The sequence below is a fragment of the Cimex lectularius genome, unplaced genomic scaffold (genome assembly GCF_000648675.2).
Source record: "Cimex lectularius strain Harlan isolate CLEC.00 unplaced genomic scaffold, Clec_2.1 scaffold3, whole genome shotgun sequence".
Taxonomy (NCBI): domain Eukaryota; kingdom Metazoa; phylum Arthropoda; class Insecta; order Hemiptera; family Cimicidae; genus Cimex; species Cimex lectularius.
In genome coordinates, this window is record NW_019392688.1 from 3,562,706 (window position 1) to 3,706,884 (window position 144,179).

General features: G+C 35.6%; 8 protein-coding genes and 1 pseudogene across 15 annotated transcripts in view; 3 read left to right on the plus strand and 6 right to left on the minus strand.

Annotated features, from left to right (window-relative positions):
* Window positions 1–2,312: 2,312 nt before the first annotated feature.
* Window positions 2,313–4,277, minus strand: LOC106662236 (40S ribosomal protein S16). Its single transcript, XM_014386153.1, has 4 exons — window positions 4,141–4,277; window positions 4,031–4,075; window positions 3,509–3,755; window positions 2,313–2,571 (listed from the first exon to the last, which is right to left on the minus strand). Exons 1-4 carry the CDS (start codon window positions 4,162–4,164, stop codon window positions 2,426–2,428), a joined length of 462 nt encoding a protein of 153 aa, XP_014241639.1. The 5' UTR covers window positions 4,165–4,277; the 3' UTR covers window positions 2,313–2,425.
* Window positions 4,278–7,682: 3,405 nt separating this feature from the next.
* On the plus strand, window positions 7,683–18,051 carry LOC106662235 (long-chain fatty acid transport protein 1-like). The gene is made up of 10 exons (XM_014386152.2): window positions 7,683–7,938; window positions 14,959–15,138; window positions 15,398–15,606; window positions 15,732–15,989; window positions 16,283–16,446; window positions 16,508–16,618; window positions 16,678–16,759; window positions 16,823–17,171; window positions 17,230–17,474; window positions 17,550–18,051. Exons 1-10 carry the CDS (start codon window positions 7,841–7,843, stop codon window positions 17,705–17,707), a joined length of 1,854 nt encoding a protein of 617 aa, XP_014241638.1. The 5' UTR covers window positions 7,683–7,840; the 3' UTR covers window positions 17,708–18,051.
* On the plus strand, window positions 12,364–12,487 carry LOC112126550 (annotated as a pseudogene).
* A 2,346-nt stretch (window positions 18,052–20,397) lies between the features above and the next one.
* On the plus strand, window positions 20,398–27,201 carry LOC106662271 (far upstream element-binding protein 2). 4 transcript variants are annotated; one of them, XM_014386243.2, is made up of 12 exons: window positions 20,398–20,742; window positions 21,066–21,187; window positions 23,780–23,849; window positions 23,920–24,090; window positions 24,152–24,281; window positions 24,588–24,954; window positions 25,012–25,323; window positions 25,386–25,560; window positions 25,625–25,758; window positions 25,920–26,132; window positions 26,194–26,393; window positions 26,653–27,201. In XM_014386243.2, the coding sequence occupies exons 2-11, from the start codon at window positions 21,104–21,106 to the stop codon at window positions 26,371–26,373; spliced, it is 1,836 nt and encodes a 611-aa protein (XP_014241729.1). In that variant the 5' UTR covers window positions 20,398–20,742; window positions 21,066–21,103; the 3' UTR covers window positions 26,374–26,393; window positions 26,653–27,201. The 4 variants fall into 4 exon arrangements, with proteins under 4 accessions (XP_014241729.1, XP_014241730.1, XP_014241731.1 ...); XM_014386244.2 differs by having other exon boundaries at window positions 26,197–26,393; XM_014386245.2 differs by having other exon boundaries at window positions 25,628–25,758.
* A 7,832-nt stretch (window positions 27,202–35,033) lies between these two features.
* LOC106662333 (ras-responsive element-binding protein 1-like) lies at window positions 35,034–60,622 on the minus strand. The gene is made up of 6 exons (XM_014386358.2): window positions 60,451–60,622; window positions 40,017–40,137; window positions 37,628–38,417; window positions 37,292–37,470; window positions 36,595–37,217; window positions 35,034–36,518 (listed from the first exon to the last, which is right to left on the minus strand). The coding sequence occupies exons 2-6, from the start codon at window positions 40,063–40,065 to the stop codon at window positions 36,183–36,185; spliced, it is 1,977 nt and encodes a 658-aa protein (XP_014241844.1). The 5' UTR covers window positions 40,066–40,137; window positions 60,451–60,622; the 3' UTR covers window positions 35,034–36,182.
* Window positions 60,623–105,922: 45,300 nt separating this feature from the next.
* On the minus strand, window positions 105,923–120,692 carry LOC106662282 (sister chromatid cohesion protein PDS5 homolog B-B). Of its 3 annotated transcripts, XM_014386267.2 has the most exons (19): window positions 120,278–120,691; window positions 115,528–115,631; window positions 115,268–115,468; window positions 115,021–115,205; window positions 114,749–114,956; window positions 114,284–114,688; window positions 114,120–114,221; window positions 113,745–114,043; window positions 113,327–113,678; window positions 113,012–113,258; window positions 112,792–112,940; window positions 112,599–112,724; window positions 111,743–112,105; window positions 111,463–111,682; window positions 107,248–107,372; window positions 106,861–107,178; window positions 106,663–106,788; window positions 106,298–106,348; window positions 105,923–106,226 (listed from the first exon to the last, which is right to left on the minus strand). In XM_014386267.2, exons 2-19 carry the CDS (start codon window positions 115,609–115,611, stop codon window positions 106,170–106,172), a joined length of 3,618 nt encoding a protein of 1,205 aa, XP_014241753.1. In that variant the 5' UTR covers window positions 115,612–115,631; window positions 120,278–120,691; the 3' UTR covers window positions 105,923–106,169. The 3 variants fall into 3 exon arrangements, with proteins under 3 accessions (XP_014241753.1, XP_024081590.1, XP_024081589.1); XM_024225822.1 differs by lacking the exons at window positions 105,923–106,226; window positions 106,298–106,348 and adding an exon at window positions 106,446–106,577 and having other exon boundaries at window positions 120,509–120,692; XM_024225821.1 differs by lacking the exons at window positions 105,923–106,226; window positions 106,298–106,348 and adding an exon at window positions 106,446–106,577 and having other exon boundaries at window positions 120,278–120,692.
* Window positions 120,693–123,541: 2,849 nt separating this feature from the next.
* On the minus strand, window positions 123,542–131,166 carry LOC106662117 (enolase). 3 transcript variants are annotated; one of them, XM_014385922.2, is made up of 8 exons: window positions 130,808–131,166; window positions 129,066–129,165; window positions 126,425–126,601; window positions 124,788–124,942; window positions 124,600–124,724; window positions 124,301–124,538; window positions 123,822–124,242; window positions 123,542–123,752 (listed from the first exon to the last, which is right to left on the minus strand). In XM_014385922.2, exons 1-8 carry the CDS (start codon window positions 130,849–130,851, stop codon window positions 123,627–123,629), a joined length of 1,386 nt encoding a protein of 461 aa, XP_014241408.1. In that variant the 5' UTR covers window positions 130,852–131,166; the 3' UTR covers window positions 123,542–123,626. The 3 variants fall into 3 exon arrangements, with proteins under 3 accessions (XP_014241408.1, XP_014241409.1, XP_014241411.1); XM_014385923.2 differs by lacking the exon at window positions 130,808–131,166 and adding an exon at window positions 129,369–129,547; XM_014385925.2 differs by lacking the exon at window positions 130,808–131,166 and adding an exon at window positions 129,293–129,529.
* Window positions 131,167–135,269: 4,103 nt separating this feature from the next.
* Window positions 135,270–136,440, minus strand: LOC106662122. The gene is made up of 5 exons (XM_014385930.2): window positions 136,332–136,440; window positions 136,036–136,275; window positions 135,699–135,860; window positions 135,504–135,640; window positions 135,270–135,379 (listed from the first exon to the last, which is right to left on the minus strand). Exons 1-5 carry the CDS (start codon window positions 136,368–136,370, stop codon window positions 135,361–135,363), a joined length of 597 nt encoding a protein of 198 aa, XP_014241416.1. The 5' UTR covers window positions 136,371–136,440; the 3' UTR covers window positions 135,270–135,360.
* Window positions 136,441–143,335: 6,895 nt separating this feature from the next.
* Window positions 143,336–144,179, minus strand: part of LOC106662120 — a 1,037-nt gene continuing 193 nt past the window's right edge. The window contains exons 2-4 of the mRNA XM_014385928.2: window positions 143,886–144,179; window positions 143,526–143,827; window positions 143,336–143,463 (exon numbers count right to left, since the gene is read on the minus strand). The exon at window positions 143,886–144,179 is cut by the window's right edge and continues 3 nt beyond it. Coding sequence (XP_014241414.1) covers window positions 143,451–143,463; window positions 143,526–143,827; window positions 143,886–144,179 — 609 coding nt within the window. The 3' untranslated portion in view covers window positions 143,336–143,450. The remainder of the gene's footprint in view (window positions 143,464–143,525; window positions 143,828–143,885) is intronic.

Sequence of the window (144,179 nt, forward strand, 5' to 3'; positions counted from 1 at the left end):
ACATTTAAACCTAACAAACAAGCATTAATATCCATGTAGTAAATTTTACTAAGATTACTTTTTACCCAAATGGGGTTTCCTCCTGGTGTCAGAGCTAATTAGTTATTTAAAATACAAAATTAATTATAGAAATAAAGGTTTTATTGATTATTAAAAATATTGTAATTAAAACATTTAAAAAAATTGTTGAAATTGTAAGATGATCTAAAACTTAAAAGAGAAAGTTAAAAAATTATGAAAAAACAATGTTATAAATAAGAATGTCATGGGTTCGAATCCTGCTTGTGTCACTAACTTTTTCATCTCAACCAAAACCTTCATAAAAAGAATAATTAATTGAAAGAAGTAATTTGGTAAATTAGACCACAAATATAATGGATTTAATAATTAAGAATGTTATTAAAATAAAAAGAAATGAAACTAAAATAATTTATGAACACACTAGATCAATGTATGGACTTCAATAAAAAAGCAAATTCATCTTACTGCCCAGCTTTCGACCTATTTTAAGGACATCATCAGGGCCTATATTAATTTAACATTTTTGTACAATTGATTTAACAATATTTTTCATAATGTGAAAATGTGACTCCAGTACAGCATAAAATCCTTCGTTAAACAAGAAAAAACTGGTGTGAACCATATTGAACTAATATATGCTACTTTTTATGTATGGTGACAATACTTTCCCGCCTATTCAAAAGTGACACATAGTGTTGCTTAGCAGCTAAGAGTCTACCTACAGTAATGTCATTTTGCTGTAGCATCACACAATGGAATACTTAAGAAAAAACCAAATAAACCATTTTTTATCATTTTTTGATTTCACTTTTCTTGTGGGTGTACGATATCATCAATAATCTTCATAGCGATAAAAGTTCATACATAAATTCCATGTAACGCTGGTCGAACTTAGTAATTTTTTAAAATATTTTATGCGGGAAGGCAGTGGGAGTACTTACCCATAACGAATAATGTGGTTTTTAGTGACTGGTTGTTTACTAATTTGTTGAAGTCGTGAGGAGCGGTCAAGAATGAGGAAGTTTAGAAAAACACATTTTTCATTTTATTGTTATATGCGTTTTGTAATTAGCCCAGGCACTGAAGATGACCCGAATAAAGGTCGAAACATCGGCCAAAAAACTATCTCATTCTTGATGGCTCCTCACGACTTCAACAAAATAATTAATAATAATCTCATCGTAGTGTCGGTATTTTCTACATACACATCATCAATCATCTTCGCAGTGATAAAGACAAAAATATATTACCCAATACATCCCACTTTGGTCGAACCAGATAGTTTTAAAAATATTTTGCTCGAGTTTTATTTGGCAAGGTAGTGTGATTGCTTACCTACAACGAATCATAATCAGACCTAAAAAGTAAAAAAAAATTACAAAATCATAGCAAAGAATCATTTAATATGTTTCAGCTAACACAAAATAATAATTATTAAACTGACGCTAGAAGGCATGAGTGTCACAGCTCCGATAACGTTGTTTAACGGTTCCGTAACGACTGAAGTAAAAAAAAAAATGGCCTTTATAATTCCCAGTACTTGAAAACGTATATTAACCACTTTCGGCACAATCAGAAAAAGAATTTGAATTAAAAATACAAAAAAAAAGAAAGAAAAACAGCTACGCGCCCAATTAGGGATGTTCCGATACTATCATTCAATACTAGTATCGATATTTTTCGTTTAGATACCAGCTATTTTGGTATCGATACTTTACCTATATCAATACTTTTATTTGGTATCCTCGTTCGACATTAATTTTTTTATCCGTTGAAAAATTGGATTTTGTTAATTTTTAAGACGAGCAATAGGGTTTTAACTTAAAAACTAGTTGAAACCCGAATCAAGTACTTATTTAAAAAAAATTTATTACATACTTAATTACATGCAAACCATCACATTTTCAATTACCCTACTTTACCAGTTTAAAAACCGATTCTTTTTAGCCATTTTATTTATTTTTTTAATAGGTATTTAGAGATGAACACCAAAATTTAAAAGGTAAACATACCAAAACGGGTGGGTAAAAATATTGAATTTGAAGTACTGGTATAACAAATCCGTGTACCTATTTGATTTTGTCAATTAGGTTTTTTATATACAAATAACCAATAACAAGCTCCTACCGCACAGTTTTTTCCTGTAGCTCAGAAAAAAAATTGGTGATACAGAAGACAGATATACATCTGACATACAGAATAGACAATAATACACAGACAAGAATAACCGAGAAGGATCAAGTCTCACATTTTTACTGGTAAAATCCAATGCAATAAAAAAACAATATTAAAATAAACAATTTTTGTCAGAAGTTTATATATTTTAGTGTTTTTTAAAAATACAAAATGATGTATTTTCATACATAAATAAAAAAAAAAAACAAGTACAAGTCCTTTTTTCTCTTTAACGGTAAGACTTTTGGTACCTGGCCCTGGCACCAGGACCTCCGAATTTCTTGGCTTCGCACCTACGTGGATCGGCAACAAGTAGCGTCCTGTCATATTGGATCACAATATTTTTGATTTCCTTTTTCGATGCTTCGTCGACATCTGCAAAGGCAAAAACAATGTCAATAAATTAAATATACTCATATTTGACCACAGACTAAGTACAATACTAGCTTCTTTTACCCGTGACCTGGTCCACACGTGACTGTTTTAATATGGCTTTCTAACATAATGTCTCGTTTCTCAAATCCTTCTCTTCTTCAGTTCACTTTACATGGTAAAAAATTGTCTGTATGAACCCGTTAAGGATGGAATTTCAAAAAAACCTTTCTTAGCAGTTATCTATGTTATTACAGGAATGCACTGTCAAAATTTCAGCCCTTTAAATTCAGTGGTTCGATCTGTGCGTTGTAAGTCAGTCTCAGAACTGTTTTATATATACAGACCTATATTTGTGTGTTAATCGACTTATTCAACACAATAAAATATCGTAGGTTTGGCCATTTCCCACGTATCAAAATACACATAATTTTTTCAATTTACCAAAGTAACTTGCTGAGGATTTCATATTATATCAAGAAATTCAAATGATCAAGTTTCAAATTAAACAGAGCCGAATATGTAAGCGATTCAATAGGCACTGTCAAGTCCTGAACTTACAATTACCAGGGTGGCCCCTTTGTTTTGTTTGTTTACTACCAGTTAAGGTAGCCGCTTCTATTACAGGTACCCTTCATCGCCAACATCTTCCAAGGGACAAAGAGTCAAGCATTTCTAAAGCATTCAAAGCCTTAATCATATTTCAAAACCCTTCCATTATCATTTGATACTTTTCTTTAAGAACTTTAAATTTCTCATACTACGAGTGTAAGTGCAGTTAATGCCCGGTGGGGATATGGATTGGAAAAGTCTAGGTGTTGGGAATCAATCCTGCGACCACAGGGACTGACCCACCTTTACATTTTAGTAAAACAAGTACAAGTGAGACATACTGAAAATAAAATAATAAAATACTCAATGAACATAATTTAAATCTTACATTTCTGATAGTACGAGACGAGCGCCTTGCTAATCGCCTGCCTGATGGCATAGATCTGAGAGACATGACCTCCACCGTTCACCCTGACACGGATATCGACTCCGGAGAATCGGTCCTTGCCAAGAAGTAGGATCGGCTCCTGGAGTTTGTACTGGAGGACCCTCGGCTCGACCATCTCAAGTGGGCGACCATTGACACGAAGAGTGCCATTGCCCCGTTTGCAGTAGGCGACTGCTGTGGCAGTTTTCTGTGTATACAAGTTGAAATTAGATAAAGCGTATAACTCTGATAAATGATACAAGAGTAATAAACATATAAATTAATATATATTATAGAATTGAAAATCCCTTGGACAAGACACTATCACGTGACTTACAATTCATAGGTTTGAATAATATCAAAACAAACGTCCATATTATTATAAAATCTGTTTAAAATATCGATAAGACATATAAAACTACTTAAAACTGGACTAATTTATCAATAATAATATATTTAAAGGATCAAAACTAAGTGACTAACCTTTCTTCCAAACACCTGGACGCATTGGATCGGCTCGCGAACCCGCTGTAAAATTCCATTTTATTAAAGTATTAAAACGTTTAAATATTTAATTATATCCAAATACACACCTTTGGAGTCTTAGCGGACATCATTTTGGTAAGATTTTTGTCCAAATAACAAAATTGATACCCAAAGAGGAACACGGAAAGACGGGACCACGTTGAGAACGGGCCAAACGGGAGAACGAATCGTACAAGTCTGCCAACTTAAACCTCAATGAAGCCAGATTGTTTAATATCTCTTATTTCCCCAAAAATAATTTATTTAAATTAACATTTAATTAAAATATCTATGTTTGTTACTTTTAACAATAGTTTGACAAAAGTTTAATAAAAAAAAATATATATATATATATATCTGTAAATAGCAAAAGTTATGGAGGGGGCGTAGGTTGTATGTATAATGTATGAGTATTTACATTTAAGTTTTCGTAAAGAAGTTATTTTTTGATAGATCGCTTATGTAATAACTTAGTTTCGTGTATTAAACAAGGGGACGACCGGGTTGGTGGGTCACGGATTTATTTGGACCGATGTTTTTTTGGTCACACTCCAAAATAGCGGACACGTATACGCCACTTCTTGTGAATAAGCCTCGATTTCGCCAATTTTTAGTTTTTTGAAAGTTGAAATTTTATTTCTCCGGAAAATAATGCAGGATTTGGAAATAATTGCAAATAATGTTTTCTTTCAATTACCCTTCTATATAATAAACTGTTTATTGGATGATTATGTCTGATGGATTATTCTTTTGTAAATTTTTTAATCCTCTTCCAAACAAAAATGTTTTTCAACCTCAGTACCATTTAGTTACTTCGGAATAAATCAGACTTTACTTGATTTTCGCGTAATTTCGTTTTACGAGTTTAAACTAGGTCGTAACTGCCGAAACGGCCAGAAACAATGAAAAGTCTGTGGCGATGACAGTGTGAATGATAAGACTGTTCAGAGATAGTTTAAAAAGGGAGAATTTAGCCTTGAAGACAAAGAAGATTGTGGAAAGATTACTTCCCTAAATGATGTTCTGCGAGCTTTGGTCGAAGAAAATCCCAGAACGTTTCGAGAGCTTGCAGAAATCTGTCAGTTAGCAAATCGATCGTCACTGACCACCACCTTTTCTGGATAGAATTGTTACTTATGGTGAAAAGAGGATTCGCTACAATAACAGCAGACGTTCTGGATAGTGGATCGATAAAGGAGAAGCAACACCACATTTTCCAAAGCCCCTAACTCATCAAAAAAGGAGATGGTGACACTTTGGTGGGCTTCATCTCGGCTGATTTACTACAGTTTCTTGATTCCTGGCGCAACAATCAATGCCGAATTGTATTGCTCTCAAATTGAAGCAATGCACCAGAAATTGGCATTATTGAAGCCATCTTTGGTCAATCTGAAAAGGCCAATTCTGTTACACGACAACGCTCGGCCCCATGTGACTACACGAAATCTGCTGGATGTTGGTTATAAACTACAATTAATTAAGGTTTATAGTTGAGATAAAAAAGTCAATGGCACGAGCGGGATTCGAACCCACGATCTTCGGCTTGATACGCCGCTGCTCTACCACCTGAGCTATCGTGACCTCTATCCACCCGGACACACATTGGGAGAAGTGTATTGATTGTGATGGAGGGTATTACATGTTTTAAATCGTTTAATTGTTTTTATTTTACAACCATAAATCTATATTATTTTACAAAATTTTTATACAGATTGAAAAAAAAAAATATAGTAAAAGCTATCAACGTTTATCAATAAGCAAAAAATTTCTGAAAACCAAATACTTTTCAAGTAAATAGGTCATCATTTGTGTCGTAAAATTAGTATGAAATTTCGTTTTAGCACCTCTATAGAACCCAAAATATTTCGTCGTCAAAAAATTGTGAAAAAACAAAACAACACTCTGAATGTAAGACAGGTAAATATTTGATCCAATTGTGCGACTCTAAATGAAACCGGTTTGCGATGTACATCGAGTTCAGAGCTGAAAATAAGTGGTACACTTTACTTTCCAATGCGAAATAAAATGCTGTGCTTCTAAAACTGTCCTCCAACCGTAATTGCTACACACTCTCTATAAGAGACGAAGGTTTGATCCGAAGCACTTCAAGTTCAAAACCTAAAGTAAGTGGTAGACTTCTATTTTCACTGTGAAATTTGCTGCCCGGTTTCTTAACCAGTTCTCCTATCGCCATACCTACATGCTTTCTATAAAGAGCCAAGGAGGCACATCGAGTTCAGGAATGATAGTGTTAAATGATATGCAAGGTGTCCCACAAGATACGAGACACCCCCTTAACTACTTTGTTTTTTTTCGTAGAAAAAATTCCATTCAACTTGGTATTTTTCTATATTATTATTTTTTTTTAATTATCCAGATAACGAAGATATCGAACTCAACTTCTTTATTTTAAATTGGAGTACCTATTTTTCCTTATGTAATTTAAAAACTACGATTTTTTAAATGAATTTTCGTTTTGCTTTCAGATCTCTATAAATTTTTCACGGATGGGCAAGACCGTTAGGAGGTGTCTCGTATCTGGTGGGCCACCCTGTTTAAAAATAATATTTAATGCATATTGTACCAAATACAAAGAAGTATTTCTATATAATAGAAGAATTGAAGTTCGATTCGCTGCTGTGCTTCAAAAACTCCCATCTGGATGCCTACACGCTCCCTCTAAGAAACCAAAGCAACTCGGGTTCAAGACTGAAAGTAAGTTGTGGTTAGTAAACTTGAAATCCCACTGTAAATTTCACTGTCCCACAAACATCCTCCCACACGCTCCATATAAAGAGCCAAGACGTTCAGTGAGGCACACTGAGTTCAGGAATGAAAATAAGTGTTAAATAATATATAAAAATAATAGTTAATACGGATTGTATTAAGCACTACCATAATTTCGAACAAATTTGAATAAATTTTTGTGTTTATAGACTCATACATATTTTATATATTTTATACGCGTACAAAAAAAAATGTTTTGTTTTAAATTATGAGAAAATTTAATTTGTACATTTTACATTGATTACATACAACGTATATACTATAATGTGTTTAAGTTTGTATAGTGTGGGCCATATATGGTCCATACTGGAGTGTTGTCAAATTAGGATTTTTTTTTAATTCTTCAGCTTTCATGAATTAAAAGGAAAACTTTAATGTATGCATAAACGTGCATTTCAGTTCATGGAGCAAATTCATGAGAGCAACGACAGGAACGAGTCTGCGTGTCTACAATGAAATACAGGCAGATAAGTTTTGTTTTTTGTCAAGTCAACTTATCTTCACAATGATTAGCATATTCAATTGACACGTGTATAAACTGTTAACTGACAGTTGTATAACTTCAAATGGGCATTTTCCCATTTGGATTTATGTTCCTGATTCAATATAAAATCGGATAAACTTTGTACCTTTTTTTCATGTTTTTAAAATAATTGACCTATGTTCCTTCGATAAGGGTCTCGACCCTGAGAGTTACGAGGAGAGGATCGTAATGACTTAACACGAATATCAACCAGATCTCATCAATTGTCTCGTCAATCGTCGAGATAAGGCAAGTAGATTTATTTATCGTCTTATAGTTTTTTGTTTCTTTTTCAACAGATATTTGCGTTCTTCGGTAGATCCCTTTTCCCGTTGCCCCCACCAGGAAAGAGGGAACCCCCTACTCGGAGGAAAATTATTTCTCACCGACTATCGTTCCAGTAACAGTCAAAGAACGGGTTTTGGGTACGTCTTAACGTTTCTAACGTTCGCTTCAGAATGGAATGCAGCACGATTTTCCTCTGCGTCTTCCTCCTCCTCTCAGCCATCGGACTCCTCCAGAAAAAGAAACTGGCCACGTTCTTCAGAGACATGCAGTGAGTCAATAACAATTTTGAAAATAAAATTTAGCAGAGAGAACCGACATCTCTGAAAAACGCCGGGAAACTTTCTCTAATAATTCACTAACTTTTTCTTTTGCACATTATAACTTCTTAACTATATAAAATAACACAGTTTTTAATTACCCATTCATGGTTAAATATTACTACGCATGATAACCAATAAAACAAATCTTAAATGGCTAGATTTGCCTAGATTAGTTTTTTTTTTGTTTTTTTTTTTCTAGAACGTTTCTAGTCCCTTGAAAAATATAGACTCATGGGCTAGAAACGAAAGTCCGCTTTTGCTATCTTGTCTCACGACAAAATAAATATTTAAAAAAAGTCTGTCTTATCTGTCCCGCCACGAGTTTTGACACCTGCAATAAAATGTCATGTCATTAGACGCCGAGTCTTGACCGTACCCAATGACACGACTGTCGTCGAAAAAGAATGAATGACAGCGCTTGATATTCTGAAAACAAGTACAAATACGGAAAAATACATTTGCATACTTTTTTTCATTCGTCCTTTTGTTTAATTATAATTAACGTCGATTTGACAAAAAAACAAAACAAGATATCTTTACTCCTGTACCTAGTACAAAAGACGTACTTCACATTGCCTGTCAAATTTGAGCTGAGTACACAATACCAAGACAATTCAACTTTAGTTTTTATCATAAAAAATTTCATATCAAATTTTGTTCAATACATTATTCAAACCTCAAACTAAATAGACACAATTCAACCTGAAGCATTGGACGTTTCTTGAGTACGTGCGTGCATTAAAGTGAATTTTGTTTTTTTAGATGCATATTTCATAAATACCTAAGATAATGTAACGTACGCAAAAATATAACAAGGCGCACACCAAAAAAGCCAATAAAACACACTCACCCACTCATATGAGGTCCGAAGTCGTCGAAATGTACAATTTGCTGCAAGTGCCTTTAATCAGTTATAGAAATAACGATAGTTTGTATAAACCAAATCGCAGACTGACTTATGGTTTAATGCAAATAATGGCACATTGTTAAAAATATACGTTTGTAGATAAATACATAAAATATTTACAATATATGTAAATAAAAAAATATACATATAACACGTAAACATTTTTTCTCCCTCCCTCTCTCTCCCCCTCCCACTCCCCCCTCTCGCTCTCGCTCTCTCTCTCTCTCTCTCTCTCTCTCTCTCTCTCTCTCTCTCTCTCTCTCTCTCTCTCTCTCTCTCTCACCACCTCTCCATCAATTCCTCTCTCCCTCTCTTCTCCCCTATCTAACTCTCTGTTTATCTATTTCTCTCTATTTGTCTCCCTCAGTCTTTCTCATTGTCTCTTTCTTTTTGCTCTCTCTCTCCACCTCTCTCTCCCTTTCCTCCTCTCTCTCTCCCTCTCCTCCTCACACTCTCTCTCTCACCACCTCTCTCTCCCCCTCTCCCTCACCTCTCTGTCAATTCCTCTCTCCCTCTCTTCTCCCCTATCTAACTCTCTGTTTATCTATTTCTCTCTATTTGTCTCCCTCACTCTTTCTCATTATCTCTTTCTTTTTGCTCTCTCTCTCTCTCTCTCTCACTCTCTCTCTCCCTCTCCCTCCCTCCCTCCCTCTCTCTCTCCCCATGGGAGCAGGTAGTATTAGTAAAAGGGTGAGGGGTAATAGGGTATAAAAGAGAATTTACATATAGCTAAAACAAAGGCAATTTTTTTTAGTTACATATTAAAGGTATTAATAAATAAATAATACATCACTAATTGGTCCAAACAGATATTATATGTTTTCTTGGAAAAAATGTTTATTTTTCAACTCCATTTAGTTTTATTCAAGCAATGATAATACCTGTTCAAACGAGACTTGGAGACTTGGACCATCTTGAATTTATTTTAGATAAGTTTATTCAAATATGAATATATTATTGTGTGATTTTGATCATCATTTGATATGATTTTGTTTCATGATTGTTGACAAATCAAACTGCTTTGTTTCACTTCAAAAACACAATATTTATGCTGAATAATGCAGAAAACGCAATTTCATTCTGGCAATTTACTAAGCGTTAATTATTGTAATCAGTAATATTTTTTTAGAAACTTATCTCTTAAAGATAAATACAACTAAACCTAAATTAATAGAAAAACACTTTTTTTCTGTCTTTTTTATGACTGATATACTATATCAAAAATATATTGTTCAAGTGTGTAGTCTATGTTTAATGTTCATGTTGTTTTATTGCATTTATTTTTAATACAGAAATCGTATGTTGTCTGTATTTTCTTTTCCTGTGATCAATCTATCTGATTTGGTATTTCTTTAATAAAAAAAAAACTGAATACGTTATTTAATTATTTGCTTAATTAATTGGTAACAACGGTAAAAAATCCACTATTTCAACAAAAACAATTGTTAGAAAATAACATTAATTACAGGACTGACTTATCTTTTTTTTCATTTTTTCTTTATATATTTGGGGAAAAAAATATATTTTACAGTACAGTGTATTTCAAGATTGTGTAAAATTGGAAGGGAAAAATGCAAAGTAAGTTATTATTAAGCTATCTCTTCTCAGATCTATCTCATATATGAGAAAAAGTTAAAAAAATCACTATTGAAGAAAATATTTTTGAGAGAACAATTACCTTACTTATTACTTAATCAAGTAGCCCAAGGGGTCAATCATTGATGTTGTGTCATGTTTTCAATGGCCTCTAATTCTCACGGTAAATATAATTTATTTCTGTTATAATCAAAGGTATTTCAGTTTTGTTTTTTCATACATATCAAAACTGGAATTTTCTAATTTGCTGGCCAATTTGAAAGTGGCAAATAAATTGTACCATAAATGTACCTTTGTAAATTTTCAAAGAATACTTCTTTTGACCTACCCCTCATGTTGATATTTATGCTGAACCGGACAGAAATTAAACCTAAAATCATTCAGGTTGTAAAACAAATTTAAAAAATATAGATAAACATGAAAAGCAGCATTAGATAAAGAAACGTAATTCTGACGTGATCCTATTCTGTGCATAGGTAGTGTAGTGCATAGATAACGTGAGGAAAATTTAAACAATGAAAAAATGAGTTAATTATATTAAAATTAATCACCATTGTGAAATGATGAACACATATTTTTTATTATGCTAGACTTTCCTGCATTATTTGAAAGTACAAAATTGCTAGTGTTTTACGACAGAGGAAACACTTCTACTTTACATAAATACATGTTAATAAAATTTCTTCATAGAAATGAACAGAACAATTGTACTAATTAAAATAATTATTCAATTGAAAACAAAATTAGTTTAATAAATTAATTACACAAAGTATAATAGTTTTGTACAATACCTTATGCCTTCCATGCCTTTGCGAAAATTAAAAACACCATAAACTGCTCAAAAATAAATAGGGATATTGCCAATTTTATAGTATTTACTTTTCCTAGCATTTTTATTTTATTTTCATTACAAATTGCATTAAAATTCATTAGAAATTATTGTTTTTTTACTGAAGGAAAATTTAGTTAAGGTATTTTGCAAAATAATTTTTTTTAAACAATTAATACCGTATATAACGTCCTCTGTTACTAGTAGTCATAAAGACCCAACAGCCTCATTCAATTGTTGGATTTACATGTCCACCATCCCAATTCACTTGGTGGGAGAAGTGTTTTTATATACCCACAGCCTCATACAATTGTCCTGACAAGCCTAACATCTCTATGCAATTGATATGAAGTGCGATTTCCATACGATTCCACGCCATTACAAATACAAAATACATACATTTGTTGGCAGAGGGGCAATTTCAAACCCAATATCCCAATATATTTGATGAAAGAGGTTTGATTATATACTAAACACCCTTACAATTTATGGTTCGATAGTACGTATCATCTTGGTCTGCCTATCCTCACTGATTTGAAAATCCCGACTTAATCCATCAAATGCATTGACAAAAAAAAAGGTAATAATGATGAAGACCCCCACCATCCAAGACATCGTAACTAAAATTTGACTCCAAAGAACTCATCTAAACTCAATTCTGAAGATGGAAAAATGCGGAAATGCATCTGACAGACAAAATCAGCGAAGATGAGCAGATCAAGATAATAGGTAAATGTCAAACTAAAGCTCATCACCCGCAAGCCTCGGAAGGAAATCATTCGACCGTTACATGTTGCTACATATTACAAACACAATACATACAATTGTTTGGATTGCAAACCCTACAGTTCAATATACATGTATACAGCCAACAACCTTACACCATTGTTTGTATTGCAAAACCAACAACCCCATACAATTGGAGGCTGCGATAGTATTATAAAACATAATTTCATATACAGTTTATTGGTATCAGTGGGAGGTTCTAAACCCAACATTCTTATAAAATTAGTTGACAAGTTGCTGCTATACATTCAACTTAACCTTGCGCAGTGGCAATATCGTAATCAATGAAGTTCTACTGAGATGCGATTATTGCTAGTTGAAAACTATACATTCAACTTTCTTGTACAATTATTGAAATTATAAACCCAAAATTCCTATACAATTGGTTTGGAGAGTTGCTAGTATATACCCAACATTCTCGTAGAGTTGTTGGCATTACTAACTAAACAACTCAATATATTTGGTGGGAGTACGCAGTACACATGCCTAACATACCCATACTATTGGCCACTGGGAATAGAAATCTGTGAAAGCACAAATTCAAGTTTGAAAATATAAATCCATTTATACTATAGTGGTCAATTGACCTAGTTACTTATTTCAATTAATTTGAAAATATAGTTTTTTTTGCAATATTAATAGCCACTTATTTTGGCTTTACAAATTTGCACTGCCAATTTTATCCAAAAAATTGTGAAGGTTGCCAGGTGATGAATAATTTGGTCCTCTCTGAACATTTAGGTTGGTCAGACACGTTCCGAATTGTCTTCAGTGGAGGGTTGTAACTAAAATTATTATAAAAAAACTGAAGATGTCGAGAAGCCAAAACGTACCCAAAAACAACTTAACTCCACTATCATCCTTGTTCTGTTTTTTCAATACTTTCAGCCTATTTTTCAACGTGAATATGTGTATAGCTTTTCTCAGTCAAATTAACTCTTTTTAAATTGAAATTAACCATTTTTAAATTCAAATTAAATATCTCTAACTCTAACTCCAAATTAAACTTTTTTAAATTTCAAATTAACCCTGTCTTTACAATATCAAAAACCTAGAAGGTAGTATGAAATTTAAACATGTAAAATAAAATTCCTGTTTTTTTGTGTGTTTTTTTTTTTATATAGATAAAATAATTGGGCTCTTAGAGGAATAATTGTGAAATAAACTGTGTGAATAGGAATAAACCTTGGAAAATAAAGTGGACTGTGTAAAAAGTTAATTTTCTTAAATTATGTGAAGTAAAGTCACAGTATTTATGTGTTTATAGCTTATTCTTGAGGTTTAATTTTTTATCTTCATACCATAACATCATTTTGCAGGTAATAAAATCTTATCAACTCATAATTTATATAGCATAACAAAATATGTTTTTACAAATTCTATCGTCTTGACACATTCCACATTTTCTGTATGAAAATATATGCTATAATAAGTTATATTCGTTGAAAAATTATTTAAAGTATTGAAATATAAGTTGCCAGGTGGGATGAAATGGTATTGTATGTTTATGTATCTGGTCTAAAAGATACTCATTATCTGAAGTTGAAAATGGGAAAACAATGAACAGCAAAGTATAACTGTTTTAACTCAACCTCATTTCTAGTACATTTTATTACAGTATGCTTTTCATTTTTTCTCCTTAGTTGTTTATACCACACTTTGAATCATAATTATTATGGTTTAATAGGCTATGTAAAATTATTCAGTTTGCTTAATTTAGATCTTTGAATTTGATTATAATATCAACAGAATATTTGTTTTCCTATTATTATAATTACTACTTTTTGTCTTAATTAGTACTATTGTAATAGGGATTATTTTCCGTTTGGATGGGAAAAATGTGATGTCTCTCACACTTTTTATTAATTAATTAAGTAAACAATACATTCCAATTATTTTAAGCCTTCATTTTTTTGTTTGATGTTTTAATTTGTGCTTTTGTTATTCTCATGTCTTTATTATAAAAACTGTAAGAAAAAAAATTATTGTTTTGAGCAATAGCTGATGTTTTCATCTATGATAAAGTTGAAAAGGTTCTTAATTCAAAACTTCTTTATATACAAAATACCCCAAATATTCATACAACTGAAAAGGAATGTTTTAACAAGCAATTTAATTGTACGAGTGTAATTTTGTAGTAAAGTGTAAAATAATTTTTTGCAAATTTACTCCTTGTATATTAGGCCGAATTGTTTTCTTCCATGTACTTTATATACATTTTATTTGTTGTTTAAGGATATTAACTTGGTATTAATTTTTTTTAAGCCAGCATTGCATTTGTTTATGGTATATATGATTTACATTCACCCCTGAATTTTTTTGTCTTAAGCGTTATATTGAAAATGTGTCATTCTTTTTATGAGATACACATTCAGAAGTGAAGAAAAATATTTTGGATTTGGACAATTTAGTTTTGTTCGATTATTTGCTGATGGCAGGGTATTTGATTGGTCATGAGCACAAGATGTGAACAAATATANTTTTTTGGGGGGGGGGTCTGATACTTTACAGAACACATCTAACAGAATAAAACTCAGGTTAAATCACTAAAGAAGGTGAACCCATGAAGCATGAAAGTGTAAACCAGGATGCTTGGAAATGTTAAAACAAACCACCAATGAGGGTTTGTTTGATGTTTTGGGTTAATAATGATAAAATAACAAAGCCAAATCACTGAAGAAGGCTAACTGTCAAATACCAGAATAGCTAGGATAAGTAGACTAAAAGAGCCATAAATGACTTAATTCTTAACCATCGCTAATTCTTGGTTCACCTTCCTTGAGACCACAATAAGACACGTTTATACACAACTTTACGTTTTCTTATACTCTTACTTTGAATTTGTTACAGTCTAGTTTTGAACGTAGGCTATGTGATTATCTCCCAGAAATGGTACGAGTACAAGAACGAGACGATAATCGACGTTTTTCAGAGAGTTGTGGCCAAGGATCCGGAAAAGGTCGCATTGCGGCATCTTGATGAAAGCTGGACCTTTTGGAAACTTGAAGAACTGAGCAACAGGATTTCAAGGTAAAATGGAATTTTGTTTTCCTATTGTGTGTTTATCAACAGGTGCCAGTTGTATTGTGTGATGCCTTATGTATTAAGTAAATTTGTGCATATTTGATAAGAACGTGCACTTTGATGAAAGCGCTTTTTATTTTCAATTTTTCTTTATATTCTCAATTATGTTAAATTGTGAATTTTACATAAAGCCTTCATAAAAATTCCTCTAATACAATAATAATAATAATATGGTAGTGTATTTACAATGTTAGACATTTTACAGGGTTTTTGACTCGATGAACTACAGCAAAGGCGACTGTATTGCCCTTATGATGGATGGATGCCCAGACTATGTTGCCTGCATACTGGGTGTTGTAAAAAATGGTGGGATCACTGCTCTTGTAAACATAAATCAGAACAGAGAAGTTTTGAGGAGGAGCATTGAGACGACCAACGCTAAGGCACTTATCTATGGTACCAACTATACCGAAGGTGATTCAAAAATAATAATAAAAATTTGCACATTTTAATGGTTTTTAATTTATATCTGGTTGAGTAGTATTCAATTGTTTTAAGTCAAATTTATCAATAAGATCAATCTTTTAAATTTATCACAGTGATTTCTGAGATTGCTTCGAGTTTGAAAGTGGATTTCTACCATGTTGGAGAAGGCATGGCTGTTCCTGGCTCCAATGATCTGAAGAGTATTTCTGAAAATTTCCCATCAACACCTATGGTGCAGAAGATAAAGGCAAGGAAGCACACAGAGCCGTTACTGTACATCTTCACATCTGGGACAACTGGATTACCAAAAGCGGCTATCATCACTCACGCTAGATACTTTATGATGACCCTCGGTGTCAAACACTCTTTTGGTAAGATGAGCATTTGTAGTAGATATTTAAATTTAATTAAACATTTGAAATAATTTTGAGATGACATGAATGAGAGATAACAAAATATGTCAAGAGAATCCACCCCATGACCATCTATGACAAACCGAAAGGTGATGCCCTGTTTGGCAGTCTGCTTAAATGTTTAATGATAATTTTCAAACTTCACATCAGTAAACGTTTCAAGATTTTAATTATTTTTATAACAACAAACCAAAATATGGTTCATAATTTTGACATTCTACCTGTTCTATTTCATTGATTTTACTTTTAAGGGATTAAGAAGGAGGATGTAGTTTACACTTCCTTGCCACTCTACCACACTGCAGGAGTTATTCTTGGAGTTGGTCAGGCACTTCTTGGTGGCTCGACTGTTGTCATCAGGTCCAAGTTTTCAGCAACAAATTTTTTTTCTGATTGCATCAAATACAAATGCACTGTGAGTGTAATTTTTCAACTATAAATGTTAGATATTTATTTTATTTTTTTTTAATATTTAGGTAGCTCAGTACATTGGTGAAATCTGCAGGTACATTCTTTGTACGCCAGAATCTGAAGTAGACTGTGCCCATTCAGTGAGGTTGATGTTTGGCAATGGTCTTAGGGCTGAGGTGAGAATGTTTTTTGTTTACGCATCATTGCTTTTTATTTTTTATACTGGATATGGCAGGTTTGGGAGCAATTTGTGAAAAGGTTCGGTGTGAAACAAATAGGCGAATTCTACGGATCAACTGAGGGGAATGCAAACATCAGTAAGTTTTTCTTTTCTTTTATATTAATTGTACTTATGAAATTCACATTTATCTTCTTTGTAGTAAATGCATGGAATAAGATTGGTGCGGTGGGCTACGTTCCTTGGTTTGCCCGCCGATTCCATTCAGCGGAACTTGTCTTGGTTAATGAGGAAACAAAAGAGCCTTTGCGGAACTCTCAAGGCTTCTGCCAGAAGTGCAAGCCGGGCCAACCGGGAATCTTCATCGCAAAAATTTCCAAATCCAAGGTGACAAGCCATTTTAACGGCTATGTCGATAAGGAAGCCACAAAAAAGAAGATTCTTGAGAATGTCTTTGAAAAGGGTGATAAATGGTTTAACTCAGGCGATGTACTCAGTAAGGACGAATACGGCTACATGTACTTCAAAGACAGAACTGGGGACACTTTCAGGTATGTAAGATCAATTTTGTTTTTTACACAAATGCAATTTTAATCTTTTTATTTTAAGGTGGAAAGGAGAGAACATCGCTACTACTGAGGTTGAGGGTGTCGTTACAAATATTATAGGCCAGAAGGATATCACAGTATATGGTGTCAATGTACCCAGTACTGAAGGAAAAGCTGGAATGTTAGCGATTGTTGATACAGAAAAACAACTTGACCTAGATAACCTCTACAAAGGACTGGAGAAAAATCTCCCCTCGTATGCAAGGCCAATTTTTGTACGAGTAATGGAAAAATTACCCTTTACAGGTATTATTAATTTTAATTGTAATTATCAGACACTTGGAAATTAAACAGTTTTATAATAATTTAAAAAAATTTCAGGTACTTTTAAAATCCAGAAGAATCAAATACAGAAAGAAGGATATGACCCTTCAAAAGTAAAAGATCCGATATTCTTCCTTGACGTACGATCAAAGAAATTTATACCTCTTGATGAAAAAGTTTATGAGGATATCCTGAATAATGTTGTGAAACTATGAAACTAGACGAGTTGATATTGAAAAATTTGAAACAAATTCTAGTCTAGTAGTAGTTGATGTATTTTGTATTTTTCAGTCAACTGAAACTTACTAAATGTCACATGATATATCTTTATTTTATTACTACTATAAAGGGATAGTTGTGATGCTTTATTCAAAGGTTTTTCAGTGTATTTCAAATAATTATTTGCTCAAAACTAATGTAAAAAAAATTTACTGTGCAATGAACTGTGACCAAGTCTAATGTAAACATATCACACTGCAAACTGTCTAGAAAATGTTATATTTAAAAACAAATTAATATAATTTTGTATATAAACTATAAAAGCATATTCGACATTGGGTTTGTATAGTAACTTCTTTCAAGACCATCCTTGTATGATAAGTTAGTATGTAAGACCTTGCATTTAAGCCAGTTAGATCTAAAATATTAAAAAATATTTTGATGGATATTTTCTTAATCCTGATTAAACAATAGCTATTCATACCATTTATAAAAATAAAAATAATTATTACATATATTTTCCTTACTTTGCAGTGGTTGAAATAAAACTTATTGGGTGAGGATTCAGTTTATCAATATGTCACATGCATTCCACAGATTCCAGCATTGCCATAAGACTTTACAACCCCTTGCCTAACAGTCAAACCCAGACTCACATATTGTTCATATACAGGGTGTCCCAGTTCCTTCTGACAAAACTCAGGGAATCGATTCTACTCTTCGTTTGGAGCAAAAAATGCTCAGGAGAAAATTTTCGGAAAGTTCTCTATTTTGAAGATATTCGTCAATTTAGGTTTTTTCAACTTTTCACTATCTTACCACATAAAAACGCTTACAACTTCCAAAATGTTGAGACTACAACAAATTTCAATTACACCATTTGAAAGAACGCTAAATTTGCTGTATGATACTTCTTTGCAATAATCTGGATGACATAAAATGTTAGCCAATATCAGTTGGAACATGTCAAAATTTAAAATTTTGGTCATGATTGCACGCTCTACTAAGGTTACAAAAACATACCTACAACTTGTCAAATTTTACAAAAACTTCTTCATCTAATATGCTTTACGTTGATATATCCAGGTTTTTAGATAACGTTCTAGTAGTTGAAAAATAACAATTGAATGTTCGAAAACGTGAGCTAAGGTAAATTTGAAGGGATTCTGATGAAGGGCGAGAAATAGCCTGTATTGTTACACAAAAAGGATATATGTTTTTGAAATGAATTAACCTTTTGTAAAAGAGTCAAAAGCCACGTACTACTTCAAATAAACCCCATGAAAAAAAAAATCCATTTCGGAAGAAAGAAAAAAAAAGGAAAAATGTATATAATAATCAACTAGCTTGAAATTTACATTATTAAAAAAAAAAATCCAAAATAGGCAGATTAACCCTTTCTTATTTATTTTTATTATTATTCTATTATCAGAATAATAAAGGAAAAATGTATATAATAATCAACTGGCTTGGAATTTACAATAATTAAACAAAAATATATCAAAAAATCCAAAATAGGCAGATTAACCCTTTTTTGTTTAATTTTTACTGTTATTATTATTCTATTATAAGAAGAAAAACGGAAAAATGTATATAATAATCAACTAGCGTGGACTTTAAAATAATTAAAAAATCCAAAATAAGCAGATTAACCCTTTTTTGTTTAATTTTTATTGTTATTATTATGCTATTATAAGAAGAAAACAGGGAAAAATGTATATAATAATCAACTGGCTTGGAATTTACAATAATTAAAAAAACATATTTATCAAAAAATCCAAAATAGGCAGATTAACCCTTTTTTGTTTAATTTTTATTATTATTCTATTATAAGAATAAAAAAAGAAAAATGTATATAATAATCAACTGGCTTGAAATTTACAATAATTAAACAAAAATATATCAAAAATCTAAAATAGGCAGATTAACCCTTTTTTTTGTTAATTTTTACTGTTATTCCATTATAAGAATAATAAAGGAAAAAATGTATATAATAATCAACTGGCTTGGAATATTTACAATAATTAAAAAAAATATATATTAGCAAATCCAAAATAGGCAGATTAACCCTTTTTTTTTTGTTTAATCTATATTATTACTATTGTGGCATTTAGTGAACGTTAATTTATGATTATTACTTTTTTTTTTTTTTGTAATTTCTGATATTTTTGCAGCATAACATTTACATAAGTATGTAGGATTTTTTTTTTATGACGTGTATATAAAAAATATGATTGTCCACATTACCTTTTGGATTGATAGACCGCCCGTTCTTATCTGTACGATTATTCGTCGAGTTTTTTTATATATTTGTTTAATGTTTTTTTTCTGTCTATATTATTAGATAATTGTTAGTTTTTACCGTTCGGTGTTAGTAGTGAGCTAGTTGTGTTTTTATTTAAAAACGGAGAAATTAAGACAACGCGAGAATAGGCAGACCCATTATAATTATATAAATGATGACGGTGGGGGTGAGTATGTAGATTCACGTGATGGTCCAACTCACAGAAATTATGACTCGATTGTTATGTAACCAGTTTCTTGTTTAATTTAATTTATAATACATTTTGAAATTGTTTTATTATATCCTAATATATTTTTATATCGAGTTTTTTAGTGTAAATTGATACTTTTTTTTTCTACGTTAAATGGCATTAGTGAGATTGAAAAGGCGGTGGTTTTGTTTGCGAGCTTTCGAGCCCAGTCGCCATCTTGTTCGGCCGAAACGAAGTGCGAAGCGTCTCCGGTACTTTCTCAACCCGAAGCCCGCCGCGTTTTCCGCCGGGAGTCCCCGTTCTGCCGATACTCGTACGCAATACCCTTTATACAGGGTGTCGCGAGTTTTTAGTAACAACGACTCGTGTGTTCTTTTAAAACTCCGATAAAAGCCAAGATCTGGAAAAAAAAACAGTAACGTAAGATGCGATGAACTTTTTTTAACCTGTTATTCAAGGGAAAAGTGCCGTTCAGTGAAATAAAGTCGAAATAGTTATTCGCACCTTCCAGTGTATCCCTCAGCCTGAAAAAGGAGGTAAGAAAAAGCTTGTAACTTTAAGGGTTATTTTCTTTTAAGAGGGCGGCCTACGCCATTTAAATACTCCACGTTTTACTCCACTCCCGTGGCGTGCCTTGCTCATCTCTCGAAAGGGCGAGAATTTCAAATTTCAAATAGTCTTTGGAAATAAAAAGATCCATTTCCACATTCCCGTACATTTTAATGGAAGCGGTAAAATTCTTGAGTTTTCTAATTTTAGAAGTAATCCTACCCTAACCGATACTTTAGATCAAAAATGTTCATACAGCCTGTGTTTAAATATTTAAGAATATACCAAACCAATTTTTTGTTTTCCCCAGGGTGAAGACAGATCCCGCCTTCAATTTGTGTTCGGATAATGAGCGACTATTCCTCCGTAGCACCTCCGCAGAATTTCAACAAGAGTCAGGCATTTGCTGCCGCTTTACAACGTGCAAAACAGGTAAAAATTGAGGTTTCTAAACTTGCGATTTACATTAGCTTAGTTTTTTTTATACAAAATATTTTGTTATACCTGGTTTAATATAACTGTTTCACATATCTGATCATCCTGTTCCGCGTACATTGATACACTTAAGCCCTCCATGTCTGACAGGCAAATCCGGTGTTTCTTCTAGGAGGATCAGGATGACCAGAAATGATCAAACTAGGAAAAAATATTTGTAGAATTTTATGATACATCATGATAAATCTGAGACATACCAGCATTGAAGATGGCCAAAACGACGTAGGTGCTAAATGGTTGGTGCAAAATTAATGCAGGTTTTGAAAATTGTTTTATTTTCACAAGTGCTTGTCATTTAAACAAAGCCAAATCATATTTATGGATTGTAATAAATACTTTTAACTGTTAGTTTTTTTACAAAACATTTTAGTATATTGAATTTTATAAGAGTGAGGACCTCCAAAATTAAATATGTCCAAACTTGGTATTAATCAAATTTAGTAGGCCAAAACCTTGCTTAACATGAATACAGTTTGGGGGTTGCACTAAAATGCACGGTGCAGCGATGGTTTCAAAGAAGGCCATTTCAATTTCAAAGAAAGAGAAGATCGCTGTGGTAGGTGTTTCATTGTGGATGGCGGCCAACTCAAAATGTTGATAGAAGAAAATTCACATAAGACAACAGGGGGAGTTTCGGAAGAGCTTAGTGTTGACCACTCAACTGTTGTTAGCCATCCGGAGCAAATTGGTAAAGTAAAGAAGCTCGACAAGCCGGTGCTGCACAGACTAATCGAAGCCCAAAGAAACCAATTCTGTAAAATTTGCATGTCTTCTGCTGTGCCACCTGAAATCAAATCTGCACCCGAAAAAGGTATAATTGTTATGTTAAAAAATACAATTGTTTGGTGGTGTACTCCTGGGTTGTTAACTATAATTTCCTGAATTATGGTGGCACTATCACAGCACAGAAATATTGCCAAGAAATTGACAAAATGCACGGGAAACTGCAATAGACTGCCTAGCATTGGTAAACTGTAAGGGGCCGATTCTTTTCACAATGACACCAGGCCACATGTCACAATGCCAACCCTGAGAAGAATATGAAACCTTGCCAAACCTGACCTCTCGCCGTCAGACTTCCACGTTTTAGGCATTTTGATCACTTCGCGAGGGAAAATTTTTTTACAGAACGCAGTGAAGTTGATCCAAGACTTGTGAGCTGAAATAAAGATTTTTATGCCTGCAGAATAAAACTGCTTATTACACATTGATAAAGATGTATAGATAGTGATGGAAAATATTTCAAATAAATTTTCTTTATTTTATAAAAATTAAAAATAGTTTTGATTGCCATTTCAAAACCTGCATTATTTTTGCACCAGCCCAATATATACAACCAACAAAAATAAGCAATAAAAACTTAAACAGTATACTGCTTCTATGAACTTAAATCTAAAAGAAAAGAGAGTAGACCCATGATACCACACTGCATAGAGGTAGGGGTAAGCTGGATATCACTCTTGATACCTCCATAGAGGTATGATTGACCATGATGTCACACTCTAGTACCTGCATAAAGGTAGGTACCAAGGTCCTACCTGCTCCCAATGTCTTGGGGAATAAAGCGTGATGTGCTGACAGTCTTGAATGAGTGGCCAAGTTGACATTGTCGACGCCCATGCTAGTAAAGAAGGGAGGGATGTTGGCATATAATTGACAATTACAGTCAACATTAACACAGTGATTCATCATTAGGAGGCCCAACATTCAAATCTCAGAGGCTTTTGTACATCCAGATGGGCTGTTTTGGTGGAAAGATTAAATATGGGTCGAGGGTACGAGTGAAGGACTATTGGTGTCTCTTTCCGGCAGTAACTTTGTTAGTTGCATCCTTTTATAAAATATCCACACCTCAGAATCTTAATGCATTCACTGCAAATGACACCACAGTTTCATAAGGTAGTTGATGCCACAATGGCGTCAAAGCTCTCAGTCCCGCGGTGCATTTATTAAATTGGCCCCACTGCCTGAAGATGACGAACGGCCAAAGAGTGTCTGGCAGACACAACCAGTTATAATTCAAATTACAGTAACATTGTAAGATATTTTGAGGTCTGGGATGATTTTGTAGCTTGGTCACTTTCGACCATTTTAGTTGTCCTGGTCTCGCTGTTTTGGCCTGTCAGGTTTTAATGCAATATAGTCGTAATTTGTCCTTCAACACAATTGACGAGCGCAATATTTTCAGCACCCTGGTTTGTCATCCTTAGGGTATGCATTTAGTTGTGCGATTGAAAATTAGAAATAGAAACCAAACAGTACATAGTTATGGCTTTGTTTAGTTAAAACTTATTAATTGGGTTTTTGAGGAAAAACTACCAGTAAAAAAATATTAATTTTCTCATACAATTAATTGAAAGGAACTTTTTTTTAAATAATTATAAATTGGCTTGTAATTTGTCTACCCTTCCTTGTTGGGTCAGTTTGTCAGACGTGTTTAGGCATTTTAACATCTTCAGTATTGGGTCTTGAAATTATATAATTTTGATTCGAAGCTACTAGAGAGTAATAGTGTACTTCTGTTTACAGATAGCTGCTAAAATTAACCCGGGTGGTGGTGACGGCGGCACCAAGAGACCGTTGGAAGATTGTGGCCCAGGTCAGTTCTAAGGACCGCAAATCCGTTGAGAGAACATCTTTCAGAAACTTTGCAAATTGTAATTTTCCAGAGCCAGAATCAAAGAAGTTGGCGTCAAGACTTGACTCAAGCCCTCCTCAGGGTAACCGTTCCTCTGGGCCTCTCCTCCCTCAGATGGCACCCCCTGCATTGGCACCACCTGGCTTAGGAGGTCCTGTTACCTCCGAAGACATCAAAGTCCCAGATAAAATGGTCGGACTTAGTAAGTAGCAGCCATTGCTATATAAAGTATGGCTTTTGTGTTAATTGTTGGTTTGTTTCAGTTATTGGCCGTGGAGGTGAACAGATCACAAGGCTTCAAAGTGAATCTGGATGCAAGATTCAGATGGCACCAGATTCTGGTGGAATGCCAGATAGACTTTGCACACTTACAGGAAATGCTGCTGCCATTGGGTATGAAATACCATTTAAAATACATTGCCATGATATTTTTAAGATAAAACCCCTTATGATGATTTCCGAATATCATCCTTGCTCGTAGATCTGCCACGGCGGAAGTGACATGACAACAGGCCTCTCTATTTTCCCGAGGAAAATAGGGATCTGAAGGGGTTGAAATTATATTTGTTATATCAATCTGATACTTCACAAGATTTTAAAATATTATTTTATAATTGATAAATGTTAACCATAAAATCAAAATATTTTGTGAATATTGAACATTGGTTTGATGTTTATAAGTATGTTTCATTTTTAAAGGAGAGCAAAGGAACTTGTAAATGCGATTGTGAATCAGAGGTACAAGACGGAAGGACCTGGTGGTGGCTCAGGTGCACAACGTGGACCGCCTATGGATGAAATGGCACCACAGCGACATCCTGGAGGAGGTGCCGGTGGTCCTTCTTTTGTTGAAGTGATGATACCAGGACCTAAAGTTGGACTTGTCATCGGAAAAGGTGGTGAAACTATTAAGATGCTACAAGAGAAGTCGGGTGCCAAAATGGTAGTCATACAAGAAGGGCCAAACCAGGAGGTTGAGAAACCCCTCCGCATAACTGGTGACCCTCTGAAGGTAGAACACGCTCGCACTCTTGTCTATGATCTGTTAGCGGAAAAAGAAAACCAGGTAATATATTTAAATATTTATTAAGGGGTGGATTTATCATTTATGTCTATTATTCAGCAACAACAGAGAGGAGGCGGGGGGCCAGGGAGAGGTGGTGCCAACAGAGGTGGCTACAACGAGCGAGGTGGTCAACAGCGTTTCCAAAATCGTGGTTCAGATGAGTCACAATTTGTGGTACCTGCCTCAAAATGCGGTGTAATAATAGGACGAGGAGGTGAAACGATTAAGCAAATCAACCAAGCAACAGGTGCTCATTGCGAGCTCGATCGCCGTCCTAACAATAATCCAAATGAGAAGGTTTTTGTCATACGTGGTACTCCTGAGCAGATTGAGGCTGCCAAACAAATGATTGGGGAGAAACTTGGTCAGGTGAGATAGAACACAGCTTATAAACAGAAAATTATCAAATATTATGATAATTATTTTTTTAGTCTCTTGAGGATACACGAGTGAGTGATTGTTTTCAGGGTGGTCCTGGGGCTAATGGAGGTCCTGCATATGGTGGCCCAGGAGGCCCTGGAAATCCTCAAGGAGGATACCCACAATCGTGGGCTCCTCCAGGCCCTGCTTATGCACAACCTTACCATCAACAGCATATGGACCCTTGTGTGTACAAATAATTTTTTTGTTTTTTGTTTAATAAAAGACTAATAATGTCATTTTTATTCAGCAGCAGGAATGGGGGCAATGGGAGGGCAAGGGCAAGCACAGCAGCCTGACTACTCACAACAATGGATTGAGTATTACCGCAGCATGGGAATGCATCAAGAAGCTGATGAGATCGAACTTCAAACAAAAGTGAAGGTATCAAAAATTCATCATACAAAAACTAAACCACCAAGGTTCCCATCATTATCATCTAGGGTTACTAATTTGTTTTCCTTTTTTTCTTTCTTTCTTTTTTTTCCTCTGTTTGTCCATAATTCATTTTTTGGAACAAAAAACTGTTGTGAAAAAAAATTTAGCAATCCGCTCAAGGGCCGCAGAACAATTCAATGCAGGGAACCGGAGGGTCTGCACCCGTTGCACCGAATAACCCGATTCCCGCACAGCAGAACAACGCAGCTCAGCCACTACAGAATGGGCAACCCGATTATTCTGCACAGTGGGCGCAATACTATCGCAGTTTAGGGAAGATAAAGGAGGCAGAACTGATAGAACAACAGATGAAAAACAAGGTGATTTATATTAAAATGAAACTGTTTCAATCAGGTATAACATGGATTATTATTTTAACAGCAGCAGGCAACAGGAGTTACGCAGATGCCAGTTGGTGCTCAGTCAAACCCAAATCCGCCTTCTTTCTCATACCAGCAGCCTGGAGGGTATCCATACCAACCGGTCGCATACCCTTACCAACCGACTGGTGGCTACCAGTACACGGGAGTTGCACAGCCTCAACAAAACCAGGATCAATGAAAAAAAGCACACAAATAAAGGTAAATATCTCTAATTGTATTTTTCTCCCTTTTAGGGCCAACTTTTTCAATTTTGGAAGTTCAAATTTTTATATTTAAATGCAATTTTAATATATACAATCTTTCCTGACTCTCATTGCTGAAAATGCATTGTGATTTCCAAAATTGAATATGGCAATACTAAGGTTTGTATTGTAATTTTAAAATTTTTTAAAATGATTTTTCAAAGGTTTTCTTTTTTTTCATATGCAATTTTTGTCTTTCTTGTGTCTGATTTCAGGTGTCTTTGTTTCAAAACAAACAAACTATAATAACCTAAAAAACCCATAAAATCTAAAAACACAGACATAAAGCTCATTAATGTCCTTATTCGTCTGATATATAATAATATAAAAAAAGAGAGATTACTGGATGTGTCGGACGTTTTTATTTTATTTGTCGAGCTCTTGCTATTTTTAATTTTTTTATATTATTATAAGCGGATCGGGAAACCCGAAAAATAAGGAGAAGATGGGCGAGCATCCAGGTTGTTATTCGCAAAATAAACCGAAGGATTGCGGATAACGAATAAAAACATACATAGTACAAAAAAAAAAAGGGTTTTTCCCGAGCTGGAGAAAAAGCCAAGTTTTCTTTTTTTTATACTTTCTCTTTTTTTATATACGTCATACTAATAGTAATAAATAGCCTGTTTTTATAGGATGTTTAAAAATCTATAATAAGTAAATTTTTGGAATCTTTAATATTTGAAAGAAACCAAATAACTTAAATATTTGCTTAGAGTAATAACAATACGTATAATTATTATGAATATAATTGTGAAACTGTGTGTATGTGTATTATTTGGTACTTCTTATTTTTAACCCATTTTTATTTTTATTTACTTTATTTTCTTTTTCATATATTTCATGGCGTCTCCCTCTTGCATTTTACATTCAATTTCTCCTTATTTTAAGTACGTAATAAAGTTAAATTAAACCGAGGTAAGTTGTACAGGCAATATTCGGAGAATTATGCGTCACAAAGTCTTCAGTGTGTACTTTTGCATCCAGGAAGTCTTTTATGGTAAAATTCTTTATCTTCCTTCCTCTCTTTCATTTATACTTTTAAGAGAGAAAAAGATTGATTTCTAGTCATATTTCTCACATGTCCCTCACATTTCTTATACTTAACTATGCATAACATGTTAAATAATGGATCAAATTTCATGGGTAATGTTTAAAAAAGGGGGGGACGCCTTCCTATGAACCCCATAGTTTTTATTCATTGATCAAATGACTCAAGGTAAGTTATTTTTTATCATACTATATTTTTTTAAACAAAAAATCAAAATTACTGATAATGCCAAATGTCTATATAATTTATGAATGATTATATATATGCCATAATGTGCCAGTTTCATGACATTTTCCATTTTATGTCTTTTGTATTCATGTTTTGATTTATATATATATATGATTTATACATATATGATTGTCTTATCTTATTGATGATATCTTGAATTTTTTTCTTTGAATGTTATATTGATGAAATTGTGTTCTTCTTATATTATATATATATTTTTATGTTTTGAATATATGTCCGTGCATTTCTTTACTAATTGATATATTTATAGAATACATTACGTGTTTGTCTTGTTTTTATTTTTTTACTGCTTTTGTGTATAAAACGGTTTCGGAGGCCCTGAAGTCTTTTATTTTTTGAAAACTGCTAATTCTCTCTCTCTCAAAATATCTTGTGTATGATTTAATTGTTTGAATATGTATTTTAAAATATGTGTTTATTTATATTTGGGTGCCAATTTTAGGACTTTTTTGTTTGTTTTGTTTTCTTGTTTGTATTAACTTTTTTCCAGTTCCATCCAAAGGGGAAGGAAGGAAATCCAGAGGCGTTCTCAACAGTAAGTCCGCCTGGGCCGGCCCAATTGTGATATTCCTTGTACTTTATTCATGACTTTGATATTGGATAATTTTCTATTTGGTTTTGGTTTTTTTTTTTTAAATAGGTCCCTTGATAAATTGTTTATTGAAAAATGCTTAAGATTTTTTTTTTTAGCATTTTTGTTTAGTCCACAAACTCGATCATCATCATCCTTGCAAATTTGGGTCTTGTTCTTCTATGCCCTGAACTCTTCAGCGAGTTTTGAAAAATCACATTTGTTCAGATACATATTTCTAAGTGATAATAAGGCTTTTTTTTTTTAAATATTCTTCAATGTGATTGGGTGAAAATCATTCTTTTGCAATTTGGGTGCTGAATATTTATTGAATGTACACTTTTATTGCTAGCATCCATAAAGTTGGGTATTGACCCACAGTAAATTTTAAATGAGATCCACAAGATAGAGTACTTTTTTATTGCTTTATAAAAATGCTAATTCTTTTTCAATTTGACGGCAACAGAAATTAGAATTACATAAAAACAAGATTTTTTCAGGTCGATTGTCATTATCTTTAAAAGATATAAATAGAAAAACTTCAGACAGAAATAAGAAAGTTAACTGTTTGTTGTTTCTTATTGTCGTTTATTGATTTTAAGTGCAATTTTTGTTTTTGTGGGTCCTATTTTGTTTTATTTGATGCAGAATTTTACTTATAAGATAATTGTTTTAACAATGTATTCACTTGTAAATGTGTTTTTTTAAATATGCATTTTCCGCTTTTATTGAATGCGTTTTCAGGATTAACCGCGGGAGAGAGAGAGAGAGAGAGAGTGAGACTGATTCAGGGGTTCCAGAAAAAAAGCTGGGCCTCCTTGATTTTTGCTTGTTTTTATATAAGTTTCAGGATGTCTTGGGAACTTAAATTGTTCAAAAATAAACAATTAAATGAACGGAACGGAACACGTGTTCGCCGTTTTCTTTCTATATATTCTACATAGATATAATCTTTATTCTTGATTTTACATGTTTGTATATATTTTATACTAAATTATACGAGTTTTTTTGTTAATGTGGGCGTTTTATTTTTCTGAAATAAATATACATATTAAAAATATATCAACCATTAAGAAATAATGTTTAGGGAAAAAAACCGTTGTACATTGAATAAATATCGTAAATTTTAAAATAAAACTACACACCAAATAGGAATCATTAATAAATTTTTTTTAACAAACAAAAAACGCAGTGGATATAAATTTAAATTTCTAAGTCGAACACAATTTTCTATGCCTCTCAATTAATTTATATATATAAAGTTCTTTTTTATTTTTATTTTTTCAAATAAAATATATATTTGGCACAGACAAACAAAAAAAAAGGCATTTTGCAATAGTTTAAAGTGGTTTCTTGTAGTATAGATAAATTGCTGGAGGATCATAAACATCTAAGACAAAGGTAAGTCTTATTATTATTTTAACTAAGCCATATATGGTAGTCAATAATAACTATTGACTAAATCTAGGAACCAACTTGATGATTGTTGAAATTCCATTTCTCGTATTTGGAACGTTGCGGTTCTTGGTTTGAAAAACCCTATATTTCCAATGGAAGACTAAGAGACAGAAGTTTTAATTTTGGAATTTTGAGATAGTTTGTTGAACAAGTGTGATATCCCAATGGGTAGTATGATAGGAATTACTTATTATTTAAGGGATCTGAGTCCTATTGGCATACTGGACACCTGTTCAAAATCCACGTAATAGATACCCGCTATAATTCAAGTTATAATGATTTGAAAATGTGCATGGCCTGAACTGATTCCATTAATTTATAGGGGAAGAACACATAAACTAAAGACATACTAAAATGAGACAAAACTAATTTAACTTGCTAGTACATTTCTAAGGTAAGTCATTTGTTTTTATTTTTAAATAAAATTTTACGTTGGTTAGACTTCTTACAGCAAGTTTAAAAGGTAAGCCTGAACTTTATTAAGGAATATTAAAGATATGGTCAACAAGATGATACTGCAAAGTGCAGCTTATAGACAGTATAAATCTACACTACATTGTAGGGACCATAAGAAGTTTTCACATCTAAGAAGTGTAATGCTTATTAAAAAAACAAATGCATTCTGTCCATACCAATAATAAAGAAAAATCGATTATAAATACACCTAGACTAAAATTAAAATTAAAAAACAGGAAATATTTCAACTTCTTAAAAAAGTCCAATTTTTGTTATGGTAAAATGTTTTTAAATAATTTACAAATGTATGAAATGCTTTCACTCATTAATCTAGTGTTTATTATTTAAAGTAATCAACACCTTATTACTTATATTACATGAATATAAACCCTCTTACACTTGTAATCTAAACTTTTTCTTACTCTTCAAGTACTAAGGATGCTTTTGCCTCTAACGTTAAATAAAGGTGCAGGACCAGACAGAATACATAATAAAACATTTTAAAAAAATTTGCTGTTGCTGCCATTTTAGTTTCTCTTTTCAATAAATGCCTATCTACAAGAATTTTTCCTAATAATAAATACTTGAAAGCAGTTATATATTTCCGATTTTTAAAAATGGCAATTTGCACTGATTTTCATAAGCTTTTGATAGTGTCGATCAAACGATTCTACTATGTTAATTACAAAAAGCATACATGGGAATTATAAAAAGCATACATGGGAATTATAAAAAGCATACATGGTAACATTATGTTGGTTTGCGTCCTGTTTAGAAGGTCGAATGTTAAAGTAAAATTAAAATCGATATTGTCCAATAGTTTTCTAGCAACTTTTGGAGTTCCTCAAGGGTTGCACTTAGGGCCTATTCTTTTTAAAATCTATATAAACGATATCTCTGATTCTCTTCCGTCCGTTATGGTACTACTTTTCACAGATGTTTTAAAAATATTCTTAAAAATGTACTCTTTCTGACTTCTTACATCTTCAACATGTGTTAAACTTAATAAATAGAAAGGATGAAGTGGAGAATGTTGTTTGGCTTATGGTAGTTGACGAATTAATTTATTTAATGTAATTATTTATTTTATTATTATTTTTAATTTCATCAATTAATTAAAATATCCAAATTAATTACTAATTTAAAATTATTTATTAAGATAATATTTAGTTGTTTTTATAATTCCCGCTTTTCGCACGTTCAAAATTGAGCGGCAGTAAAAACTGGCTTCTCATTGGAGCGTCACATTGGCGGTTGATCCGGCCGGTTCAGTCTTACAATTCTTGTCGAGAGACGTGGTTGTAATCTTTCAATCTGATGAGCTTTAAGCTTTAATTCCGGTAGTTGAAAACAACAAACTGTAAGTAGGAACTATCTTTAAAAAAAATCAAACTTAATAAATGGTTCATATGCGTGTATGAGTCATAATTGACCGTATTAATTATTTCAATTAATTATACTTTTATCTAAGGTCTTGGTCGAGATGAAAAAGCTAGTGTCACGAGCGGGACACTAGTTTTTTCATCTCGACCAAGACCTTAGATAAAATATATAATTAATAAAAGGTGGTTCAACTAATAATATTCTTTTAAATACTGACAAATGTTCAGTTATGACCTTCCATCAAATAAAACATCCTATCAAATTTAACTACGTCATCAGACTTATTGGCAGTTAGATTAACATTCACACACATTAATAAAACTATTGCTAAAGCAAATAAAACTTTAGGATTTATTACACATCATACTAAACTGTAATTACCATGATCTAGATACTCGTAAAATTTTATAACACTGTAAGACCAATATTATTATTGTTCGCCTCTTTGAACTCCCTTTCAATCCACCCGTATCACTCGCATCCAAAAAAAGATTTTTACGCCTGAACAACCGGAGAATACAGAGATATTCATCATCGATTATGTCAGATCTGAAAATGACGACTGTTCTGTACAGAAGGAAATTCTTTGATTGCATATTATTATATAAACTATTACATTCCGTAACTGATTTCCCATTACTGCTTAATCGAATTAATTTTCATGTTCCATCTTATCATTCTTGAAGTGAAATAACATTCTACATTCCTCAATTCAGTTGTAAACCAAGAAAAACAAATTCATTGAAATCATTAGAAAATATAGAAATATTTAACATCAGTTTAAGTAAATTTAAGCAAATTTTATCATTAGAAAATTAAATATTGTTTCATTACTATAATTAATTCTTATTGACCACCATTTTGAACATTTGAAATAAAGTATCCTTCTCTATTGAAGTTAGGCACTTCATAGACCAACGGTGCTGATCTTAGCGTTCTCAAATTTTAATCAAAGTTTGAGCACATTTATTTACAATTCTTGCATATTAGAAAGCAAGAGTAGTTGGAAAAAGATAATGATAAATTAAAGAAAGATTGGTGTAAATTTTGTCATTACTGATCATTTCAGTCTAACAATCAATCCTCAATGATTTTGACGAGATGTAGAAAGGAATCATAATGAGTTAGAGAAAGAGCTGTAAGCAAATGAAATATATATTTGGGCATTACTGATTTAATGAGAGACAAAAAAGTGGCCACCCTCAGTATTTTTAATTATCTCCAATATTTAGTGCATTTTAAACGATTAGAGCTAAATAAAACACGGATAAAATACCCACTTGTGTACAATTGGATTATGTATAATCATAAATATATATATGTATACACAATAAATTGCCACAGTAAGGTAAAGGTCCTGGGTTGGAATCCAGCAGCCCTGCAGAAACATTGACTCTATGAGGGTTGATATGACCTCTGCTGTTGCGAACCCTCTTTAAAAGAACAAAACAGTCAATCTTTTCTTTGTTGGTTTTTCTGTAAAGCTTACTTCTAACCTATATATGTTTAGTGGTCATAATTGACCATATTAATTATTTCAAGTAATTATTCTTTTTATCTAAGGTCTTGGTTGAGATGAAAAAGTTAGTGTCATGAGCGAGATATGCTCTTACCACTTGACTTATGACTTCAATGGACAGCGTGTTGAGCTGAAAGTTATGGGTGTGAATCCCGCTCGTGACACTAACTTTTTCATCTCAACCAAGACCTTAAATAAAAAGAATAATTAATGGAACTTATTTCTAACAGTATCTTCTATGCAATCAACCAGCCTTTACTCTATAATAGTCTCATCGCAACCCTAATCCACAAGACTTCTTTCTAACATTCTGGTGGTTTGATTTTTTTTAAGCTGTACCATTTTTAGGTTTCAAATTTGTATACTCAAGAAAGCATGGATCAGGTGTGTGTTACATCGTGTGAGAAGGTGCGAAGTATTCATGTTGCATCTATTGGTACTTTTCATTTGTTTTCTAAAGTCCAGTACATTAGGAAAAACGACTTATAACGTGTCACATTTCAAGAGAGATGATCGTTTAATTGTGAATACTCCATAATCGACATTCCACCACTGTTGAGATCAAGCAATGACTTTCAGAAGCTGGATTATGTGTGAGAAGGCCTGCCACTGGTCCAAAACTGGCAAGACACAGAACAGCTTGGTTAAGTTTCACAAGAAATCACATCATTTGGTCTGAGCAAGATTGGGCTAAAATCTTGTTTTTGGATGAGTTAAGGTTTTGTTTGATGTCTTGTGACAGCCGGGTCAGGGTATGTCAAAGAACAGGAGAGTGATATATCCCTGAAACATTTTCACTCCAAAGAATATATAAATTATAGCTATACTTTGTAGTGCTCTTTTTCGTACAAGACTAAGCCTTTTCCTGCACGTCTTTTTTGGTGTGAGAATTTCCAAACCGAAGTGGCAACATTCACAAAGGATATGTGTCGATGTCTTTGGTTTCTCCTGACAGTCAACATGTTTCTGTTTCTACTTTGCCTATCTTCTTTAGGTGAAAGTTCTGAGGGCAGTGCCAGGAATAGAATATTAAGAATTTTTCTTAAATCCTGCCTGCTGAGAGTTCCTTCACATTCCTTTTTGAGAGATTTATAATTCCCTTTGCTTTCCTCATACCTGGTGTTTTTGTCCAGTGTTTTTTACTCTCTCAAGCCATTTTTCCAAATCTAACTTACACATTCTGGTGCACCTAGTATTGGTTCTGGTCCCATGGGTGAGAATGCTGCCACTTGTTTTGCTTGTTGTTCATTTCTTTTATCCTTATTGTAAATTGATGACTTGAAATTGATTAGTTTAAAAAATACTTTATGCCAGAAAATTTAAAGCTATCATTGAAAAAAAGTAAACCATCAAAATTGCTGAATAATACAAATCCATGTCAAGCAACATAAAACCTTTGTTATTCTGAACAATGAATCATGCATGATGAAAAAGAAAAAGAAAAGTGATTCAGACGTTTATTTAGAATAATAAAATAAGTTTAGAATAGAATATAAAAATTTCCAATATATTTTCAAATGACATTTGTTTTGAATGAAGGTGGAAAGTTTTTGTTAAAAAGTTTTGTCCAATAGGAGAAAAAGAAATGGGCAAAACTGAGAACAAACAAACAAATTTTTTTTACAATAATTTGTATTATTTTTGTAAAATTGTAATTGTTTTAAATATATTTATTTAAACACCGGTGAGATGCGGTCTGGTGTAGGTTTATGTAGGTTTCAGAAAAACATTTTCTTTATCGTGCCAACATTTCGATCTTTATTGAGATCATCTTCAGGGCTCAAAGTGTTTGTCTTCTGTGTAATTGCGCCATTCTTGCGTGTCGTGTCGAGAGTGCCCAGTGTCGTTTTAAATATAATTTATTGATAGGTATTTTTCTCGGATCAGATGGTGGAAAGAAATTGTATAATTTTTTTAAAATCTCTTTATTCATCCACAAAAAACAAGGGGAAACTGACAAAATTGCAGAACAATACAAATCCCAAACTAAAAATATGTGAAATACAAATTTACATTATAATTTTTTAAAACTTTTTTGTAAACCCATTTTTTTTAAATATTTTAATATGTTTTTGTATTCAAAGTTTTCCCACATGCACCCAATTGTTTCAGTCAATTTTCTCATTCTTCTGTCTTGACTAGTTCAACAGACTCTTTTATTGACCTCAGAAGAAATTGAATTACCACTCACCCTGGATCTCGAAGGATCCCCAATTTTACACAACACACATGCTTAGTCACTAAAAACCTACTTCACAATTAATGTAATTTACATAATTAAACAATATTCGAGCATAATTCTTTTTGTACAATAATTACAATTTAAATAATTTTATTTATAAAATAAGATAAAATCAGTGCAGTTTTTTTTTAATTTTTTTTTTTTTACAAAGATAACTTTTGGTCTTTAGATTTGAGTCATAATAATTTTTTTGCCTCTACAAAAAGGTAACATATTTCACGTGGGGCATGTATCCATCCCTTAGATTTAAAATACACGTAGTACATAGAGATTTCACTTGACCCCATTACAAATTACAAAAATCATCTCATCCTCCATTATATTTTAAATATTTCAACATCAAATATACATCTATATCTTCCATCGACTGATTATATAACATGCGTTATGTATATTTCATATAACATTACAAATTTAATTTACAATCTATTTGGTAAAAATATTAAGGTCAAAGGCACATTAGAATTTTTATGTTCAAAAACCACTTTTCCTCTAAATCCCGGGGTACCATATTTAACCCCGTAGCATATGGCATTATGATTTGATTTAAAGGACGGACAATTTTAAAAATCTCCCCGAAGGCACTTTAACAGAAAAATACAGTTTTTTAAAGTCTTGCAATTGCAAGTCCTTAAAATAGTGCATTTTTAAGCCATTAAAGCTTTAACAGCTGGTAGTGTTAAAACAGCAATTAAAAAAAAAAATCCCGACTCACTTCAAAATACTTTTTTCAAAATTAAACTCAGTATTTAAACTTTTTTAATGGTTGCTGATATACAATCAGTTCCATAAAGAAAAAATTCAGATTATTGAAGTTTAGTTTTTAAGATTGTTTTTGTCGATGCCTAGTATTTTGGCTGCATCTGTGGCTGTAGAGGCGAGCATTGTTTCTACCAAAGATGCATCCTTGATGCCAAGCAAGTTAGATATAAGATCAGACTTTGGAGAGCCTTGGAACTCTTCGGTTTCAGCAGGAGGAACGATAATCCCTGGTGAACCGTGTTTCTTCTTGTGTCTTAGCATTGAGTGCTTGAGGGTGAACCGCCGGGAACAGAGATCGCAAGAAAAAGGGCGCTCACCTGTATGTGTTCGCATGTGACGACGGAGATCTTCTGCTGACCAAAAGCGTCGAAGGCAGAAAGCGCAAATCACCTAACATAATAGAAAATTAAAGTTCTGATCTTGCAGTTTTAGTTATTCTATGAGATCTTTTTATAAATTTATTTACCTTTCTATTGCTGTGGTCTTTTGAAATAGACTCATTCTCTTCAGTCTCAGAACAACTATCTAGAGCACCTTTAGCCACAAGAGCATCATACTCTTTCCGATGTATAGCTTTAAGATGCTCGAGAGCGTCTTGCCTCTCTCGGAATGCCGATTCACAGAGATGGCACTTGAATGGCATCTCAGTGACTGATGTGTCTTGAGCGACAGGTTCTTCTTTCTCTTCTCTTTTCCTCGATCTTTCTTCCTGCTTTGCCCCATGCTTTCTTCCTAGATGTCGGTCACAGTTTGACTTGGTAGTAAAAAGCAGGGGGCAAGCCGGGCACTTGTATGGTTTCTGCCCTGTGTGGGTCAGGACATGACGGCGCAAAGAAGAAGTCCAGGGGAATTCCCTCGAGCAATATGGGCAGGATACTCGATTCGGTGCAAGGGAATAAGCACTTCGCTTCTTTTCTTTCCCATCCCTCGCCTCAGGAGAACCGCGCTCCTCAGAACTAGCATCCTCTGATGTAGCAGCTACAAGGCCTTCCTCGCTATCTTCACCTGGGTCGTCTTCTGTTCTATCAAAGTACTCCCTGAAATCTTGAGATGAGGCGTTATCAAGCATCTTTGACACTGAAGCAAGATCTTAAAAAAAGAAATCATTATTAATCCAGCACAATTGATCTATTAGTTGATCTAAGGAATATTAATCTAATTACCTCCGGCTTCCTTCTTTTCTTCATTCTTTAGTTTTATCTGCTCAACAATTGCCTCTTTCACACCTTTAGGAATTTCTCTGCTCTCTGTTTTTGGTTCTCGAGATTTTCTGCCACCACTGCGTTGTCTCTGAGACCAGAATTCAGGATGCTGTTGCTTTACATGTCGTTCCATATTTGATCTGCAAATGATTTAAACAATATATGTTAGTTAACACGATTTGATGAAAAATAAAATCTTCTAGAGAAAAAAAAAAATTGTAACATGCTTGTTACTAAAGGTAACTTAAATTATAATCCATGATTTATTAAATTTATAAAAAAATTCTGCAACACTACCTTAAAGTAAATCTGGCTGCACAATGATCACACCCAAATGGCCTTTCGGTTCTGTACCGCCTTTGCTTTTGTTTAGGAACAAGCAGGCCATTTTTTACGACCATCTTCACTTCTTCTTTTTTCTCTAGGATCCTACCACCTGTGAGTTGAAGACCTCTAAACAGATCCTTTTGAAGATTTTGGTAAAGGATTGGAGGATGAATGAAATACGGTATAGTGAGAAATGGGTAGACCGGTTTTTTGACGCTAAGGTCTATCGGGAGATCCATCTGAGTAGAAGCTTCTTTGGTATGCCGATTCCTCATATGTCGTTCACAGTTGGCTTTAGTCGTAAAAGCATATTTGCATACAGGACATTCATACGGCCTTTCGCCATTGTGCGTCCGCATGTGTCTGAGCACGAGTGATCTTTCGAAAGATCTGTAAGGGCAAAGGTTGCACTCGAAGTTGGGACCTTCCAAGTGAACCCTGTTGTGGCTCTTCAGGGCTCGCAGGTTCGGAAATAACATTGTGCAGAGTCTGCATGTGAACTCGCCTTTTGATTTCATCTTCTTGAAGTCTTCGAGAAACGGGTCTTGCTCCTCTTCGGTTTCAGGGGATGTAGCCAGCTCGAGCGATGCAAGGAATTCTCTCTTCGAAGAGAGATCATAGCCCTCGATGTTGTTGTTGTCCTCATAAAATCTCGGCCTTTTCATAGGAACCGATGATCCCATGGAGTCCGAATCGGATGTGGTGGGATCTACATCGGATATTGAGCTGGACCTCGAACGCATCCTTGATGCAGAGAGGTCTGAAAAAAAATTATTATATTAAAAAAGGTACAAATTAAAATTCAATTTAAATAAATAGCTCATATTTCTGCTATTTTTTTTGTCTTTTGACAAGTTTGAAAAAAAATCGAAAATCAAGATTTAAAATTTAAGATAAATTTAAATGGATAATCAAGTAAATTTTTAAAATGTTATAATAAAAAAAGGAAAAAATTGATTGATGCTTTCTATCATAGTATTCGGGAAAGACACACTCAACAACTAACTGAAGAGTACAAAACAGCGAGACCAGGTGGCCAAACAACTCTTAGATAATACAAAGCTTTTAATAGATTATAGATCTCAATGTTAAGCGCATCTTTTCTGCCTGTTTCAACCCCCTTAATTAAACTTGTATTTATTTATTTTTAACAGTAAGCTATGACAAATTGTCTATTCGAATTATTAGTGGATTAGTAATTAATGTAAAGTTAATAAAAAAAGATAAAATATCGATGTTTCATACAGTCCCTCTGGGATAAAAGGTTGGTAGGTGTGGTCAAAACAGAGGGTGTCTCCTTAGCAACCTGCCACGGCATCCTGCACTCAATTTAACGCCCCCGGATGGAAGAAAAAAAAGGGGGTGGAAAGATCGAAATACATAATCCTCCCCCTGACTCACCCCCGGGTTACATCCGTTGCTAGCAACAGCCTTGGATCAATCCGAACCCTTTTTCCCAAATAGATTTCGTGGGGGAGACAAAAATACGATCTTTTCCGCAGATTAACAAATGCAAAAAAATAAAAAAAATAAGAGAATATTTCATATGTTATTTTAATTATGTAGTTTGATCCGATCATTTTGGTCTCGCTTGATATTTCTTCTTCATTCATTACTTTTCTTCGAGCATTACTTGGTATGTGCTTTATTAAGTGTCATCCATCTACAGCGTGTGATATTTCATTGAGTCAAGCCGGGTTTTCCTCACTTTAGAAAAAAAAATTAGAAGGAAAAAATTCCAGTAGACAGTTCATACTTGGACTTCAAAGTTCGATAAATAGGATTTACCAACATCAAAAGTGGATGGTCTTCGATAAACTATGATCTACCAACATCAGAAGTTGGTGGTCTTCAATTAACCATTTTCTACCAACATCGAGAGTTGATAGTCTACAAAAAACTGACGTATCATCAAAATTAGGTGGTCTTCAAAAAACTATGATTTTACAGCATCAAAATTAGGTTGTTTTAAATGAACTATAATCTTCCAACATCAAAATTAGATCGTCTTGATAAACTATGGTCTTTCAACGTCAAAATTAGGTAGACCAAGAAAATATGATGTACCAACATCAAAAGTTGGTGACTATGATCTGCCAACTACAAAATTAGGTGGTCTACAATAAACTATGATCTACCAATATCTAAAGTTGGTAGTATTAAAAAAACTGACCTATCATCAAAATTAGGTGGTCTTCAAAAAACTATGATTTCTCAATATTAAAATTAGCTAGTTTTAAATAAATTACGATCTTCCAACATAACCATTAAACTATTTTCACGATTTAAAAATATCACCAATCCATACAAGCTTATTAGCTTACACATATATATTACTGAATTTGTGGAGAAAACTTACCTTGTGGCTCCTCTTGGGGTGAAGGTATATTGTCGTAGCTATGCTCCATTCTTAAGATGTTAACTCAACTCTGTCCTGACGGATCAAAAGTATGATAAAACAGTAGAATGGTATTTCACATCTAAAACAGACAAAAAAAAAATACGCCGAAATTAGAAAAATAAGTATGAACAAAAGTTTATGCTGTTATTAAAAAAATAATCGTAAATAATGTTGTACAATAATAGTAACGATCTTGTAGGAGGCAGTTAGTTCTCAGAAATTTTAGGAAAGGGATTCCTTTTCCATTTTTTCTTTTTTTTATTGTGTTCAATACGGAAGGAGTATGAGTAGTAATATTGTTCCATTGGGTAATCTGTCAATTCTTATCAAACACCAGATAGGCAATGAGCCCAAAATGCAAAATATAAAATAGTACTTATATTCCCTTCTACCAAAGGCAGTTAATAATAATGTAACTTTATTTAATTTATTTATTAACAAAAAAGGTTCAAGCATTCTACTTTGTTTGCCAGTTAAGCTCAGAAGAAAGTCAAATCAAGGAAAAAGTTGATTTTTATAGATGAATTTATTTATATAGTTAATTCTCGTGGGAAATTTATCCCCCGATGATTCAGTTCAAGGGTGACGGCTCATTTCCCTGAAAAGCGGGTGGGTAACGGGGATACGGAATAACCGCTGCCTTCTTCGATCTGCGGCCTCGTCTCCACGGCGACCACGTCCACTGTTGGTGATAACAAAGACCACAATCACCACGGCGACCCTCACGGAAAACCTGTGACGATATCGCGAGAAACTGTCGCTTGGGAAAATGATGAGTGGAATACCACAAAATCCTGTCGTGCCGATTTGGCTAGGTCGCCTTTGTTGGGCTAATCCCAATATTCAAGAGATTTGTTGTTCGTAGCGAATATGGTTAAAGCAGCGCATAAGAACATACATACACAGAGGATACATTTTAAGTAGACATCATGAAATTCTGATGAAAAAAGAGAAAAACAAATCCCAACTTCTACAAAATACATTCTCCACCACGCTCCTTCAGCCTTACAACTTAATACGACACATCGGCTCAGTTTTCGATCTCTTTTTTCAGTCACATTTCGCCCACTTAAAGGGCGATTGCTAGACATTCTACATTTGCGGGCGTGTAAGAGCTATGTGTAGTATTCCTCCGTAAATCAGATTAACACACCCGTTGTTTAGCCGCCATTTTATGTGTGTGAGGGAGGAGAAAGTAATTCAGACAGAGAAATTGAAAATAGTATGAGGAGGATGTAACGAATGATATCGAAAAAAGTCAAAGAGTGGTAAAGAAAGTGTGAGAGCGAGAGAGAAAGAAAGAACCAGATAGAGATAGACAGTTACAGAAAGAGAGGAAAGATTGAGTGAGTGAGTGAGAGAGAGAGAGAGTGAGAGAGAGTGAGAGAGAGAGAGAGAGAGAGAGAGAGAGTGTGTGTGTGTGTGAGAGAGAGAGAGAGTGTGAAAAATAGAGAGGGATAGCCGAACTAGGGATGAAAGTAATAAAGAGAGAGGAAAAAGAGAGAGTAAAATAGAGAGAACGCGAGAATAAAATAGCGAGGAACAGATGGAGAGAGAGTAAAGTGAGTGAGAGAGAATGAAAGAGAGGAAAATATTAACTAAATTTTCGTTCAATCATTTTGCTCAATGTTACCTCATTTTCCATTTCAATATACATAATTATGGCGAAATGACAAAACTAATCTTTCAGAACAGAAATCAGCGCGACTAGGAGGACCGGAATGATCCTAAACGACCAACCTACGCCTTTATCTATACATAAAATCTTCTACAACAAGTGGAGGGGCGCGTAATGTAATCAAAGAATAGTCATTCCTATTGATGATATTATTTTGATAATTCTTGACACAACTTAGTTTTATTACTACTATTATTAAGATGGCACACGGAAGCGTCTGTATCTCGTTTTTACAATTACTGACACGTTCCCTAAATCGGTATGGGGGTCCCTGTATGCTTTCCGTTTTGGCTTCGAAAACTTGAAAAATATATTGCAGCTTAATTATCTAATGATAATTTATTGTTGGACGTCTAACTTGTCATATTCTCCAAGGGGGGAAAAGTCAGTTTTTAAAATTCCAAGACGATCCTGATGACTCAAGGACGTGAGGCGGTTATCCGAGGATATGATAAGTGTCCTCGAGAATAGACTTTTAAAAAAATAAATAACATATCAGACACGACAAACGTTTTTATTAGAGATAAAATCAAATCGGTATCTAAATCTCTTCTCTACCCAATTTATTGGTAAATAAAACCATTACGATTTTTTGACCATAAAAATGCTCGCTCTCAACATCAAAAAATAAACCCCTTGAGTCGATACGTTCGGTTTTACCAGAATTTCTGACTGGATTTAATCAACCTGATTATCGAAAAAAAGCAATACGGAAAATAGATAGTTTGATTCAACAATCCGTAATTTTCCTTCTGAAAAGTTGATAAGTCCGATAAGCCGTAATAAGTCTCCCTTCCTCGAAATCCACGCCCGTATTTATATTTCAAGAGAGGTCCCGTGTACAGATGTAAATAGGTGCACGTTTTCAAGACGTAACAGACATAAAACTAAAAATCGCCGGACATGAGAAACATCCAAGATTAAAAAAATTTAAGGAAGGATTGACAAGTCGGGTGCTGTGACGTCCTCTTCGTTTGTCTTTGGCTCCGACACAACTGGCACTTTAGTTGGTAACTGACGCACTATTCCTAGCAACAAGTATCGTTTCGATCAAATGTCCGCTAATCCTAAGGTCTGTCAGTCGCGTTTCGGCTTTTTCCATTTATCAGTGGTTCGCCAGTGGGTTATAATGTCAAGTGTGTCTATTTACAAGGTTATCGGTATAAAAAAACTTACTAATTTGGTCTGTCAGGCGCGATTGGGCATCACAGCGGTTAGTCTGAATTTATCAAGCCACCTATTTGTAAAATATCAACTCCCAAAAGATAGCCAGTTTGATCTGTCAGGAGCCTTTCGACGTCACAAATAGGTCTGTATTCTGTCCGTTTGTAACTAAAACTCGCTAATTTGGACTATCAGGCAGGTATCGCCATTTCGTCGTACTCAGTGATTGGCATGAGCGTTACTCAGTCAGTTGTGTCCGTTTGCTTGGAATCAACGCCCGACAAAACGCTAATTTGATCTACGGACTTGTATCGTTAGCATCAGATGTTGCCTGTGCCTTATTATACCAGTTGTATCCGTTCATCTGCTATTAGCACCCAAAAACACGTCATTTTATTTTGCGCCTTATTCAGTCAGCTATGTCCATTTTTAATGTATCAATACCTGCTAGTTTGGTCCTTTAGACTCGTCCAGAATGTTCGCCAACTTCAATATTGTGTTAGTCGTTCTACTTTTCTCTGATCCTCGATAACCTCGGAACATTAAATACAACATATTCTCCCAGCAGACCCCAAAAATATATAGCACAATAAAAATACTGATCATTTACTGTAATAAAAAAATACTGATGAACCAACTGGGCACAGTGCAGAGCCAAAATAGTTAATAGGTCCTTAGTTAATGTATGTAAGTACACTAACATGGCCCAAATCCAAGACTATCAGTAATGTTCAACGTTGTTTACGATTCTCAATATTGACAGCATTGTAAATAATTAAAAAAATAAATTTTAATTGACCGAACTGTAACCTCCTCCTGAGGTCGGCGGGATGATGTACTTTATTTTGGTCCGTTTAGCCTCCCCGTTGTTTCGTCTACGCGTTTCGGAGAAAAGTATTGGTTATTTATGTTGGGTGTATTTTTTAAACTTGCCAAAATATAGTGGTTCCAGTATAATGAAGCACTATCAAAAATCAATAAATAACGAGTCTGATATCAATTGTACGCCTATAATAACATTCTCACTTTTCGTCCAAATCGATTAAGGACCACATCATCATCATATCCAGGTGGTATGAGTCAAAGGGGCAATAAGTTAATTGCATTGCACTTCCTGAGGGAGGGTTCCGAGGGTGGGAAATGGAGTCTGTGTGACGCACGCCAGTTTTTTCTCCTCCCGCCCCACGGCTCACCTTTGGGAGCGCCCCAGATCAATAAAGTCCACCTGAGTTATCGTCCCCGGGTGTTGTTTTTTTACTCTCCCCCGGACCGTTCTCGCTCTTATCTCGCTCCTCCTCCCTCTCTCTCGGTCGCGCCACTCGAGGCACCGGGTGGAAAAGAGAGGGACCGACTGGGAAAAAAACCGATGAGATAGAAGATTAAACATAGGAGCGGCTCCGGAGGACGGAATTTCTCAGATAAGGATCCGGAAAACGGACAATATCCGCACTATCGACAGGTTTTTTGGGTCTTAGCTAGAAATTTAAAAGCGAAGCACTATCAACAGTAGCACGGGAGAGTATCCTTTGTAAGGACCAAAACGTGTAGGTCAAAAACCAAATTAAATCGTATTTATCCGCAAAAGTTAACCAAAATGCAGATAAATATTCACAAATTCTCTAACACTAGCTCTATTTGATTGACTTAAATGATGACATGCCGAGTCAGAACTGTTTATCTTCGATTTTTGTAACAATATTTGTCCTGGAATTTGAATTCAATTAATTTTACAAAGACTTGTCGATCTTTATTGATTCGATGAGTCATCAAGAGAAAATATACATCGCTTTGTCTTATCTGTCGTCACTGATCCTGGCCATTTTTCCTCTATGATCTTTGTCCCGTTTTCGAGATGATCATTATTGATCGAAAACCTTTGACGAGGGATCATTCCAACTTGCCCATTTATTTAACGGTTTAATAATCGTAGACGTTTATATTCTGTCTTAGTCCGACGGTTTACAATCCAGGGGTTTTCCTTGGACCCGAAAGAAAGGAAAACAAATCAAGCTTTGTGAAAATGGACCAGAAGCTACCGCTCTGGAATAAAATCGTCAAACGAAAAATGAAAGAAAAAAAACACAAGAAGAAGAAGACCATCAAATTCCCACGCGGTGATCACCGGACTGTGAAACACGCAAGCATTGTCTTTTCTCCGAGGCGGGAAAAGAGCGGAAGACGGGCGCACACACACGTTGAAAAAGACAGGCGGACACACGCCGGGCCACGCACACGCCCGCGAACCTGGGGCCATGTGGGAACTAATAAAACAGGAGATGAATTGGAGGAGGAGATTTTTATAATCGAGGACAGCTTGACCGACCGCACAGCTACGAAAGAAAACACGCCAGTGACAAAAGAAACCAGTTATTATTTTGATATTTTTTTGTTCTTCTAGTGGTTAAAAGTTGCCTGTTCAAGTCTTCTGCTAATGTTTGTAATTGATTGTAAGACAATAGCCTTCCCATCCGTGCTAATTTCCCAAAATCCAATAAATACATCTGAAATCTCTGCATAACCGTGATGACATTTGTGGTACTTTAAAAAATGTATTGGCACATAGGTGAAATTAGTATATTGTCTAGGGAGGCTGATAAAAACGTAAACCCTGACAAACACGAGTGTAACCTCGAAAGAGATGTCATCACGTTACGGTACTAGCTCGGTTCAAATGGGTGGGTCTGAACGTTTTCTCGCGGGTTTGTCCTATTTTCTGAGAAATTAAGAGAATAGGAAAGAGAAGGAAAATGACAAACCAATTATTGAAGATGGCGAAAGGACTCAACGAGTATGAAGAAGCAAACAGGAAAGTTTTGGGGTGTCGATACCTTAAAAATAGAAACACCTGACACACAAAAAAACCGCACAGACCAACCACTGAATTTGGCGAAACATCTGGATTGAAGGAGCAAACTGAAAGGTTTTGTGTGTCGATACCTTAAAAATAAACACACCTGACAAAAAAAACGCACTGGCCAACTATTGAAGTAGGCGAATCATCTGAGCAAGTCTAAAGAAGCAAACTCGCAGATTTTAGAGTTCAAAGCTTGAAAATGGACAAAGTTGACCGAATTTCGCAAAAGCCAACCTCTGAAAGAGGATACAAATCTGACATACAAAATTGGCGTTTTGGGGTGTCGATTGGGCAAAACTGGCAGAATAACGAGCAGATCACGTGAAATGCATAAGTGTCTGCCAAACAAATCTAACGAGACTGGGAGAAACACCAGTATGATCGGAAACGGCCTAACAGCAGTTCATAACCTAGCAGACCTCAACAAGAAACGAACATAATTTTAAAACGACCAAGATCAAATTAAAAATCAATTCTAACTTTAAATCCCGGTTGCTTCCATCTTGTGATTTTCAAACCACTTCGCCCTTCATGTCCAATTGTATTCGGATAGAAATATAGTACAAATGGAGTTGATGTTTCTCCCCTTCCTTTTTGCGCATGGTCCTTTTGATGCTGGGGGCGGAGATTTCAATTTGCGGAGGGTGTATTTCGCCACCCCTCGAAGCTGTGGGGAGGGCTTACATTCGATTGAATACAATCTTACCCCTTTCAAGTCCAAACTGATACTCTAGCCTAAATAGATAACCTCCTGGTGACAAAATCGTTCTTATAATGAAATTGTTTTGTATTGTAACGCAAGAGCCAAAAGTCAGTGTGTCAAGGGGTAGTTAAACCCCCTGGTAGAATATTTCGTCTGGTTAAAGGTCATTGATGCTCTGGGGAAGCGTTTCCCGCGTTATCGATCTGTTTTTGATCCCGATGGTCCTCTGATTGTTCTAATCAGGTTCTACTCGTGGAAATTCAACTGCGTATTTTTACTACGCCTCTGATGAAGCATATGACTATTACAATATTTAAATTAAAAGAAAGAGGTAATCATCTAGACATGGCATAATTAAAATATATTTCCTTTCATAAAATCAACTTCCGTTTGTAACATATCAAATTTGCAATCACGCTCGATTTATTTTGAAATAATGTACATAAAAAGCTTAAATTCGTTTATGACTTACGTGTAGTAGTAACCTGTGCTGGAACCTAGTTCCACTTACAGATGTATTCCTCGTTTCAAATATAATGTGTAAAAAGGTCTAGAAACGTTCTTAACGTCTGAAAATACGACCTCCTCAGTGGATGTCAGGAATAGTTATATCATGCTCAATGCAAAAATTGTACAAGAACCATGTTCCACTTACAGACGTACTGGTTTAAATATCTTTTATCTTCTTTGTTCCAAAAATAATGTTTATTAAAGATCTGAAAATGCCCCTTAACGCCCCTAAGTACGTCTACTCATGAGATGTCACATTTAGGCAATGTCTCATAGCATTCTCTAGTTCTTATTCAATTCCAAGGTTCTTGTTGGAACTCAGTTCCATTTACAGACGTATTCGTTGTTTCCAAAATAATATGTATAAGGGTTTAGAAATGTCCTTAACGTCTTTAAAATTCGACTACCCTAGAATGTCACGGATACTCTTCTGCAGTATTTGCTCAATTCCAAAATCCGTTCTGGCGCCTAGTTTCACTTATAGACGTATTATTTTAAACTTCTGTTTTATTTCTTGTTCCAAAAATAATATGTTTAAAAGAAATGACTCTTAACGTCTTAAAAGTTTGTCTAATCGCTGAGATGGCACAAATAAGTCATAGCATTCTGCAATACTTGTCCAATTCTAAGGTCCTTGCTGGAACCCAGTTGCGTTTACAGACTTATTGTTATAAATTTATTTTTGATTCCTTGCTCCCTAAATAATATGTGTATTAAAGGACTGGAGATGACTTAACATCTTTAAGTTCCCTGGGATGTCACGAAAAGTCAAAGCATTGTACTGTACTTGATTAATTAGCACTATCGAAGAACTCAGCACTACTTACTCAGGCTCTCGATAGTATTTTTAATTAGTATTTGTTCAGTTTTTAAAATATAACATATATTTTACGGTTTTACACCCATCTAACCTGCTATCTCGATTATCGAACCGCTTAAGGAGTTCCAAAATTTCATGGACTTTTCGAGGAATAACACACTAAGTAGCACCTTTAGACACTACATCTTATTTTTATCCCCTGTTTTTTTCGAAATCCTTTGGAACATCTTGTGGAACTGGAACTGGCAGAATTTGCTCAATCCCAAGGGCTATGCAGGGAACCAAATGACCATAACCAATTCTACCACCTTAGCTCAATATTTGTTTTTATTATTATTTTATCAGTTTAAACAACTATCATAAGTAAAAGTACAGCCCGGGTCTTAAGAGAATTTTATACGTTTGGTATTTCGTAAAGATGTCAATGGGGACATGGTACGCAATCAATGTTCAAAACTGCCGTGGCGATTGTGAAATAGGGGGAAATTATAAATAGCATGCAACGGATTGTTAAAAATGAAATATAAAACAAAAAGAAAAGCGAGAGAGAAAAAAAGGATGATGAATCTGTTTCGAGATCAGAATTGGGTTAGCAAGATCAGCGGAATCGGTGGATGATCATTGTCCACTGTTCTTTTTCGGCCGGATTCGCCGACGGGCGGCGTTTTTGAGCTGAATTCAGCGGAATCCGCCGAATCCCCGCATCTGCTGACTTGACGGATGGAAACGCGATGTAAACGACAAATGAAAATGTGACACCGGGATTCGGCCACGGGATGGGATTTGACGAAACTCGATTATTCAATAATCTTGGAAAATTCAGATAGTGCGAATTGACTTTGAACGCTGCTTTTAGAATCCATGGATATTTCTTTCGTTTATGTCGCACAATACTATTTACTGATTATCAGCAATCGGTTTAAAAGGCGCAATTGGGTAGTTTCTAATCAATTTGGTCCGCCTAGCCTCGCGTGGTTCCATCTCAGACACGTTTAGCTTTTTACCTTCTTAAGTGGCTGGTCAGTGCACTTTTCAGTCAATGGAGACCATTTACAAGTTGTTGACAACTTCAGAAGCAAGTTGAACTGAATCGACCACGGGAAAAGGACCAACCAGGTTAGGTTGATAATAGGCTTTTCCGAATGCGATTTACCTGTGGCTCGTCTCTCCAACATTCTCGCTTTTTGTCTGCCGTTCTCTTAAGAGCATTTCGCTTTCTTAAGTGGCTGGTCTTTGAGGTTTTCTGTCAGTTGTGGCAGAATATTAGGTGTTGACGAGTCGACGAGTGGGTTTTAAGTAACTTTTGGCGTTATATAGGGGTATTTATGAGTGAAAAGCTGGCTGAATCAACCAAACCAGCGAAAATAGGCAGACAGGGATGGTTTCTCGAGCTCCTGATGTTTCGAAAACTTGAAAAAGGCATAGCTGAGAAAATCACTTACAGACCAATCACTGAAGATGGCGAGAAGTCAAAATGCAATTTTGAACTATGATAGATCATACACGTGTAACACCGGCTCTGTTTTGGCTTTATATCTCATTCTTCCAGACGTTCCAAAAGACTACGGACTTTTTATTGTTCGGTTCAATTTTTAGTGACTGGTTATGATCAAACGTCCAAATCGGGCGTGTTTCCCCGTGCGAATTGAGATAAAAACCCATCCTCGAAACGCGTGTAGTTGGATCGATTCAGTGGGCAGGACGAGAGATAAGAAAATCCCATTTGTGTTTACCGAGTGAGTCAGACGTCGGATTTTTGAGGAAAAAATTGCATCACGCCGCAGTTCTTCTGAGGACAGTGCCAAACCGCCAACACACCTTCAAATCAAACAGAATTGAAGAGTTATTTTTATCATGGTATCGGGAGAAACTGAGCTATCTCAGAGATATCTCTCGAGTGGGATTGAGATGGAAAGCTGTAACGAGTGATAAACACTCTCGATCAAGGTGCAGGTGTTGCGTGAATTTGAGACATTTTCTAATAAACTTTTTATGAAAAAAAACCCAACTCTATTTTAATACATAACAATCTAATATAATGTCCCCTTTGATTTAAACCACTTTGGATGAATCAAGTAAACACGAGAAGAGCTTATAGCTAATCAAAAACGATAGGATCGCGGACGAGGCGAAGTAAACAAACATGGAACGATTCAATATAAAAGCGACTCGTCCCGGAAAATCAAAACTAACAAGATTAAAATTCGAGAACGGTTGACAAATAATTACAAAACTGTACAATGTAAAGGTTTGTGTGTGTGTGAGATCGATCACTTAAAAAAATTGCTTTGCATTGATTCAATGCCGAATCGCAAAGATAGGCACGTGGGGTAAATGTGCTATTATTTTCCGTGGAAATCGATCCCGATTGCAGATTCTGTGATGAAATAACATTAAAAAAACTGATTTAGTCAATTTTTGTTTAAAACTGGAAAATTCCAATAGGGCTTGCAATTTTCATTCAGGTTGGTTGAACACGTCAGGTCGCTATTATATATCAAACTAAATGGTTTTCTCTTAATGAAAATGGACGCAGAGCATAAATTCTGTTATGAGGTAACCCAATTACCGATTTAACCAATGTCGGTGTGAAATTTAAAAATTCAACTATAGACTAGTCCAAAGGGTTCCGATTCCCCATCCAAATTTTCTTAGGGTTTTCCAAAGGATTTCAAGTTTTCTTAGGGGTTTCCAAAGGGTTCTAAGTTTTCTTAGGATTTCAATTCTCCTTCAAAGTTTTTTTTAAAGTGATTTTTCAAAGGATTTCACGTCGCCTTCCAAGTTTTCTTACACTTTTCCAAAGGCAATTAATTAAGGTTTTTAGTTGAGATGATAAAAAGTTAATGGCACGAGAGGGATTCGAACCCACGACCTTCGGCTAGATACGCCGCTGCTCTACCACCTGAGCTATCGTGACCTCGATCCGCTCGGACATCAACTCCCCATCTCAACCCCACCTTATGAGTTTTCCCTCCTTTTGCCATTTTTCAAATGTCGTGTAATCGGTTTGGATTCTCGACGACAATTGAAATGGCGACGGAGAGCTTTAGTGAAGTGTACTTCATTTTTAAATCATTAATTCACTACTTTCGTGGTCCGCTTGACCAATTAATACATGACAATTAATTAAGGTTTTTAGTTGAGATGAAAAAAAGTTAATGGCACGAGAGGGATTCGAACCCACGACCTTCGGCTAGATACGCCGCTGCTCTACCACCTGAGCTATCGTGACCTCGATCCACTCGGACATCAACTCCCCATCTCAACCCTACCTTATGAGTTTTCCCCCCTTTTCCAAAGGGTTCCATCCACGTTTTCTTAGGCTTTTCCAAAGGATTCCAAAGTCGCCTTCCAAGTTTTCTTGGGCTTTTCCAAAGGGTTACAATTTTCTAATTTTCCTTCAAAGTTTTTTAGCTGGTTGTTCAATGGTTCTAGTTTTTCTATGAGTTCCCACCAAGTCTCTTCCAAGTTTTCTCAGGGCTTTTCCGAAGGGCCACCCAAATTTCCTTCGTGTTCTTTAAATATCAAATTAAATTCACAATTTTTCGTGATCCGCTTGACCAATTTATAAAATTCAATTAATTAAGGTTTTAAGTTGAGATAAAAAAAGTCAGTGTCACGAGCGGGATTCGAACCCACGACCTTCGGCTTGATACGCCGCTACTCTACCACTTGAGCTAAAGTGACTTCAATAAATAAATATCAAATTACAATATTAATATTTCAAAACAAATGCGATTGTTTTTCTCCTGAAAAATTGATCATAATCACAAATCCTTTGGTGGTGCAGCTCTTAAGAATACAAATAAAGCCAATTCTTTTTTATAAAAGAGAAAAATTAAGAGTCGAGGAAATTTTCCAAGAGATTTTTCGAGCTTTCCTGGTATTGGTCCAGTGGAATGTCATCATATTGTATTTGTTGCTGAATGATGAGGTTCTTAATAGGTTAAGACTAATTCTTTCTTAGAAAAAAGAAAAACAAGTATCGAACGAGTTCTCTAAGGGATTTTCTCAGGTCCTTTCCGGTTGATTCTTTGCCAGGTCACAATATCGTAATTATGTTTCACTTCTTTACAGAAATATACAGGGTATGTGACAGGACAAGCCGCAGAAAAAATACATATTTAACAGATTCGTCTTAGAAAATTGAAACATTATGTATCTAGAGATTTTTCCGAGGGATTTTCGCAGTTTCCTTCCGGTTGATTCATTGCTAGGTCACAATATTGTATGTCTAGCTGAATGATACCTTGAAAATCGATCCTGATCACAGATCCTTATGTAATATGATATCAAAGAATACTGAATCCAATTCTTTCTTAAATAATAGAAAAATTAAGAATCTTGAGTGTTTTTCAAGGTTTTTCCCAGTTTCTTTCCGGTTGATTCAATCTCACCACGAAATAATTTTATGTCTTAGTGACCATAGCTTCCGAGGTAAGATATACTAACGGGAAGTCAGACCAATAAAATATTTTTCGAATCAACCGTCGGTCAAGGTATTTATGCCGATTTCAAAACGATCCGTCGATTTTTTTTATCCCTTAATGCTTTAGAGATAAGAAGGATAACCACGTTTGATTCTATTACGTCTGAATCAATACGAAAGATTGGAATGTCAAGAGATCTTTTTCCCCCTATAAATTAATTTTTGTAAACAATTATCTTTACTCGCTTTCCAAAAAAGATATTCACTATTTTTTATTTTTTGTTAATTAGTATTGACGTATAACTTGGTGTAATTTTTTTGATTTGGGAGCCAGATATCGCGACGAGGGACGTTAAAAAAAAGAATTATCTGTTCGTAATATATTTTCAGAATGGCCAGATTCCTGTTGTAAACGGTAAACAAGGATCTTTTTCATTATGTTAATTTCATCCAGTGAAAAACACTTGTATCAATATCGTTATAAAATATGTCTTTTTTTCTCGTATGGAAGGGTGTTTTTGTCCGGCTAACGGAACTTCCGGGGCTTTAAATCCGTCAGGTGTAAATTGTCCGGTGGCCAAGGGGTCGGGGATGATTTACAACCCGGGCTTCCATTGTCCGAAGGCCCTGTTCGGCAAATATTTTGAGGAGGGGTCAAAATATTTGAAAAGGAACCTGTTTGGCCCCCTCTTTTTTGTGTGTATATGTATGTGTGTGCCGACGCCGCCTATGTGGACGAGTCAACTATGACCCTGTTTTACATAAGAAAGGGGGCTGGGCTGTCTTTTTAAATTTAGATTACTCCAAATGGCCTAAGTTTCTTCTTAATTAGAGCTTGCTATAATAAAAACTAAAATTTATGATGAACTGTTTTCGATTCGGACGAAACTTGTCCTCATTAATTTGTTTTATCTCCGTTGGCAATAAAGTGCAAGAAATAAAGTAAACTGGCGTCAAGAACAAGCGATACTTCGCGGGCAGTATTTTTTTTTCCTTCAAAATCTACAATACAATTATCAATGTACAATAAAAGCCAACGATTTTCAAAAATCGGATCAAGTTAAATTTTATTAGAATACATCAGCCAAGGATTTTTTCCAAAATTTTCCCATTCTTGAAATGTGATTTTCATAGTACAGTACCGTTTTCCTACCGGGTTTTTCTTCACACCGGCCTGTTATTGTTTATATTGCAAGAGGTTTTTTTTTTGTTCAATTGAACATTATGTAAAGGAATAACGCAACCCGTTTTTACACCGTCAGGAATTTTCTGTCGCGATAAATTTGTCGGATGTGAATTTGAGACGAATTTTTAATATAGCTCAACCGCCGAATATTGTCCGAAACAAGCCTGTGAAAAGAGCGAGACCAGGCGGACCATAATATGCTATCTGTCTTGTATGTTCTCGCAGTTTTTCAAACACGTTTTATCATCTCCCTTGGGTCCGTGTGCTATTCTGACAAGTGTCGATACGACTGAAGTAGACTTCAAAGTCACGATTCATGATCGACGCGAAGAAACAGGGACAAAAGGCCTGTTTTCTTTTCGTCGAAACCTTATAAAAGACCACGTATATGTTTTCGGTTTTGTCTGTTCTCTCAGTTTGCCAGGAACGGTTTTTCGTCTTCAGTGGTTGGTCTATGCATTATCCTGTCGTCTGTGTCCTTTCGTAAGGTGTCAACACCTCAGATGCACGCTTTTACTGTCTAACGGGCAGAATTAGCGACAACGACAATGTTTGAATATGCTTGCGAGCTGTCGACACATTTCAGAAGAATACACATAACAAAATAACTCACAACTAACCACTGAAAGATGATAAACCACACCTGGCACAAGGCTACAATTGACAGGAAAACACACAGACAGTTGTAAAGGCGAAAAGCCGAAACGCGTCTGAAAGACCAAACCAGCGAGGATAGGCGGACCAAAATGAACGGGAATGACCAAAAAAAATTTTTTTTTTGTTACAATTTAATGCCTCTTTTTATGGCCCAAATTGTACCTTGTTAATTATACTTCATTATTTGAAATGCCTGTGTGGTGATTAGTGACCGTTAATCGATATTTATTTAGAAATCGTGAGATGCGGTCTGGTGTGATGTAGGTTTCAGAAAAACATTTTCTTTATCGTGCCAANCTCAATAAAGATCGAAACGTTGGCACGATAAAGAAAATGTTTTTCTGAAACCTACATCACACCAGACCGCATCTCACGATTTCTAAATAAATTTGAAATGAAGTTAGGCCAATCTTTATTTCCAAATATTCTAGGAAATTTTGAAGATTCTTAATTTGGTTATACAATTGTTGCCGAATTGGCTATGACAGTTTAAAACAGTACACGTTGTTAATTTAAATAATTAAGGTGTCGACACGTGAGAAGTAACTTTACTGTCATGATTCATGACTGACGTGCCGAATCAACGAGAACAGGCGGACCATCTTGCTTTGTTTTGGTCGATCTTCGGTCCAACATGTTTCCGATTGTTGACACCTTAAATGTCACTAATGAAGGAAAAAAACTATTAAACGTTATTTTCCTACAAAGTGTTAAATGCGCATTTCCGATCGGAAAACCGTCTTTTTCTCTGGGGTGGAAACTCACTACCTGTCTACCCCGTCGGTTTATTGCCTCGGAGGGGAAAAGCCGAGGTCGTAAATCTCTCAAAATAATTCCTCATCTTTCCACGAGGATGGGGGCTCGGGAAGTCATCTTGAAGCCAGCAAAGCGACGAAAAGGGAAAAGAATTTTTACAACCATCCAACCGGATTCTGGGAAAGCCAGGCAAACGAGCGGGCTGTTCCCAATTTCCAGCCTGGAAAATCTTTGCCTGACTCACCAAAAATAGACTGGCCCGGTAGGATTTGGAGCCAGACCGCGCACCCAGAACGGGTAATGATGCAGTTGCTGCTTTTTCATCATGATAAAAAGGGGAGGAAAAGCCACAAAAATGTAAAAAAATGATACAAGCATACAGAATCCACAAAAAGCTGAAAAAATGCAAAAAACTTGATCAATATTTGCCTCAAAAGATAAAAACATGTCTTTTATTAGTAGACTGATGGTATTAAACAAATTTTAATTTAATTTGTGAAGGAAAATGTGTTAGTGTTTTTTGGAAATATTCTCGGCATTTACCTTCCCACTGTATTTTTCGCAATTTTCATTCTTGGGCGAGATCTGTCAAAGTGAAACGTCCCATCATTCCGAGAACCACCCCTAGATGAAATCCAGAAAACCGTTATTTTTGGAAAGTTTCTCAATTTGGAGATGGATAGGCGCCACTGAAAAGCGGATTACCATTCCCTTAATTAAAGCTGCCTTTCTAATCCCAGTCAACCCTCTATTTTCGTCCGTGTCGTTTAGCAATTTTTACCCCGCAACCCTGGCCGGAAGGGGGATGTTTGCCAAATATTTTGAAAGGGTGGATAAACAAGCCAATGTGGTGGGTGTCGGGGGAGGGGGATATAACGAAATCCGAATTTTCTTGTTCTGTCCGGTTAATTCTGACACTTTTTTAAATTTATGGGAGCATTAATTAATTCCGTCACGATAATTCCCTTTAATAAATAAAAAGACAAAATGCAACGTGAATGCTGCAGCTGCGCAATACAGCAAAAAACAAAACATAAAGTCAACAACAAATGTCTCCTCTGGTCGAAAATAAACACTAAAAATTTCAACAATGCTAATTTCCAGGCTGTTTTCCTCAAACACATTCAAAATATTTCGCTTTCTTAATCAATTAGAGGGATAAGAGGTAGTCAATATTGATAAAAACCCTCGCAAAGGGACCTTCAGCACGCGGATCGTTACGAGTACCAATTGAATATTAATGTTAGTATAATTACAATTTTGGATACAGATAGGACATTCGTTAGTACTTTATTGACTTATTTGACAGAATAACGCGCAGGCGAACCACTGAAGATGGGTAAATGGTAAAACCAACAGAAATAAATTTGTGTGATAGTTTCATAAACTGCGAAGTGAGTTTGATCTAAGATCCTCTTGGTCCACCTATTCTCGCGGTTCTGCCCAAAGATAGGATAGTAACGCCTGCCTCTGAAGCGACAGCACACTACAAAAGGACCAAAAAATGTAAACTCCCTGACCAACAAGTGATGACCGTTAGATAAAACGACAGTAATTTAAAATAAGTGCGTTTATGTAATCGAGTCGTAATCTGCGAGGTGATTTTGATCGTTTCAGATACTCTGCGTCCGCCTATTCTCAGTGGATTTTCGTAGTTAATATTAGTGTCCTATTTTAAAAAAGAATCCATGTGACGTAATAATGCACATACCAACCACCGACTATAGATAAATGTCCAAAAGTCTGTCAGATAAGCTTGGCCTGGTCCTGCTGGTCGGTTTTCAAAATAATTATGCGATTTTTTATCGAGACCTGTAGAGTGATGACGTGTATTTTGACAGTCTACAAAGATCCTGATCCGCCCCTGATCCTGTGCACCACAGTAATGACAGTGTAGTCATTTTAGAAATGTTATGACTGAATAACACACAGGCTAACTACTAAGATAGCAATAGGCGTCTCACGGTTGGCTTTTGCTCTGTTTTGTTCCTAATACCTGGCCAATCCCGGTCCGGGCTTTCTGACATGAAATCAAGTAGTCGCCTTGCTAATCCAGGTAACTCCATGCAGAAAGGAAAAAAAAGCCTGCCAGATAATAAAAGGGTGGCTGTTTCCTCTACGTGACATTCTGTTTTTAAAAGACCGGGGAAAATTGCAGGAAAATTTCCCAGGATTGTAAGGATCTGTTTTCACAGGAGACAAGGAGATGCAAATTGGGGAGGGGGGATATGGCCAGATTACAAAACAAGGCGTATAAAATTGCCCTTAAACAAGTTGTAAAATTCTTTTCCGGCCATTTTTGTTAAACAATCTGATCTGCCGATAGATAATTGACCCAAGAAACAACAATGTCAACAAAGTTCATTACCACATTTTTATCTTAAATCTAATTTGATGTAAAATAATCAAACTTTCTTGCAAATCAAGAATGATTTTTGCGCTAATTATTATTTATTTTGATGTATATTTATTTTATAGGGTTGAAAAATGTCTTTCTTATATTAATATTTTCGGTTTCTTATTAGAATAGTAAAACTGATTAGGACATACCGCAGGTGAAAGGGATTTTCGAGACGGGGGAGGGCCATTCATCCTGAGGTAATTGGGCCCCCATTTTATAAAGAGGATTAAGGGTAAAAATTAGAAAGGACTTTTCCCCTCTTAGAATGTGAAACGCTCTTAGCTGCTCCCAGCCCTCGAGGTAGAAAAAGGCGGGTATATTTTTGCACTTGTGCCTGTTTGGAAATTGACAAATTAGAACATCTTCAGAATGGATAAATGGTAAAATTAGAAAAAGCCTAAGTAGATAGAAACAATCCAGGAAATTATCCTGGTAAGCCTTTTCGCGCGTCGGACACAAACAGGACCGGATGAACAATTAACTTGCATATCATCAGGTTGCAAACCGACCAGAAAAATGCTTAGATAACAATACAAAATTACACTACAAACTCAACAATACACATCTAAATAATATGTTGCATAAATAGTTTAACATAAAAACGGACAAAACGTTGGACCAAAAATTAATTTAGATAAACACGAAGTAAATCATTTTTAATGGTTAGGAATAAATATTTTCCAGCTATTAAGAAAGCAATAAATTAAATCGCCTTAAACATAGGTAAATATTATGTTTTCTTTATCAATCTCATCTGGGTTTCAAAATTTAAACTAGTAAAAAATTTTCTAGTCCTGAAAAATAGCCTTATGGTCAAAATTTTGAATTTTAAAATATAAAAACGCAAATTTTTGTTTAACCTTAATCATGAATTTATTTATTTTTTAAAGAAAAATAGAGAAACATTGTTTATAAATATTGAAAATTATCCAAGTTATAAGCCTTTTAGTCTTAAGTACTTAAGCCTTATAATATTTTTGTTTATCCTTTTATTTTTTTATGTTAACATCTGCCAAAAATTCAAATATTAAATCCTTTCACTTATTACTATTTAATTTTCAACTTTAAAAAAATCATGCAATCAAAAAAACATGCAGTTGCAATAAAACCCAAAATTCAGAAATATTATATTAGGACTATTGTTAAACCTTTCTAAGCATTAAAAAATAGTACCTTTATTATATTAATTTCTTATAGGGGTTTTCTTGAGGAGGGGGTCTTATTGTTTTCAAATTTTGAGCCTTCCAGTGGAGAAAATTGCTTCGCCTGAGCCCTGGATCTTTCGACCTAGGGCTTTTATTACTTTTTGAAGGTTATTACAACACATTGACGAACACTGTATTTAGCGAAATGAAAAATCGTACAGCAAAATTTCCACCCTAGCTGGTTGATTTTAAGGTTTTTTCCAAACTGATCCCCCACAAAAAAAAAATCAATTTTCCTGATTTCCTGATCCACCACTTCGTATTTGGTTAGGTTATTGACAAAAAAAAAACAACCTCAGAAAAATTTAACAATGATTTTGTCCATGTAACATTTTCTCCCCCCCCACAATATCGATTTTGGATCGAAAAAAACATAATTTTTTAACAGAAAATTACTTAAAAAAAGGAACGACGTCAAAAAGCTTTTTATCAAAATGGAAGCACCCTGATCGGGCCACGACCTTTAAAAAATTAAGAAAATTACCATTTATTCATTGGATTTTTTTGAAAAATTCAGAACAAGAAGAAAATCAAAAATGGATCGACTTCTAATTGAATCGGTATCAATTTTAAGAAATTATTAACAGAGAGAAGGGGGACCAAAACTTGATGAATTTTGAAACACGGATTAAATTTTAGACAGGCTGTTCTTTCGGTCTGGATTTGGCGGTATATATTATTTAAAAAATAGAAAAGTAAGACGAAAATGATCATTTTTAATCAAGCATGGATCAAATTTTAGATAGGATTTATTTTGGTTCAGATTTCGCTGTATTTCTATATAAAGAAGCAAAAAAAATTAAAATATTGAAGAAAGGGGAGGAAATTGGGACCAACAATTGATGATTATTAAAATAATATTTATAAAATGGCAAACAAAAAATTAGATTAATGAGGAAAAGGAAGGAGAAGGGGACCAAATATTGATCAAATTCTAATCGAACACAGATCAAATTTTAAACAGATCGTTCTTTTGGTCTAGATTTCTCATTATTTCTTTATGACAAAATAATGAACAATCAGAATAATGATGAAAAGGGACTAAAAATGATAATCATTTTTCGAATATAGATCAAATTTTAGACAGACTGTTCTTTTGGTCTGGATTTCACAGTGTATCTTTATAAGTGTGCAAACAAAAAATTGGAATAATGAGGAAAAGGAAGGAGAATGGACCAAAAATTGATCAAATTCTAATCAAACACAGATCAAATTTTAAATAGATAATTCTTTCGCTCCAGATTTTCCATTATTTCTTTATGAAAAAATCAGAATAATGACGAAACGGGACCAAAAAATGAAGATCACTTTTCGACTGGATCAAATTTGAGACAGACTGTTCTTTCTAGGTATATCTTTACCAAATTGAAAAATGAAGAAAAAGGACGAGACAAAAAATTATAGTTTCTAATCAAACCTGGATCAAATTTTATTCAGCCTTTCTTTTGGTCCAGATTTCGCTATATTTCTTTACAAATAATCACATATAATAAGAATATTGAAGAATAGAGAGGAGAATGGGACCAGAATTGATCAATTTCGGGCTTGAATCACTTTTTTATATGGACTGTTATTTTGCTGAATTTCTCTTTATATATTTAAAAAAATAAAATAAAATGAATGAGAGAATAGGAGACAAAAAACGTTAATTTATAATCAAACCTGGATCAAATTTTATACAGCCTTTCTTTTGGTCCATATTTCCCTGCATTTTTTATAAAGAAGTAAAACAAATAGAATATTGAAGAAAGGGACCAAAAATTGATCAATTTCAGATTTGTATACTTTTTTATATAGACTGTTATTTTGCCTGAATTTCTCTTTATCTAAAAAGAATAATGAGGAAAAGTTGTAGAAACAGGTGTACTAAAGTGCCAATTTGTAAGAAAACTTCAATATTTAGATAAATTATTTTGTTATGATTTTGAGGGTTTTTCCAGTATAAAAAAAGCTTTAAAAAAAATTAATTTGGATGGCATAAACACTGCTTGTTGGTTATTTGAGGTTGATTGAAAAATAGCCAACTTACCTAAGATGTAGGGTCTATGAGACGTTGAATCCTGTGAGAAGTGTCCTTGCCCTGATGTCCTGGCGGATGAGGGACAGCTGTACCACCGGCGAGCCTCGGAGCCTCACTGAATCCTCGTCCGAGTGAGGGATGTTGGCGAGAAGAGGGCCGTCGGGGCGGGGAGGGATGCCTCTTCTTCCCGGACCCGGGATCTGCGCAGATGTGGTCGGGGGACGATGAACACGCCTACCCCGGGGCGGAGGGAGCGCCGGAGCAGCCGCCGGGAGGGGGTTCGCTCTCTTCTACCATCTCGGAGTCAGTCGGGGCGAAAGACTCGCTTACTATACGTGGTACGGGGATTAGAAAAGTACCTGAGTACCATTGACCTAACGCTCTTTTACGATTGGAAGGAGAAATGAACCTTTGGGTCCGCCATTTCTCGCCTTTCTTCGTACAGATCCTATACACCCGATACAATATGAAAGAACCAAAGTTTTTCCTTCTTAATTTTAATAGCTTAACTTTCAGCTTCGATAAAATCCAAAATTGAAGCATATATTTTTAACTTTTGGTTTTTATTATTGTACTGAATTATTAACATATCTTTTCGAAAAAATCAGCGAGATCATACTCGATCTGCCAGACCTTGCATTGTGTCAAATTGTGCAAGCACAACTGATTTTACTGTCTCAAAAAATTATAATTGGCACGAGTGGTATTCGAACCCACGACCTTGGGTTCGAATCCCGCTCGTGACACTAACTTTTTCATTTCAACCAAAACCTTACGTAAAAAGATTAATTAATTGAAAGAAGTAATTTGGTCAATAGACCACTAAATCTAATGTATTATAATAGATATTTGACTTTTGGGCCCGAGGGAATCCAACATTTGCTTTTGGTCTTGAAGAAATAAGCAAATAATCTAGTCTACTAGCTAATTCATGTGACTTTTGTTCAATATAATCGTCTTTTTCCGACCAATTTTCCAAATTAAAACTGTCTACAAAAATTTGATAACTTCAATGAAACAAGGAAGCTTGGGTTCGTTCAATTAGTGACTATTTAAATTTAATCTCAGCAAGTGGAAAGAAGAAAGGTCGGATTCGGTCATTCATATTGAATCTCTGAGCATTTGGTAGGCTGGCAGCGATAGACAAAAAGCGTAGTATCGCGGACCCAAAGGTAATTTTTACCTCAAACTCCTACAATTTTAAGAAAAGGTCTGTTAATAACTATGTGAAAACCGTAGTAATAAAGACTTGCATTTGGATGGGATTGCACAGTAAGACGAAGAGCGAGTAATGACGGACCCATACGTTCTTTTAATCTCCCATTCGTGTCTTTTCCTTCCAATCATCCAAAAAATGAGGCTCAAAAGTCACTGCTAAAATTTGTGGAATAAGAAAAGCCAAAGGAGGGTTCATTCATATAGCAATTAAAAAAAGATTTTTGATATAAATCAGAAATTTATTGGCCATTATGTAAAATAGATGTATACTCAAGACCACAAATAAGCAAATAATTAAGAATGTCTTCTATTTCATGGTGGCATTTTTTTTCTATATTCTTTTTTATCCGTCCAATTTTGAATTTTATTTGGCCCTAAAGCCTCAATCACTGCTGAGGTCTGATTCATCAGCAACACCGAAACAAGGAAGATCTGGTCCGTTCGTTCATACTTCATCCGTAAAAGGAGATTTTTGTCGAACAAAACGCGCACAATATGGCGAAAAGGGAAAAAGCACGGACCCAAACATTTCGTTTTTGCCAGAAAAGGTCTATTAATAATCCTGATAAACATTTGTAATAATCCCAGGCCCTGAAGATGATCTCAATAAAGATCGAAACGTTGGCACGATAAAGAAAATGTTTTTCTGAAACCTACATCACACCAGACCGCATCTCACGATTTCGGAATAATTAATTTGTAACTAAGAGCAAAAGGAAACGATTCAGACATCTAGCTAATCCATTTCTCTTTTCTATTACATTACTTTTCTCTTCAATTTCATTATCCTAATGCCTCAATGACTATTTAAATTTAATCTCAGCAAGTGCAAACAAGAAAGGTTAGGTTCGGTCATTCATATTGCATCTGTGAGCATTTGGTGGGCTGGTAGTGTTAGACAAAAAGCGTAGTATGGCGGACCCAAAGACAATTTTTACCCCAAACTCCTAAAATTTTAAGAAAACGTCTGTTAATAATTATTATGAAAACCCGCACAATCATGATTTGTTTACATAAGCAATATGAAAGAACAAACTCGAGCTTCCTTGTCTCGCTCTTGCTGACTTATCAAATTTTACTAGCGATTGAGCCTTTTGAGCCATATAATATATATAACAGACCTTTTCTTAAAATTTTATGAGTTGGAGCAAAAAGATTTTTGAGTTCGCCATACCTCGCTTTTGGTCAAATTTTGCTTGCTATGCTATATGAACGAACCATCTCAAATTTGCTGATGAAATCCAAAATTTAACATAATCATTGGAAGGGAAAAATAAAATTGAAGAGTATAATTGTCCAAGTTCATCTAATACTGTATGCCATAAGATGCTATATGATTGAATCCTGTCTTTGTCTTATTCACCAAATTTTAGTAGTGATTACTTTCTTTTCTATAATTTTTTTTACTATTTGGATGACATGAAAGAAAAAGTCACAAATAGGAGGTTAAAAGAATCTTTGGTCTGCCTTTACTCGCTGTTCATCCAATTGTCCACCAGATAAATCTATGAATAAACTCGTTGATGCTTGAATTTTATTTTTCTGCTCCACTTTCATTAGGTCTCGAACATACTGGTACCACACAATTATTACAAAAATGGTCGTGAGAGAGAGGCGAAAAGGACCTTTGGGACCGCCATTCTTCTCTTTTCCTCATTTGTTCACGTCTGTACAAATATCCGCTTATACAATAGATGCAGTATTTTCTTGATTCGCTCTTGCTGACTCAAAATTTTACTAGTGATTGGGGCTTTTGGGTCGAATAAAACCCAAAATTTGAAGGGAAGGGGAATTTGATTGAAAAGAGAAATATCAAATGAATTAACTTGAAATTTGAACACTTAACTTCTCGCCTCGATTGCACGTGTTTCACACCATAATATGTAACACACATTGTATATAGATAGACCTTGTTATAATACCTTATTATAAATAAATTTACGAGTTTGTGGCAAAAATTTGGGGACGCTCAGTTCTAGTTTTTCGTTATTTCTGCACGCCCACTTAAATAACAGCCATCCAATAATAACAGTTTCCTTATTTTGTTAGTAGTCATTGAGGTTTAGTGCCAAATGATAACTAAAATTGAAGCATAATTTGGATAATGAAACGGAAAATGGAAAACATAAAAAAAACAAATGCCAGATGAATTAGTTAGAAAACGTACTTAATTATTTGCTTATTTGAGGTCTTTATTATACAGGGGTTCACAGGTTTTATCTCACTTTTGTTCAAATTGTCCACCTAGTGTGACGATATATGAATGAATAGTTTTGCAGATGAAAAATAAAATTTAACATAATCATAGGAAAGGAAAAAATAAGATGGAAGAAAAGATAAATATCAGATAAATAAACATTATTTTTTCGAACAAACCAAAGATCTTTGGGTCCGCCGATTCTCGCTTCAAATTGTGCACCGAAATGACCTCTAATGTTTGCAATAAGAAAGAACATGAACTTCCTTGCTTAGATGTTTCTGGGTTAGTGACTGACAGATTTTAATAACAGCCGAGGTTTTTTTGCAAATCTTTAGAAAAAGTCATGAGTTAAGGGCAAAAGAATTCTTTGGGTCCGTCATTTCTCGCTTTTCGTTAAATTGTACAATTTGACTGAAATATCAGATTACAAATGCAATATGAGTGCAAAGCTGTTTCAGTGTTTCAGAGTTTATAAATTTCGTGATTTGGATAATTTGAATATAAGTAATATTATTCAGAAATCGTGAGATGCGGTCTGGTGTGATGTAGGTTTCAGAAAAAGTTTTCCACTGGCACTCAACACGACATGCAAGAATGACACAATTACACAGAAAACAAACACTTTGAGTGAGTAGACATATTTTGATTGAATATAAAAAATATTTTTTGCGTTGTATAAATTCACTTTTTTCCACATCCTACATGTATTTGTTAAATTTAAACAATGTTTGTAAATCCCAGGCCCTGAAGATGATCTCAATAAAGATCAAAACATTGGCACGATAAAGAAAAGGTTTTTCTGAAACCTACATCACACCAGACCGCATCTCACGATTTCTGAATAATCATCGACTAATGGTCACTAATCACCACACATAAGTAATATTGTAGAAAAAGACAGCTATAAAATTAATAAGTTGGAATGTGTGCTTTTTTTGGAAAGAGAAGATTGTATAGATGAATATGCTAAAAGAACTTTGAAAGATTTATCTTTTGGGCTTGATAATATTGATAATTTGAGTAGAAATATTGATTTTTGAAAAAAAAGTTACGAATTGGACAGAAAAATGATCTTTTGGTTCGCGAAAATCAACGGACCCAAAAAAATGTTTTTGCCTTTTTCGATCTGTTGTACATAATTATTGGACGTAAAATATTATTATAGAATGAACTAGAGCTTTTTCATTTTTGGTCTTCATTATTTTGCTCAAATATTGTAGGAAATTTTTGAAATAGTCACGACTTGGATGCGTGAGAGATTTTTGAGTCCGTTTTTTTTTCTAGTTTTTCTTCAAATAGAACAAATCCATCAGGCGCTTTCTATTGAGCCCAAAATAACTATGTATTAAAATTGGTAAAATCAGCAAAATTTGTTCTATTTGACGAAAAGCGAGACAAGGCCGACCCAAATATCTCTAACGCCTCAAAGTCGCGACTTTTTTGAAAGTCTATCAATAATTGTGTGAAATATTGAAGAACCAAAACGATAGCATGTTAATATTTATACTTATAATAATTTATTTGAGGAAAAGGGAGGAATAGCGGACCCAAGGATCATTGGTCTGTTCAATTCTTGACTTTTTACAAAGATTAATTGTGCTTATATTTTGGATTTTATAAAATCCAAAAGGTGTCATTCGAAGTTCTTTTAGTGTATTCATCTATAAAATCTTCTCTTTACAAAAAAAGCTTACATTTTAGATTGGTCCAAAAGCTCAAAAGGTACATAATTTCAACTTCTTGCAACTTATTAATTTTATACTTTTCTTTTTCTACAATATTACTTACATTCAAATTATCCAAATCAAAATTTGTTTTGAATTTTCGATTTCGCTGGGCCCAAAAGTCTCAATCGCTGTTGAAATTTATAAACGTTGCAACACCGAAACAGCGTTCCTTCTCTTCATTTGTACTGCATTTGAAATCCCAAATTGAGAGAAATTTTACAATTTCATGAAAAGCGAGACAAGGCGGACCCAAAGATCCTTTTCGACTCCAACTAGTAACATTTGTTTGAAAAAAATTGACAGTAATCGTGTAAATAATCAGGAACTAAAATTAGATCATCAAAATTAGTTAGCAATATTTATAGAATAATGTAAATTTGAGGAAAAGGGTGCAATGGTGGATTGAAAGATCTTTTTTTTCCAATTCTTGTGTGTTCAAATTTTGTATTCTATCAAGCCAAAAAGGCAAATATTCATGGTTCATTTAGTGGTCACTTATCGCAATCATGCTTAAATTATGAATTTCATTGGGGCCAAAATATTGAATCTCTGCTGAAATTTATAAACCCTCCAACACCGAAACAACGTTTCTCGTTTTCATTCATATTGCATTTATAATCCCATAATTGAGAGAAATTTTACAATTTGACGAAAAGCGAGACAAGGCGGACCCAAAGATCCTTTTCGACTCCAACTAGTGACATTCGTCCGAAAAAAATTATCAATAATCGTGTGAAATAATCAGGTACTAAAATTAAATCATAAAAATTATATAGTAATATTGATATAATAATGCGCATTTGATGAAAAACAACCAATGGCAGATCGAAAGATAGTTTCTCTGTCCGATTCTTGACTTTTTTCACAAAGATCAACAATTATGCTCAAGTTTGTATCTTATCAAGCCCAAAAAGGCAAATATTCAAGTTTCTTTTAGTTTTCAATTATCGCAATCATGCGTAAATTATGAATTTCCTTGGGCCCATCATACTCAATCAACTCATACCCTTCAACACCTAAAAAGCGTTGCTCGTTTTCATTCATGTTTGTAATCCGATAATTGAGTGAAGATGAACACTGACGAAAAGCCATAAATGACGCACCCAAAGAAATCTCACCCTCAACTCGTGACTTTTTCTAAAGATTTCAGTCACTAACCCAGCAACACCTTAACAAGGAAGTTCCTTCTTAATGCAAACTTAAGCTGTTATTGAATTTGAACAACTTGAAAGTTAGTATCGGCGGACCCAAAGACCCTTTTTGCCTCCCACTCGTAACTTTTTCTAAAAGGCCTTTTAATAATTGTTAAAAAAATGAATCCTAAGATCATTTTTCCAAATAGTCACAAAATTGCAGGATACGAGATTTCCAATTTGACTTTAACGAAATTTAACCGCATTCCTTTCGGATTACGAATAAAACTGATCCCTTTATGAAATTATATTTCGTAATTTTTATTTCACCTTACTTCAACAACTGCCATTTATTTCAGAATAAATGTAGCCTTAGCGAGTGTCGTTTTAAATAAAATTGTTGTTCGTGGCCACATGTTGAGGCTATTGGGGCCTAACGAACTTAAGTAGCAAATCGATATTACAATTTGGGAAGTGAATCAAATGATCACTTTCAAGTTTACTGTGATAGATTTTCTCAAGGGGTCCTGTAAAGAGAAATGTTTCAGATGAAGTCTGACAAAGGTCTTACTGATGATATGAAAAATGTATTTGTGTGGCATGCATTTGCTGTTTGTAACAATGTGTCTACCATAAAAAAATTTAATTGTTTGGAAAATTCGTTTTCTTTTTAAAGATTCGTGCAGTTTTTCTTAGCTGTCGCGTTATCTCCGAGTGAAATTATTATCAAAGCCCTTGAAAACAGAAGAACCAGACAGAATATCTAGAGAGATAATGTTGTTGCTTTAATTTACTAGGTAAAAAAGAAAAACGTTTAAACTCTAGACTTGGACCTTCATATTTGACAAAATCGTACAAATAGCTAAAAGAAATTGGCAGGACTTTGTTAAGCTGACAAAGCCTTAGAAAATTTTAAAAGCCGTTAGAATGGCAAAAAGATCTCATAAGATCGGATAGCCGCGCAGCTGTTAAAGCATTAGCATTTAAAAAACTAGCCAAAACTAGTCAGCGAGTGCATCCAAAATCTCCAAACCCTGGGGAAACATAATAATTTTGGGTGCCTGGACACAAAGGAATTTTGGGTAACGAAAAAGCAGACACACTGGCCATCTGCAAGACTATCTGCAAGACCGTATATAGGTCCTAAACCTATTTTGGGATAACAAAAGCAAACACAGAATCCTCCATCATAGAACAGAACCAAAAAAGAGAAAAGGAGAAGAGTGTGTGTGGGTGCAAGGCAACCCTCACCAAGACTGGCAATCTCTACAATAAATTAGAGGGCGGCTAAACTCAGAGGAGTAATAGGACTATTAACTCTTCCGTCGTATTGTCAAAACATCTAAAAAAACAGTAGTATAATCAATGATGACCCTGTTTGCAAGTTATGAATTGATGAGGAAAGAAACATCCACCCGTCCACCCAGAACATAACCTGGGATACAAAGAAAACCCAGGGAAAGGAATTGTAGCAACTACAATGACCTAGTACTTCTTAGAAAAAGGATCGAATCGATTGCACTCAAATAAGGAATTAGGAAAGTACAATAAGCCAGAAAGCTGCAGTGCTTAAGGAACAACCCCCCAAACTCATCATAAGTTCATAAGCTAACAAATAAAACCGAGCAGGGGGGGGGGTTGCAAGGTTTTGGACGTTAAAATTCAATTTTGTTGTTGATGTCTTATTGTTTCTTTGTTGTATCATTTTGGTCCGTTTGTTCTCGCTGATTCTGCTCGTCAGGAGCATACTCGTTCGTGAGTGTCGACACAGTATAAAAGGACACAAATTTAAAATAACCCTCTGACTACTGAAGACGAATCTAACCTTATAGTTAGTTACCTAACCTTATCTAACTGTTCTATTTAATCTGGTCCGCCTATTCTCGCTGCTTAGAGCTACAGCAAGGCAGATAACAAAATTTTTCATTTTGTAACTCATAACCTGCTCTTTTATTAGACATTCATAGTTTTACAATCAATTCTCACGGTCTCTGGGCCCCAGGAAGGATCCCCGGGAAATGACAACGCTATAATTCCATCTCGTGGATCATGAATAAAGATCTGTTTGTCGTCTTTAAAGATGTCAAAGTGAATCGTTTCTGCATTGAAAGGATCCAATTCCGTCATAAATTGACCCCCTGTGACTGGGATGGTGGGAAATGGCCATTGTTCGGGTCGGCACCGAGCTGGGCCTACCTTTTATCTCAGAGCCCGGTGGCGAAAAAGTCGAAAAATATGACCCGATTAGCATATTGCAAAAAATTGGAAATAAAACTGGTCAAAAACAGAGAATAAATCGAAATAAAATGGGTTATAGTCAATGTAAATATATAATGGACCTGAAAGGATTGAGACTTCACTTGATCTGGGAAAAAGATAATTAAAGTCAAATTGAAATATTTTTCTGTATTTTAAACTTCAATCTAATGTTTACAAATAGTTTATTATGAAAAATTAATGCCTCGAAAAAATGGAATGTCATCATAGCTTGTTATAAAAGTGATTTGCATTCGATATTTTAAGTCATGAGTCATAATTATTCTGAACGGATCCTGATAGAAAGCCGGCAGTCGCATTCTCCGAGTAATTATCTAGGTGCCTTTCAAAAGAAATCCTTTTGTCGACCTGAACCCAGGGAAATGGCAAAAATGAACTCCCTATCTTATCTTTCAGTACCTGGAGCAATAATCCGCCTGGCCCAAATTTTAGGACTTTTCTCCCAGGAGTTATTGAACTCTAGCTGTGCAATCAGCACAAGGCAATAAATCTCTCATCTTTATTTTTTAAAATAAAAAAGGGAAAGAGTAAGATTCCTGAATGAAATGGGACTTTTCCAGATTTCCGAGCTCGGGCGGTACCAGGTCCATGCCATGTCCCCGTAAAACGGCTCATCTAAGCCGTTTCCCCGGGCCTCCGATGTCCGCATCTAATGAGCGGCACGGGGTCAAAAAAGCGTGACAGGAGGCAGAGGAACGGGCTCTGAAAAAAAGAGAAAAGCCTTAAAAATTATTGGTTTGGACCTGCTCCCGGGAGTATATAATCTTACCGTGCGGCTGAACATAAAGAGCCGTTTGGACGCGCAATGGCGGTGCGGAAGAAGGGAAAAGACGTCCGTAACACTCTGCGGATTCCGGCGGACACGGGATCTTTGGACTTTTGCCCCGGTTACACACGATAGGCCCAAAACGACGAAAATCCAAAAATTCAAAAATATAAACAACGGTAAAACCATCAAGCAATAAGATCGATAAAAGGCAAAGTACATGCTATGTTTATTCAACGTTATATTATATTATTTATTATTTGTTATTCATGTTTCTGTTCATTAATACGTGTATATCAGTTCGTTTTGGCCACTGGGCTAGGATCGTTCTAAGCAAATAGTGCGAATTAAAAGTAAGAAAATGATCGCAAGTTAGGAGTAAATTGGCATATATCGAAAAAAATTGCTCTCACATTTTTCTCAATCCACCTCATTGAATTTATCACTCTTTGCAATTCCTTCCCTATGTCTCCCATTCAAACTCATTCATTTTAACAACTGTCTTCACTCACTCTTTATGACTCCTCTTTCTTTTTTACTGTCTAATTTCTAATTAGTTCCCACTCACGCTCTCTCTCTCTTTCTTTTTCTCTCACTCTCTCTCTCTCTCTCACTCTCTCCCTCTCTCGCATTTTCAATCATTTTCTCGCTCTTCTCAATATCTTACTAGTTTTCAGTCATTTTCTCTCATTCTCTCTCTCTATCTCTCTCTCTCTCTCTCTCTCTCTCTCTCTTTCTCTCTCTCTTATCTCCACTCATTTTCTCGCTCTGCTCAATATCTTAGTAATTTTCAGTCATTTTCTCTCATTCTCTCTCTCTCTCTCTCTCTCTCTCTCTCTCTCTCTCTCTCTCTCTCTCTCTCTCTCTCTCTCTCAAATATTCACTCATTTTCTCGCTCTTCTCAATATCTTAGTAATTTTCAGTCATTTTCTCTCATTGTCTCTCTCTCTCTCTCTCTCTCATTCTCTCTCTCTCTCTCTCTCTCTCGCTCTCTCTCTCTCTCAAATATTCAATCATTTTCTCTCATTCTCTCTTTCTCTCTCTCTCTCGCTCTCTCTCTCTCTCTCTCTCTCTCGCTCTCTCTCTCTCTCTCTCGCACACACACTTCACTCACTATCTAACTCTTCTTCTCTTTCTCTCTCTCTCTCTCTCTCTCTTTCTCTCCAATTTTTCATTTTAAATTTTCACACTTTGCCTCTCTCTTCTCATCCTGTAAATATTTATTCATTTTCTCTCTCTCTTTATCGCTCTCTTTAGTATTATTAACCAATATCTCACTCTTCCTTTCTTATTTATCCGTCCTTATCCCTCATTTCTATTCTCCCCACTTTTTCTTGCTCGTCTCGTCGGTAAATATTTTTTTCTTTTTTTCTCTCCCTTATTATTCCCTCTTATTCTCTATTTCTTTCTCTCTCTCTCTCTTTCTCTTTCTCTCTCTCACTCTCTTCAGTGTTACTTAACCAGTATCTCTCTCTCCCTCCAATCTCTCATTTTAAATGTTCACACTTTGTCTCTCTCCTCTCATCCTATAAATATTTATTCATTTTCTCTCTCTCTCTCTTTCTCGCTCTCTTTAGTATTATTTAACCAATATCTCACTCTTCCTTTCTTATTATCCGTCCTTATCCCTCATTTCTATTCTCTCCATTTTTTCTTGCTCGTCTCGTCTGTAAATATTTTTTTCTTTTTTTCTCTCCCTTATTATTCCCTCTTATTCCCTATTTCTCTCTCTCTCTCGCTCTCTCTCTCTCTCAAATATTCAATCATTTTCTCTCATTCTCTCATTCTCTCTCTCTCTCTCTCTCCCTCTCTCTCTCTCTCTCTCTCGCTCTCTCTCTCTCTCTCTCTCTTTCTCTTTCTCTCTCTCACTCTCTTCAGTGTTACTTAACCAGTATCTCTCTCCCTCCAATCTCTCATTTTAAATTTTCACACTTTGTCTCGCTCTTCTCATCCTAAACTATTTTTTCATTCTCTCTCTCTCTCTCTCTCTCTCTCTCTCTCTCTCTCTCTCTCTCTCTCTTCAGTATTACTTAACCAATATCTCACTCTCCCTTTCTTATCTTATCCGTCCATATCCCTCATTTTCATTCTCTCCCTTTTTTTCGCTCGTATCGTCTCTATTTTTTTTATATTTTTTCTCTCCCTTATTATACCCTCTTTCTTTCTCTCTTTCTCTCACTCTCCCTCTCTCTTTCCCTCTCTCACTCTCTCTCCCTCATTATATCAAATTTTTTAAAGTTTTCTCACTCTCCTTCTCTCTTATTCCCTATCTCTCTCTCTCTCCTTACGGAAATTTTACGGGATCTTTTATTATTTTTTTATCTCTCTCTCATTTTTGGAGAATTTTGGTTCACAAATAACAGTTAATGTATGCTGGTTGGTGTGGGATTGATTCAGTTCTCTCGCAACCCGGCAATGTTTCCCCGGAGTTTCTTGTAGGACATAAATATTTTTATAATTCCTTAAAATTAAATTTCTTTTCAACCCTCGACGACCTAAAAGACCGTTTTTAAAAATACAATTCATTCTTTCGCAGTTTCTGTGCGATCGTGTTGGTATTTTAATAAAAGGCCCGAGAAATCGGTTGAGGATTCGATCTGTTTTGTCTCCTTGGTAACGAATGTTTTGATCTTTCGTTTGCCTATCGACGTCTCTCTGGCAACCGGGTCCAAAACGGAAGGACTGGGATCCGCATCGATTTTATTTTGACCCATTGTCCGGTCGAGGAGAAATTTTGAGTCTACGACCTTTGACGTTATACACTTTTTCAAATTTTTTGTTTGCTTTAAAAATTTTCCATAGATTTTGGATTTCAATAAGAAAATTTAGATAATTTAAGCGATTTCCGTTACCAACTGTGCTTTGTGGTTTAATATTTCCACATTAACATAGAAATTGTAGTAGAAATAATCCACGCCAAGTCATATGGTTAGTGGAAATTTTAACTTGTCGAAGTTTTCAAATTGTAAGGACTCATAAATCAAAAGTTCTTTGAAGAGTGTTTAACCAATTTTTAAATTGGACTCCGAGGAATCGACGAATTTCGACCTCGGTTTTGACCCCTGTAAACACCTTTCATCAGGAACGGAGGAAACGGTCCTAAGTGAATTTCCATGTCGTCGAGCCGGCTCTCCGCTTCCTCTCGTTCCACGGTCGTACAGGACGACCCGGGCCACCGAGTCCCGTGTTCATAAAACGCACGTACGCGATACATAAAAGAAGCTGTACCGACCGGGTTTCAGAGGATGACGTTTGAAGGAGTTCTCCACGAAGCCCGGGAAATGCGGCCCCAGTATCCGATATTGGATTACCTTCCCCGGATGGCTTCACAAGATCTCGTTTTCCCGCATTGATTTTCACCCGGTTCGATAGTCCAGAAAATGGGAAAGAAAAACGCATGTTTGTGATTTTTCAATTTGCGTTGGTTCTGCTGTCATCATGTGTAACAGAAGTGAGGAGCTACGGCCGTAAGATATCCTTAATCTCACAGTTTAGTTTGATATCCATACTATGACTGTTAGTGTCATAACATAAAAATATACATTTTAATCATTTAAAAAAAGTCTGGGTTAGATTGTTTTTAATTTTTTAAAACTTGATCCAACTTGATTACCAATTATAACCTGATTAACTTCAGACAGAAGTGAGTTTCTATGGTCCGAAAGATTTCGTTTAATCACATCGTTTCTAGTTGCATAATCTTGGCACATTTCGTTAGCATAATTATATATCATACATTTTTGTAATCAAGGAAAGATAATATAATTGAGATTTTTCAATTAGCGATGTATCTGCGGTTAACACCTCAGACGACAATGATCAGTTACGCAAGATCTCGCTTGAACAAAATTCTTCTGTTTTCACAGTCATGCTACATTTCACAGCGTAGTTACATAGGTACACATATTTTCGTAATCATGAAAAAGTCTGGGCTTATGCATTTTTATATATTTTAATTGGTCCTGTTTCTGAGGTTGTCTGACCGTTGTTTGGCCCGTAAGATCCTTCTTGGCTAATTCGTATATTTTCTCAATCATGCTACACGCCGTTTGATCAAATCCTGACTAGTTGCATAATAATTATAATCATAGTACAAGTTAGCGTATTTATACATTTTAATAGCCTAGAAAAAAGTCTGAGCTTAAATGTTTTTGATTTTTCAATTTGTCTTGTATCTACGGTCTACATGTCAGTCATAAGAGAGTCGCTATGTTCAGCAAGTGGTTTCACACTTATGCTTAATGCCGATATCATATGAACATATTTTTTTGTAATCATGAAAAAGATCATAGATGAAGACTGGGCTTGTGCAGCCTGTAACTGAGGTTAAAACGACTTACAGTTCTATAACTATTTCATTCATTTCACTCAATTAATCTTTATGTAAGGTATTGGTTGAAATGAAAAAGTTATTGTCACGAGCGGGATTCGAACCCAGCTGCTCTACCACTTGAGCTATCGTGACTTGGATCCACTCGGACACCAACTTTCCATCTCAACCTACCTTTCGACTTTTCCCTCCTTTTTGCCATTTTTCAAATTTCGTTTAATTAGGATTCGATTTCATTTCAACCAATACCTTACATAAAGATTAATTAATTGAAAGAAGTTATTTGGTCAGTCGGACCTCGAAATATAATGGATTTATTTCTTTTATTGTAACAAGTAGATTCCCATAAATTATGTACAACACCTGTCTATTTTACTGTATTATGACGATTATCTTTGCTGCTATAAAAGAATGTTGTAATTATTTTCATTGTTTATTTATTTGGCGAAGATATTAGGGTTATTCCATTAATTTTGGACCTCATGCAGTTTTTCCAGTGCAAAATCTTCAACTAGAACGCGATCATTTTATCTGGTCCGCAAGATCTCGCTTGGCTATTTCATTTATTTTACAATTAGATTCTCATAATTTCTGTGTAATATACCGTCTATTGTATTGTATTACGACGATTATCATGTTGCCATAAAATTATGTTGTAATTCTTTTCAGTGTTTATTTATTTGGCATGTTACTAGGGTTATTCCTTTAATTTTGGCCCTCATGCAGTTTTTTTAAACTGGATTTCCAGTGCAAAATCTCCAACCAGAACGCGATCATTTTACCTGGTCCGCAAGATCTCGCTTGGCTATTTCATTTATTTTACAATTAGATTCCCGTAATTTCTGTATATACACCTGTCTATTTTATTGTATTATGACGATTATCTCTGTTGTCATAAAAGAATGTTGTACTTATTTTCATTGATTATTTATTTTGCAAAGATACTAGTGTTATTCCTTTAATTTTAGCTCTCATGCAGTTTTTTTGAACTGAATTTCCAGTGCAAAATCTTCAACTAGAACGCGATCATTTTACCTGGTCCGCAAGATCTCGCTTGGCTATTTCATTTATTTTACAATTAGATTCACGTAATTTCTATATATACACCTGTCTATTTTATTGTATATGACGATTATCTCTTTTGCCATAAAAGAATGTTGTAATTATTGTCATTATTTATTTGGCAAAGATACAAGGTTTATTCCTTTCATTTTGGCGCTCATGCAGTTTTTTAAAATTGGATTTACAGTGCAAAATCTTCAACTAGCATTCATTTGTCCGCAAGATCTCGGCTTGGCTATTTCATTTATTTTAAATGTAGATTCCCATAAATTCTGTATACACATCTGTATATTTTACTGTATTATGACGATTATCTATGTTGCCATAAAATAATGTTGTAATTATTTGTATTTGTTTATTTGGCAAAGATACTAGGGTTATTGTTTTAATATTGTCTCTCCTGCAGTTAAGAAATTGGAATTCTAGTATAAAATCTTCAACTTAGAGATAAGATTATTCTTAGAAACCGGTCATGATACAACAAAGATTCATTATACTTCGCCTGTTGATGCTGGAACAAACAAGAGATAAAAGATAAAAATAATACAAATAAACAATCGACGGACCCCCGGCATTGCCCTACGTTTATCAGTTTTTCCAAACTGAAAAGGCGTATCACACGATAAACATTCTGCAAACTATTGTGAACTTTTTTCTATCTTATTTTATTTAAAAGTTGATTCTGAAAGAAGGAGACGTTTACTCGTGAGACATCGCTGGATCAGCTGTAATTTGTGAAATCAGGCCAGATGGTCTGAAAGTCGATAAACATTTTTTTATTTTAAAAAAATGTTCTCTGGTCCAACCAGGGTGATTCGGAACCAATATACATTGTAACAAAATTTTGCCAAAAGCTCGTACTTGAAACGGCTAAGCATCATAAGTTGACAATTTTTTTTTTACTCTTCCAAAGTGCAAAACGGGTCCTCTCTTGGAGGAAGCAATACCTAACTGTAAACGAGAAATCTCTGCCCTGCCGGCCAAACAATCGGAGGATTGATATTCACCGTGGATTCTTAGCCGGCTCGATCGGAATATTAAATAAACCCTCTTTGAGAGTCCAGATGTCAAAAAGGACAACGAACTTTCTTTTTTGCCCTGGGCATCATGAGCTTACTGCCTATTTGTCCACTGCTATTTGCGTCGGTTGATCGTCTCGGGTCATCATGGTCCGTCTCTTCTCGCTGGTTGTTACACCACGGCAATTCACTTTCAGACAGCACTTTGCTTCTAAGGCGTTTCTTTATACGCGACCGCAGATGACTCAGAGATAACAGACTGAGAGAGAGAGAGAGAGAGAGAGAGAGAGAGAGAGAGAGAGAGAGATATTCATCGTTTTCGAACATCCTGGTCCGTCAATCCTCGCTTTGTCTATCCATCTCTGCGTTCCTTTAATTCCTACTTCTGAGGTGTTAAATTTGAAATAAACTTAATTCGCGTAAAATGTGGCGAAAAAGGTCGTCAAAGATGTCAACTTTAACACAAAATTTCACAACTCTGTTAGTATGATCGTCTCAGGTCACCCAGTTCCGCCTATTCTCGATAATAACCAGTCACATTTCTGGATTTTCGTAACCTTCAGCATGAGGTCCAAGTACTATTTACTTCTGAAGTTGAAAAAAACACATTGAAAAAGCCACCGAAGAGTGCGAAATGTGACGAAAAGTGACGTCAAAGTTACTGTTTGTCTCTTCGCAGACTTATTTCTCCATACTGTTCGTGTGGTTCGATTTCCGATCATTTTGGTCCGCACATTCTCGCTGGTTCTTCGACGAAATACATTTCATCATCATTTAATGTTAGCTTCTGTTGCCAACTTATAAAAGGACAGACTTTTGGTCGCTAACGACCGGCTTGGTCCGCCTAGTCTCATTTGTTCGTTTCAGCATTTATCTGCACAATTATCGGAATAATATAAATCAACCACTGTCAATGATGTTGATAGTTACCAATTGGCATAACTGACAGCATAGAACACGGTCCAAATAAAGAAGTTAATGTATTAACGTATGACCAAAAAGCGACTGAAAGGTCATGCTAGAGTGGTTTGGGTTGTAGGTACATGATAAATGGACACAGTTTAGGGAATAACGCTCAGATCAACGCTAAAATTCAGGTTAGTTTGATCGTTTTCGATCACCATCATCCAATTCTCGGTGGCTCTGTCAGTCAGATTTGTACGTCCGTGTCTGTTCTGTTTTTCCTTGTTTTTGCATGTTGAGCTGTTTTCAGTCTGTGCTCCTTAACGCTTGCTTGAGAGGTGTCGAAACCTTTTAAAGGGCACATCTGACAGAATAACGCACGGTCCAAGTACTGAAGAATCTCTGTTAACGTTCCAATCCATCAACTGAGGATGAAAACCAATCGGGGTCAGAGATGCAGGTTCATGATAACGCAGTCTGTGATTCTCAACGCCTGGTTCAGAAATGTCGATACCTTTTAAAAGACAACTGACAGAATAACGCACAGGCCGAATATTGACGATTGGCGAATTGCTGAAAAGCGACTGATAGGCCAAATAAGTTTTTGGGAATCGTTACCTTACAAAGATGAACACCGCCGAAAGGTTAATGCACAGACGACGATCACCCACAGACGTGTTTCATCATTTAGCCATCTTCTGAACTGTTATGTTATAAAATATAGTGTAATAAAATCACCATGCAGCCTTTTCTACTATGATCCAAATTGCCCTCATAAAAAAACCGGCTTGGTATCGAGAAAAAAACGCGAGGAAAATACATAAAGTATAATTCCAATTAATTAATTATTCTTTTTCACTAAGGTCTTGTTTGAGATGAAAAAGTTGTTGTGACGAGCGGGATTCGAACCCACGACCTTCAAGCGGTTTAGAGCAGCGGCGTATTGAGTCCGAAGGTCGTGGGTTCGAATTCCGCTCGTGATACTAATTTGTTCATCTCAACCAAGACCTAAGGATAAAAATAATTATTATTGCAATAATTAATATGGTCAATTATGACGGCTAAACATGTATGGATTAATAAAGTATAATCTTTCAATAAATTATAAAACAAACCATCCTTTCATATTATCTACTGTCAGCATGAGTTCAGAAAAACCAAACAATTTTAACTCGTACTGGAAATATTTTGACAAATGCGATACCGACAATGAAACCCTTATCTGTCACAATCGGTTATAAACAACGGGACAAAGTAAAAAGTGAAGATGAAGGGAAAACAATGACTGCAACAAGCCAAAAGTGCCGGTGAGAGTCTGTTTTCAAATAGCTTTTATCTACAAAATTATCTTCTAATATCAAGTGCTTTTTTTAAATTCTCGTAATGATAATAAGAGAGTCTGTAGATTTGATGGTATTTTCATGTTATTTTACCGTGCATGATCTGAACATTTTGCATGAATCTGCTTCAATTGTCAGCTCCTAAAAGGGAATTTCGTTTCTTTGATGATCATACCGTAAATTGAGTCGTTACTAATTCACGTCGAAAGTGGTACAGCTCGAGCCGTGAACAGGTAAATTCAGTTTTAATTAGCCATATTGACAAATATAGTCGAGATGTAATTCATCAGTTCTAAAACACCTGTTTCATCTGGAATTCGTTAAATATTCCTTGTTGTTTCATTGACTTACAGTCAATCGAACGTTTATACGTTTATCAATCGAGCTGGATGTAAACAACAGTGCAAACCTGAAAAAATAAACACATCAAACGTCAAGAGATCGACTACAAAGCCATAAACAAACTTGTTAAGTCACCGCACTCTTATACAAACACAGAAATTTAATTAAATATCAAACAAAGTCAACGATAACGTAAGATATGCTGAAAATCATCAGTCAGTAGGACAATTCAATTATCCGTCTCCAGCTCAACATAGGATGTCATGACGTACCCACTCGAAATCTTGGTAGTATATTTTAAAAAAACACTCAACGTCGACCTACTAATGAATTCTTATCATGCACAGGAAAATAAAACAACGTCTGAACAAACGGCCGATATAAATATGCACAGTGCAATATTTAAATTTATTTTTATCGTGCGTCCAATATTTACATGCACATCGACCACAATGACCCGGACTGTCCACTAATTCGTGTTGCAAGTATATTCAATTTGTTTACCGAGCGTTTTGTTATGATAATAGAATAATCGATTTGGCTTTTTTTTGTCTGTATCCGTTCGTCGTCGGGGAACGAGAACCAGAGGGAAAAACGACAGAGAGATAATTTCACGCTCCGTTCGTTTCTATAACACCTGTCTTTATCTCCCCCCAGGAGCCGGGCTCACTAATCTATATTAGCGTGCCTGTGTGTGCGTGCGCGTGCGCCCGTTTGTGTGTATGTCTTTTTTCCCATATGCGAGACCGGGAGCTTGTTTCTCCGTTTAGATTAGGCTGAATGCGGGCGTTCCTGCTTCAAATTGTTTTGTCGGTCGACGGTTTGTCACGGGGTTGCGTATTTGCACCGAAACAAACTCAATGTTTTTCCGCTAACCATCCTTGAAATGTTCAATAAATCATGACATTGTTTTAAAACAAAGATGGCGTGGATTTGTGTGAAAAAATCTATATTGTTTTTAAATTCAGAATCCGGTAGCCAATTTTGCCAATTTTCTTTAGCAAGAAACTATTTTATTTTGGTAAACACCAATTGGTAGCAGTGTTTCTGAAAAGAACATCGAATTTATGCTTCTTCTGAGCAAATACATACCAATTTTTCCTTGGTTGCGATGTGTTTGATTTTTGCTGTTATTTAAAAAGAATTAATGTTATCTTTGCTATCCGCAATTGTTCGCTAATTTTCACCTCCTTACGTATCTAGAACCAATTGTATCTTTTGGTCTGTAATGGATCCAGCATTTTTCCTTAGTCAGAATAGATGTTATCATTATATCTCCAATGAGCCGGCACATTTCCTATGTCAGAATAAATATTATCTTTGAGTCTCCAATGGGTCACAATTTTTCCTAAGTCAGACTAAATTTTATACTCTTATCTGCAATTGGTCGCTACTTATCCGAAGTCAGAATAATTCTTTTTTGTCTCCAATGAGCCGGCACATTTCCTAAGTCAGAATAAATATAATCTTTTTTTAAGTGAAAATCAATTTTTGTCGTGTCATCTCCAATGGGTCACCACTTTTCGTAAGTCAGAATCAATTTTTTTCTGGTCGTCTCCAATGGGCTGTCAATTTTTCTGGAAGAATTTCTTGAATTATCAATGGATCCAGTACTTTTCCTAAGTGAAAATAAATTTTGTCTTTGTGTCTTCAATGAGCCGACACATTTCCTAAGTCAGAATAAATATAATCTTTTTTTTACGTAAAAATCAAGTTTCATCTGGTCGTCTCCAATGGGTCACCACTTTTCCTAAGTCAGACTAAATGTATATATTAAATTAGATTAAATATTATCTTTTTGTGTGCAATGGATTCAGCATGTTTTCCTAAGTCAGACTAAGTCTATCCTATTGTCTGCAATTGGTCGCCACTTTTCCTAAGTCAGAATAAGTATTATCTTTGTGTCTCCAATGGGCTGCCACTTTTCCTAAGTCAGACTAAATTCTATCCTTTTGTGTGCAATTGGTCGCCACTTTTCCTGAGTCAGACTAAATTTATATATTAAATTAGATTAAATATTATCTTTTTGTGTGCAATGGATTCACATGTTTTCCTAAGTCAGACTAAGTCTATCCTATTGTCTGCAATTGGTCGTCACTTTTCCTAAGTCTGACTAAATTTTATCCTTTTGTCTGCAATTGGTCGCCACTTTTTCTAAGTCAGAATAAATATTATCTTTGTGTCTCCAATGGATCACAATTTTTCCTAAGTCAGACTCAATTTTATACTCTTGTATGCAATTGGTCGCCACTTATCGGAAGTCAGAATAATTCTTTTTTGTTTCCAATGAGCCGGCACATTTCCTAAGTCAGAATAAATATAATCTTTTTTTACGTAAAAATCAATTTTTGTCGTGTCATCTCCAATGGGTCACCACTTTTCGTAAGTCAGAATCCATTTTTTTCTGGTCGTCTCCAATGGGTTGTCACTTTTTCGGGAAGAATTTCTTGAATTATCAAGTTTACCTTCGTGGTCAAAGCATGAGCTGATTTTCTCCACTTTTCGAAGATAAAAATATTATCTTATATTTTATTTCTATTAGGTCGACAGCAACCGGACGACAGCTTTTGTAACATTTTTCCCTTGATCAGAATAAATTTTATTTTTGCTGTCACGTATTGGTCACTAATTTATCTTTAACAGAATAGCTATTTCTCTAAATCTATAATTTTATTTAGAATAATTTTTATTTGTTTGTTTTCATATGTGCTCAATGGACCATCCAGTTTTTTGTCAAGAGTCGGTTTTATTTTTTTGATCAGAAATTGGTTGCTTATTTTATATCACTAAAATTTTTATACACTAGTATCAATCTGTTTTCTGCAATTAATGCAATTAAGATGGCAAAAATCATTTTAAATCTGTGTTAAATGAATGTTCGCCGATTTTTCTTGCCCATAAATTATTATCTTTGTTATGAGCACTTGATAGATAGTCATTTTTCCTAACAGAGAGTCAAATGTCAAATTTATCTTTGTTATCTGCATTTAGTCTCCATTTTTCCTAGGCAAGAATCAGTTTTATCCTTGTGATAAGGAATTGTACGCCAATTTTGGCCAATTTGCCTCGGTCAGAATCAATTTTATCTACTCTCCAAGCAGATGATCGCCTGATTTTGCCGATCTTTCATTGTCTGAATGGATTTTATCTTTGCGTTCTCATATTCATTTCCCCTCCATCTAAAAAGGGACAAAACTGGACACCCAATCGAAAACCGTTTAAACGACGACCACTAGCGAGTAACTTCATACAATTTTTAAAACTATTTGTCCGTTGAAATTTCAACTGGATTTTTATGTCCACCGGCAGTTTTACAGGCACGGACTTTTTCTTTGTCATGTAACGAACTTTCGGCCGTTCGAGACCTCCTTTATGTCCACGTATTTTTTTTCAAATATATTTTTTTAGTTTAGTTTAAATTCAGATGAGCAAGTTGAGCGCCGACCGGTTTTGTAAAACTTCCAGGTTCGCCGGGTCGGAGGAACGAGCCCGACCTTGCCACCCTGATTTGAATTAGGGCAAGAAAAGGTCAAAGCGTAATAAAAGAGGGGAAATGCAATAATTGTATCCATTAGAATGGTAAAAGGCCCTGAGGACATTCCGGCTCCTAGTCGCCGGTTCAATCGGGACTAAAATACTAAAACTAAAGAACGATATGTATCTAGGGATATAAGCAGGGAGAGGCAAGTAGCTGAAATACCAGAATATTTTTTTGTATATTTTTGAGTGTTTCAAGACAAAATAGCTTTCATTTATATAAACCAAAAAAGTAAAGTTTGATGCTACCGAAGAGGATGGATGTGAAATGTCGAAACAAGACTGGAAAACAGCGAGAACAAGCGGACCAGGATAAAATATTAATATCTTAATTATACTACTATGTGTTCTCAACACACTGAAGCGTTTCGGGGCGCCATATTCAGTGATTTGTTTGTGTGTTATTTGCAAGTCGTGTCCCATTAAAAGTTGTTAACTTTGGTGGGGTGTGCAAAATGCCCGGACAGGTTTGTTATACAAAATCAGGGAGATTAGTGGACCAGAGTGTCAGGTTTTATCAAGCTACATAAAAAATATGACGATACAATCAAAAAATTATTTATATGCCTATAATTATTTATATTAATTATATGACTACTCTCGCTAGTTTTAAATATCAGAATCCTTGGAGCATTTCACCATCATCATTGGTTGGTCTGTCGTTTTTAGATGTCCTACTTTTGTATTAGTTTGTAAATTTTGACGGGATGAAATATCAACCAGTGTGGATGGGAAAATGCCAAGGTGCTTCTGACTGACCAAAACAGCGAGATTAGGCGGACCATGATGATCAATGGTCAATAAATCAATACCGATCATTATTTTGCTTAGTAATGATTATCGTGTACGCTGCTGAAGTGCCTGCACATTATTAAGGGTCACAATTTACATTATTTACCTTGGTTCAGTTGGCCTGTGTTATTTGGTCAGTTGTTTCTTTTTACAAGTAACAGAGAATTTATAACTTATAAAGTAACGAGAACAGACGGACCAGGATGAAGAAAATGAAGATGTGTAGTAAAAATGGTTAATCTGTGCCAAAAGTAATAGAGTTTTTGAAAACTATCGTAGCGTTTATTCGATTTCCTCTCTAATTGGATACACAGATATAGCTAAGTCAAACCGCTGGAGGAGGTATATGGTGTCTCATACTATCGTTACTCAGCAAAATCATTGAATATACGCAGTCTAGGATGATCCAGATTCAACCACTTTTGGATTTTTTTATATGTGAATTGCACAAGCACCAACAAGCAATAATGGTCCAAATCCTTCGATAGTTATTGGGTTATTTGGCCAGTTGTGTCATTTTGATAAGTCTGGATTAGATCAGGTTAATGGTCTGGAGGTGTCAATAGTGTTCTTTTGCAAGTTACACAAAATTTGTATCATATTTCATGTTATTTAGCTGAACAATCAAACATTAAATAATTTGTAATTTCATTATCTCCCATTATCATACACTTGTCCTGCTAGTTGGTCTGTTCAAGCATTGCTCTGTCTTCACTGTTTGGTCTATGTGTTATTTACTCTGCCACCCGGTTCTGGCTCTCTGTCTTCCGTGTTGCGCACTATTTGGTCAGTTGTGCCCTTTCATAGACTTTTAAACTGCTGTTTTATATATGTTTCTCCTGTCAGTACGTAAATCAGTAAAACGCAGATATAACAGAGTCAAGCCATAGGAGGTAGTAAAAGGTGCACCAATTATCGTTAAGGTGGCCATTCACGATCGCTCCAAATGGAACAGCGCCAAGCCGTACAGCTCCATTTGGAGTGCCTGAAACTTGAGGGGGCATTCACGACCGCTCTACGGTAGTCGCTCCGAACGTCATCTAGTGAATTACCTTCTCAAAATGGATGATGATATCTTGTACTACGGTGTGTTTGTTTATATATTAAAAGCAAAAAACCGAAATGGTGTGAGAAGTGGCTCCTGAACAGAAGCCGTAATTCACACATCAATTTGAAGCAAGATCTTTCCCTTTCAGTTCATGAAGTTTCATGAAAGAACCCGCTGATTGGAGGAACTATTTAAGGATGGATGGAACGTCTTATTCTGTTCATCTTTAGTGTTCTATTGACCAAATTACTTGGTAGACCAAGTATTCTTTCAATTAATCTTTTTTTGTAAGGTTTTGGATGAAATGAAAAGCTAGTGCCACGAGCGGGATTCGAATCCATAACCTTCGGATAAACACGTCGCTGCTCTACCATTTGAGCTATCGTGACTTCAATCCTCTCGGACACCAAAAAATGGCAAAAAGAGGGAAAATTCAAAAGATAGATTGAGATGAGAAGTTGGTGTCCGAGTGGATCGAACTATCGAAGTCACGATAGCTCAAGTGGTAGAGCAGCGGCGTATTTAGCCGAATGTCGAGGATTCGAATCCCCTCGTGACACTATTTTTTCATTTCTACCAAAACCTTATAAAATAAAGATTAACGTCTTATTAATATTTACTCCAGCTTGTTACCCCCTTGATTAGAAAACAAAAGACAGTCATGAGAGAAATGAAAGATTAGCAGCCACATTACGTTCTCTAAGTTCACTTAAGTTCTCTACTACGATTAGCTACTCAACGCTTAGGGGTTATCAATACTGCATCTCTCGTTGCATTTATATCCTTTGTTTTGGAAACGTCGACCAACTGGTTGCGGACCGAATTTCTTTTAATAATATCGTAGTAATCATTGAACACCACTTTCCATAAACATGGTAATACAATTCAATCACCTCAACAATAAAATCTCGATTGGATGTCATTACCAATAAAGAATAAATGTTTTTGACTTTTTGAGAAGTACGACGAAGATGTTTGCTCAGTGACAGAAAGACGGAGACTGCGCCAAAAAAACGCGGGTTTTCTCATTCAAGACCAAGCCAGCGCTCCAATATTCCACCGTTCACGCCAGGTTTTCCCATTCACGAACGCGCCATGCCGTCGTCGCGCCGTAGATATTTGGAGTGGCGCGATGGAGTTTGGACCGGTCGAATATTCGGCACAGCCGGGCACGCCAGTTCAGTTTTGCCATTGACGTGTTTTTTGGAACGGCGTCGCTCCGTTTAGACTGCTAGAAGCGATCGTGAATGGCCACCTCTACTCAGCAAAGCCATCGAATATACGCAGTCCAAGATGATCAGCAGATTCAAGTTCTTTTGGAATTTTTTTTAAATATGTAAATCGCACAAGCACGGACGAGCTAGAATGGACAATGTTCAAATTGTGTTATTTTGTATCATACAGTAAATTGTAGTTTGGTTATCTCAGATCGTCCTGGAGACCACATCCCGATGGTTTGTCTGTTATCTTTGCTCTATCTTCACTCGTTGGTCTATGTGTTATTTTATCGTTGTTGTTGAATTGATATCTTATTTTCGGTTGTTTAGCTGTGCAATCAAACAGTAAATTATTTGTTGCTTGGTCTTAGATAATTCAGGATCGTCTTTTCTAGCTAGATAGTTTTTATACAAGCATTTCTCCCTCTTCAGTGATTGGTCTGAATTTTATATGGTTAATTATGTCCTTTCCTTTTATAGGTTTGAATGCTAACGTTTTTTTCTATTTCCTTGAAATATACACCAGCAGAATCAAACCACTGGAGGTACTATACACAATAAGTCCTACATGTGAGACTTGTTTAAATTATTCATGCTAGTTTTGTCTATCAGATGGTAGTTACGCTAATTGTCAAAATAACACTGATGGATGGGTAGTTACTGCCTGATCACTTGATTGTGAAATATCTTGGTTCTATCATTTCTCTAAGTAGCTGATTGTCCTGAATATGGTATCATTCGAAACAATTTTGATAAAGGAAACAATCGAGGATAGGCGGATCAGGTGAGATGAGATGGAGTATCGTTGGTTTGTGCTTAATTATCTCGACTGTGTCCATTTATATTGTATCGACACCCCAAAAAAACTACAGATTTGATCGTTAAAATGTGATGATTCAGTTTAATCATCATAAACGATTGACAAATTTAAGCTACCAATAAATTCTTTCACTATTTGTCTTTTAAGCCCATCTTAGCTTTTAGTCGCATGCCAAAACCGAATCTGCTCAGGATTCGCTTGGTTTTTTTTCGTAAGAATGAATTGGAAACATTTGCACTTTTAAATGGGGCAATTCTCAACGCAAATAGCATTGATAATGAAACTATTATCGTGGATTGTCGGATGGGAAACTAGCGAAACAAAGGAAATTGTCCTCGATCAAAATTTAAAAAAATAAAAAATAAAACAAGGAGTTTTTCAGAGAAACAATTAATGGTGGTACAGTAAAATATGCTTCTTAGAAAATTCAAACTTATGATCAAATATACAAAATAACATTTTATGTATATTCATATTTTTATTGAATAAAATTGATAAGTACAGTTGAATAAATAATAATAGGTCTTGATCTTCCATGTTTTTTCGTGCGATAAATACCAAGACGTTGATGCTTATTTTGTTTTTAATGTAAAATTTGTTTTCTTATGATTTTTATGAATACCAATTCTTTAAATTCTGTTCGGACCCCATGGACGTTTCATAAGGAACGTGAATGGGTGGTTCTAGGTTTTAGGTTTTACAACCCTCGGTAATGCGTCCATCAGTTTGGGGGCATCCAAAACCGTTGGGATATATTCGATTTGGCAGTTTGAGAAAAGCGTCCGATGGATTTCTGGATTGGCTAGGCGGAAGTACAGAGGGGACCGGTTTTCCTTTCCCGGCCTGTCTCTTCCGACTTCCAGGTTCAACGGGGTCGAGGGAAACGGGGCGGATCCACGAGGGTATGCGGCGCGAAGGGGGATGGAGAGAGATCAAAGTGCAAGAGACCAGGGGCGAACTAATTGCACCCCTTTTAAAACTTTATTTAAACCTATCGCAACCGGACTATCAAGATGTGTACATTGTCAAACCTGCTTGGGACAATAAAATAAAATGTTTATCGATCCATCGTTTGTCCATTCTTACTTGTTGGTTCTTGTACAATTCCCATATTTAAAAAAAAAACTCAAAATAGTCAAATGACCATTTTGATCTGCGTTCGATGGTTTTGCTGAGTAACGATAGTTGGAGTCACCTTAACGACCTCTGCTAAATCTGTGTAACTGATTCGGCAGGGCTTAGAAAAAACGCTACCTTTCAAACTTACAAAAGGACACGATTAACCACATAACGCACAGACCGATCACTGAAAATCGATAAAAGCTTTTAACACTTTTTCACCAGACCACTAGTTAGATAATGCGGTCCAGGACGACCTGACACCATCATGCTCCAAATAATTTACTATTTTATTGCTCAGGTAAAAAACATGAAGTAAGATAAAAATTCTGTGTTGCATGTGAAAGGACACTATCGATGAAATAAGACCGACCAGTGAAGTTAGGACAAAGCTAACAGATCAACCAGCGGGACGGCGGTCCAGAACGATCTGGGATAACTAAGTCACAAATTACTATTTAATTGCTCAACAAAACAACCCGAATATTTGAACTATGTACATTATTGTTTGTTGGTTCGGGCTTGATACTATTGAACATCATTGCGCATTCTGGATGGTTTTGGTTGGAGTAACGATAGCTGGAGACATATTTTTACCAACCTCGGTGGTTTGACTCTGCTATATCTGGGATATTGATCGACTCAGGTCATCATGGTCCGTTATTTCTCGTTGGTTGTTACACAATCTTCAAGTAGTGGTCCATTTACGATCTGCTTGATGTATACGTACATACAAACGCAATTGACTAAATAACACACAGACCAACTGCTGAACATCACGAAACAAAGACAGTCGACAACTTAAAAATGAACACAGCTGCGACGTTTCACACATTTCACAAGTTTGAACACTTGTCATCCTGGTCCGCCTATGATCGCTGGTTTTGTTCATCAGATGCATTTAGGCATTGCTTTATCTTCAGTTTTATCTTGCATCCTTTATCCTGGTCTGCCCAGTATCGTTAATTATGCCCTAGACATAAGTGCTTGCACATGATAAAAGGACACAACTTAAGAAATAACACACAGACCAACCTCTAATGTTGGATTGAACCAACTTTCCAACCACTTACCTCAATCTTCTCTTAAAATATAAAAATTTGCTCCTGGACCGTTTAGTTTCACTTATTATGCCCTCGAAACGTGAGTAATGACGGTAATGTCTGGTTTTGAAGTACTCGTACACTATAAAAGGACATAACGTACAAAACAACACGTAGACCAACCCTTGATGATGAAGCGAAATGACCCATAATTTAGCCTCGTATTAAAAACATAACAATTTCCCTCTGGCCCGCCTTTCCTCGCTGGTTTTATCAGCCAGGAACGTTTTCCAATTTTTCGGTAGTTGGCCGGTTCCATTTCGTAAATTGTGTCCTTTTACAACGTGCAGGCACTTCAGGGGCGAACGCGATAAGCATTACTTAGCAAAATAAAGATTAATTTATTATAATTAATTTGATTATTATAATAATCAACCCAAAGTAGCTTAACCCTCTCTAATCATCCTGGTCCGCCAATCTCGCTTTTTTTTTCTTGTCAGGAGCATTTTTCATCACTTCCCAATTTACGAATAATATAGGGGGGGGGGGGCTACCGGTCTAAAAGCACACAAGTCGTTGGCCAAGATAGTGAAATACTTCTGACAAAAAACCTTATACGTCTCGCTAATTATGGCCTTGAGAAATGATTAATGACAGTAATGTGAAGTTCTTAAGTGTTTGAACGTTATAAAAGGACCCAATTGACGAAACGGCACACAGACCAACCACTGAAGACATCGAAAAGGCATTACAATGTTTGAAAGTGGATCTGCGTCGTTGCATTAAATATGGGCACGATATACACAGCTTGATTTATACAAAAGTACAAAATTAGGTATCTGCATTAATTTTCCGATTGAATCGTTGTATATCGCCAGTTGAAACAAAGCAATTTCCATGTTTTTGTCAATCGTGAATCACGGTGTTTTTAAGAGGTCCCTCACCGTGGATTCTGTCAGATTCGATCTTTCTACGGTTTCCCCGGCTCCGGGGACCCCTTTCAGTCTAAATGCCATGGACCAAAATGCCAGCCAAATGTCAGATCTCACCCCCCAGGAGCCGCCGCAGTGTCGGAGAAATGGAAATCGATACTCACGGACAGTGGAAATCTGGGTTACAGGGGATGGGTGCTCTGTGGGCAATTTTCCTCTTTGGAATTACTACAACCCGCCATCCGAAATGTCGCAAGGCTTTTAAATTCATCGAGGGAGATCTAACTTTCGGGAAGAGGGAGGCGGATGAGGGAGGATCAGCAAGTTTGTTTTTTACAATGAGAAACGAAGTTTTAGTGCAGTAGCAGCAAATTCTTTCTGACGATGCAGAAAATCAGCTAAATTAAAAGGGAGAACTATGGCGGGAAAAAGAGAAAAAGGGAAAAGTCGCATTGAAAAAGAAATAGAGCAAGAGACAGACAGACAGACAGACAGAGGGAGAGAGAGAGAGAGAGAAACAGAGAGACAGACATACAGACAAAGACAGAGAGAGGGGGAGAGAGAGAGAGAGAGAGAGAGAGAGAGAGAGGGACAAAGAGAGACTGACATACGGACAGACATACACAAAGACAAAGATAGACTGAGAGGCGAAAGTGGGATGGAAAGAGAGGAAGTTAGAGAGACAGAAAGAGGGAGAGAGAAATAAAGAGAGACAGAGAGAGAGAGAGAGAGAGTGAGAGAGAGAGAGATAGACAGACAGAGAGAGGGGGAGAGAGAAAGAGAGACTGATATACAGACAGACATACACATAGACAAAGATAGACTTATTTTTTTCGCTTCAATTTCACAATCTGAATCGTTGAACTTGATCTTTATTGAGATGACGATGTAGGTAGACATGGGTGTGGGAGAGAGAGAGGGTGAGAAAGAGAGCCAGGGAGAGGGAGAGAGAGAGAGAGAGAGAGAGAAAGAAAGAAAGAAAGAGGGAGAGAGAGGGAGACAGACAGACAGAGACAGAATGCGTTTGTCACACGATACTTACGACGATCCTAGACCCTCCAGGTCCGTCTATTCCAGCATTACACCACCTTCGTTGGTTAGTCTGCGTATTATTTCTTGTTCAATGACTTTTAACAGGTTTGTAATATATGAACCATATATATGTGATCATATGGGAAGTGGCAATCTCAAACCGCGTGTCAAACAAGCGAGAATGGGCAGACCAAGAAAATCAGCCCATTTATTCATTAGTTGTCGATATCTCAGAAATGGACTCACTCTTGTCTGAAACAGAGGGAATAGGTGGACCAGGATCAAAGCCCAACACAAGCTTTTGTCAGTCAGACGCATTTAGTTATTTCACCAGATTTCGCTGTTTTACAAGTCGTGTGCCTTTATGTGATGTGGTCTCTCGCTTGAAACAGTGAAATTGGTAGTCCAGGATGATCAGACCAAACTTCAGGTCCAACACCTCACAGATCTCAACGTAAGTTTCTCACCGTCTCAACCAGATTGTACAGTTGATCTGGGTTTTGCATATTGTGTCCATGCAAGTAAAGTGGTCTCTTCCCTGAAACAGTGAAAATTGATGGACCAGGATGATCAGAGACCAAACTTCAGGTCCAACACATTACAGGTCTCAAAATAAGTTTTTCACTCTCAGACGAATTTCGGCATTTCACCAGATACTATTGATCTGTGTTTTGAAAGTTGTGTCAGTGCATGTTAAGTGGTCTCTTGCCTGAAAAAGTGATAACCCTTCAGTTCAGAAATAAACTTGTCCGATAAGGTGCTCGTACCATCATTCATCCCACGAATCTTGAAATTTATTTTTAAAAAATATTTAAGCTAAATATTGAAAACAACCAGAAAACGTCTCAGTCTTCTCATTAAAAACAGGTTTTTTGGCTTTGCACCAATCAAATGGCTTTCAAGTCCGTATATGTCGGATTGAAAGCCCTTTTCTGAATTCCTCCTTCCCCAGCCATCCCTACATCATACGTGCACATTAGTTCGGACCATCGTCCGTTAACGGTCATCCGGCTCGTTGAAAGACCGCAAAGTCTTGAACGAGGAAGTGGTAAAAAATGAAAAAACTAGATCTACCGAGGTCAACACTTGTCCTTCCCCCGGGTCAAGCCCTTCCGACGCAGGGAAGGGTCAGAAGGTGGGGAAGAAATTCAACCCTCCTCGAGTAATATTTAAATAATTACTCGACCCGTTACGGACCCTTTTGACCGATTTGGGCCAGCGGCATAACGTACGCGCGTTCTCTCTATCAGCACCTCGTCGAAATGAGACGGATTTTCATTCGGCAAACAAGTAACATGCGGGAAAAAAGTGGAAAATTACTCAACCTATTCATCGATCATAGGAAAAAATCTATCAATCATTGTTACTAGACAATTATCAATCAGAAAATGAGAACTAAAATAGTACAGCGGCGTACAACGTTAGTTTATTCACTTTACGGTAGCTACGAAAATCACTCGGAAAAGAAAATATTTTTAATCAAAAACGAAATTTCTTAGTTGCTGCTATTGCATATTTTAGCTCCTTCTCTCCTCGCGGATGTACATCTGTCGTTAACATGTGAGAGTCTTCTGGCTGACGGTTGTCGCTTGTCGACCATTGATTATATGAACAGAATTGAGAAATAAAAAGATATTGAAAGGGTGAGAAAAACGAGAGAGAAAGAGACAGGCAGAGAGAGGGAGAGAGAGAGAGAGAGAGAGAGAGAGAGAGAGAGATGATGAACGCTTTATGTATCAATCACACAAGATTTGGTCTCAAGGATCATTCATACATCTAATGTGAAATACAATAGTTACTAAGTTTAACCTCCTTCTAATTGATTAAACATTAATTACATCGAGTATCCTTATTTTTGTGGTCAATAAGTTCCATCTATTCGTTTTACATTGAACTTTTACTTAAAATTGCTTATTGAAATAAATATTTTCATAATAAATGAGCAATTAAAAAGCAAATTATTAATAAAATAAAATAAGTGAACAAAAATACTTTTCAATACAATGCAGTACAAAAACACGAATTATAAATTACCAATATAAATCTACGAATAAAACTTTACTCATTAAATAGTAATATAAAAACTAAAACAAAAGACAAAACAAGAAAAGAAGTTAAATTTAAGACAAGAGATGATTTTTAAAACTATTCTAGAAATCTTTAATATTTTTACCTTTTTATTTTTTATCTTTGAAATTTTTTATATTTTTATCTTTTCTGAGAGAGAGAGAGAGAGAGAGAGAGAGAGAGAGAGAGAGAGAGAGAGAGAGAGAGAAAGGGGAGGGAGAGAAAGAGAGAGAGAGAGAGAGAGAGAGAGGGAGAGAGAGAGAGAGAGAGAGAGAGATGGAGATGGCTAAAATTAAATCGGGAGATATATACAAATACCAATTGAGAGATAAAGGGTAAGAGCGAAAGATGGAGAGAAGAAAAAAGAAGAGAAATCAGTAGAATACAAAGGGAAATAATGAGGAAAACAAGAGAAATAGTGGAAAGAGATAGAGAGGGAGTGATGGGAGCTAGACTGAGTGAGAAAGAAAAATAATGCATGGGTTAATAATTAAATGAGAAATAAACAGAATGTGAAAATAAGGGATATAGAGAGAAGAGGAAAAAGAATGTGAAAAGACTATCAAAATGTAAAGGAAATGTTTGAGGGGGCAGCCAGATGTAATATCAAGAAATAATTAAATAGACAAAAACGTAAAGGAGTCAGAAAAGAAAAAAAGAGATATATAGAAAGATAGATTGAGAGAAGAGAAGAGAGTTAGAGAGAGCGAGAGAGAGATGGAGAAAGAGAGGGTTAGAAATAAATAAAGCTATAAATAGGCAGAGGTATGAAATAATGAGAAAGAAAGAAATTGAGAGAAATAAATAAAGAGATTGATAGATAAAGTTAAATAAATGAAAGAGTGTGCGAGAGAGTGAGAAAAGAGAAAGAGAAATAGAGTGAAAGAGAGGAAAAAAGAAATTAAGAAATACAATACATAGGGAGAGGTCAGTAAATAGTGAGAAAGAAAGATTTGATTTCGATTTTATCATTTTATTTTTACTCACAAAATTAGGCGACAAGGACCTATCTTACATTTAACGAGATACATTGTAATTATATCATTTTATGGTGTACATCATCTTCACAAATAATATGTTCAAATCAAAAGTAAAATTCTTTGCATAATTAAGTCTTCTTCAGTTATCAAATTAAATTAAACTCGATCTTACAAACATACAATTCTTTACATATTGAAACAGAGAACCATGAACTACACTTACAATTGCATCATGAAAACATATATAGTACGAAGAAAAAAAACTGAATTGCAAGCATCCATAGTAACTTTTTCAACAAAAATAGTGATAATATATAATTAACGTTTTATTCATCAAAAAGCGAGATAATTGTTTCTGCATCGAGTTTATAAAATGTAATGTTTTATAAAGTGCGACATGTCTTACTAATTATATTTCGGGTACATACGTGAGAGAGAGAGAGAGAGAGAGAGAGAGAGAGAGAGAGAGAGAGAGAAAGAGAGAGAGAGAGAGAGAATGTAAGAAGAGAATAAAATGAAGGGATAGAAATGTGGGGGTAAGTAAATAGTTAGAAAGGAAGAGAGAGAGGGGGGAGAAAGAAATAAAAAGATATGTAGGTAGTGGTAAGTAAATAGTTAGGAAGGAAGAGAAAGAGAGAGAGAGAGAGAGTCTGAGAGAGAGAGAGTGAGTGAGGGAAGAAAGAAAGGTAAAGAAAGAAATCATGAAAGATAGCACTTTATTATTAATTTCAACAAAAAATTGAAATGACAACAAAACCCTGTCCATATAATATTAATTCCACATAAGTCTATGTTGAAACTATTAGATAAATTTCACAACTACTTAATTTAAAGTCCGTTCGAAGTCATCTACAGGTATTCCGTACTTCGATATTTAGTATTAATCTTTATCAAATTGACTTTTGTTTTGAATTCCGTTAATCTCTTCGAGAGCATCATTTTCATAGCTAGGGCTCAATCGAAAACGGTTGCGTTTCTCAATTCGGGATCCGGCCGGTGCATGGATTGAATAGTAAATCGATAGAAAATCAGCTCCAGTCGTACAGAACGGTTTCTAAACGGAACCGATCTGAATACAAATTCGGGATTCTAGATTCTAGTTTCACATCCGCAACATTCTTTGCTCAACAACAAACACAAACCACGCGGCTTTGACCGTTTTGCTAACGAGCCTCACTCCCGGGGCATCAATCCTCATCGGCGAAATCTCACTTTCTGTCCAATTACACTCGACAAACACAAACAACCAAACACGTCATTCAAGAAAAACAACTTTTTCCGAGCCAATCTTATCTCAAAATACAAACAAACACACATGAAATAAGTTAATTTATAGTTTAACGCATAGCTAATGACTCTGACTGTTATTGGCAAACACCATTATGGAAGCACATGATTTTCTCCCAGATCCTTACTGTTTTTAATTAACCAGACAGTCTCGCATAAATATATTTATTAATAATAAATCATTTAACGACAAAACTAAATATTGTTTCTATTTAGAAACCTTCTTTGCTAGAATTGCAACATAAGCGTCACTTTTCTTGCCCCTCTTCTTCAATATTGAATAGCTGCTAGTTGACCTTATTTACGTCTTTTGCTGATAGCACAAGAGTAATCTTTTAAACTTTATGTTTAAAAGTCAAACTAGACGAAATTTATCGACTTAAAAAAAAGTCTTCCTCCATATTTCTCAAAATCGTAGACTCCCGCTGATAAAGAGTCATTAAAGAGGACGTCAAGCTTCGGAGCTTCTGAGTTTTGTCGGGTTGTCGTAGAAGATAAAAAGACGACGCTTTCCCGGGGACGAAGTCCACGATGCTTCAACCGCTTCGAAATTAGCATAACCCCCTAAGCTGCCGGGGTCAAAAAGGCCCTTTCCGCTTCCCAGGTCGTGACCCGGCAAAAAACCCAACCCCTCCTTTTCTTAGGAACTGGAGCAACCCTTTTAAAATTAAAAGGGGGCCAACAGATAAAAATTGGGCCGATTTTTATCCAGGATCGGACCGTTGGGACAGAAACGACCGACCTTGCAACGGACACGGTCTTCGAAATAATTTCAATATGAAAAACAATTTATTTGAATTTCGATTCGCACAAAATGAAACGTATTTTGGCGGTATTCCCTCTTCTGAAGACTTTAACGTGTTTAAATATTGAATTTCTTTCATGTTCAACGACGAAAACAGGCGGACCCAAAAATCTTTCACCCACTTAACTACCACCTTTTATAATCCATCCAATAAAGCGAAGTTTCTATCTTTTTTCTCTGTTTCTTTTTACGTTTATAAATGTTTCTACGTGTGAGTGTGTATTTCTACAAGTATGCCACTTTTCTGTTTTTAAGAAGGTACACTCATCGATTTTTATCCTCTGTCCTCTTCTGTCTTTAGAAAGGTCAACTGAATTTTCTATATTTTCCCACCTATCAATAATTACAAAACTACTAAAACAGGACAAGCCGTTGTAAATAAATTCTTAATCCTTCCTCATAAAAATATAAGAAACAACTCGAGAGGCCCGTTGACACAGTTTCGTGTGACATCATCCCAGCGTTGCACAATACTCGGCTTCATAGTGTAATTAAAATTTCCGTTTTGGACTGTTTAAATTTTCAAAATTTTTGGCAATAAAATTGTTGTACTTTTTTTATCTTGTTCTCGATCAGAAGTTGTATTATCGATTGGTAACGTGTTTGTTCGTTGCTGACCACCGTTACTCATACCATACAGCAGCTTGATCGATAAGTAGAAATGACCGTTAAAAGAAATATTATCTAAATATATCGGCATCTTTCGAAATAGGGACTTTCAGAGCTAGAGAGGGAAAGAGAAACACAGATAAAAAAAATACCGAGAAAGATGGCGAAAATGAAATATAAGTATATACAAAGTAAGAGAGAAGTGAGAGAGAAGGGATGGATAGATAGTTAGATAGATGAATGGATAGGTAAATAAATAGATAAGTAGATAGAGAAAGATAGAGAGAGAAAGAAAAATGGTGAAGGGGGAGCGAGAGAGAGAGAGAGAGAGAGAGAGAGAGAGAGAGAGAGAGAGAGAGAGAGAGAGAGAGATTTGTGTGTGTGTTTTTCATTTTGCTAGGTGTGTAATTTTGTTTTATGAGATTGTGAAGTGTGCGTTTTCAGTTTGTGAGTGTGTGCCTTTTTCTGTTTTAATCGTTTATTTTTTATTTTGTTTTTTTCTGTTTATGGGTGAAAGTATATGTGTGTATTTGCAAAATATGAAAGGGTTTTTAGCTGTTTGTGAGTGTCTTTGCTGGTTTTTCCTTTACACTTTTTCCTAGTTTGTGTGTGTGTATGTGTGTGTGTGCGCGCGCGCGCACGTGCGTCTCTCTCTCTCTCTCTCTCTCTCTCTCTCTCTCTCTCTGATTTCATGTTTTTCCATGTTTTGTGGGGAAAGTGTGTGTATTTGCTTGAGTGATTTTGCTTTTTGTGATCGTATGTCTTTCCTGCTTGTTTTTTTTATTTTTTATTTTTGGGAGTGTGTATGTGTTTGGAGATTGTAAGTGTAAGTTTTACTGTTTTTAGTGTGCATATATGCACTCGAGTATTCCTGTGTTCCAGTGTGTTTTTGTTCTGTACTTTTTAATTGTTTTCCTGTTTGTAATGGAGATTGTATATTTTTGCTGACTGTAAGTATGTGGTTTTATTTTGCGAGTATACGTGTTTGTTTTATTATCTACTATCTGCGAGTCTTTACCGCTTGTTTGCTTTTTGTTCCTCTTTAAATATTATTTTATAATTGTTTTCCGTTTGTGAGAGAGAGCGTATATGTTTGCAGATTGCTAGTGTGCTTCTTAGCTGTTTATTTGTTTTTGTTCCTCTTTTGAGAGACAGGATATGTGTTCGCACATTGTGATTGTATTGTTTGATATGTGTGAGAGAGCATGTATGTACGTGTATTTTACTATTTGTGCGTTTGTTTCTTTGCTATTTTTTTTTCTTGTTCAAGACAAGGTGAGGTACAATGTAGGTGTGTATGTGGGAGAGAAGGAGAGGGAGTATTGCTGATAAAAAGTAAATTTTTGTTTTCTTGAATGTGTGTTTTGCTGTGTGTATGTTTTTCTTTTTTCCATGTTCGTGCAAGTTTTAAGTTGAAAAAGTTTTAATTTTTTTTAAAATTGTGTGTTTCTAGTTTATGTGAGCGTGTATTGTTAGTTTGTCTATATATACGTGTGTTTTGGTGTTTGTCAGACTGATCCAATTTCAAATAGAAAACTAGATATTCTGATAATTTTATGATGAACATACCACTCGAATCTACCATCGTTTGGAATGTTTTTATGGGTCTATCGCTTTTATTTAAATAAAAAATAGAGAAATTACAAATTCTCTCTCTTCTTTCTTTCTCACTCTCTCTCTCTCTCTCTCTCTCTCTCTCTCTCTGCCTCTCCCGTCTGTACCTACATCTCATATCAATAAAGATCAACTTCAACGATTCAGATTGTGATATTGAAGCGAAAAATATAATGCTAGGGTTGTTTTTCCTCACTTTTGGCAATCTGTGAATTCAAGCAAGAAAATTTTCTCTCATATCAGTCTCTTTTGTTTTTCTCTCTCTATCTTTCTATATATCAATTAATTTATCTATCTACATATTTTACCTTCCCTCTTTCGACTTTGTCCCACTCCATCCCTCTTTCATCTCTCTGTCTATCTTTGTCTTTGTGAATGTCAGTCTTTCTTTCTTTTTCTCTCTCTATCTTTCTATCTATCAATCAATGTATCTATCTACATATTTTACCCACTCTCTTTCGACTTTGTCTCTCTCTCCATCCCTCTTTCGCCTCTCTGTCTATCTTTGTCTTTGTGTATGTCAGTTTTACTTTCTTTTTCTCTCTCCCCATCTCTCTTTCGCCTCTCTGTCTATCTCTGTGACTGTATGTCAGTCTCTCTTCGTTTCTCTCTCTCTCATTCTCTCTCTCTCTCTCTCTCTCTCTCTCTCTCTCTCTCTCTCTCTCTCTCTCTGCCTCTCCCACACACACGTACGTCTGTACCTAAATCGTCACCCAGTAAAGACCAAGTTCAACGAATCAGATTGTGAAATTTAAACGTTTTGTTAATATTATTATTATTTACACAGTATCCAGGTCAGCCTGTTCTATATGTCGGTATCTCTTAATTATCTCGTTTCATTCGAAGGCCCAACTCAGTACATAACATGTTTTATGCATGTCAGCGTCTCATAAATGTCGTTCAGGTCCTGTCTTACACCTGGTCCGAAGCCAAACAGGCCTGGGCAAAAAGAAAAAGTAAAAAAGGATGGAGATAAATTGTAGAATATTGGTTGGAAAATATTTTTTTAAATATTAACATGTTTGTTAACATATTTAAATATTAACATGGGATAATTAAAGTGATATTTGAATAATGGTTCTTAATTTAGACGTTTTTTACATAATAAAGATTCATTGGGTACTTAATTCTATATCGTTCCAGGGGTGGCGAAATTTACAAATTTGCTTGAACGGCAGGATGCCGAATATTCAGAAAAAAACCTCGTGTCAGGGCTTCTTCCCTCGATTTTGATCCAGGGCAAGAGTCCTTGGTCCGCCTTGCCGTTGCGTTGCAACGTCTTTTGACCGGAAGGAAGTGTTCACATCCTCTCACCTGTCCCTCGCTCTCCTCTACTTACTTAACTTTTAACTTCCACTATCATCCACATCCTCGTCCGTTGGAGGGGGAGTGGATTCCGTCCAATTTTCGATCCTCCGTCCTCCTCTCCTTCTGGGTAATTGACGCCCTCCTTCCCTCCTGCCTAGCCCTCCAACGTATTTTCATCCGAGTTCATCTCCGTTTTTAATCCTTAATTGACCTCCCAACGGACTTTTCACGGCTGCTACTGTCAACTATGCGCGGAATTTCTAGAAGGCTCCTAGACTGGACGATTTTTTCCACTCAATGATTTAGCAGCCTTGAATTTTTCTTTTAAATTTTTAAAAACAAACATGAAAATTATAGTTTCACAATTCCCTATTTACCTAGAATTACCCAGGTGTGCAAAGAATTTTTAATATCAGCCCTCCACAAACCAATCCAGCTTCCATATTAACTCAAATTTTAACATTTTTTCACATACTACCTAACAATAATTATCAAACACAAGTTAAAAAAAAGTTTCGATTAATTTACATTATTGTTAATTACGTTAATTACTTTTGTCATTTAGAATTTACGCCTATTTCATATGTGCTTTGCAATATTCACTGTTCATCAATAGATCTTCTGTGATCAATTAAATTTAACTACAAGTAATTAAATTTGGCATACCTAATGTCTCTCCCCTGCCGTACTTAAATTTGATAAAAGAATGCTCGGGATGTTTGTCATCATTTTTGGCAACCTGCGAATTCAAGCAAGGTATTGCTCTCTTTCTCTCTCTCTCTCTCCCTCTCTCTCTCTCTCTCATCTATCTCTTTATCTATCAATCATTCGATCAATCTATATATTTTACATATTTTACCTTCTCTCTTTCATCTCTCTCTCTCTCTCTCTCTCTCTCTCTCTCTCTCTCTCTATCTATCTATCTATCTATCTATCTATCTATCTATCTCTTTATCTATCATTAATCTATATTCAATTAATCAATATATTTATCTTCATATTTTACCCTCTCTCTTTCGTCTCTGTCTGTCCGTCTCCTCTCTCTCTCTCACTCTCTCTCTCTCTCTCTCTCTCTCTCTCTCTCTCTCTCTCTCTCTCTCCCTCTCTCCTTTTCTCTTTTATTTTATGTAGCGTTTAACAAATGAACAAAAGGATAAACAACTGTAAAAAAATTAGTACATTGAAAGTAAACCTGAAAAAAAATCAATCGTTGTCTCTCTCTCCGTCATTTATTTACTATATTTTTTTATTTTTTAGCCAACGTTGAAAGATACTCTAGCCACAATTTTTTAAATTGTAGTATTTGGAAACAAGCAGTTAAGCAGCTGTCGCTGTTTTGAATTGGAAAAATGCGCCTACAGGCAACATTCAAACTTTTGACCTAAACACCTTACAAGCAAAACAAAACTTTATTTTTTAATTCGCTGCATACTGTAGTTGATGTTCCAGGATGCGAGACGCTTCAATGTGTAAGAACCGCAAAATGTACGAACATTTCCTCTACTGAATATAAATCATTGATGCCCAAATCAATAAAAATTTGGTGTCCGGATTTTTTTTCTTTGCTGCCTGAGATTATTAGGCTTTGTGCACATTTTCTTTTTGACTATTCATTCGTTTTTGTACTTCGGCATTTGTTAAAAAGGGAGAAGATAAAAAGTGAACGGTTTATCGCCGAGTCCTTCCTCGTTTTCTAATGGACACATAGCAACCGGTGAATAGATAAAACCTATTTAAAGACAATAACGAGCTTGAATTTATTAGCGTTCTTGGTATAAATTACTTTTTATCATCTTTCCCCCTTTTCCTCGACGTTCTGTTGATACACGTCATGGGACGCCGGGGAAATGCTCTATTTCCAATTTTTTCCTCGTGCAAAGTACCAGGTAGAAAACGCAAGATTTTCTTGGGCGCGTTTGCAGTTTGAGGAAGAATAACGTCGCGGTTCGAGTACTTTAGGTTTCTATGTCGTAATATGTATTAAATAAATTATTACAGATCCATAAAAATGCCCTAAAAGATGAAGGAACCTTTGAAAAATTTGTCATTAGAAAAATAAAAGGCAAAAAGATACATGTCTTTACCAATCAGATGACTTCTTGGTCTAAGGTATAAGTATATTCTTAAAGCTAATGGAGAAAATGTTGTGTCTACATACAAGATGTAAACATGAGGGTGCTTCAGCCCAATTTCCCTCTTTTGGAAAGAATAAAGAAAAGGCCCAACCTCCGTACGCTAAAAAATACAATCCAAACACGATTAAAAGGAAATAGCAGCGTCGGTGGGTCGGATCGGCAGAAAAGCTTTCGCGTATCAATATTACGATCGATAGGTGGCCCTTGAAGGATCTGAATCAAAGAAATAGTATCATATTCACCCGACTAAGGATAAACCATACTAGGTTGACACAAGGGCACTTATTTTTGGGCCAAACCTCGCGTATACGTCCTAGTTTCTCTATGTATCCCAGTTAATTGATGCTTAAGCACAGGAACAAGTCTGGGTCAACAGTTCCGATTTTTAGAGGAAAATAGCTGTTTTATTATATATAGCACTTATGGATATTTCAATTTGTGTTCCCTTTTGTTTGTTTTGAGAATGAATGTATTTATAAGAGTGAATGTGTATTGTGAGAGGGCAGATGGTGGAATATTGAGTACCCCATCGACCCATTAGATTAGTTTTATAGTACAAACAATATATGAAAAAGGTGATGGAGGAATATCGAGTACAGGAATGCGACCCGGTGCTTAAGCACAGGAGCAAGTCTAGGTCAACTTCCGATTATTAGATGAAAAATGGCTGTTTTATTGTATGCAGTACTTATGGATATTCATTTTGTGTATATTGAGAGTGAATGTATTTATAAGAGTGAATGTGTGGTGTGAGAGGGTAGATGGTGGGATATTGAGTACATCATCAACCCATTAGATTTGTTATAATATAGTACAAACAATATATGTAAAAGGTGATGGAGGAATATAGAATACTCCACCATGTAAAATTGTTTAATCAGATCATTGTACCACATCCTTTTTCTTCTTGACACCCTGCACATCCCTATTATGGGATGTTGGATAATTGCTACTAGTTTCAGATTTTTCTGGTTCTCACAGTTAAAAGATGAAAATCCTTTAAAACTGAGGATCTACATACAAAAGGTAATGTCAGCATGGGGCTCTGAACACTAGCAGAGAAATAATAATGCTTATTATTTTCTCAGAAGATAATAATAGGGTTTTAAAAGTAAAGAATTGAAGAAGCATCATTGATGGAATGCAATAGGCAGGAAATGCTGCAAAAGTGGACAAAGTGTTCTGAGCTGGACGAAGCTTCAAGGCAAACAAAATTAAGAAGTCCTTACGAGTTGACACAGATACAAAATTATTTGGAAAAAAAGAAAATGTTTCTTGGTAAAAATAGATGGTCTATCTTTGCCTAAAGAACTTAATGCAGGTGTACCACAAGGCATCATCTTTTGACCATTTCTTTACAATACTTTCCCAAACCTGCACTTTGAAAGAAAATTCTTAGATATAAACACTCTTCACACCCCTTACAATCCCTGCGGTATGAATTTTTTTTGGTAGAATAAGAATTTTAAAAATCCTTTCCTTCACTGCGACTTATCTATTGTGGAACCTTTATAAAATATAACCATACCTTGAAAAGTGCACTTTTTTCAGTGCTTCTATGTACACTGATTTTGGTGTGAGCATTGCCTTACCAAAATGGCTGTACCGTACCCTGGCTAATGCTGCTTCACATTCACAAAGGATATACGCCGATGTCTCTTTTTCCTCCTGACATTGTTGGTATGTCTCTGTTTTCCCATCTTCTTTAGTTGGTAGTTAAGAGAGCGGTGGCTGGTACAGAGGCCAGCCTTTAATTTTCCTCAAACCCTTCGCCTTCCTTTTTGAGAGATTTATTAATCTCATTGCTTGCCTTATACCAGTGCAGTATACCATTTTGACCAGTGAATGAGGTTTTCTTTCTCAAGACATTTTTCCAATTCCAATGTAAGCACACACTCCAGTACAACTAGTTGTGATTCTGATCATATGGATGAAGTTAGGCAGATAAGTTTGGAGTTTAGAACATACACATTTAGAACTCTTATAGTATCTGGCAGTCTGGGAGAATGTAATATATACCTTTCATTTCTTTATTACCTCCTGTTATGGTATGGTAATAAGGATACTAGGAAGCGAGGTTTGTGCTCCACAGGCACTGCAGCCTTCTGGCTTAGTGTACCTTCCTAGTTCCTTAGTTCAGTGCAACAGACTCAAACCTTCTTAGAAGTAATAGGTCATTGACTGTCGCTGCTACCATTTCATTCCCTAGATTTTTTTTTTTTCGTATGTTAGGTTAAATCTCCATTTAACTTTTGCTTCATCCAAAGATGATATGGGTGGCTGTTTCCTCCTCCTCACTGTATAACCTGCAGATGGGATCATCTTTTTATATGCCCATGTGTAGATGTTTTCTCAGATGCCAGACACCGGTTAGTAGTCCTACCATTCCTCGGAGTTTAGCCCTCTCCAATTGCAGCAGTGAGTTTGCCAGTTTTGGTGAGGGTTGTTTCATCATACGTTTACTGTGTTTAGTGCCGCTAGAGTTTATCCACTTCTACTTATGTTTTGTTTGGATCCATTTTGCGATGGAGGATTCTATATTTGTTTTTGTAATCCCAATTATAGGTTTGGGGCATATACATGGTCTTACAGATCCTCTGGCCAGACTGTCTTCTTTCTCATAACCCAAAATTACTCTGGCACCCGAGATATCATCAGGTAGTTTCCCCAGGTTTTGGAGATTTGGGATGCATTCACTGACTAATTTTGATGTGATTTTTTTTACATGCTAATGCTTTAATGGCTGCTTGGCTATCAGATCTTATGAGGATGATTTTGCCAGTGTAACCTCTTTTAAGATGTTTTAGGGCACAAGGGTTGATTGCATGTATCTCTGCTTGAAAGACCAAAGTGTACTTCCCTAATGAGTTTGATTGCTCATGTTGGCTTGGGACAGAAAATGCCCGATCTGGTTCCTTCGTTTGTTTTGGAATCATCTGTATACTGTACCATCGTATCTGATGCTCTCCTGTGTTCTTCCTCTCCTTTATAGTCCATTGCGACTTTATAGGATGTTATAATGTTTCCGGGATTTCTAAGAATGGGTGTCTGATTTTATTAATCATTGTTGTATGACCAAATTGTTTAGTTTCTATCCAATTTGATTATTTTTGGAGCCTAAATGAGCTTTTCCTAGCCTCTTCTTATATAAATGTTATCAGTGGAGGTAGGTTTAGCAGTTTCTAGTGCACTTGTAGAGTTTGTTCAAGTTGCCTCTGTGGTACATAGGTTTGCTTGTCTTTGTATGCTGCCTAATGATTGAGTGACTTTTTCTTGACCTTACCTCCTCGTACACAGAGATGAATTGATGGACCTCAGCTTGGAAAATAGTCGGGTTAGTCCAAGGGTTTTGCTAGGGTATAGTTTGGCCCTTTTACCCCTAAATCTTCTCCCTGTTTCATCCACGATCCATCCTTGTACCGTATTAGGGCCCTTTCCTGAAACTTGGGACTACTTTTCTTCCAAAGGTCTTTACCTTATGACCACTTGAAAGAGTGTGAAAGTTGAGCTTTTCTCTATTTTGTCAGGTATTGTCAGCCATCTCATTTAATTCTTTCCAGAATTTTTCATTGTCTCCTCTTTAGATCTGGCTTTATTTCCCTGCATATCAGTAGTCTATTGGCACTCAGGGCCAATACAATACGCAAAATACATGGCGCCAGTACATCTTACCTACCTCTTTTGTTATTACATCAATGAAGATGGCGAGAAGCCTAAATGCGCCTGATAGACTAAAAGAGCACAGATGGTCTGACCAAAGCCATGATGGTTTCATGATCCCCTGAGGTTTTGACACCTTATAGAAGAAGGAAAGGACAGCTGACAGAATACTGCACAGGTCAATTAATGATGATGGCGAGAAGCTGAAAGCGCCAGACAGATTAAAATAGCTAGGATAGGCTGACCAAACCAGGATGGTTTTTTGACACCTCATAAAAGACGCAGCTAACAGAATAACACACAGGTCAGCCAATGAAGATGGCGAGAAGTCGAAAGCGCCGGACAGATTAAAATAGCCAGCATAACTGACTAAAACCAGTGTGGTTTTTTGATCCCCTGAGGTTTTGACACCTCATAAAAGACACAGCTGACAGAATAACACACACGTCGACCAATGAAGATGATGAAAAGCCTAAAAGCGCCAGGGCAGATTAAAATAGCCAGCATATACTGCCCAAAACCGGGTTTTTTGATCCCTTGAGGTAAGCCTTATAAATGGACAGAGCTGACTAAAAACACAAAAGATTAGTGAGCAAAATTATCAATAATGACCAAATTATAGGTTCATCACCCCCCTACCCCTTGCAATGCCTTTCAAAGTCACATATTTTAAGAGTTCTATGTCAAATCATTGCTATAAGACACGTGTTAAATAAAATACAATATTAAATTCATCATGTTTATTTCATTTTTATTTAAAATATCAAATTTTAAAAGGTTTGATATATATATTTTTACAAAAGGTATCAAGTTTGTTCCTGTAGGTGATTATTTACTATTTGAATGAATAAAATCGATTTTTTCAAAATAAAAATTGTCTATTATGTTATAAATATAAGAATCGGCAGATTAGGTAAAGAGCAAGGGTCACAATAATATGTATGATTATGTAAATTTTATTATTATATTTTGTCCAAAATGTACAATTATAAAGTTCAAGTTTTTAATGCTAATTATTCATACAAATAATAATTAAAAACCGTAGGTGATTTTTTTTCTCCTTGATAATTTTATTACATGTTCTATTTTTGTTTAATTGATTTTGAACGTGTTCCATTCAATTTGCGGTGCGACATTATATACAAATCCGATTGTACTCATTGGACTGATTATCACCCAATTTTAGTTTTGCAGCATGTTCTCAAAATTTAAAAAATTAAAATAAAAATTACAAACAAAAAAACCCTTAAAATTAACTAAATTCATTAACAATTAAAATTAAAATAAAAACAGAAGGGAAATAAGATGCTTATCAGTCCTTTCCCAATCCCCCCTATCTCTCTCCTTTTATACAAAAATAAATATTGAAGATCCCCCCCTCCCCATTTATATCCCAGACAAAAGCTTCACTTCTTTTCTGCTTTTTTTCTTTTCGGCCTCGATGTCGGTTCATTATCATCAGACTAAAAAATTATTTTAAAAAATTAATTAATTAATTAACACAAAGGATGATATTTAGTTGATGAAAACATACCCCTTCATCCATAGCTAAAAGCACTATTTGTGTATCGGATGCAGATGCAGGCTGGAATTAATAATATTCAATTAAATATAAATTATACATAATTTATGTAATTTTTTTTTACATAAGATTTCCTTGACAATAAACATAAATTTTCGATACCTCAAGAGAAACCTTATAAATAAGTCAAATTTTTAATTTTGTTTAGCACAAAAATTTCTCTCTTGTTATTAATGTCATTAAATTTAAAGCTATATATTACCATTGTATCAATTTCTGTCGATCCTTTGGACTGCTTGTAATAAATAACTCAAATTTAAATTTGTAATATTAAAAATAAAATATAATTTATAGTGTGTTATAAGAGCGATTGTCACCTCTGCGTCCGTTTCGTTAGGGCCGATGCCCTTCACGGGTCTTTTCCTTGTCCTTTTCCCTTGCTGGTGCTGGTCCTGTGCAGACGGTGCAGACGAGGTGGATGAACTCTTCGACGAAAGTGGCCCCTTTAAATTTTAAATTAATTTATTCTCAGGGGAAAAAAAATGTATACGTACAAACTAGAAATCAATACACACCTTATATTGGAATTCCGCGGGAATGTACATGTGGTTATTTACAAAGAGAGGGTCGTCGACTCTCTTGAAGTATAGACGAGGTATCCTTGTGACAGGCGGGATCTCCTTGAAATCGAAGTTAGTCGTCTTCTGAAGCAGGAGCGCCATGGCCAAATCGCACAGAGCCCAGATTTTCTGGTTCGCGACTTCGTTGTCGACGTTGAGAGCGTCCTTTGAGAGTTTCGTCTTGTCTATTATGTCCTTGTAGAATGAGAACGAGTAGAAATCGTTCTTTGACAGGAGAGGCTCTAATACATGCCAGAGACAGGACTTCATCAACTTTTAGGGTAAAAAAATGAATTAGTGAATACCAGTCACATTAAAAATTAAAAAAAAAAAAAAAAATACCTGTAAAGATTCGGTGTCGGTTATTGAAGAGAACTGTGGACAATGAGAAAGTACAGCGATTGAAAACAAAACCATGTAATCTGGAAGGATGTAACCTAGCTTCTCAAGTGCTGTGTCAGTTCCGCCTGAAAAAAAATAAATAAAAAGTATAATATAATAATAATCTTATAAAGTTAAACATATTAAAAATTTTTAAAATTTAAATATATTCCATGATTATGTATTTTTGTTTGCCTTTTTTCGATTTATGTTGCTAGTGAACACTACCAGCGAGATCAAAGGGTTGGATAATCAGCAAAAGAATAGCCATTAACTTGGACAGACAGGCGGCACTACAGGGTCCTCATCGGTAAAGTCCAGAAGCTTGAAATTGCATCAAGACCCTGTCTGACATTGGGGAAAACAACAAAATTACTGTAAATTTGATAACAGGGCAGAGGAGCAACGAGGAGGATGAAAATTTGGCTAATGACTTCAATCAAGACACATAATAGCCATGAACTTTTTTTTTCCATATACCAAATTGTCTAAAATGTAGATCCAACAGATAATTAAAAATAAATCCATAGCACAAAGAGATTGTATCTCAGGGATGGGAAATTTTTTTTCAAAGAATTTTGTAGAAACTAACAACAGATTTACTAAACCTAGGATTTGAATGATAGTATGAGTGCTGACTAGACACTGTAGACTTATTTATCGGCTCAGAGCAGCAAAAACAATCCTGTGCATTACCAGAAAGAAGAAGAAAGATGTCCTCCATCCTCCTATTCAGTCTGAGATGTGCATTCCAAGGAGAGGAAAAGCCAACGCCTGAAGGGTACACGGAGGGTAATAAGCAGAATTTTGGGATTTAATTAAAAAAAAAAAAAAAAAACGGTTAACGAAGAGCTCTAGATAGTAATACAGATTGCACGATAAATCAGTATTGGTCATGGTGCGCAAGGTTGTAAAGATGCCGACTTCTTTTAACATTGATCGCAGTGGATCAAAGAACATAATTAAATTTTAAATTAGATTAACAATAAACCAACATAAGAAAAAAAAATCAGTTCAGATGATTATTCTTTTTATATAAGGTTTTTGGTTTAGATGAAAAATTAATATCATGAGCAGGATTCCCATGACCTTCGGCTAATTTTTCATCTCAACCAAAAATCTTTGATAGAATAATCAATTGGAATTAGTAAAGTCGATTATGACCACTAGGCAAATGTGGATTGTTCCATAAGCCTACAAATTGATCAACCCCGCGCTGATCTACCTGCTGTCATCAGTTCCTGTCTGTCAGGTGTGTTTCAACATCGTCTGTGCTTTACTAAGACAGGCCTAGAGGCAAAACCAGTATAGGCAGATCATGATGATCAGGGATTTATATAAGCCGTCATTTATTGTTCTTTTGGCCTTCAATCTATCTAGTTTACTTCAAATAAAATATATTTTTATCGTTATATTAATTACAACATATTAATGTAAACTAAATTAAACGAAATCAGAAATTCATGAAGTTTTAATAAAAATGATTTAATTATGATGGCTTGATAGAAAATTTCCCAAAAGACCGGAATATCATTTAGTGATAGTTTAAAAATTAACTAACAATTAATTACATAGTTTTGCTCTTAGTAATGTGTATTATGTACCTCGTTTGGTCTCACAAATTGCACTGATTTTATTTATTTTTTTATCTAAAGAGAGTAAAAGGTTTAGTGTTTTTTATTATTTTTTTTAATATATTGATTTATACTTATATTTAGATAGTAATGTAACAAAATATCGTTTTTATATCACGCTCGAGCATATTGAAAGTAAATTTTAAATTAATAAAACAAAAACATCAAATGTTTTGTTATTATTCCTACCTAATTTGTGTCAAAATTTAGTGGCATAATTTATTTCAGAAGCCAAATGTAATTTTTTTTTTTTGGCTGGGGCCTCCGACACCTACGTCATTTCAGCCCCTAACTAAGTTTACATTCTATTTACCCTTTCAAATACTACATTCATACACACAAATACATCCATACAGTACACTCATTCCGTTTGGTCGGTGGAGTACTTGACATTCCTCCACCGACCTATACTCAAACTAATCTAGATTGGGGTCGATGGAGTACTTTTATAAATATTCCGCCATCGACCCCGAACACACACTCATACGCTCTCAACGTTCGAGGGGCGATGATGACGTTGTTTCACCCTCACCCCTCGCCATTCACGCTAATAAATACATGCACTCAGACAATTTAATTAGTTTTTGCTTTGTTATTGTCAAACGAAAACCCGACAAGGAAAATTCTAATATTACATTAATAATTATTAAAGCCCAGATTTTGCCTCCTACTTTTATTGTTTGTTTTTTTCATGCTTACCATGGCATATTTTCTCTAAAGTAAGCACTTTAGTTGATAGAAGAAGATATGAAAACAGGACCAGTCATCTAAATACAGAATGAAATATTGACAACTAAATGGATCGAGTTAAATAATATAAAATTAAAATATAATCTTCATAAATTAATTATTCAGAAATCGTATGTAAAATATCCGTTAACAATGATCCGACACTGCTGTGTTAACGGATATTTTACATACGACAATCAATTTTATGAACAACTATTTGGTATAGCCATGGGTAACAACCTAGGCCCGATACTTGCAGACATAATCATGATACATCTATTAACTACAGTCATACCACAACTTCCTTTCACATTACCCATCCTCACTAAATACATAGATGATATATTGACAGCTGTTCCCACAGATCAAAGTCAAACTACATTAGATACATTTAATAGCTTTCAACCACGCCTACAATTTACACATGAAATCGAAAACAACAAAACAATACCATTTTTAGATACACTCGTAATAAAACAACCAGATGGCACATTAATCACAGATTGGTATCAAAAACCAAGAAACACAGATCGCTCAACTTTACATCTCACCATCCTCTTCATACAATAATAAACACGGCCAAAGGGTTACTTCACAGAATGATTACCCTAAGCCATGAATCATTTCACCACAAGAACATAAAGATATACAAACAGATCCTCCATAACAATCTCTACCCTAAACACATAATTAACAGAATAATCAACTACACTGATCACATAAATTAAACACATTTCTCTCGTCCGATAACTTCAAAATAGCTTTCAAAAATTATAAAACAATTCAAACTCTTTTTTCTAAAATTAAAGATCCCACACCAATAACAAACAAATCTGACGTAATCTACAAAATCAACTGTTTAAACTGTCCGACAACTTACATCGGTCTTACATCCTAATATCTGGACAAGAGAGTAAAGCAACATATCTACGATTGCAAAAAACCCAAACAAAATCCTACAGCACTCGCTACCCACCATTTTGAACACAAACACAAGTTCGACTTCAACAATCCAAAAATATTACACTCAGAACAAAACAAACATAAACGTAAGTTTTTAGAAATGGTTAACATCAACAGAGATAAACACAGCATCAATTACAGAACAGATATATGTAAACTCAGTCGCAGCTACGTCAATATCATTAATCAAATTCAGTATAGATAACATGCGTATATAACCTTACATCATTAAAAATTTTTCACATAGTCTAATTTTTCAACAATTTAACTTTCCTTTTCTTATTTATCCCCTTCTATATAATCCTGAAAGGATAATCTGGCCGAACCATTACCAACACATTTTTTCCCTTCGTCGGCTCCTTTCACCTCAAAGAAACCGACGCCTTATACAAAAATGTCTTTTCTATACCGACATCCTTCCCCACCCATTCGAAACCCAACGTATATAAACACAAAATAGCAAAATCTCACTGGCACTCCCGACGCAAGAATGGCACAATTACACAGAAAACAAACACTTTGATTGAGTGGAAATACTTTGATTGAAAAAAAAAATTATTTTTTTTGCATTGCATAAATTCACTTTTTTCCACATCCTACATGTATTTGTTAAATTTAAACAATGTTTGTAAATTCCAGGCCATGAAGATGATCTCAATAAAGATTGAAACGTTGGCACGATAAAGAAAATGTTTTTCTGAAACCTACATCACACCAGACCGCATCTCACGATTTCTGAATAATTATCGATTAACGGTCACTAACCACCACACAAATCTTCATAAAGTTAGTTTTTATTGAAATTTATGTAAAATAATAGACAAAACGTTATTAATTGTTGTCTATTTACCTATACAGCCCATTGTGATACCCTTGGCGTATTCTCGCCTTTTGGCGATGTCGGCCACCATGAACTGTTTCGATTTCGCCTTGAGCTTCTTGTCTTTCTCCATACCGTACAGCGAATAGAAGCCCATGAAATCGAGCGGTAGGCACTTACTCGGCAACCCCCTTGCCAAGCCTTTGTGCAGTTTGAAAAGGAATTTCTCCCGAACTTGCGGAACCTCGTCCTGAAATAAAAATAAATAAATAAAAACGTCGAAAATTTATTCTAAAAGATAAAAAATTACATTTGCTAATGTGGATAGCGTGTAAAACTGATCGGCGAAGTACTGATCGCCGACGCCCTTCTGCTCGCAGATTTTAAGCATAGCACAGCCGGCCGTGAGACGGAGCCAGGCCATCTCTGCTTTACTCAGTTTACCGCATTGGAGAAGGTCGCCTTTGTTCGCGATGAAAGCCGTGAGCATTCGGAAAGTCTTCTGCGCCGAGAGAGTGTCCGTCTTGAGGCCGAGGAGCCACCTCGCCATCGCCTTGAGTGCTTCAACTTTGCATTTGCTCTCAAAAGGGAGTTGGTCCTCTTCGCACCAACACGCATCAAGCGGTACAGTGGTCTCTGTTTCGGAACTTTTCACCAGCAGCTCTTTTACAATCTGCAAAAATAAAAAAATATAATAAAAATAATAAATAAAAAATTTTAAAAAAATCAATACAGACACAATTTACACAAAACATTTTATTTCCTATAAATCATATCTTAAGTCATCACTAACTCAAAATCATGAAAATTTTGTGCTCTTTTTTTTTCATTTATCAGCAATTTGTAAAAATTTCTAGCTCAATTTTACCTTCTTTATTCCCCGTCAGTCATTCAGTTTTGATTTATACCATCTTCAATAAGTTTCCAGTAAATAGACCAAAAATCATAAGTTAAAACTTAAAACTGCTGACACAAGTTCATAATATTCCAGGCAAATAAAATTAAGTTATTTATATGTTTTACTGTTAAAATTTCAAACTTACACGGTTGAAGTTTACACAACTTTCTAATTAAAAAAAAAAAAAAGTTACCAAACAGACATTATTTTCATGAAGTGTATGATTATAAATTTTTATGAATAAAAAATAAAAAGTACTGTGACTTACTTTCCGTGAAATTACGACTTTGATGTGGACTGGAAATTTGTCAGGTAAGTTCTGTGCTATGTGGCCTAGCGCCACTATGGCAGTGAGGTAGTTGCCTGACTCTGGCACCAGGTTTGCCTTAACTTTCTAAATATTTAAAATAAAAAAAATTAAATATAATTTTTTTCAAATTTAATTTTTTTTTTAAACTTACGGTTAGTATGTCGTTGAAGAGCGAGTTGTGCTCACCGAGATTGACGTACAGGCAACGGATCGCCTGTTTGGCCTGCTTCGGCGTTCCGTTGACTGCGAACTCTTCACAAATAGGAAGCAATTGGTTCATCTCGTCAGGAAACTGTTCAGCTATGAATGACCGATAATAAAAAAAAAAAAAATTAACAACTCAAACGCACAAATTTAAATTAAATACTCACAAAGTGGACGGAACTTTCCGAGAAAGGTCAGTACTTCCATGACTAGCGGCCCGACGTTGTCCACCTCCATTTGGAGGAGGGAGATGAGATGAGCGATGATGTCCGGGTAAAGAAAATGAGTCGGGAAAACGTACGCCATCATCACGAGGATTTTGAGACCCCTCTGACCAGCCGTGTCAGGATGGAGGCCGATTTCTTCTGTCAGATTGCCACCGCGCAAGCAATCTTCTACGTATCCAATGAGTATCTACAAAACATTTCTTTTTAAAATCAATCCTTAATAAAATTATTTATTATAATTAAAAAGAACCGTACTTTAATTGCTTGGTGATCGACCATTACCGAAGAGACCCTTTCGAGAAGGATTTTTATCGTATTATAATACAGGTTGGACATGACAGGCTGGCCGAGCTTTTTTAATAAAAGGCTTGTCGTCTCTGCACACTCTTTGCAAGAGATGTCAGGCTTGACTACCGTCTCCATGCCGAGGAGGAGCGTACTGTCTTTGAGCATGTTCTGTGAAAACTTATTGAGGAACTCTGCCGCTTTCACCGTGTCGGGGAAGAACTTGGAGAGCTGCTGTACTTTCGTCACCATCTCCTTGTCTCGCTCTTCTGACGGAGGTTTACGGTGCATTTCGAGCCATTCGGCCACACTACGTCTAGCCCTAAAAACCAAAACAACCGATCAAAATAAGACAAATTTATATTAAAAAAAAAAAAATTATACGTACACAAGTTGATGTTTGTGTATTTCGAGGAAGGCTTTGGTAGCGTGATCGTCGATCGTGCCGAGCAGGTAATACAATTTTTTCATCCTTTCTTCTGGATAAAGCTGAAACGGGACTAGCGAAGTGTTCAGCAGTCTTTCAACAAGCAGGCGGTCTTCCATGCTAGTCATGTAGTAACCATGTAAAATTTTATCTTTAATCCAGGTCACCGCTTTCTTTGTCGCCTGCGGGACGTCTGAATCGCTCAGATGCTTCCTGTATATCATCGCAAGCCCTGTCATCGCCTCTTTTCTAATTTTGAACTGTCAACAAAATAAATAAAAATAATAATGAAAATTATATTGATTTATTACAATAAAGTATTAAAATAAAGGTTACTTTTTTATCGAGCATCCTTTCTTTGACAAATTCTAAAAGATCTTCGCTTTCCGAGACGACTTCAAAATCTCTTTTTGCCGTCGAGACGATAGCCATTACCACCTTAAAGAAAAAGTTGTAGAAATAAACATAATTAAAACATAAAAAATAATTATGCATCGTACCTCGTATCGCACATTCTCCTCTGAGTCGTGCTGTCTCAATTTAAGGGTCTCGGTTATGTCCCTTCTCAGTTCAGGATGATTTAGGAGAAAATGCATGGAATACTGTACACACTTGATACGGATAAAAACGTTTATGTCGTTGAAACGGCCGAGGAACGCCGTCCAGAGCTGCTGATGGGTCTTGGCCAGGGTCGAGTCCTTCTCTGAGAACATACGCGCGAGAAGGCTCACCGCGCCGAGCCGTTGTTCCTCGTCGGACGACTTCAGCTTCACCTCGAGTTGAGGCAAAACGGCCAAGAGTACAGCCGGACATATTTTATTCAGCTCGTAAATCAAGTCGTATATCTTTGACGATATGCGCAGCCCCTTTTCGACCTTGCCAATTATCAGGACATTGTTGAAAAACTATAAAAATAAAATTTAATTAGAATTAAAAATGCGTTGGTACAATTGAATTTTTGTAACCATTTGGATATAAGGCTCGAGAGTGTCGCAGGTTTTTACGACCAGCTCTTTCGCGAGGAGGTATGCGTTTTTCCTTTGGCTCTTTTGTGGCTCAACGATATTGATGAGTATGATGTCAAGCAGTTCACTTGATACGATATCTGATTCAGTGATCAGAGGGCAGAGGACATCGAGCATAAAGCTTTTCACTTTTCCCGAGTGTTCATCACTTTACATAATAAAAAAAAATTATTAGTTTTAATTAAGAAAATAAAATATAACATAAAACATACTTTACTATCTTAAACATAAGGCTGAACAGATTGCAGAAAATCTCCTGACAATCTTCCAGCTCGAAGCACATATTGAAAGACTTGACATATGCAAGGTTCTCAAGTAGGTAGAAGTAGCGCTTGAATGCGGGATCCCGCGGATCTTTCAGCCCTGAAAGCTGCTTGATCAAAAACAAAAAAATTGTCTGGAAGGCAAAAATGTTTAAAAATTAGACATTTGTCGTTTGGTGATGTAAAAGCGTTTTACTTTGACTTTCTCCTGCTCCTTGTACGGCGCCTGAGGTGCGTAGACCCTCAATACATCCGCTATGCAGCACGCGATGAGAAGCTGCACGTCTCGACTTTCATGGGAGAGGAAATAATCATCGACAAGATGCAGGGCAAGGGGGATGTACTGCTGGTACATGCCCTCGTCCTGCCCCATTGCCTGCAAGGTGTGTGCCAACGTCTAAAATAACAAAAATACATTTCAAAAAAATTAAATAAATAAAAATCTTAACAATATACCTTAAGCCGCCGTATAAGCTCGTCGGCACCGAGGTCCTCAGAAACAGGGCGGCACCCTTGTGGATATACGATGTCATGAGGCATCGTAATAGCATTTAAAACACCTGAAAACCATTATAATGTACACAATCTGATTTTTGGCATTTCATCACATGTCATTTTATAACATGATGTATTTATATTCTAAGCAGGTTGGACAAACACAAAAAGGATTAAGTTAAAAAACTTGAAGGTCATACTATCAATAAAGTGCGCATTTAAGTATTCTAAACCTTTAAGATAACGCTTAAAAACAATGAAGAAAGTTTAAACAATAAATAAAATTTGAAATTTAGCCTAAAATAGATTATAAAATTTTGAAGGGTGTATAATTGCATGCCGGGCTTGAAATACTTCAAGGCATTTAGCAGATACAGTCTAAATATTTGGTCCAGTATTGACAACTGATGACTAAAAACCAGACCATTCAATCAATGTTCGTACGGAAACACAATTATAAATGAGATAATGCCTAGATATGCAGAAATTCCTACTGATTCGGTCGTTTGTAGCGATAGAATGGTAGATTGGCAAGTTACTACAAAAGATAAGCCAAATGCTGAAACTTACTTGATGCATATTTTGCACTTTGGAAAAAAAGTTTTACTGACTAATTTTTATTATGGGCTGATGTAATTGGTCATTTCTTGTTTTTGGAAAACTTATTTTTTTTTTTTTTATTATTATTTTTCTCTAGTCTACAAGTTTAGTGTTGTAAAGAAATCCATTTAATGTTTTTAATCCAAGCTAGCATAAATGGTAAATACACTGCTTCATTAAATTCATCAAATTAAAAAATCTTCCAATATATTTAAAAAGATTTATTTTAGCTTTTTTTACATGATGCCTAAAAATTGTCACATAAACTCAACGAAGCTTTTATATTTTGCTATTTGTTCTTAATTACTCAATTTAAAAAACACAAAATTATATTATAATAATTCGAACCATCGTCGTATCTTCCGAGTTTGAATAAATCTTCATCGATCTTCCCTAATTGTTGACAATAAAATAAAATAAATTATATTGTGGAAATAAGGGGGCCGAGGTAGCCGAGTGAGCGTGAGAGACTCTCAGCTCGAAGACCCCGCAGTCGTGGGTTCAATTCCCACCGTTGCCTCTGGCCTTTTTTTCACACTACCCTTCCCCTGTCCAAAACAAATACGCATAATACTTGTCATTGGCTAATATGCACAGAACATAAAACCATTAAAAAAAAAAAATTGGGGAAATATAAAAAGAAACTGGTTGTAAAACTGGATAAATAACGTAAAAGACTCATTTTTTGCTGCATATGAGAAGCCAGACCATTTTCTCTATAATGAAGATTTTGTCAAATAAAAAAAAAATGTATAAGCATTACTGGATTTTTTCTACCAGCTTTATTAAATACAAAATTTTAATACAATACAAAAAATAATAACACCAAGCAGGATTTTGAAAAATGTAACTAATTTTTTAAAATTTGTCTGTGTAATTTCCTTCTCTTTATTTAAAAAAAAAAAAAAAAAAAAAAAAAAAAACCCGAAGTTTGTTGCATTTCTCCTTGAAGAACCTAGTTCAAATATTTCTTTTTTGTGTGAACAATTGGTTGGGTAATATACTTTTAAGCACTCCCTGGGCACACAATGCCATATTGAATGTGTGATTGAATAATCGCATAATAAACATTAAAAAAAGAGTTTCATACAACATTTATTGCACAAAAAATAATTTATTTTAAGCTGGTTTATAACCTAGCTGTTGAAACCCCTGGAGCCCAACCTCAGCGGCTGGACGAATAAGACCTAGCTTTGACCCCAGACTGCCAACACCCGAGGTGGGTGATTCTCGAGGCCTGCCGGCCATTTATTGTAAATTACAAAAACTAAAATTGCAAAAGTGATTCGCTCAACTCTGTATATGCGGGTATGCGCAGGTTTGAGCTTATATAAATCACCAATGCAAACTGCAGTGACTAAAATTGTTCAATCTGATATTTAAATCTGTTTATCTAAACCTACTAGAAAATTTAAGAAGTCGTGGAGTATACTTTTCATTTGCCAATATATCTTTTCCTTCGTTGGCAGTATCATAGTCTACTTCATAAAAAAAAGGCATATAAAGTGAATAAGAATTGCATTTCTTTGCACTAATACATAATTTTTGTTTGTTAAAATAATAGTAACTGCAATTGAGTACTCCAACTGAACGAATGGTGTGTAATTAAGAAAGTTAATGAGAATAGGAGTGTGTTTTGATTTAGGAACTGATTGTGTTGGGGGCTGATATGACCTAGCTGTTTATAGCCCCTGGGCTGCCAACATCCCCGGTGGACGATTATCAAAACCTGCTGGTAATTTTTTGTAAATTACCCAAAAGCTTGGATTCCTACTGAACTGTTGAGTGAAGTGATAGGTTGAACTCTGTACCCACAAATATGTATGTAAACATATGTAGATTTGAGCATGTATAAATCATGCTGAACTGGCATTGGGTCACTTGTTGGGTCCACCTTTACTTGGTGGTTGGCTGAACTACATATTTAGCATATAGTTAGGACAGTTCCTCACTGAAGATGGTGCGAAGAAACATTTTTGAGTAGTTCAACCCACAAGCGAAGGCGGGCCCAATAAGTGACTTAATGCTCGTTCAGCATGAGTTCACTGACTCGCAGACCAAACCTCAGCATCAACTGTCATATAAATCAATAACCAGAAATAGTTGACTGAGATTGTTAAATCTTATATCAAAACATACTAGAGAATTAAAGAAGTCATGGAGTAAAATGAAATATAAAGCAAATAAGAAATGCATTTTTTTGCACTATGTAAATTATTTGTTAAAGTAATAGTAACTGCAACTGAGTACTCCAACATCCAAACTGAGTGAATGGTGCGTAAATAAGAAAGTGAGTGAGAATACGTTTTGATTTAGGAACTGATTGCGTTGGGGGCAGAACTGACCTAGCTGTTTATACCCACTGGACGGCCAACATCCGTTGTGGGCGATTATCAAAACCTGCTGGTAATTTTTTCTAAATTGAACAAAAGCTGGGATTACCGTTGAACTGAGATAAGTGATTGACCTAACTCTGTACACTAGTGTATTTACGTACATTTATGCATAGATTTGTGCATGTATAAATCATGCTGAACCGGCATTGGGTCACTTGTTGGGTCCATCTTTACTTGCTGGTTGGCTGAACTGCATATCAAGGGACAGGTCTTCACTGAAAGATTTAAGCAGTTCAACAAATGCACAAGTGAAGACGGACCCAATAAGTGAACCAATGCCAGTTCAGCATATGCTCACCGACTTGCAGCCCAAAATCCAGCATCAACTGTCATATAGATCAGTAATCAGCAACAGAAACTGGTGACCAAGATTGTTAAATTTGATTTTTAAATATATTTATCTAAACTTACTAGAGAATTAAAAAAATCATGGAGTATACTTTTGTTTGTCTTTCCTTTCATTTGCATTATCGTAGTCGAGTTTATAAACAAACTGATATAAAGCAAATAAAAAGTGCATTTCTTTGCAGTAATAGTAAAGTAACTGAGTGAATAGTGTGTAAATAATAAGGTGAGAATATGAGTGTTTTGATTTAGGTACTGATTGCGTTGGGGGCTGAACTGACCTAGCAGTTTATACCCAACTGCCAACATCCATATTGGGCAATTATCAAGACCGGCTGGTAATTTATTGTAAATTGAACTGAGAGAAGTGATAGGCTCAACTCTGTACACTCGTGTTTGTCCTTTTATGCACAGATTTGTGCATGTACACATGCTGAACCAGTATTGGGTCCGTCTTCACTTGTGGGTTTGCTGAATTGCTCAAACGCGTTTCAATGAGGAACTGTACCTTGATGAGCAGTTCAACAAACCAGCGAGTGAAGACGGACCCAATGCCGGTTCACCGACTCGCACACCAACACCCAGCATCAACTCTCATATAAATCAGTTATCAGTAATAGTAACCGGTGACCTAGATTGTTAAATCTGTTTACCTAAACATATTAGAGGATTTATGAAGTCATGGAATAAACTTTCGTTTGCCATGATCTTTCCCTTCATTGGCATTATTATTGTCCAGTTTATAAACAAAATGAGATATAAAAACGAACAAGGATTGCATTTCTGAGAGTAATATGTACAAATTACAATTGGTAGTGTTTTTATTTTGTGTATTTTGAGGATTTAAATGGCAGATGATATGGTAAATTATGAAATTGTTTGGCTTATTTAGTCAAATTCTATGAAAACAAAATGTTTTGGTGATCTCAATATTAAAAATATCACGAGAATTGAGTTATGTTTTGATCTTTTTTTTTGTCAGTTATGTACAAAGGTCGTTCAAGCTGGAAGTACCAAAAGACAATAATAAAGGGGTTTGTTTAGTAACACGCCATGCAGATTTAAATTAATTTTATGGTAAAATGAAAATGAAGAGGCAGAATTTGTTTTAAAAAAATGAAAATATAAACTGTATAATCGTTTGTGTTTTGTTTTTGTAAGAGTTTGTCGAATGTTTGTGTTAACGTCGAGTGTGAACGGGGTCTGTTCGGGAGGGGCGTCCTACAAGAGAACAAACACAAACAATCGTTTTTGAACGGCCCATTTTAGGGGGCTGTGAAGTCTCGCTTTTTCCTTAGAACTTTTCATTTCGAGAGTTTAAAGCGGCCACGGTGAATAAGAAAGGAAATTAACAACCGTGCACGACTCACCTCCAGTTCAGATGGAAAGTGTCCTTGTTTCCTTCGACCCGAGGATTTTCCCACTCCCCGGCCGGGGGAGGAAAACCGTGAGACGAGGGGTGGAAAGGAAATAAATGAAAAAAACAAAGGGGGGAAAATTCGAGGGAAACCGGGGCTAACTCATACGGTCAAATCGGGTCGGGAAAACGCAAGCAGAGTCAAGGGGGGAAAAAACTATGGCTTTCCAGCCATTTTTTTCACCTGGGGAAACAACGGGCTCGGGCTTTGTCCGCGGTCCGGGTACGCTTTTCGCCAACGGGGGAAATCCGGCCGGTTTCCACTCGGGGCCCCTCCGATCCTGGAAAATTGGAAAAACACTCCGCGATCCTGGGAAATTGTGCGTTTTTTCGCCTTACGACGCTGGCCTTTGGGTTAGGATTTCGACTGGTCGACTGGTGGCCGAGTCTGCCCGGTGCCCGTGCAGAGCGGGCTGCCGTCGCTGTGAAAAATAAACCGACATCCCTGGAAGATGTCCCCACGTGACAATATTCCGCTTTCCCACGTCCTTTTTAAAATTTTATTTCAAATTTTCGCAACAATTTAAAACTATTTACAACCGGACAGATTCGATCAAGTCGCTACACAAATTTTACACCAGCCCCGAGATGGGCGGCATGTTGTCAATTTTCATACCAAGCTTATGAACATCACATTTTATTTATTTATTTTAAAGGTACAATTTACAATTCATAAACATAGTAAAATAATAATAATAAATTATATATATACCAAATTACTTCTTTCAATTATTCTTTTTATGTAAGGTCTTCTTTGCAATGGAAAAGCTAGTGCCACAAACAGGATTCGAACCCACAACCTTCAGGTCAATACACCAACGCTCCTACCACTTGAGCTACCGTGACTTCGATCCATTCAGACACTAATTACAATAGCAAAAATAATAATACAGGTGCATCAGTGGTCACAACGGATAATACGTCAACACGGCGCTCATCACTGCAAGGTAACAATTTTAAAAGTTACAAATGGGTTTTTTTCAAAAGTACTGGCATCCCGATGGTTGATATGACCTCTGCTATTGCGAACCGAGAAGTCTCAAACGTAATGTCAAAGAGTTTCGATTAATGTTTATTTTTCTTATTTACAATCGTATATTATTTATGCCTTATTGATCTGGGGTCACACTAATCATGCCAAACTAATCTTCAAAAAACAACGTAAAGCTATGAAAATTTTAGGGAATTTAAAGTATAGGGAATGTTGCAGAGAAACATTTACTAAATTAAACATTTTGCCTTTGCCCAGTTTATATATCTTACAATGTATTGTTAAACAAAGTGAGACTTAAAAAAAATTTAATCACTATAATCATAATCACTATACGGTAAACTGTAATAAAATAATTCCTGAGTGGCTGAACCGTAAAAGATGTGACAAATCTTGTAAATATTGGGCTATAAATTTTTTAATAATCTACCAAATGATGTCAACTATTACCTGAAAAATTTTAAACTTAAAATAACAAAATTCCTCACAGTTAATGCCCTTTATGACTTTAAGCAGTTTTTTTCATGTATTAATTAGTAGGATAATAATGAATTTACACTATTCTTGACGAATGTAATGACAAAACTTACTTAACACAATAAAACTTTTCTATCTTTGAACCCTCGTTAAAGAAAAAAAAAATAATAATAATAAAAAATAAAACACACTGATAGGCAAAAAAGTGGTCAGCCTCAATATTTTTAATTATCTTTAATATTCTTATTACAATTAGACAATCCTCCATTGATTATGTTACAACAATATTTGGTCCGTTTTAAAGGATTATAGGAAAATAAATCACAGATAAAATCTCTCATTTCTGTTTACAATTGAATTTTGTAAATAAATAATCAATCTCTTTTTTGTTGGTAAAGCTTCTTTCTAACATTCCGGTGGTTTCTAAATATGTACCATTTTTAAGTTTCAAATTGGTTTGAGTGATGGTTTGCAAAATTTCAACTAGTGGGGACAGGTGCTTGGCTATTCACCGAGCAATAATATTCTGTGCTTGCCTTGCTCGGCTAATTGTCGATTTCATGTCCCCTTGTCTGCTTCAAACTGCACAAATGTTCATGAAGTAGCCAAACACAAAGAACCTACACATTTGGTAATCAACTGTACTCTACATCAATACTGCTATTTATTTTTCAATAATAAACATTTCCTAACTAGTATAGATGTATTAATGAAAGAACATCATAACGTTGTTTCTATCGGTAGGAACGGATTGGCCCAACATAACAGACTTGGGTTCCTTGATCTGTACCAATCTGAACCTATAATTTGGAACGCTTCTCTTCCAAATCAAAAAAATCAGAATGAGGTTTTCGATGCATGTAAATGGTTCGAAAGTAAGATAGGGCAACTACGTCACTGAGTTTGTAGCCACTATAAAAAACAGTAACCGCAGGTGCAGCAATGACAGTTTCACTGTTGTTCAACACAATTGGTAGTTTGAAGACCTGCATGACACTTGTCAAATATATATTAGCTGTTTCCTCACTAACGCTGGTTGTATAAACCCAACATAAAAATAATAGGCACACATGGCAAATGCCAAGACGAGCATCCAAGACTTTAGTGAATACCGCATGTCTGGAACCACCTTTAGGTCATATGGAAAAAGCTTATCTTCCTCTCAACTTAAATGTTTTCTGAACAGACCTGACAAGCTTATATTCTAAGCTCAACTTTATCTTAAAGCTTGACTTCTTTGATTAAACTTAATTTCTTTGGCTCACATGGCCTAAACTCAACCAAACCCTCTTCTTAACTGTCTTCAAGCCAACTCAACTTAGCTTACTTATTTTTTTTCTCTTTTTGTTGTATATTTCCCATTTGGATTACTTACCTTTAATCTGATAATTAATGTATTGGGAGGCCTCATCTTTGCAGTATTTGCACATTCTATGCTTATTTATGACCCTTCAGATTTCCAGGGTCGTCAATGCTGGGGGGGGGACCACAGTAGATGAGTGGTGACAGCCTCTTGGCTAGTAGAACCTGCGGTTGTGGGTTCAATTCCTATATTTATTAACTGCCAGGGTGTCTGTGCTTAAAAAAGTCCATTTTTAAATTCAGGTCCACTAAGATTTGTACCTGAGATCCTCAAAGGTCAAATCACCAAGTCAATTTTCTAAACATTCCTGCCATCGAGTCCTTTTAGATAAGAATAACAAAAAAAAAAAAAAAAAAAAAAAAAAAAAAAAAAAAAAAATAGCAAAATGCAGAGAATAAGTCTTTATTTCCTGTGTAGGTATGACAAAGTATTAAAATATACAACTTGATTTCTATGAATGTTGTATTATATTCAGCAGGATGGGTTTCTAAAATTTTCTCCAGCGTATTTAGCACTGGCCCCCAATTCCTCCTCAATTCTCAAAATCTGGTTGTATTTGGCACAGCGTTCTGATCTGCATGGTGCTCCAGTTTTGATCTAAAAAATATATAGAATGATTGTATGAAATATTAATTTAAATGGTTATATCTTATTATAATTAAAAACCTGTCCAGTGCTGAGGCCAACGACTAAATCGGCAATAAATGTATCCTCCGTTTCACCAGACCTGTGGGAGACCATCGTACCCCAGCCGTTTTTCTTCGCGAGCAAGTGAGCCTCGATCGACTCGGAAACCGTGCCGATCTGGTTCACTTTGAGAAGGAGGCAGTTGCAAGCCTTCTTTTCCACGGCCGTATTAATCCTCTTAGGATTGGTGACAGTCAGATCATCCCCGACGATCTGAATCGAAGTGGAGTTGGTCAGTCCGGACCAAGCGTCCCAGTGGTCTTGGTCGAACGGATCCTCGATTGACACGATAGGGTATTCATTGATGAAACTCTTGTATAGATCAGTAAGCTGTTTAGGCGAGAGGTACGATTTCGGATCGGCTTTGGGATTTTTAAAAGCCAGATCATATTTGCCATCCCTGTTTCATTATTAAATATTAAATATATAAATTTTTTGTTACTCTTAATATGACCTACTTGTAAAATTCAGAAGCAGCGCAGTCCATTCCAATGCTTATTTTTCCTGTGTAACCGGCTTTTTCAATTGCAGTCGAAATTAAAACGAGTCCTTCTTTGTTGTCAAGAATATTCGGGGCGAATCCTCCTTCATCGCCTACTGCAGTGGCATCAAGGCCAAATTTTGCTTTGATCACTGCTTTCAAATGGTGGTAGACTTCACAGCCCATTCTCATCGCCTCACTGAAAGATTTTGCACCTAAACATAGAAAAAAAAAAACTTGCCATACACATTTACAATATTAAAACCTCAAACTGACCCGTTGGCAATATCATAAATTCCTGCATGGCAAGTTGATTTCCAGCGTGATCCCCACCATTGATCACATTGAATGCTGGGACGGGCAAAACCAAATGTTCATTCCCTGCTAAGTCCGCAATATGCCTTAGAAAAAATATAAAGAATTATTTATTTATTTTTTAACATTTCAATATTTTTGGTACTTACTTGTACAAAGGTACTCCCTTTTTGGCAGCGCCTGCTTTGCAAACTGCAAGCGAAACACCTAAAATTGCGTTAGCACCGAGGTTCTTCTTGTTCTCACTGCCATCCAGGTCGAGCATGAATTTGTCAATGGCGTTCTGCTCAGTCACGTCGAATCCCTGGCAGGTTAAAAAAACTATTCAAGCATGAAAAAGCTTAAAGTTCAAAGTCAATTAAAAAAAAAAAAATAAGTTGGGTGTGAGGTCTAGAGCACATGGTGGAAGTGAAAACTTAAATTAGGGTAAATTAACAATACGAAATACAATTTTTGTTCTTTATTTTGTATAATCACAATGTAATAGGAATTTGATTGTGCTCTGACTGATTGTCGTTGGTATCAGACTCTAGAAACGAAACTATTGGTTTATGGTAACTGAAATATGAGACAAATACTTTTGATTGAAATGAATTTCCTAAATATCTCACAAAAACCCGTCAATCGTTGTTCCATATTCCATTGTACTTTCACTTGGATCATTGGACATATTAAGATCTAATTTTGTTTTTAAAAAATCCACTAGAGGCTTTGATGTATCTTTGGAGAAGTCAACATTGAAATCTCTACTCATAATCATTGGTAATGTATGGAAATGTTCTTCGAGAAGAGCAGATCCTTCTTTGGTGTAGATAATTAAGTTTGCGTGGATGAATTTGATGATGTCTTTTACACTTTGATTAGGTGAAATATAAATAGCTACTATTACAATTTCTTGTCTATTTTCTATTATATATTTCGATACACAAATTTCGCCAATTGGTGATATATTGAATCCAAATGTTTCTGAATGTTGAAGTGTGACATCCATCAGCGAACTAAGAGTCGACGTGTCTCTCTTATTTTTGAATATAGCTACACCTGCAGATCGGCGATCAGATCTTTTGAATTTCACAACACAATCAAAATTCGGGACATCGACGTTTTCTTCATTGTCCACCCAAGTTTCAGATAAAATCAGTATAGTCGAAAGTTGTGTAACAGTATCATCGAGATCCAAAGCATGTGCCCGTAAACTTTGACAATTTAATGAATATATTGATATGCCCTTTCTATTGGAAATGAAGTTTATTAAAACATCAGTGATTGTTTGAAGCTTGTTAAGTGATAGCCTTTTGAATTCAAATAAGATTGAATTCAATTGAATTATATTGCAGATAATTACACAATTGCATTATTACGATGAATTACAATCAAAGAATAATTAATTATTCTCAATAATTATATTCACAATAATTATTTTGAAAAACTTTTCGCTTCAGAAATGTATTGGTAAAGCGCACTGTAGTTAGCATCGATACTGAATGCGACTGCTTCATCATGCTCCCTCATGTAATGCTCATTCGTGTTAGTCCGGATTCAGTGCCGAATTCGGCCAGGCGCGTATACAGCGGTGACGCTTTGACTCTATTTCTCTCTCTCTCTCTCTCTCTCTCTCTCTCTCTCTCTCGCTCTACTGACTGTCTTTCTCACGCTTAGTCGACTCGAGCCGATTCTACCTGAATGAGCGTTACATCTTCGAGCGTGACGGCTCAGTCTCATTCAATACTCACAAAAAAAGTTCTGAGCACGCCTAAAGAAGTTTTCACTTCAAAAATTGTTTTACCTTCGCCAGCAAGGCAGGTGCGATGACCTTGTTGACATTATCGACAGCTTTCGTCACACCTTTTCCAAGCCATTGGTCCTTGACCTTGTCCCTAAGTTCTAGAGCTTCGTGGACGCCGGTGCTAGCACCTGAAGGAACGGCAGCACGAAAAAGGCCGTGTTCAGTCACAAGATCAACCTGAAAGTTTTCAACGTAAAGTATTTACAAGACTAAAACTGAAAGTCATTACTGTCAAGGGTGTATTTAATGATTTTGATTTTCTACCAACAAGGGAAGGTTTATAGAACATCACTACATAAAAGTCAACTTGATAAACTATGCCCAATGTCCACACCAAGTGACAGTGTAGCTGAAGAAATTTGAAAGAAAAGAACAAACCACTGATATGAGACTAATGCAGGCTAGTTTTATCTTACAAGTTCTATAAAGTAATTCATGTCAGTCATAAAGAAGAGTTTACCATCCGACAACCCACTGGGTGTTGTCAGTGACAGATCACACCACTTTCCAATATTTATTCCAATAATTTTTATATAAAAATCCAAGGAAAATAATGGGATTAGAATATAGTATTGCAAACATGGATAATACAAGAATTGGGCACTTTAATGATTCATCCCCATCTAAGATAAGAGTAAAAGCTTTAGAATCTACCCTAAAGTTCTGTAGTGTTACTGAGTTTAATATATGAAAATTATAATATGGGTTTTTCTTTATGAGTTTTTTTATCTGTTGAAATTTCACATGGCTTTCACAAATTTGTCCATTCTAGGCTATTTAAGTAAAGAACTGCCGAGAATAACGGTCATTAACTTTAAATTATAAATAAATTCAAACTTGAGCTATAAAACTTTAAAATTAAATCCAATTAAAACATAAGAGCTTGCTGAATGTTAATCTTAAACTTTTTTTAATAACTTTTTAAACACTGATAAGGGATCATCAAGATCAAAGATATTTAAAACTCTAAAGGTAGAAAGAAAAAAAAATAGTATCTTTTATCTCTTAGTTATACAATATGTTATTCCTGTCAACCAATCGTTATTATTTAATACAAGAAGATAGTCAATTGTTGATAACAATTTTTAAAACTTTCCATTTATACATTTTTGAATATTGAAAGAATAGATTTCAGCATTTATAACTGAATTAAAAATAAATAAATAATTTAAAACAAAAAAGACCACAGCATTCATAGTGCACTGCAATGTCGTTCATACACTTACAGGATGATATGACTATCTCTGAAGAAAATGATCTAGCCAACAAGTAAAAGGCCACTCACCAATAAAAAATAATCATTGAAGTTGGACAAGGGTTAATAAATTGAAATTTATTTGTAGTTAGGTCATTTCTGACCCTTATTAGCCTGATCATTCTCTACCTGTTCTCACTCTCATGGTCAGATATACTTCAGGGTTTTTTCATCTTTAGTGGTGGGTTTAAAGGTATCAATACATTATTAAAAAAAGATGCAATTGACAAAATAAAACCCAGTCATCTAATGAATTTTGATAAAGGTTGATAAACTTTGAGGGGTGGCGTGATTGGAATTTATTTATAGTAAGGCCATTTCTGATACTCCTCATTAGCATATACTCATTTTTTCAGTCTGTCAAATGTATGTTTTTTTAAATCAGTGGTGGGTTTAAAGGTGTTGATATCTTATAAAAAAGACAGAATGGATGAAATAAAACAGGCCAACCACTGAATTTGGACAAGGGTTGATAAACTTTGAGGGGTGGATTGATTAGAATTTATTTATAGTTAGGCCATTTCTGATAATCCTGATTCCCCTTTTCTGATTTGTTTAATCTGAATTGCGGGTTTTTTCACCTTCAGTGGTCAGTTTAAAAATGTATGTACCTAAAAAGGCACTATAACGCAAAAATCAACCACCAAAGACACATTTAAAAATTTTTCCATCTTCTGGTGGGTTTAGAGATATTGAAGACACAAATGACGAAATTAAACTCAGACGAACCAATGAAGATGAAGAGCGGTTGAGAAAATCAGAGGTTTGGACTGATTGGACTTTATAATAAAGTTAGGCCATTTCTGATTATTCTGGTATACCATAATCACTATCGTGGCCAGACATATTTCAGGTTTTTTCCATCTTCCGGTGGGTTTAAAGATTTTGAAGACACAAATGACGAAATTAAACTCAGACGAACCAATGAAGATGAAAAGCGGTTGAGAAAATCAGAGGGACTTTATAAAAAAGTTAAGCCATTTCTGATTATTCTGGTATACCATTCTCATTATCGTGGCCAGACATATTTCAGGGTTTTTTCCATCTCCCGTTGGTTTTAAAGGTAGAAAATGATAAAAAGAAAGAACCTCTAAAGATGGACAAGGGTGGATAAACTTTGCAGGGTGGACTGAATGGATTTTATAAAATTTAGACGATTTCTCATAATCCTTGTTTTCAAACTCATGGTCAGACACATTTCAGGGTTTTTCCATGTTCTGTGAGCCTATTGTGCATAGCCATACATATATCACTCAAAAAATATATTTTTTAAATTAATTTATCGATGTTGTGAATGTCATGTTTGCAGCTGAATAAGTTGGAAAAGTGTAGCAATTAAAGCAATAATGAAAAAATTCTGTTAAGTGGGCTTTTAATGGAATATACCTCTACAGTCGGATTCCCCCTGGAGTCGTAGATATACCTGGCCTTTAGCGACTTCATAGCCATGTTCGTCAGGTAGCAACTGCCGGTCTGTAAGCACTGCCTGAAAATTAAATTGAAATCAAATAACAAAAAGAACGAGGTCAAAAAAAATCCTATCTATATCTATGATATATCGAGATATCAAGTGCTGTCAGGATGTTATCATTACTCAGGGCGTAATGACGAACCTCAAACAAGCGGCCAAGGTACATTTTGGCAGAAGTAAATTCGACATTAGAGATTTGACCACATGATTCATGTTACCTTGATTGTTAAGGTTGCACTTGTTGATTGTCTGTCTCAAGGATAACTGGAAAAGCCTGGGATTGAAAATAGAAAATCGCCTTTGAAAAACAACTATTAGACAGATGACTGGTTTAACGAGTGGGGGAAGCCGGTTCTGACTTCTGTCACGACTTTCCAATTTTTTATCAGTTCTGCTGAACGTGCTGACAGTTTGTCGATTATCGACAACAGACGACAAAAACAATCGATTGTTGCCAAGCTACCACTGGTAACCTCATTTCGACGGTCAAACGAATGGACGTCAACTTTGGAATAAGACAAAATGTTAGGCATACGAAGAAAATAATACCAAAAATATTTAAAATGTCATTTAGTCCGTTCCCCTAGCCGTCTAACTTGGGTCAGGGGCAACGTCACCTTGAACAACCTTCATTCCTCAGCCTGATATACATCACGCACCTTAAGTACAGTATATACAACAAAACCTTGGAATGTCACCACCTCAAAACAGAAGTCAAATTTCGTTTGTACAAATCCTCAAGCAAGAAATTCTCTCAAAACCTCCAAAAATACTATACGTCAACACAAGGAATTCCAGTCATTAACACGAGTGAAATACTAGCACTATAATAACTAGACAGCGGACCGAAGTGAATCCCCACACTAGCCCGGAGCGACAAGAATTGATTTACTTGGACAACTAAGATGACAACTAACCAAAATCAAACATCACTAACACTCGAAAAAATCAAAAATTCAACCTATTTGGGCATGCGGAGCAGGAACGTGGGGTACCACGAAGCCATCCAATATCCATCTCATTCAAGCATTCCTAACAACAGTCCTCAGGAGAATTATCCAAACTATACTTCTCTAACCGTACCATTGACAATGACCTCAACATTACTTTCGTTCAAGATTTACGTCACGTTTACGTCCTCTCAACTAAATCCCTTCCCAGAATATTAAACGAGTCATCCAGGAGGCCTAATAGTCTCTTAATCCCTTAGTAGCGGGAATACAAAAACAAATTAGTAAAATCCAGGGCTGCTAGCTAATAATGGGCAGCTGAGCTTAACGGACAGTTGAGCTTAGAAGCCAGTTGAGCCGAGAGGAAAATTAAGCCCAAGGCAGTTGACTTTAATAGACAACTACGCCTAGAAGCCAATTGAACCGATAATAAATTTAATTCAAGGTCAGTCGACTAATAAAAACTTAGAAGACATTTCAAAGGACATCTCCAAACTTCGAAGGTGTTCAAATATTTCATCGATCAACGTGCCGTTCGCAAGCTCCAGTTTTTCTATTAAGAAAAAAAAAATAACACAGGAAAACACTCCACCTCTTCCTTCTAAAAAAATGCAGATCCTCTATCACAGAATGGATCCAAATAAAGCAAAAGTGGATAAACTTTAGGGGCGCTAGATACAGTAAACTTATGCTAAAACAACTCTCACCAAGACTGGCAATTTAATAATCTCTTCCTTCTCAACAGATTCATCCTAAAAGTGGATTTTTCTTTTGATGGCGCGAACTTTGTTCAGCATCGAAAGTTGGTCCCATGCAAAGAAATCGGATTCGTTTTCATGAATATATTTGATAAATACGATAGTATACAATGCCGCACATTACTGAAAACGTTGGCCAATTTGACATGTGGTCCATCAACAGAGATTCTTCAGAACGTAATTTCAGTTTCCCACCGAAAGCTATCTCTCACTTTTGTATGAAGAAGCAGGACAGTTTTGACTTCAATGGCCGCGATTTGATATGACCTGAATAAACTCATCCAAAACGTTTTTAAAAGAGGCTGGCATTTGTTTTATAACTAAAATATACACAATGACTGCTGTTGCAACCTTCCGTTTTATTTTTTTATTTTAGTAATCACTCCGATCGTTCGCCCAGTCATCGATTTTCTACTTTCTGTGCAACGTCTATGCAATTAGGCCGTGGAATTTCGTTATTTATTTAAATTATAAAAGGCGATCAACCGCTTTGGGTCATTGACTGATCGTTCTAAACGTTTTTCTCTATTTTTAAATAAATTCTTTATTAAACATTAAAGAAGTAGAGTATTTTATGTTGAAAAATTGAAAAACCTACTTAAATTATTTATTTTTTAAAGGGGGGGGAACGCAACCACCAAGGGTCATGATTGTCCCAATGACTAACTCATTATCTAATAGGTAGAAAGAGGCATACAGATTAAAGCTACCCACGTGGACGGTCGACCTAGTATATTTGTCTATTTATATTTATTTATCTTTATTCTATATCAATTATTATTATTTATTACCTTTATTATTGTCATATCTAATTATTATTATCTTATTATCTTTATTTATCTTATTTAATTTATCTTTATACATCTGATCTTGTATATATAGAGAAGGACAAACAGTGTGAGCTCATATTTTGTCGGGTAGATTTGCTGATTTGAGAAAATCAAACAAATTACGTATATTATCATTGTTGTCGCCTAGCATTTCTTGGATGCTTATAGGCAAGGAGTGTAGACGTCTATGGGCTGAATATAATGAGCATGACGTAAGTATATGTTTGATTGTGACGATTTAAATGCACATTCCGCAAATTGCCTCTCGCCCCATCAAATGACCCTTAGTGGCTCTACAGTGTCCAATCCTCAACCGTGCAAGAACCACTTCTTCCCTTCTACTATTTCTGAATGAAGTAGGCCATGCATCTGCAGAGTTCTTTATTTCCCGTAGTTTGTTTTCAGATATGTTAGTCCAGGCCTGTTCCCATTGACCCTTAACTTTTGACTTGTAAACTACAGTCATATCACCCTTTGGAAGTTCCTGATTTGAAGGCCTGTAATGGCTGCTTCTTTTGCAGCTTCATCTGCCAAATGGTTTCCTTTAATATTTACATGTCCAGGAACTCAGGCGAAGTAAACGCTCTTTCCCTGCAGTTGGAGGCTCTTCAGTGACGCCAGCACCTCCTGCACACCAGGATCATCTGAATAGGGGTGTTCCAAGGCATGTAAGGCCGATAGAGCAAATCACTATAGCTACTATTGTTATCAGAACATATAAAATTTAGAGATTTCCGTATTGCTAGTAGCTCAGCGCTATAGTTCCTACAGAAATGATGTATAGAGAAAAGAAATTTGTTAGGGCCACATATAGACGCAGCTCCCACGCCCCTGGAGCTCCTTGATCCGTCCGTGTAGATAAATGCCGCTTGTGGGAGTGCGTTTTTTATTTTCAAAAACTCCTGCTGGTATACATGAAAAGGTATAAAAATGCGAAATTTTCCAAGTGAATACAAAATTTTCGGTTTAGGAAATGTCCAAGGAGGGATGGGAGCCACTGATTCTTTTTGTACTGGAGGTATGGGTATTTGTAATTTGTGCAATAATGTTCTTCTATACGGAACGGGAAGGTTTTTCGTATAGAATCACGGGATGAGCTGTCAAATATCAGACTAGTCCCTGGAAATAGACGATTTAGTGGATGTGACTTAGAGGAAGTGATTTTAGCAAAAAACTTCAAATCAAGAAATTCACGTCTGAAACTTAAAGGCATTTCTCCTGCATCTGCATAAAGGCTGAACGAGAGACTGCTCCGAAAAGCGCCGTGGAATTTCGTTAGTCGTGAAAAACTCAAACAACAAACGGAATATTTTGGCAACTGTTGCATTGGCAGGAAGTGGTTCGCAAGAGAAGATCCTCCTCAAAACATCCCGAGTATAAAGAACAAAGGTCAATAAAATAGCCAACCCCGCGACATCAGTTGATTCGTAGATCTGGTTAGAAAATGAATTGTGTTGGATGCGAGAAACCAGCGATTCATCACACATTTGATAAAAAAGTATCCGTGTTTTGACAGTAGTGTTTGATAGTGGCACCGAACAAATAACTATATGGAAGGACTTTCGCGCAAATCACACTCTGAGCTTTACCCTCGTCAGCCTTTATAAATCCCAAATCGAAGTAGCTGTTGTACTTACGCTTTTTAGATACACTACTTCCACTGGCTGTTTGTAAAATTTGACCATACTGGATCCTGCTGAGGTGCTTCATCTGAAGGCTGTTCTTCATTTTGCTTGTTGTCAGTAATGTTCTAATCGGAAGGTTGTTTTTCCGCTTCATCTATTGCAATCCGGCGCTTTCCTGGCTGTGTAGGTGAAGGATCCTGACTTCGACCACCGATCCATATTGGAGTAGATCAATGAGAATGACACAGATATGTAGTGCACTCCCGAGAGATATTTGGCTTCAATCACGTTTTCGATAAACAATGGCTTTTGATATACAACATGGGAAAAATCCAGGGTGTTCCAGAAGCACCAGTTCCCGATAATGAAGGACCCCAGTACCAAAAATGAAATCCCTGGGAATCCTATCGTCCGATCGAAGTCCCGTCGAATCATTTATCACTTATCATACCTATTTTTCTAACATGTGCAAAAATGAACGTAAAATGAATAAATAAAAATAAAAACTTTAGTTTCAGTACTCATTATTATTAGTTTTTATTTTATTTATTCATTCTAAGTTTATTTTTGTAATTATTAATTTTAAGTCGGGGTCGCAGCCCCGCGGACCACAGTTTGGGAAGCCCCAGGTTAGAGGGAAAAAGCCAATTGAGGTGATAGTAAAGTAAAACCCAGTGCAGTTGAATAATGAAACCTGAACTGAGGATCTCTGAGCTTAGAGAACAACTTTGCTTAGAGGACAGTTGTGATTAGAGGAAAGTTAAACTTAAATCAGTTGAATTTAATGGACAACTGGACATAGAGGACTGTTCAGCACATACAACAGTTGAGCTTAGAGGACTGTTGAGCTCATAGTACAGTTGAGCTTAGAGGAATGTTGAGCTCATAGTACAGTTGAGCATAGAGGAATGTTGAGCTCATAGTACAGTTGAGCTTAGAGGACTGTTGAGCTCATAGGACAGTTGAGCTTAGAGGACTGTTGAGCGTTGAGCTTAGAGGATTGTTGAGCTCGTAGTACACTTGAGCTTAGAGGGCTGTTGAGCTCATAGTACAGTTGAGCTTAGAGGACTGTTGAGCTCATAGGACAGTTGAGCTTAGAGGACTGTTGAGCCCATAGTACAGTTGAGCTTAGAGGAATGTTGAGCTAATAGGACAATTGAGCTTGAAAGACTGTTTAGCCCATAGCACAGTTGAGCTTAGAGGACTGTTGTGCTCATAGTACCGATGAGCTTATAGGACTGTTTAGCCCATAGTACAGTTGAGCTTAGAGGACTGTTGAGCTCATAGTACTGTTGAGTTAGAGGATTGTTGAGTCCATAGAACAGTTGAGCTTAGAGGACTGTTGAGCTTAAAGGACTGTTTAGTCCATAGTACAGCTGAGCTTAGAGGACTGTTGATTCCATAGGACATTTGAGCTTAGAGGACTATTTAGCCCATAGTACAGTTGAGCATAGAGGACTGTTGTGCTCATAGTACAGTTGAGCTTAGAGGATTGTTGAGCTCGTAGTACACTTGAGCTTAGAGGGCTGTTGAGCCCATAGTACAGTTGAGCTTAGAGGACTGCTGAGCTCATAGGACAGTTGAGCTTATAGTAGTGTTGAGCTTATAGGGCAGTTGAGCTTAGATTACTGTTAAGCTCATAGGGCAGTTGAGCTTTTAGCCAGTTGAACTGAAAGCAAAGTTAAATCCCGACAGTCGACTCTAGTAGACAACTAAGCTTAGGGGATTAGAGGATAACAGAGGTTAGAAGAAGGTTGAATTTATTATTAGAGGAATGTTAAAACAAGAACAGTCGATAATAATTATTGACAACTCTTGTTCTAATAAAACTTATGTTAACTTAATAAATCACTTTGACCAACGATGAAATGATTCATTCGTTTTAAAACTTGAACTCAACATGTTTTAAATGATGATCCAACTTTAAAGAACTGTAAAGGAAAAAAAAGAAAAATCTTAGCGAGTATATTTCTTAATTTATTTAGACAGTTTCAATAAAACTACAAAAACAACATATAAAACGTCGCAAGTGTAGAAGATCCTCAGATTATTTCACTTTCTTTGATCTAAAAACGAAAAAGAGGAAATTATTGGTAATTTAGTTGATTGAGATAACAACTTTTAAATGTCAAACAACAAACAAGTTGTTAAATATTTTAAATAAACCGATAGTTTAATGAAATAACTTACTTTTTGGTGGCAGTACAAGCCATCTTAGACTCGTCGAAGACTCTTCCGCCGGTGCATTTGTACATCTCTGGAGCGAGGGTCTTACCGTCGTCGACGCAGAGGTAGTAGACAGACGGGTCGGATTGCAATGCTCCAAGCTGTAAATATTAATAAATAAAGGCCTTGTACACTTTCGGGACTTTACTCGGTACTTACTTGAAGAGGAGCCAAACACCTGGGCACGGGTTCGTTAAGGCAGGCATCTGTGGTTAAGGGGAAGCCGCAGGTGGCAGATGAAGAATCGTAGCTGCCGCTGAAGCAGCGAAGCCTCAGGCCGACATATTGGCCAGGGCCTTTCACCGAGCACACGTGGTAAACCTTTCAAAAATAATTATCAGAAAATACACTTTTCTGTGGAAAATAACTGTTTTGATAGCTAGGATGACTTTTAGCAATTAATTCTGATGTTTTATTGCTAAAACTTGGCCAAGAACAGAAATTTAATAAAAATTCGTCAAAGCTCGTGGGTTTAATGTAGTTATGAAATCTTTACCCTGCAGTCGTAAGGATCCGGGAAGCTGCCGACGTCCGAGCAGGTGAATGGCTTGTAGTTGCACTTGGCACCGACTTGGCAGGAACCATTGACGCACTTCGATCCTTCGGCACACGTGTTTTCGACTCGGTTGAACATCAGACCGAAACCCAAATCGACGCAGACCGCTTCGTGATCGCAGTCGCTGCACATGGGACCTCCTTTAAGGCATTCGGCTTTATCGGCCAGGGCTGAGCCCACCTGTAACAAAGCCCGATAAAACTTAAGTTTTACCAAAAAATAATCGTCTTACTCACCAGTAAAAATAGGGCAACGAATGTCAGGGTTTTGTACATCTTGATTAGCTCAGGGAAATGAGAGATGTGTTTTTTGTACAGCTTTTTATACTGGGTTGTTATCTCATCACAAATAATGTTATGTGAACGTCGCTAAGCTGTTCAAACTTGAAGTTCCCTCGCTGAGGTCATAGCTTTTGTTGAGTGAGATCGACCGTAATTTCGCGAGCAGGGAATGATCTAAGCTTGGATTACACAAATGGATAATTTACCCTGAAATAAAGCCAACAAGAACATAGAAATTTAATAAAAATGCTGTTATACCGGAAAATTGTAGGTCATGATAAATATGGATTAATTATTGGGATGTTCCCATCTAGAGAATATCGCAATTGGACAAAATATTAATTTTACGAAGTTCTCTTGATAGGATCAACTACCAAACGAATACATTTCTATGCTTTCGAAATATTCATCGATTAAAATTAAACATTTTATTAGCACATAATTTATGATTAATTATTGAGAAGTTTCTTCCATCTAGAAAATCTCTGAGTTGTTATGTATGCTCTAGTTATAAATATTACATTGCGTCGATGGTAAAGTTGTCTGGATGGGATGAAATCACAAACGAATATTTTTATACGCTTTGCAAATTTAATAAATAAAAAATTGATCGATTTGTAGATGATTTTTAATCAATTATTGGGAAGTTTCTTCTATCTAGAGAATCTCCTAGTTGTACAAAATATAAATATTACTTTGCGTCGATGGTAAAGGTTCTGGATGGGGTGAAATCACAAACGAATATTTTTCTACGCATTACAAATTTAATAAATAAATAATTGATCGATTTGTAGACGATTTTTGATTAATCATTGGGAAGTTTCTTCCATCTTGAGAGCCTCCTAGTTGTACAAAATATAAATATTTATCTCTTTAGAGCTGGAATCTATCCTTGCCAGGCTTCAAAACAATAAATCCCCAGGTCCCTGCAGAATTCCTTACGAATTCTATAAAAATTCCCCGCCTGTCTTTCGTGAATACCTTCTCCAATTTTTTAATTCTGTATTTTCCTCGGGTCTCACTCCTCCATCCTTTTCGAAATTAATCATTTTCCCCCTATTCAAAAGTGGCGATGTCAATGATGTAAATAATTATAGAGGTATTTCCTGCCATCGATCGCCAAAATTTTCTCTGCTCTCGTCCTATCCCGCATTGATGCCTTCGTAGTAAGAAAGAGTTTATTGAATGAATGTCAAATGGGTTTCCGTAAAGGTTCCTCTACAAGTGATAATCTACTTGTACTGTTAAACATCATTAATATCAAACTGGCCAGGCCTAAACAAAAAGTTTCTTGTTTTTTTTTTCGTGGACTTTAAAAGCCGCATTTGATAGTGTAGATCTTAGACTTTTGTTCAAAATTAGTAACTAAGGCATCTCTTCCAAAATTGTGAATATCCTAAAATCCCTTTTCTCACAAACAGCAACAGAGGTCCGAGGGCGTAAAGGTTTATCCAATTTTGTTGAGGTTAGGTTAGGCAGGGTTGTCTACTCAGTCCAGTTCTGTTCGCTCTCTTTCTTGATGATCTCCCCTCGACTCTCGAATGTGGAGTCCGAATAGGCAACGTTAGCATAAAAATATCACTTTATTCAGACGATATTGTCTGTTGTAAGATGCCGCGCATGGGCTACAAATAATATTAAAATATTCGAATCATATGTGTGGAGATTAGTGACCGTTAGTCGATCATTATTCAGAAATCGTGAGATGCGGTCTGGTGTGATGTAGATTTCAGAAAAACATTTTTTTTATCGTGCCAACGTTTCCATCTTTATTGAGATCATCTTCAGGGCCTGGGATTTACAAACATTGTTTAAATTAACAAAAACATGTAGGACATGGAAAAAAGTGAATTTATATTGCAAAAATATATGCAATACAATGCAAAAAAATATTTTAAAATATTATATTCGTAGAAATAAAAAACATTAAAAATATATATTTTACTTTGCGTCGATGGTAAAGGTTCTGGATGTGGTGAAATCACAAAATATTTTTATACGCTTTACAATATAATTAATAAGTAATTAATCGATTGGTAGATAATTTTTGATCAATTATTGCGAAGTTTCTTCCATGTAGAGAATCTCTTAGTTATACAAAATATAAATATTACATTGCGTCTATGGTAAAGTTGTCGGGATGGGATGAAATCACAAACAAATATTTTTATACGCTTTACAATATAATTAATAAGTAATTAATCGATTGATAGATAATTTTTGATCAATTATGGGGAAGTTTCTTCCATCTAGAGAAATGGTAGTTAATTTTTGATCAATTATTGTGAAGTGTGAAAGTCCCAATGATTTTTTTATGCCGATAATTATAATTTAAAAAAGTAAGTCTTTTAATAAAATTAGGAACTATTAAGTCAGAGAATTAAGCAAATATGGTATTATTGAAGTTTCTCCCATCAAGTGAATATCTAATTATAAAATATTTATATTAACCTATTGTTTAATAATAGTAAATTTTAAACTCATTTTCTAATTAAACTAATTACATAACTATAAATTAAAGAATTGACTTATTTTTTAATTATAATTGTACTTCATAGAAAAATATTTGTCGGAAAGTTCATCCCAATGACGAGATCTCTTGATTGGCGGTGCTTCACAATGAGAACGTTATTCCTTAATTAATTATCTAACATACAAAGCTCTTACATCTATGGAAGAACTTATTTTTTACTTGTAATAAAACATAGAAAATGGTTTGTCGAGAGGTTCATCCCAATGATATAATTCTCTTTGGGTTGAACTTTCCAATAAGAACGAATAGATATTTAATTTTCTAAAATCCATAAATTAACGAATTGACGTTTTTATTTTTCAGTTTTAATGGTGCAGAATAGAAAAGTATTTGTATGCAAATTCATCGCGATGACGATATTCTCTAGATGGTAGACAAGTACGAACGAGAACGAATTAATAAATAATTATCTAACATATAAATCAATACATTAATGAATTGACTGTAATATTCTATATAATAGAAAGGTATTCGTTGATAGCCTGACCTGAGACTGTTGAGAATGACGAGAAGGAGCAATGAGTACGAATTGTTCCTTAATTACCTAAAATACAAATCCTAATCTATGATAGAACTTATTTTTTAATTATAATAAAGCACAGAAAATTGTCGTTCGCAGGTTCATCCCAATTACGAGATTCTGTAGACAGAAAAGTATGCGTTAGGAAATTCATCCCATCAATAGAAACTCACCATTGATTCATCCAATTTTTATACTTAGTACAACACAGTGATTCTATAGATGGGAGAAACTTTCCAATCTGGACGAATTAGTAGTTAATCTAACATAAAAATCCATAAATCTACGAAAGAACTTATTTTTTTAGGAAATGTATTCATTGGCAAGTTTTTCCAATGAAGAGATTCTCTTGCTGGGAACGAATTATTCCTTAATTATCTAACATACAAATCTCTACAACTATGAAAGAACATGTTTATTTTATTATAGCAAATAAATGTAAAAAACTGTAATGTTTAAGTGAGCAAACTGTAAAATAAAAAATTAAAAAGTAAAGCATAGAAAATTATTCGTTGACAAGTTCTTCCCAATGGCGAGATTCACTTCATGGGAGAAACCTCTCAATAATATTTCCCTAATTATCTGATATACAAGTTTTTTAAATGTATAAATTACTCAATTAATTAAGGTATTTAATTGAGATAAAAAGTCAGTGTCACGAGCGGTATTCGAACCCACGACCTTCGGCTTGATACGGCGCTACTCTACCACTTGAGTTATCGTGACAAGCTCCAGAATACAATTTATTTTCTTCTTTCTTCTTCTGTGCGTTCTGGTCAATTCTTACGGGGCGAACTAACAGTCATACTGATTTCAAGCAGTGCGTTCAGAAATTTGGACACCTCGAACTTCCTGTAGCTGATGAATCGCTCGAACAGTAAGGTGGTGGTTTCGCAAAATTCTCAAAGTCAAAAAACAGTCTGTGGTTCTGATCCCCCAGGGCGTCCAAAACCGAGCCTTCTATGGTAGTACCCAATTTCTCTTAAACGTCTCGCAGTGTTTCGTACGGAACTCCGATGGCAATAGCCCCCTACCTGATCGGACGCCCATCATCATCTAGTGGCATACCACGCGCGACATCCTCAACACTAAGTAGAACTTTTAAGTTTAAAATTTAAAAAACAAATTAATTAAGGTGTTTAGTTGAGATAAAAAAGTCAGTGTTAGGAGCGGGATTCGAACCCACGACCATCTGCTAGATACGCCGCTGCTCTACCACTTGAGCTACCGTGACTTCGATCCACTCGGATACTAACATCTCAACCCCACCTTTTGAATTTTCCCTCATTTTTGCCATTTTTCAAATGTCGTGTCATCTGTTTGATTCTCGGCGACAAATGAAATGGCCACGGAGAGCTTTAGAGAAATTATAATTCATTCCAACTTATTAAATTCACTAGTTTTCGTAGTCCGCTTGACCAATTGACGCTTGACCGCTATCAAATAATTAAGGTTTTTAGTTAAAAAATGGCAAAGAGGAGAGAAAATTCAAAAGGTGGGGTTGAGATGGGATGTTAGTGTGCGAGTGGATCGAGGTCACGATAGCTCAAGTGGTAGAGCAGCGGCGTATTAAGCCGAAGGCCGTGGGTTCGAATCCCGCTCGTGACACTAACTTTTTTATCTTAACTAAAAACCTTAATTAATTGAATGATATTAATTGGTCAGGCGGACCACGAAAAATAGTGAATTTCTAACTACCTTATTTTTTTTAAAATTATAGTTGTTCAGTATTGAAAAATGTAGGAACCCCGTATGTGAAATGAATTATTTATGTTTTGTCTATTTTATGGTTTATGTTTAATAATAGGTTGAGGGTGGTGAAGAACATTAAGAATGTAGTTTTTTTTTATAAATTATTATACCAGTTTTACTTAGAAAATAAGCTCACTTATAAATCATTCGGTATTTTACACGCTATATTAGCTAGTTTGTAGAGAAAAAAAAACCATAGATGTATTTTAACCTTTAAATTTGTCGTAGTCACTTACACAAAATCCAATTTTAAAGTACAAATTTAATATGTGAATATGAAGTATAAGTTTTAATTTCCACGTCTTTTATCGACCCGTGAGTCTGGTAGAAAACAATCACGCGAACCTTGAGCATAATTTGTGGCACTTTGTTGACTTAAAACAGAGAACAGACCATCGTTACGATAAATCAGCCAGGTAGCTAGACGACTTCATTATTAGCTATGTAACAATCTTAGAATATAAGCGAAAAAATATTGAATAATAATAAACAATAAAAAAATTATTTTCTTGTAATAAAGTAGGGCCCAACCAAGAGGAAAGTTATTCATTGATCTTTTTAGGCCTGCTTCAATACTAACATTTTCGAAACTATTAATGCAGATTTAACGAGCGGCGTTACCTTTTTATATAATAAGGTAAAATCAACAATTTCATTTCAGAAATACTTCATCTTAGAATGAAGTCGTATTACTTCGGGCTTCCTGAAGTTCCACTCTAACAAATCGTCCACTCTACTACTTCCATTAAAGCCTACTGGGATTCTACTAAATTCCATCCCCAGAATCATCCAAGTCAACCTACTCGCCCCCAATCCCACAGTTAAGTGCCTAGGCTGAGAGTCAGTTGATCTGAGAGTTAACCTAAAGAGTTAACTTTAATGGAAAACTGAGATTAAAGGAGAGTTGAGCTTAGAATCCATTTAAGTGGAAAATTAAACCCAGGACTGTTGACTGTTTAGAAAATTATCTCTAAGCTCAGTTTTCTATTAGTCAACTGCCCTGTGTTTAAGTTTCCACTCAACTCGACGGTCCCCTAAGCTCCACTGGCCTCTAAGCTCAACGGGCCTTTAAACCCAGTTTTTAATTAAAGTCAACTGCTCTAAGTTTATCTTTCCTTTCTGCTCAAATGGCTTCTAAGCTGAACTGGCCTCTAAGCCCAAATGTTCTCGACGCTTAGTTTTCAATTAAAGTCAACTGATCTAAGTTTAACCTTCCTTTCAGTTCACCTGGCTTTTAAGCTCAACTGGCCTCTAAGCTCAGGTGTTCTCTAAGGTCAGTTTCCATTACACAATGGAAAATTAAAGCCTGGGCAGTAGACATTAATGGAAAACTGAGCTTATTGGACAATTGAATCTAGAAAACAGTTCACCTTAGAACAATTGAGTTGAATAGAAAATTAAACCCTCGCCAACTGGCTTTAATGAAAAACTGAGCTTAGAGGACAGCATAGGATCTTAGAAGACAGTTGAGCTTAGATGCGAGTTGAGCTTAGAAAGCATTTGAACTTACAGGCCATTGGAGCTTAGAGGCCCGTGAGCTTACAGACAAGTTGAGTTTAGAGGCCAGTTGAATTCGTTTCCCACCAAAACATCTTTCCAAAATTTTAGACTTAAAAATTAAATTAACTATTTTTCGAAGGGTTTTGTTGTCAATTCTGATGATGATCTGACTGATCTGTTGGTGATTTAAATTTGATTAATTTGACCCTGGATGAGAACAGCACGTCTATATGGGCTTGGAAGGAAATTTCAATACAATATGTTTATTACTTATTTGATAATAATGATTTTGTATGTAAATATGGTTTAATTGATCGTTTTAATAGAAAGAATTGCCGAGTGTATGAAGATTCAAATTAGATATTTTGCCAGGTTTCGCTCGGTTTTAATTTTGTGATTTTAGTTTTAATCTGAGAAAAATGTTTTTACAAAGAATGAAAATTTGTGTTAAAAATGAAATTATTGTTATTTTAGGGAACATTATTTTAAAAAATCGAAAATTCTATGGAAATTTATGTGAGTTTCATTTCAGACCAGTATATATGTTGTATGTAATATATGTTTTGTACATATATTACAAATTATGGTTGGATTTGGGTAGACTTCATTGGCAAATCTTGGTTGTGAGATGGTTTATTAAGTAAGAGGTAAATGTATAATGCATATAGAAAACAAACTTTATTCAAGGTGCATTGCTTTATTTATAATAATTTACAGTGGTGTTAGTCATTGTACAAAATCAAAGTTCCTCATGCTATTTCGGCCAAGTTTACTTTTTGGACCTACAAAAATTAAAGAATATTAATACAGGCCGGATAGATAGGATAGGAAGAAATAGTATTACTTCTTGCCAGCAACGCAGGAAAGTTTCTTAGCATCAAACAATTTGCCTCCGGCGCATTTGAAGAGCTCGGGTCCGGTGGTGTCGTCGTCTTCGGTGCAGAGATAGTAAAGTGAGGGATCGGCCTTAAGCACTCCGACCTGGAGAGGTTCGACGCACCTCGGCACCGGGCCTTCTAGGCAGGCGGTCGAGTTGAGCGGGAAACCGCAGGAACCTGAAGTTGCATCGTAAGAACCTTTGCCGTCACAGTCTAAAGGCATCTGCTGGAAGGTGCCGTCGGGCTTCCTAACGCAGACGTGATATTTCTGCGAGAAAGAAATTCTTTGAGATTGAGTTTCTAGGGAGATTTGTTTTTGTACGTACCGTGCAGTCGAAAGGATCCGGGAAGAATCCTTCGTCCGAGCAAGAGAAAGGCCTGTAGTTGCATTTGGCCCCAGCGACGCATACGTTTCCGACGCAGTGGGTTCCATCGGGGCAGGCGTTTTGGATCTGCTTGAAGCCGCCTTCGCCGTCTCCGATGCAAACGGCTTGGTGCTTGCAGTCGCTGCAGACGAAACCTGGGGTGACGCAGGGTAACGTCGGCATCTCGGCTTCCTCCTCTGCGGGTGCAGGTGCATCAGTGGTCGCGACCGCCTTTGCATCATCCTGAGCAATGCC

What these genes read in the sequence shown, in the direction of transcription:
- LOC106662236 (XM_014386153.1), bottom strand. Translation starts at nt 4,164, where the DNA reads ATGATGTCCGCTAAGACTCCAAAG. An exon ending in TGTCCGCTAAGACTCCAAAG is followed by an intron (nt 4,076 to 4,140) that starts GTGTGTATTTGG and finishes GGAATTTTACAG; the next exon opens with CGGGTTCGCGAGCCGATCCA. An exon ending in TCCAGGTGTTTGGAAGAAAG is followed by an intron (nt 3,756 to 4,030) that starts GTTAGTCACTTA and finishes TTGTATACACAG; the next exon opens with AAAACTGCCACAGCAGTCGC.
- LOC106662235 (XM_014386152.2), top strand. Translation starts at nt 7,841, where the DNA reads ATGGAATGCAGCACGATTTTCCTCTGCGTCTTCCTCCTCCTCTCAGCC. An exon ending in GCATCAAATACAAATGCACT is followed by an intron (nt 16,447 to 16,507) that starts GTGAGTGTAATT and finishes TTTAATATTTAG; the next exon opens with GTAGCTCAGTACATTGGTGA. An exon ending in GGAAAAATTACCCTTTACAG is followed by an intron (nt 17,475 to 17,549) that starts GTATTATTAATT and finishes AAAAAATTTCAG; the next exon opens with GTACTTTTAAAATCCAGAAG.
- LOC106662271 (XM_014386243.2), top strand. Translation starts at nt 21,104, where the DNA reads ATGAGCGACTATTCCTCCGTAGCACCTCCGCAGAATTTCAACAAGAGT. An exon ending in GTTGGAAGATTGTGGCCCAG is followed by an intron (nt 23,850 to 23,919) that starts GTCAGTTCTAAG and finishes GTAATTTTCCAG; the next exon opens with AGCCAGAATCAAAGAAGTTG. An exon ending in TAGCGGAAAAAGAAAACCAG is followed by an intron (nt 24,955 to 25,011) that starts GTAATATATTTA and finishes TCTATTATTCAG; the next exon opens with CAACAACAGAGAGGAGGCGG.
- LOC106662333 (XM_014386358.2), bottom strand. Translation starts at nt 40,065, where the DNA reads ATGGAGCATAGCTACGACAATATACCTTCACCCCAAGAGGAGCCACAA. An exon ending in ACCCCAAGAGGAGCCACAAG is followed by an intron (nt 38,418 to 40,016) that starts GTAAGTTTTCTC and finishes ATTTTTTTTCAG; the next exon opens with ACCTCTCTGCATCAAGGATG. An exon ending in AAGACCACAGCAATAGAAAG is followed by an intron (nt 36,519 to 36,594) that starts GTAAATAAATTT and finishes CTATTATGTTAG; the next exon opens with GTGATTTGCGCTTTCTGCCT.
- LOC106662282 (XM_024225822.1), bottom strand. Translation starts at nt 115,611, where the DNA reads ATGCCTCATGACATCGTATATCCACAAGGGTGCCGCCCTGTTTCTGAG. An exon ending in ATACACAAACATCAACTTGT is followed by an intron (nt 113,679 to 113,744) that starts GTACGTATAATT and finishes TTTGGTTTTTAG; the next exon opens with GGCTAGACGTAGTGTGGCCG. An exon ending in TCGATCACCAAGCAATTAAA is followed by an intron (nt 113,259 to 113,326) that starts GTACGGTTCTTT and finishes AATGTTTTGTAG; the next exon opens with ATACTCATTGGATACGTAGA.
- LOC106662117 (XM_014385925.2), bottom strand. Translation starts at nt 129,363, where the DNA reads ATGAATCATGTGGTCAAATCTCTAATGTCGAATTTACTTCTGCCAAAA. An exon ending in GCTGCTTCTGAATTTTACAA is followed by an intron (nt 124,243 to 124,300) that starts GTAGGTCATATT and finishes ATAATGAAACAG; the next exon opens with GGATGGCAAATATGATCTGG. An exon ending in TTGGCCTCAGCACTGGACAG is followed by an intron (nt 123,753 to 123,821) that starts GTTTTTAATTAT and finishes TATATTTTTTAG; the next exon opens with ATCAAAACTGGAGCACCATG.
- LOC106662122 (XM_014385930.2), bottom strand. Translation starts at nt 136,370, where the DNA reads ATGTACAAAACCCTGACATTCGTTGCCCTATTTTTACTG. An exon ending in TCGTTGCCCTATTTTTACTG is followed by an intron (nt 136,276 to 136,331) that starts GTGAGTAAGACG and finishes GCTTTGTTACAG; the next exon opens with GTGGGCTCAGCCCTGGCCGA. An exon ending in GGTGTTTGGCTCCTCTTCAA is followed by an intron (nt 135,641 to 135,698) that starts GTAAGTACCGAG and finishes TAATATTTACAG; the next exon opens with CTTGGAGCATTGCAATCCGA.